Genomic DNA, 107876 nt, shown 5'->3' on the forward strand with positions numbered 1-107876 from the left:
TGATGATTGGGGCTGTGGAATGCAGTTGAAACTGCTAATACTACTACTACTGCTACTACTACAACTACTAAGTGGACCTTGAATTCAGATGCTTTTGCCAAACAAGTGTTCCCAAGGTCAAATATGAACCTCCACACACAAGTAAATAATACTGTACATGTCACTTGTCACTACAGTTCTTTGTAACACTGTAATATCATTTTAGCTATGAGAAGTAATTACCACAGTTTTGTAACTGGAGCAGCAGTGATGTAAGTCATTATACAGTAGAATTTCTTCGGTGTTGTTTGTGTTGTACTGAAGCTTACTGTCGTTCAGGGTCTTTCACTACTTGTGTCAGTGGAGGGCAGCAGAGACCAGGGAGTTGAGTACACGAGGTCACTCAAAGTTCATGCTACAAATTGCCTCTCTCCTGTTTCTACATTGTTAAATTATACAGTTATATTGCTAGTGTCACCATAACACTGAACGATATATTGTTAATCTGTTATTGGATCTTCTGGTGACAGAAAATAAAAGAAGTTAATTCAAATGGAGGACAGGATAGAAACAGGATTAACACTTATTCACTGAGTGAAGTATTCAAACCCAAGTGTCCATGTTTTTATAGCTGCACCATTCCATCAAATGGAAATTTCCTACATGCGGTGTGTATCATTTTAGACACCAAAATACAGCCTCACAAATTTGAAATCTGTTGAAACTTTAGGATCCTCACTAGAATTTAAATAAACTTCTGTGGGCTTGTTGGCATAACAACATGAGTTCATTGGTGGGTCCGACTGAGTGTTGGGGTCAATAGGTTAAACTTTCCAAAAGCACTGTGATTGGCTCATCCACTCAGAAGGCAGGGTTTAGGCAATGGATTGAAATGATTATGGTTTATGATTTATGTGTAAGCTTTATATCTGCTACTTTATGACAACTGAAAGAAAAGGAAGGCTTTAAAACTTTTTTCTTTGTTTTAAAATGAAAGCAAATAACCATTTGTTTTTCTCTTTTTGCATTTCAATCTCTCAAAGAATATAACAAAACAAAGATCAACAGAAAAAAGACAGATGAGCAAATAACACAGTTCAGGCCACTTCATATTTAATGCAATGAATACAACAGACATTGTAAATGGCACTCACTGAACTGAATATGACAATCCGTTCATAACAGAAGCCACATATCCAAATCGTCATTGAATTTACAGTGAATTTAAAGCATGAATTTCATGACAGCCCCATAAGAAATTGACAGGTGATTGATTTAATGGCAGAGTGGTGCTCTTCAGTTGGGTTTCTACAGACTGGTTTGTTTAATATCACCTCCATCCAACTCTAGAGCCCTGTCATAACTAAATCCCTCTTCATCCTCCCTGCAACACAAGACAACAACAAGCAGACAGGTTGATAGTTTATTCTTTACCTTTTTTCCTGCAGATATCAGAAAGTTAATGTAAGTCATAATGCATGTAAATGTGTCCTGATGTAAGACTATAATGGATGTGTGGTGGAGGTGAAGAACAGTGCGATATGAAACGAGTCCATTATTCTTTAAATGTGGACATCTGAGGGTGAATTTTACCATGACTACATGACTTCATTCAGGTCACCACATGGTTAGGTTAGTGTCACCTCTCAGTTCACAGGTAATGCAACCTAAAGCAGAAGTAGTCTTACTATGACAGTAGAATACTACATATAATAGATGTACAGTGGTGCAAGTAATGGAGTACATTTACTAAAGTACTACACTGAATTACAGTTTTTACAAGGCACATAATGTACTTTCCTTAAATATTTTAATTACAGTACATTCTTCTTTTATTACACTTATATGTTTAAGTGGTACTTTTATTTGACTATAGTCAGTATAGTGGTAGTCTAGCACTATAGTAGCCAAAATAGGTGTGAAAACTACAACATTAAAATTCTACTTGCATGTCAATTAGTACATTTGCCACAAAATAAGTCAATGATGAGGACTTCAGCACTGATAGAAGAGTGATTGAAAGTATTCTTAAACGGTGATTAAACTTTGTGGGGGTTAACTTTGCCTGCATGCTAAATCCCTAGGCCACCAGAATGCCCTCACTGGTTAAACGGTTGACAGGAACAACATTTGAGGTCTCCCAATTTGCAGTTTTAATGGACACCTGCCAGCCAATCATAGTAAGTGTTTTCTGTGGCCATGGTGCAGTAAAGAATTTAACTTGAGAAAGAGCAAAGCTGTTACTTCCATCAGTTGTCAATAATGTCTCCACCTCTCATGAGTATGTTCTAATGCAGCTGAGTAAAAAATCAGAATCAGAACCAGGTTTATTGCTAAGTAGGTTTGCACACACAAGGAATTTGCCTTGGTGTTGTGGTGCCTAACAATCAAAATATATACAAAATTAAGAAGTCCTAAATAATATGAAAAAGAAAGAATAATATAAAAGAGAAAGAAAACAAAATAAGCCAAGGTTGGTCAGATCTATGGAAATGAATACTGCTTATTTATTAGTATAATAGAATATACAATGTACACTATATTTTCCATTAGTGTAATAACCTCCCAGCTAAACACACCAATGTAGGGCGTTCAGTTTACACTCTGACTGTGTCAGAGTGTAAACTGAAAGCGCCCTTTTGAGGTGCTGCATTGGATTGAGTAGATTGATTCAATTGAGCAGGACATACTGTATGACAAAATATTACATGTAATTGACAGTATAATGCTTTAATGTATGCAAGTAGACACTATAAAATCAGACCATACTCTAGACTCTAGCCATGGTGTCTATGTCATCATTAATATGTGAAATCAATACTTTACTAGGAGATCCAGGTAAATAAAGGAATCTCCAGAAGTGTTGCTTTGTTATTAACTTTGCTGCATGTTGAAGTTAAGGAGAATTTTGCTGTCTGTAATGAGTCACACAGTCTCCTAAACCTGACTGTTCTCAGAAGTTGCAGTCAGCTAGACAGCTGTTAGCCAGAACTGTCTGTCAATTCAAATTGCTGATTTAAAGACAAAAACAGGGAAAAGCATGTAGATTTCCCTTTTTTTTTTTGATTCACACAAAAAACTAAATACTGCATCGTAAATTTGTTTATCCTGTTATCAAACATATTGAACACAGCTTTGGACAAGGGTATATGGACCAATTCTCAGCTCATCATTTCAGTATTTCTTAAAATTAATACCTCAGAAAAACAAATTACAGTACCATGTTTGTGAACCAAATATAATACAGTATTCAGGAATTATACATTTTAAATCTTCTGTCATTTTTAAAACTAGAGGAGGGATAGTTGATTGACAAGACCATTATTGAAAATAAAACACATTTTCTATATGTACAACACAGTTAATAAAATGTTTTGTTGTGTGTGTGTGTGTGTGTGTGTGTGTGTGTGTGTGTGTGTGTGTGTGTATGTGTGTGTGCATTTGTGTGCAACTGACCTGTTTTTCCTGAGCAGTCTGTAAACAATCAAGATGGTGAAGACAACGAAGAGGAAACCAACTACTGCTGTCAGACCCACCAACCAGGGCTGAAGAGTCACTGAATGAGATCCTGCTGCTACTCGTATGCCAGTCTGCACACCTGAACACAGACACACACACACACACACACACACACACACACACACACACACACACCATTAAGGTGGAATGCTATTTGCTATATATGAACAGCATTGCTGTAATAAACAACAGCTAACTAATATTACATTTTTCACTGTTCAGGCTGTCAGTGGACAGTGTTGAGGTCTAAGCTCTTCTTTCACATATAATTTCACACATTAGTTTAATTCTTACATATTATCAGTTATTAATACTTCTCTGCTCATATTTCCAAGCAGGCCAAGTCCAATATGGGGGAGACTGGACTTTACTGATAAATGATTGATACAGACTGATTTACTGTATAATAAAGTATGAACTGATCAGAATCATAATCAGATTTATTGCCAAGTAGGTAATCATATTACATATAAGGAATTTGTCTCGGTGTTGTTGTGGTGTGTAGCCGTGAAAAATATACACAAAATTAATAAATTTGAAATAATATAAAAAAGAAAGAATTTACAATAAAAGAAAAATGTAAAATATAAAATATATTCTGGTGAGGGGAGCAGTTACAGATGAAATTTTAAATATTAAATAGAAGAGAATGAGATGAATGTACAGGATACATTATTTATAATAACTAATACAATTTGTGTTAATGTAACATGCTATGTACAATCAAAGATCACTTATATGCAAATGGGAGGTTGTGGGGTGTTACATTAATATAACGTGTGATGTTGATGTGGAAGGGGGGGGTGTTGGTAGAGTCCGTTTCAGTGGGGGCCCCAGGAAGAGGAAGGACTCCACTGTGTCGACTGGGGAGTTACACAGTCATAGGCTTTCTTGTTGTCAATCCAGGCGGTGCACAGATTGGTCTGCCTGGTCTTGGGTGACTGCTCTATTGACCAGTAGCTGCTGCTTGGCTCCCCTGGTATTACTACCAATTCCTTTCTGCGCCCTGCTCATGTAATGGGCCATGTGCCTATTCATCTTAACCGCTATGATGCCTGACAGGAGCTTCCATGTACAGAAGCAGGTTATTGGCCGGTAGTTGGATGGGATTTGAGATTTGGTCTCTGCAAATGGAAATGACATACGTGTTTATTTGCATATAGAGCGGGGAAGTGAGATCCAATCACAAGACGCATGTTAATACCAGGTGTGAACAGGGCCTCTGATCCTGCTGCTGTCTCTTGAGCAGCCTGTTTATGTCTGTCCACAGGATGGAGATCTCTTCAGGATGGAGAGAGATGTCAGAGGAGGGGACGGGGCCTCAGAGGTGGGCGATTTTAGAGAGGCCATGTTGAGGTGGGCAAGGAGTTGGTGATCTGGGGCTGATGGATGGACTCACTGGGCATGATGTCGGGACATCAAGACACATTGTCTTTCAAATTGGCAGTAGAATTCATTGAAGCTTCTGGCCAGTCATGAGTCATTAGTGGGGCTGAGGGCAGTTGGTTTATAGCTGGTAATCTGCTTCAGGCTTTTCCAGACAGAGGTCAAGTCGTTTTCTGAGAACTGCTGTTGGAGTCTCTTCAAGTACAGACATTTAGCATCTCTCACCGCCTTGCTGAACCTGTATTTAGACTCTTTGAACTGGTCTTTGTCCCCACTCCTAAACACTCCCCTCTTTTTCCAACCTTAGCTGTCAGAGTTCAGCTGTAAACCAGGGTTTGTCATTGTTGTGTAACTGACCCTGGTGCGTGATGGTATACAGTTGTCCTTACAGATCTGATATGTATGAAGCCACAGCCTCTGTGTACTCATCCAGCCTGTTGGTAGCAGTCCTGAAAATATCCCAGCCAGTCCAAGCACACGCGAAGATCCTCTATAGTTCACTGGTCCAGGTCTTAGGCTACATCCACACAAATAAGGGTGCATGATTCAGGAAATCTCATGATTTGATTTGATTCCAATTCTTGGGGTCACAATTCGATTCATAATTGATTCACAATTCAAAACGATTTGTGTTTCAAAATTGATTTGATTTAATGAACTGAAGGAGAAGCTTTTCATACAGTATAAAGCAACTGTGATCATCAGATACCAGCCTGGTCACCAGAATAAAACGTTGGCATTGTACGTTTCTGCAAACCACAGAAACGTTGAATATCTACGTTTCAATATGTGAAATACTTAGCATATTAACATTTCAACAAAACGTATCATATCAACATTTCTACAAAACGTAGTATATTAACATTTCAACAATACGTGTCATATCAAAATATCAACAAAACGACTAAACAAGTAGTCTTTGTGCCTAAACTTAACCAGACCTTAACCACAGTGTTGTCACACCATAATACATCATTATTCAATGGGTAGAAATGTTCATATGCTATGTTTGTAGAAATGTTGATATGATACATAATTCACATGTTGAAACGTATATATTCAACGTTTCTGTGGTTTGCAGAAACGTTCAATGCCAACTTTTTCTTCTGGAAACTGGGTTGCAGATACTGTAAGAATCACCCACATTTATGACGTGCATGCCTAGTGTATGTGAATGTAATATTTATTTTCAGGCGTGTTAGTATCGACAGAGATTATTTCTGAGATGGTGCTAAAATGCTTGTGTGGACGGAAATCATTTTCATTTTAAAACACTGTTTTAAGCAAATTATAATCACTACACTGACATCTATGTGCTTCTGTTTTCAATGTGTTTTTATCCTGCTGTATGTCTGTCTGTTTTTGGTGAGATGAGTGCACTGTATGTTTTTATTTTGTTTATCTTTTTATCTTTTGGGCCATGTTGAAGACGAACATTTGTCACATTATGATGGATGATGAGCCCTTCTGGATCTGAATCTAAATTTGAACTAAACTTTAGGACCACTTTTAGCATTTTTCTTTATCAGAGCCAGTTGAGAAAAAAGCTGAGATTTTGAGAATTAAGTCTCAAGGAAATAAAGCCTGTTATGGTAAATATACAAGATTGAAAGATTGAGAATATTGCAATGTTATGACATAAAATGTACATACTGTACAGATGACAATGTCATCATGGTTTGAGAAAAAAAATTGGCACTTTTTAATCCAACAATGGCACTAACACTCCATGGCAGGTAAAACATACTAAAAAAGAAACATACTGTAAGAAAATATTATCACACATCATTTTAGGTTGGGTTCACAATGATGTTGCAATCATTGTTTTTTACTTGAATGGGGAAAACACAAATAATGTAATATTTATATACCATCATATATTATTTAAATATCGAAAGAGGGAATAGAATAGAAAGATTTTACCTTTGTGAGCTGAGCAGCTGGTGGCAGACAGAAGCACACAGAACACAAGAAATGACAGAATCATCTTGAATATATCAGGTTGACTCCACACAGCACACTTTGCCTGGAACTCTAGCTTAACTGAGTTGCTGAGAAAAACACACACACACCTTATTCTAATTGCGGTCAAAGTTTACAGTCCAGGGGGAGGTTGTCACAGCAATCTACGTGTGTGTTATCTGCTGTGTTACTCATCAGCAGTTTTCTGTATACTACATGCTACATAAACATGATGAATAATAACAGGGATCAAAAGCTTTGTCTTATTTTCTGTCGGAATCATAAATCCATAAATAACACAGTCAAACATCCAAGGCCAGACATAATCTGTGAAAAAACCCAAGTGTTCATTCACACCACAAAGCAGTTCACCTAAATTCTTGAGTAGTTGATTACACCTCAGGTCAGTATGACGGGCCATATGGGCCAAATATGTGACTTGAGCTTTTCCATTAGCCTTTTGCTTATCTCCATTTCAAAACACACATATACTGCGAAATGACACTTTGTTTTACTTTACTTTAGAATAACATTTTACAATAGTAGGGATACACTGATATGACTTTTTCCTCTCCTGATACCAATTCTGATGCCTAAACTCAGGGTGTGCCAAGTCAGGGTTTCATCAGATAGCCTACCTGCCAACCCAATACCAGTGCTCCCAATTTCCCAATTTAAAATCTGTATACCTTACTGCATGGAGGTCACTGCATGGAATCATTGTTTGTAAGGTAATATGAGGTTTCCTGTGGTGCTATAAACTAAGTCAGGGGCCTGCCTTAACTGAATGAAAGTAACAGGTGACTTTATGACATTGACAAAGAAATGCATTTATTGTAGATCCTGTCATTGCAGATGCCTGATCTGCTTAATAAGGTCAGACATACTTTATATGATCAGTCCAATACAAAACAGTACACAATATTTTGTGTATTTATCAAGGAATGAGTGAGAAGGTAAAATCCTTATAATTGAAGGACAAGTTCACCATTTTTCAGGTGTGTCTTAAAACAGCAGTCAGGTACCCATATGGACACTGAAAGAGGTTTTCCTTGCTGTAATCATTCCTCCTGTTCATACTGGCTATTAAAAGATACCCTTCAAATGCAGTGGTGGAAAGTAACTAAGTACATTTACTCAAGTACTGTGATTAAATACAATTTTGAGGCACTTCTACTTAACTTGAGTATTTCCATTTGATGCTACTTTATACTTCTACTCAACTACATTTCAGAGGGAAATATTTGTAAATATTCTACTCCACTGGATTTATTTGACAGCTTTAGTTACTTTTCAGATGAAGATTTGACATAATGGATAATATAACAAGCTTTTAAAATACAACACATTGTTAAAGATGAAACAAGTGGTTTCCAACCTTTTTGGCTTTCATGTCTTACAAAAAGCAGTGTGTAGTCGGGGTCACATTTCAGATGTAAATGAGTTGTTAACAGCTCCACCAAATAGTGATTTTTCCCTCTAAACTTCTCACAATGTTCAAATCAGGGCCGCTGCTAACCATTTGGAGGCCCTAAGCGTAATTGGTCATGGGGGCCCAGTTCTCTCTTCTTCCATTTTTCAGCTTTTTTTCAGAGATTCATGTTGTCTCTTACTTGCCATTATGCCTCATTCAGGGGCGGAGCTAGACTCTCAGCACAGAGGGGGTGAAAATTCACAACTGTAAAATAGCTGATATATCCTATTCATAATCACAAATTGTTATTGAGCCATGCGAGCCTATGTCTCAGGAAACATACAGTGAAGCCACTTTGTGACAAGCTTGTTCTGAAAAACAAAAAAGAAAACAGGTTGCCAGCCGCGATCAAATGTTTCAGCACTGAGGACAGCATGTGCTGCTCTACATACACTGACTGACGAACAGTTCAGCACCACCACCAATAGATAGCGACAAGCCAGGTGCTCTGTCTCCGTACCATGACTTTCTAACACAGGAATAACATGAACATAAAATAGACACAGCATTCTACAACACTACAAGGCCTATTCAAATACAAAGTGGAGAGTCTACAACACCACAGGCAGTGACACAGACAGGTGCTGAGATGCGGTAAACATGGAGTTAAACAACACATTAATCTAACATTATGACTCATTTCTTCATAACCAACTTTTAAGTTAATAAAGACTAATTGTGGATGTTTCAGTCACCAGTTGTTGTCCCTGCTTAGACTGCTATAGTATAGTGTAACGTTAGTCCATTTGTATATTTCTCCATCCTCCATGGAACAAAATAATCTGAACAGTTTAACAAAATTTGTACATTTCATGGTCCCTTTTAAAACTTCATCCTCTTCTCCTTCACGGTGGCAAACCTGCCAACCACTTAGTCCTTATTAGTGTTTATGTCCCGCTCAACACACAGCAAAGTGAGTTTGGATAGTTTGGCCTCATCCACACACGAACGCAAATAGCTCTTAATGAGTCTCAGAAGACTGAAACTTTGTCTGGCAAGTTTCATTCACCATAAACATAAAAAGACACAAATATCTCATATTTTGGATAAAGTTTTCAGCGAAGTTGGTCATAAACTTTGAATTGCCATTGCAACCCACATTGTGGGTGATAAGTGGTGATAAGAACTACCATAGAGAATGAATAGAAGAAGCTGAGAGAGTTAAGTTCTCCGATTCCTGCAGCACCCGTGGGGTCGAGTACTACGTCCCCAGCGGGGCCCGACTGAGCGTTAATTTTGGGGGCCCTCGCCTCGTACTTGAGGCCCATGCGCTCTGCGTACTCTGCATATGTGGAGCGGCAGCACTGGTTCAAATGATCCAATATTTCACCAAAAATCAAATATTAGAGAAAAGGTGCAAAACTTAACTTTTTGTAAACTTAATGCACTTTTACTTTAATACTTTACGAACATTTTGCCGCTAATACTTATGTACTTATGCTTAAGTAGGAGTTTTCATGTTTTTCATGATGTTTTTACAATGCTGTATTGGTACTTTTACAAGCAAAGCAAATGATCTAAATACTTCTTCCACCACTGTTCAAATGTGCTTTCAATGTAAGTGATGGGGCCAAAATACACAGTGTGTCCACACAGTCGTTTAGTGTGAAAATGCATTTAAAAGTTGATGTGAAGCTTATATGAGGCTTCAGCAGTCTGAGTTAGTCATATCAAGTGGATATCTGACACATTTACAGTCTTTTTAGCATCAAATTCCCATTTTGTATTTCCTCGGACAGTGTTTCCCTGTTGAGCTGTGGTGGAAGTAAGTAAGTAACAAAAAGAGGGACTTTGGCACTAAAAAGACTGTAACATTGAAAGATATCTACTTGATTTGACTCATTTGGATGCTGAAGCTTCATATTTGCTTCAGATAAACTTTTAAATACATTTTTGCACAGAAGGAGGACAGTGGATTTTGTTCCCCATCACTTCCATTGTAAGTGCATTTTGAGGGGATCTTCTAATGGTCATTATGAACAGGAGATTTGATTGCAGCAAGAAAAACAGGTTTCACTGTTATACCTGACTGTTGTTTTAAGACAAACTTGAAAAATTGCAAAACTGACCATAGGACCTATAGTGGATCGTGATTAGTTACATGAGAGTAGATTAGTCTGTAGTAGCCTAATAAGTAGTTATATGTGTGAATTGACAAATTCACCAGTTTCTTAATGAATTGTTCCTGATTAACAAAATTACCATGCATTCATTTACAGTTACTTATATGTTTTTTAGAATTGGTGCGTCATACTTAGCAAGGTTAGATTATGAACTGGGCAAAGTGGGCAAATGCTCTAGGGCCATAAACTTTTGTGATTGTTTGTTTGCTAATATGCTAAGGCATAATATACACTAAAATGATAGGTGCATATTGTCTCCCACATTTTACCTGTTGTGTCCTTGAGTTTAATTAGCTGACACACAGCAAACCAGAGGAGGGTAATTGACATGACCTGATAACGCCTGATAAGACCATGCCCATGGAGTGTTTTATTATTATTATTGGTTTTTAGTGGCAGTTGGCATCCAAAATGTTGCATTACTACCATCTATTGGATAATAACTAAAATCTAAATCTCCACTGACTAAATAAAATAATAATAACCCCTGTCTACTCATTTCCCACTTTGCTAACTTCTTCTTGCTGCATCTACAATTATGTCAATTTTCTCAGATTTTCTTTCTACTCCAGTAGTACAGTTAATTACCACTCCCAAAAAGGTCAAAAACTTCACCCAATCCTTACAAAAATCAAAATTTTCTGGCTGATTTGTCCTCCTTAGCTTCATGTCTCACATCACAATATTTCTTACCTACTTCCTCATGCTTAAGTCTCTTCTTAGATCTAACCGTGATTACTTCTGTCTCCCTTAGTCTCTTTGGACAGTAATTCTCCCATGCTGCATGATTCAGTTTGCAAAGAAGACACTCTGGATCTTTCTCACAGTCTCCTTCACAATCATTCTCCCCACATTTACCACACGTGGCAAAGTCACTCCTACATACAAACTAACTATGACCAAACTTCCAACAATTCTCATACTACAAAGGTTTGGGAGCAGGCTGGCTTACTGGGTATGACACATGATCCAAGAACACTCTATCAGGCAAGTTCTCCAAATCGAAGTGAAACATAACGGATTTACTTTCATACTTTTCATTAACTACTTCATCAAACAACTTCATTCGATAGCTGTCTGTCACCCCTTTACACTCTTTAAATCTCATTGCACCCACTCTGTGTGAGTCTCCATCAACAACACCTTTTATTAGAGCTTTCTTGCTGAGTGGAAAACACATATCCACACCAAGATTTTCAAGGCTTTTTCCATCTATATCTTTGACATACACTTTGCCCACTTCATTCTTAATCCATCCTGCCATCGAATGCTTTTCTGACAAAGCTCCACATCCAGCATCTTCTTTCAAACCCCGAATCTTCATTTCAACCATGTAGGTTTGTTTTTCATGTTCACTCTCACTATGGTTCAATGAATCAACTTCCTTTTTCTTTGTCTTCCCTGAGGCTCTCCTGCTTCTAACTTCAAAATTCTCATCTTCCTTTCCCTTGTTCCCTCTCCATTTTATGACTCCATCCCCCTGTCCTCTCCATTACCCACCATTTTTCCAGTGTCGATGGGAATGTTGTAATGCTGATCCTGCAACAATTTGTGGCACATTGTGGCAAAATAAAGTTGTATAAAGAGAGTTCTCTTTATACGTCCATGCTTGCTTTGAGCTTCAAAATCGCTCTTCAGAGACCAACGGGTGACGTCCATGGATGTATAATAAGAGCTGGATAGGGTGCCACCGCTCAGCCTTGCAGCCAATTTTTCCCAGTGGCCACTCGCGGTATTGCAGCGAAAAATCCCCCTGCGGCCCAAAAAGGATTTTCCCAAGCCCCCAGGAACAGCATCGGGCTGTGAGGCCAATTTGACATAGTGGCCAAACCGTGTAATTACAACATCACGTGACGCTATTGGGCCAAAAAAGACTTTTTTCCATAGACTTACATTGTGAAAGAGACGTCTGTAAATCAGTGGATAAATTTTTTTGAGCATCACAACCCCTGCAAAATGACTCGTCTCACTATCAGAATTTGATTCAGTCGGTTCGATCAAAAGCCTAGAAGAACCGCACGATCGAATTGTTTTATCCCCATTGAAGTTAGCCGGAGGGATAAACCAGAAGTAGCTGGCTCGGCCAGCGAAAGCCACTACTGCGCTTGCTCTATGGGCCCAATGATCCTGGAAGATCTGGGTAATTTTATATGCGGAAGTTGAGCATTTTTGGCTTCATATGCCACTGAGCAACTTTCACAGGAATGAACGGGGCCCCACCTCCGACGCTGTATCCAGTTCTCTGTATACATCCATGGATTTTCCCCATAGACCACCATTGTAAAAGAGACGCCTGTAAAACTGTTGACAGGACGCCTCGAACTGCAAACGTCAATTAGGACTCTTTCTATTATGAACTTTTGATCCATGGAGGCTTTATGTTTGTAAAACTTTCCTCAAGCCGAGAAAAGCGATTTAAAAATCTGTGATGTCATCACAACGTAAAGTCTATGGGCCAAGCCGGAGCTTGTGGGCAGGGCCAGCGGGGGAAACACTACTGCGCATATTCAGTGGGCCGCACAACGCAGAAGCAAACCCGGAAGCTAGAAACTTTTTTTGGTGTATGCGCCATGGATGTATAAAGAGAACTGGATACAGGAAGAGCGCCAGGCTTTGAAGCAAATTTGACATAGCAGCCAAACCGTGTAATTACAACGTCACGTGATGCACACTGGCCCAAAAAGACTTTTTCCCATAGACTTACATTGTGAAAGAGACGTCTGTAGTCAGCGGATACATTTTTTTGAGCGTCACAACCCCCGCGAAATGACTTGTCTCATTATCAGAATTAAATCCTTTCGGACCGATCACATTTCAAAAGCCTAGAAGAGCCGCATGATTGTATTGCCCATTCCCCATTCAAGTTAGCCGGAGGGCTAAACCGGAAGTAGCGGACTCGGCCAGCGAAAGTCACTAGTGCGCAAGCTCTATGGGCCGCACAATGCGGAAGATCCGGGTACTTTCATACCAGGAAGTGGATTTTTTATTGCTTCATGCGCCACTGAGCAACTTTCATTGGAATGAACGTGGCCCCGCCTCCGATGCTGTATCCAGTTCTCTTTATACATCCATAGTGGCAGCGCATGAAGCAAAAAAAAAAAAAAAATCGACTTCCGGGTAGTACTCGTTGCCTTCATTGGTTTGATTGGTTAGGTTTAGGCATGAGGACTGAGATTGGTTAGGGTTAGGGTAAGAACATCAGGGTTAGCCAATCAGAGGCAGAGTAGGGCGGGTCATGATTTCGCCATCCTGGTTAAAAAAAACAAAAAAAAAAACAACAAAAAAACCGGGCCGAACTCGGACAGTTTGGGTGTGGGGGCAAATGATAACAGCTCAGAGCCACAAGGGCTCATTTCAGTAAACATACTGACAATGTCTCGTTTCAAAAGAGCGGATAAGGTGGACTCTCTGGCGGGCTTCAGGGCGGAAAAGATCGAACCCACCATTCCTCACGGACTGCTGAATGCAGCCCGGAAAAGTGGCCAGCTCAACCTGTCCGGCCGAGGGCTGACAGAAGGTACCATTTTCACTTATTAGCTAACTCATACAGTAAAGTACCGCTGAAATTCTAATTCCGCCTTTGGAAGTATTTAGAAGGTCAAATGTTTGGTCAGAATGGCGAAAAATGTGGATATAACGCAGATACAAACAAAAAAATCCATTCACTCAAGATTGTTGGTCAGTGTTTACATTTAGACACAGATAGTACTGTTTCAGTTTGTTTTCCCAAACTAAACTGCTTCATTAACTGAAATACACGGAATGTATTTTTAAGTTATGTTCATGAAGCATATGATTTACGTGCTTTCACGCAATTTAATGATCAGATATGCTCTCAGTTTTCTTTCAACCACACCAAATCATACATCGTCATAGAGACCACATGATCAGATAGGCTTCAATTTCATGGTTAGTGTATTTCAACACGTGTTGTTAGGCTGGATGGATGTTCACCTTGACCTCAGTTAATGTTGGGCTCAGCAGCACAGCGTATTTACGTGGTAGATGAAATAAATCTGAGTTTTATAAGATATTACAATCTATCATTGTTACTTTTCAACATTACAATTAATAGGGCCACCCCTCAGTGTTTTATTCTCCTCATGTCACATCGCCTCTTGCGTGATTTAGGACTGTCCTTCTGACTGTCTCTTTTTCTTTTTGTGATAAAAGAGAAATAAAAACATCTCTGAAGGTTTAATGACATTTAGATCATGAAACCAGAATTATGAATAGTGGCAGTATCAGTTACCTGACATACCAGTGCCAGTAGGTTTAAGATTAAGATAAGACTTTGTTGTCCCAGAGGGAAATTTGCCTTGGACACACTATGTTGCTGCTGTATAGTACCAAATAATTCAACAGTACTACACATCATACATTTCATAAATACTGTGATTTTTTTTTTTTAAAAAAAGTGTGTAATAACCATCAACCATATTAACATGAATCTCAGTCCCTCAGAACGTGTATCGTCTAAACGTCGACACACCAGAGGAAGCCAAGCAGAATGTGTCCTTTGGAGCGTCAGATCGCTGGTGGGAACAGACTGACCTCACCAAACTGCTGCTGTCATCCAATCAGCTGACACAACTGTCTGATGACATCAGACTATTGCCTGGACTCTCTACACTGGATGTAAGTAAAACCAACAAGTAAGGAGCCTGACTCAGTAATTTATCCAGCAATTAATACACAAATCATACATGTGTTATGAATATGTCCATGGAAAAAGCACATGAAGTCTGACCATTTGAGATGTGTTTTGGGCATGTCACACCCCTCTCTCTTCTCGTTTCCTGTCTCACTACACTGGCCCTCAAAAAAAAGAGAAAAACTTCATTCATCAAAAGACATTCAAATTTCTGTTGTTTATTTGTTGTATGTGTTTTTACATTTCTAAAGGAGCTAAAAAGAACAGTAGGCCTCTACGATAAAAACTAAAACATAGCTAACAGGGAACTAAACTGAAAAACAAACAAAAAAATCTGAAATGATCTCTAGGTTGAGTGGTTTGGTCTGGTGGGCGGGCGGGGGTGGGGGGTGGGGGGGAGCTGACCCCCAAGCTGCAGCATTTATTAACTGACACACTGTAGTCTGTACCGTAAAAAAGACGAGAGACAGAGAGAGCACCAGCGAGAGAGAGCAGCAGTGGTCAAGCGAGCTAGAGAGTGAATGAAGAGAGGGAGCGCTGGTAGCGAGAATGCCGGTGAATCAGATTAAAAACTGTTATTTTCTGATTGTTTCACAGCAGTTATGTTCTGGAGGACAAATAAACACGCCCACACCCCCACACAACTCCGCTTGAACCTGCGGGTGAATGCTGCACTGCCTGATTTGGTCTGAATACGGCCTTACTGCTAACCTTTTCCTCTGCTCTGCTCACATTCACCATCACTTTTCTTACGCTCGCTCTCTTGCATAACCACTCACTCGCTTACGCTCTGTGCTATTCCTTAAAAGGAGTTATGCTACCTGCAGTTTCCCGGGCAAGGACACAGACGTTGACTCACATTTCGAAACAGCGCTGCTCAGAGGCTCCCAAATGCTATTGATTTCTGGATTAATGGATATTTGGCGTTATTTTTGGCATTTAAAAAACTATGTTTTGGCCTGGCAGGGGTACTTCTTGGCCTGGCAGCCAGGCTTGTACCACTATAGGAGAAACACTGGATCTAAAAAGGGGCACAAACTTTAATTGGTGGATATAAGAAAAAATGATGAAATCATTTTAATTCTAGCTGTTAAACTAAAATCATGATTTTGCTCTGGCAGCTCCATGACAACCAGCTCAGCAGTTTACCCAGTGCTTTGGGAGAACTGCAGGAACTCCAGCAACTGCGACTCAGGTATACCCACACACACGCTCTCTTTAATCCTTAAATCTGGAGCAACGATGGAAACAAGTTGAAAGACTGTTTAATGACAGAAATGGAATACTTTATATCTAAGTGTAAATGTTGCTTCACAGATATGGAGAAAACTATGTACAAGAATAATACAACAAACCACAGAGCTATGGTAAAAGTTGGAGAACAAAAAAAAGCACAAATGAAATTGAACACAGTTGGAAAAATAAATGATTAGAACATACAACAACAGAAAATAACTGCATACTTAATAAACAGACAGAGTAGACAGACGACCTAGAAATTTAGTCCAGACAAAATAATATAAGCATATACTGTACAACATTCCAAAGACATGGGAAGGCAATGATATCTATATGTCTTTCTCAGACACAAGCAGACCAAGCAAGACTGATTATTGTAACCTTCATGAACTATCAAACAAAGAAATAAAAGATGGCTTGGCCAAAAAGTATTTTGTTGTTGTGATTGTAAGTGGTGGCTATTTCATCAGTCTGCTATGTGGTCTCTGCCCTCTGTCTGAATTGCTGTCGAGCCTCAATACACACACACACACACACACACACACATACTGAAACCTGCATTATTTTAGTTAACATTATTTCTCTCGATACAAATGTGTACTGATAGAAACTTTTATATGTATTGAAACATAAGCAAATAGCCAGGGTGAAAAATGAAAATGAACAAATCTTGCAGCATCTCTGGTCAGACATTATGTCACCACAGGGTGCCACAGCACTGACTTTGACATAACTGATTTAGAAACATAATCTTAGATTTCTAATTACAATCTACAAATCTCTGACAGCAGCAGTAAGCCCCTACTGACTCAAGACTGTGTAGGAAAATTAATGAAAAAAAATCTCTAAAAAATAAACTTAAATCGAATGTGTATTTTTATTCCTGTGTGAGCAGTCATAACCAGCTGAGATCACTGCCAGTGGAGGTGTATACTCTGAAGAACCTCCGTAGCCTCACACTCCAGCAGAATCTGCTGGAGAGCCTGCCAGAAGAACTAGGCCAGCTGGAGAACCTGACTGAGCTGGTAACTAATGCATGTATTACACTTCCACCAGGCTCTTTCTACTGTGTTGTGTGACGGCTTACGTTGTTGTCCTATCTGTTGTGATTGGTGGAAGGACCTGTCCAACAACCAACTGACAAGTCTGCCCTCCACCCTGGGCCGGCTAACCTGTCTGCAGAAACTGCACCTGTGTCACAACAAGCTCAGCTGTCTGCCTGACAGCCTGACCCAGCTCACAAGTAAGACCAGCTATACTGCAGTGTGCTCCCTATCTCTTTACCATGCAGCTTTTCACACTTGATGTACTGTAAATGATCCTCAAAAGTAGAGAGAACCCGGCCCTTTTTGAAACAGTATTACATGAAAGACAGGCCTGTTGTATATGTTATCTCTTCCCCACGCTGTTCGACAGTCCAGCAAACTTTTTGTCTGAAGCATACTGAGGCCCTGAAGTACTTTGAAGTACATTTGAGGAGCTGAGAGGCGTATTATTTTGTTCTATGAGAAAAAAAGTAAATAAATCAAAAGCAGAGTTCTGACTTTGTTTGACAGATGTTAAGCTGTTGGACTGCAGCAATAACCAGCTGACTGACATTCCTGCCAGCCTATCAGAAATGCTTGCTCTGGAGCAGCTGTATCTCAGACACAACAAGCTCCGCCTCCTCCCACAGCTCCCCGCACCCGCACTCAAGGTAACCATAGAAACATGTGTGTCCCCAGGTGTAAAGTGATTTTGAGTCATGTTGACCAAATTTACTGATCGTTCTGTGCGTCCTCTCTGACCCATTCTGTTCCTGGAGTCATATATGTTATTCATTTAACAAGCACAGCAACCTGAGAGTGCTGTCATCTGATGTGTACTGTCAGAGTTAGCGGCACACTGAAAACTGATTCTTATAGTTTGAGAAGAATAGAATGTAGTTTGGCCATTTGTTGCATAAGAGCAGGTGGAGCAGGAACAAGAGCAATATGTGGAACAGCACTAAATGGTTTAACTTTATGTCTAATATATAAAGTTACCTTGCCTTAATTTATGATTCAAATAATTTTCATGTGTTTTCATTTAAATTATGCGTCAAATACCCCATTTACTTCAAAATGTTTATAGATTTTATTAGCTTGTAATGATTAATTCATTACTTATCATTAACATGACCAATGGCCAAATGAATTTGGATCTTTATTTTAGGTCAGGAACTGAAACCTCTACATCTATATCTACAGCCTTAAATGTTGTTCATATATTATGGCCGCAAGAAATATAATTGTGTGTGTGTGTGTGTATGTGTGTGTGAGTATAGGAGTTGTATGTTGGAAACAACCAGATTGAGCAGTTGGAGACGGAGCAGCTGGCCAGCCTGACAGTCATCTCTCTTCTAGAACTCCGAGACAACAAGATCAAAACCCTCCCTGACCAGATCACCTTATTGAGCACGCTCACACGCCTTGACCTCACCAACAATGACATAACGACGTAATTAACTGTTTGTGCTTATGTGTCAAATTCAACAGATGATTCTAGTAGTTAATAACTAACATGAGCATTGATCTTTGCACTAGTTCACAGGGATTTCACCAGGTGGATTCTAGAGTTAGCCATTGGAACACATTTATATACACATGTACTCCTACATATTAATATAGTCCTACATGATTTCAGTATGATGCACTGTTTCAGCTGAGTCTTCCAAAGCAAATGTTAGTGACTGAGATGTTAGATAATATTTATCAGGAGATACTATCAGGACGCTGTCATCCACCTGAGTTCTAGGTATTTTCATGTGAATTGGAATCTCTCTCTCTGTCAGTCTTCCAGCGTCTCTCAGCCTGCTGCCTAATCTGAAGATGCTACTGTTGGAGGGAAACCCTCTGCGAGGAATCAGGAGAGACCTGCTCACTGTAGGTGACACACTGAGGACATGAGCACAGTGAAGGAAGGCAAATACTGCAGTGGTAGTACAGCCTGTCCAAACACTGAAATTATAGTAACCAAACTATAATAAATAGCCAAACACGCTTGTATTTACGTGTGTCTAGATCTTAGAGTTAATGTTAATTTAAAAAAATCTTGTCAAAATGATCTAAATTAAGTACAGATATAAATCATAATAAGAGATTGTGTGAATATAAGAATGGCTGGGAAAAATGTGCTTGTATGATGTAAGAAAGTAGCACTATGTCACTGTAACAGTTTACTGTGTCACACTAACTTCCATGTAAAGACGTTTCAGCCCTAAGTCAACAAGATTCAACACACCTGCCACTAAGGCCGGTCTCTAGGAAAGGTTCCTCCATATAGATTTTCATTTAAAAGAAAGCTTCATATTAATAATATTCTAACACTCCTCTTCTGTTGTCCTCATCACAGAAAGGAACCAACGAGCTTCTGAAATATTTAAAAGGAAGAATTAAAGGTACAGTTCACTTTTGGTGCTGACTGGAAACTGTTTTGACCACTGAACCCAGAAGGACTGAAGTAGTTCCATAAAAAGCCCATGACTCAGGGTCACATGTAGTGCCTTTTAGTTAGAAACCAATATGAGTGTAATGACAGCAGACTGAAGATTTGCCAATAATCCCACCACACACATCAAATCATTTCTTACAAAAAAATACTGTGTACTGTGTGAGCCACATAAAGGACAAATTTCCATTGCCTTGTGATGGACTATTAAGTTTCAGATTCTGATTCTAATTGTCTCAGCAAAGGTCAGAAACTCCCAAAATAAGAATGATTTCTTGTCCCCATGTTTGTCCGAACATCCTTGGACAGTGTTCATCTGTTCCACCGAGATTAACTGCAGCATCAGTTTCTTCTTACATTTATGCCAACATCACTGGTGACAACAACAGAAACAGGCATTTCTTAAGTCATCTTGATTATCAGAGCATGGAAGTTCACTCTTCACCTTGTTATCAGTATTATCAGTGACAATATAACCTCAGCTCAAGGTCGACTCAGCTTTTGCTGAGCTTTAAATTACATCTCAAGGTCTTCATCAGAAAGTGCAAGATGGATATTTAAGGGCACTCGGGGTGTATGACATCATCATAACCTCACAAGCAATCAGGTGCAGTGCTGAGATGTGAGGTGATTTTGACGCAGTGGCTTCAGTCAGAATTGCAGGTCCATGAATCCAGGTCCAGAATTGTAGGCCTCATGCAACAAGACCTTTTCCCATATATCACTGTTAAAAAAGAAATGGCTGTAAAACAAAGAATAAAATGTTCTGAGTGTCACAAACACTCGTCAGCTGGTGAGCCAGAGAAGCACTCCAGTGTGCATGCTCAATTGACCAAAATTGCTTAGGCCTGAGAAAGCCTGACACACAGTACATCAGGGAAACTGCAAGGACGCTTGAAAAGAGACTGAATGAACACTGAACCACCAACCACCAGAGACCATCTTTGAACAGAGACAAGAGATACTGTCCCCCTCCCTATGGTTCATTCAGTCACTGACAAATGTAGTGAAAACTGCTCAAATATAGTGTCATTGTTTTCTCATCTCAGTTAGAAGCCACCAGCTCCCCTTCTTCTATCATTCAGTTATCTTCCAGATAAAATGTGATGCTAGTCTGCCATACTGCTTTGTTGCTTCTTCTCAGGAGACTGGACACTGCAAGCTGTGTTGGTTTGAGACACCTGCAGTGTGTAGGATTCAGTGGCATCTAGCAGTGAGTTTTCAGATTGCAACAAACTGAATACACGAAAACTTGCATATTCATTACGAAAGGCACTCTCTAAAGCCAACGTTTGGTTTGTCCGTTCAGAGCTACTGTAGAAACATGGCGATGTAACATGGCGTGCTCTGTGGAAGAGGTCCCGCTCCCTCTGTAAATTTAAAGGGCTTGTTCTAAGGTAATAAGGTCACTCTAAGGTAACGAAAACACAATGATTCTTATTTTTAAGTAATTATATACTAATTAAAACATACTCATGAATATTATATTCCATTTCTGCCACCTCCATTCTGTTAGATGCCACTAAAGTCTACACTGCACCTTTAATGTGATCACTAGTCATCACATGGTGTCACCAAATCCCCCTGAACAGAAAGCTTTCAATACATTCCTTCAGTTAATCCAATGATGCAGGTTAATTGTAGGGATTTAAATAAAGACATTTTTAAATAAAACGGTATTTCCAAATAAAGGGGTTATATTGGATTTGATAATGGCATTTCAGCACACCAAATGAACAGCAAAACTGAAACTGAATCCCTAAACTCCAGTTTCATTTAGTTTCCATGTGTAAAACTGATGGTGAACTCACGTTTTAAATCATTGTAGCCCAGAAAATCAACACTCTTTACTGACTTAACTCAATAATCTGCTGACATTACTGACTCTCCTGGTTCTACGAGTTACATCTGAATATATTTGACCTGCTTACTATTCTCACCCACTAAATGGGATGGAGAGCCTATTCTAGTGTGTGTGTGTGTGTGTGTGTGTGTGTGTGTGTGTGTGTGACTTGCAGAGGAACCTGAGAGAGCAGATGAAGGACCTACAGCCATGACGTTACCCAGCCAGGCCAGGGTCAATGTACATAACATTAAAACTCTCAAGTCATTGATGTACAGGTTAGTGATACACACTGCACACACAGCATCAAATTTCATAAATGATTGTGTCGCTCTCAAACTGCAGAGTAATATGAGTCCTGCAGGGCTCTTGCATGCTCATGTATGGGTTGCAAATATGCCATTTGTTTTGAATAGTTATACAGACATGGCCAAAAATATTGGTACCCTTCCACCTTTTCTTAAAAAAACTAAATTTTCTCTGTATTACGTTGAAACTAACAGAAGTATATGGTATCCATCATTCTTTATTTCACATTGAATATAACTGAAACTTTGCTTTTGATTTACAACGTAACATATTTAATACAATAAAACAAATGAAAATGGCATGGCCAAAAATATTGGTACCCTTAACTTAATATTTTGTAGCACAGCTTTTTGAGGCAACAACTGCAGTCAAGCCCTTTCTGTAACTCTGTAAGGTTTCTACACTTCTCCACTGGTAGTTCAGCCTACTCTTCTTGAGCGAACTGCTTCAGTTCTCTCAGGTTTGATGGGTGTCGTCTTCCAACTGCAAGTTTCAGCTCTTTCCACAGATGTTCAATGGGATTCAGATCAGGACTCATAGCAGGCCACTTCAGAACAGTCTAACATTTTCTTCTCATCCACTCTTGGGTGCGTTTTGATGTATTGTTTGGGGTCATTATCCTGCTGGAAGACCAATGACCTATGATGAAGACACAGCTTTCTGACACTGGGCTGCATGTTTCACTCCAAAATGCCTTGAAAGTCTTCTGATTTAATTGTGCCCTGCATAGATTCAAGACACCCAGTGCCTGAGGCAGCAAAGCAAACCTAAAACATCACTGAGCCTCCTCCATGTTTCACAGTAGGCATGGTGTTCTTTTCTTTGAAAGCTCCATTTTTTCTTCTGTAAACATAGGGTTGGTGTGTTTAACCAGAAAGTTCTAATTTTGTTTCATCTGTCCAAAGCACATTCTCCCAGAAGGACTGTGGTTTGTCAACATGCATTTTGGCAAAGTCCAGTCTGGCTTTTTGTGTCTCCCTCTTAGAAGGGGGGTCTTCTGGGTCTTCTGCTATGGAGCCCATTTTCATTCAGACAGCAACGGATGGTGTGGCTTGAAACTTTTGTACTTTTGAACTTTAAGATTAGCTTGGATCTGTATTGAAGTTTTCCTTGGTTCTTTCTAGACCATTCCCGCAATCCCTCTGTTCAATCTCAGGCCAATTTTCCTCTTGCGACCACATCCAGAGATGTTGGCTACAGTTCCATGAGCCTTAAACTTCTTAATAATATTGGCAACAGTGGTCACAGGAACATCAAACTCTTTGGAGATGCTTTTGTAACCTTTACATTGACCATGCTTGGCTGTTACCTTTTTTCTAATGTATTCAGACCACTGTCTGGTTTTCCTTCTGTTTTCCATGTTCAATGTGATGCACCCAGTGGCACAAAACAGCAGAGTAACTTTCTCCTTTTAAACTGGCTGCATGAGTGATTATAAGATGAAAACACATGATACTAATTAAAACAATAGTCCGCTTAAAGTATCACTACAAATCAATTATTTCTTACAACTTCTAAAGGGTACCAATAATTTTGTGCAGGCATTTTAGAATGAGCATGGTTAATGTAGAATAAGCATGAATTCAGTTATTTTCACAACTTTTTTGTTTTGTTCCACTGCAAACCTAACATAGACATGCATTGACACTAAAATATATTTTAATTTCAACATTGTTCAGGGCAAATGGTACATTATTTTAATAAAATGCAAGGGTACCAATAACTTGTGCCATGTCTTTATGTGTCAAAATGAGCAGAAGGAAATGATCTCATTTTGCAAATCACAGCTTGGATGTTGCAGATTTAGCATGCCTCTGGCTGAGATCCATCCATTCCCTACACTGCGTGTCCTGTACAGGGTCATGGGTTTGGTGCTGGGCAGGTTCTATACATGTGGCTTGTCTGAGCTTGTTTACCGCCACATACAGTTTTATACTGAGTTGAGAGGGTAACCAGTTATAATCAGATCAGATAAGTTGGAAGCAAACTCCCCAAGTTAGACAACTTATTTTGGAAGAGAAAACCAAGGTATTTGTTTAAATTATTATTCATACTGTCACTTGTAAATAAAGCTTTATATGTCCAACATTAACCATTACAGTTTTCCACTGACAGGTTTGTTTTTACACTGTAAAATGTCCCTTAAAAATGTTTTATGACATGTGTTTATGGAAAAAAGAGTAAATATTGACGAATGCATTGTTATTATCAGACATCAGTATTGGCCTCTAAAATCCAGCATCCAGTATGCCTTCCTGTTTTAGCAACATTTTAGGTGTGCTCACTTCCAGTTTGACCTCCAAATAGTCAAACCTCCATCAGACTTAATTTTAGTGATGGCGCCGTGTTCCCAGATCTCAGTAATTACTTTGGCGAGTGCCGTGTTATCTTAACTGAATAACAGAATAAGACCCAAGTTGTCATAAACTGGAATTTAAAGCTGCATGGTTGTATATTTCTTTACACTGGTTTCAGCACTACCAGCGACTTTCACATCACAGGGTGTTTGATGTTTTTCAATTTAAAGTTACTAGAGTTTAACTAACTTGGTGTTTGTGTTCAGTGAGAAGCAGGCAGATAATATTCCAGATGAGCTGTTTGATGCTGCAGTAGATCAAGCTATTACCACTGTTAACTTCAGCAAGAACCAGCTGACCTCCATACCTACCAGGTACAACCACACAAACACACAATCACTCACACTCAACATGAGTGGTGCTGACATCATCAGGGTGGGACTGAGATCAAAGATAATATTACAACAAAAGGCTGTTTGAACAGAGATGAATTCCAGACTAACCACAGATTTGTGAACTGTGTATGCAGACTGGTGGAGTTTGAGTCCTCACTATCAGATATCAATCTGGGCTTCAACAAACTGACTTGCTGTCCTCCTGACATCTGCAAGTTACTGCAGCTGACACACATTGACCTCAGGTACGCACACAGATTAACACACATCAACAAAGATCAACACAGAGATTTCTTATTTCCATTATAAGTTCTGCTCATACAGTATTAATATGTAGGGCTGCAACTAACAATTCTTTTATCAATTAATCTGCTGATTAGTTTCTTGATAAAACAAATTGCCTATAAAATGTCAGAAAATATTGGGGGGGAAAGGCCAGCCATCTTCAAATGTCTTTTTTTCTCCAACAGTCCAAAATCCAAAGATAATCTGTTCATAATGACATAAAACACAGAAAGTATTCACGTTGGAGAGGCTGGCACTACAGCAGTGGTTCCCAAAGTGGATGCCATGAGATTAATCATACCATCTTTTATTGTGCATTTTTAATAACATCTCATCACATTTTAAAAAAAACAGCAACAATTACATTAACCACTCTTTATGTTACATTTTCAAACATATCAAAACAGAATAAATAATTGATATTAAAATCACCAAATTTATAACTGTTAAATATTAAAAATTGTATAATATGCAGGTAGTTGGCTGACATGACAACTCATTATTGCCTGTTGTCATAGTAAAACAACCTGCTTTCTAGCTCGGGATTTTTTGGGGAGCTCAGCAGTCAGAAAAAAATGAGCTTCAGAGCAGCAATGGAAACATTTGACACAAAAGGGAAATGTTGTTCAGAGAAATGTTGAAACATTGCAGCTCTCAACAAGACGACTGAAACTCAGCTGACTGATAAAACGACTCGGCTGATGGCTTAACGGACAGGTTTTGGCTGCTTGTGAGACACGGATATCCATCATTATCTGTTCACATTAGTTGTGGTGTTACACGTTCCCAAATTCATATTCGTGTTAAGTGGCTGTCTGATCAATGGTAAAAATGAAAACAAGTCCTGTCAGTGGAGTCAGACCGGTGTACACTTGCTCAGAAAGTTCTATTAGATCTTCCAGAATATCCTCTATACGAGATTGTACCATACCATTTTGTTGCGCTGCGTTTGGGCAGTCAGTAGGGTGTAACAGCACACCAAGTTTACAGTTCCGTACGTACCTCGGTTTTCGGGTCACAGTTTGGTATGATTTTGGTACAGCAGGGGTAAAAAAAGAATGGTAGGAAGTAACATTTTGGTCTTTCAATTTGAAAAATGTAAACATCAACAACGGCTCATTGGCCAGAACGATTATTATTGTGTGTAGCTTTGTATTTTGTATGTGTCCTGTGTGTTTTTTGCTTTGTACTGTTTGTTATTGTGCTTTTATATGTTTTAATTGTGACCTGCCGAAGAGACTGCAGATGAAACTTAACTATAAGCTAACGTTGGTACAGTACATCAAATGGTAACATTTATGTTTAACACTCTACATGGTCCCAATAACTTAAGACGAAACAAAGAAACAGGATGTTCTCTCTCTCCACATCAGCAGCAGCTTACATGTCATATTAAAATGCCCAAAACCATTTTTTGGGTTTTGTTTGTTTGTTTTTCCTTACATCTTAAATATAAGCTCATTTTAATTGATGAAAATGAAAGAAATACATTAACATAATTAATTGTATTCATTGTTTATTTTAAGTAAAATTATTTATATATGAGTATTTTTTTCATAATTTACTTTGTATGTATTTAATCTTGAAAACTTTGTCTTTCCATATGAATAAGCCCAGAGATTCTATAAAAGTCACAATAGCAATCTTACAAGGTTGGACCTTGTAACATTTCTGTAACACTTCCAAAAGTCTGAACTGAATGCTCAGATGTCAGACAGTAAAAGAGCACTTGTTATATAATATTTTTATATATTATATTTATTATATATTACAACTCTAAAACTTACTACTGCAAATTAGCTTATTTTAAGTCAGTCAGATCAGTCTATCAAAATGTGTTTTTATTCCACCGTTTTGCTTACCTTTTGCTTTGCTATGATACACTGCATACGAGGAACAAGACAACACAATGATCAGCAAATGATCCAGCAAAACACTTTACATACAGCATCTGAATAAATAGGGATTAAATGAGTGTCCCAATCTAATATTTTGTCATTTTGACTTCAGCTTGGACACTGACAAAATGTCTAAAACATGACATTGATTTTATAGGATCAAAGAGGATCTATAGAGTTGATTTAAATTAGTGAAAGTTGGAGTGAGGTGGGTGTCTCTCACACTCACAGTGATCTTAAATAAAGTCACAGTGATAAACATTCAACTGTAAAATAAGATGTCAAATCTGGCACTACACTATTACCATGATTTTCCATTAGTGCCACTGCTCCTGTTCACGGACTTGGTGCCAAATATTTTGCAAGCATTGCAGCTTCATCTATAGTGGTCATGTCACATTTGAATAGAGCCATTACTAAACATTACATGAAGGAGACTTGTGTTTGAATACTTTAACAGCCAGCAATGTCACAGATTTCATGTCTGACAAGGGCCTAGGAACAGGACAGGAATAGGATTTAGATATAGAATCATTAGTAAAGGAGTTAATATTGCACTAATGTGTGGCATTTTTTTCTTTCAGGAATAACCAGCTGAATGATTTACCATCTGAAATGAGGAACCTAACTAAACTACGCTCCATAATCCTCAATTACAACAGGTAACTCACTCTTTCAAGACCAGTTCAACTGCAAATGAAATCTTCATCATCTGCTGGAATCTGTTTTAATGGAACTGAAGTTTGCACAACCACCAAACACACACCTTAGCTACCTTAGAAACCCTGGCGCAACATGAAGATGAGGATCCCCTTTTCCTAGCTCCAAAGAATCAGCAGCAACAAGAGATAACAGTCTTCAAGCTATTCATTTCTTACAAGTTATAGGACATTTTTGCTTTAAGGTTTGCTAACAGTAACACAACAAACTAAATCAGTCCAACCTATGATTACCTGTTCAAAACAAAAAGGAAACAAAAACACAAATCTCTTATCTAAGCTCTAAAAACAGGTGATACAGAGAGAAAACTACATTTGCTACCCACCCTTACAAGGGCTTCCATAGCTACTTGCATGATGCTATTTACAATATACAGCATTACAAAGTGGAAGTGGAAAGAGGAATCACCTACGCACTCATTTACATAATCATTCAATCAGAGAGGCTCACCTGCAGCCCTTTACACATAGAGCTCACAGCAGCTTCTCTAGAGGCAGATGGACATACACACACATAGCACATAATACATAATGTTACTAGACAGCAGTTTTAACAAAGAAGCATCAATGTCTTGGGTTCATTTTGTTGATTTTAGTTTTGTCATATTTTTCATGATGTCTCATCAAGCTCTTGGATGTTTTGTACCTGTGTGTGTATCAGTATTCACTTTCTCATTGGTGAAAATACTGATTTCAGAAGGATAAATAACCCCTATTCATTACAGTCATTGGTAGAACAGGTCCCAAAATATGTTATTTAAATAGAGTAGATGCTTGTTTACTGAATCTATATTTGAATATAATCATACTATAATAATAGTTTGGACACACATCACCATTCACTTGAAGGAGAAAGTGTGTCCAACCTTTTGAATGGTAAATTATGTAGAATAATTCCTCTGGGAGCCTCCTCTCAATAGATTTCCAGGTCACGGGCCAGAGGATGGAGGACAGGAAGCAGTATTAGTTGAATGGAAAGCACCTATAGTAAAGTAGGTCTTTGAGTCAGAATCTCTGATCTGATCACAGGTTCAAGTCCTTCCCTGAAGTCCTCTATCAGATAGTTTCCTTGGATACGGTGTTGCTTGGTAACAATCAGGTGGGCGTGTTGGACCCTAGTCGTCTGATGAAGTTGGTTCATCTGTCAACACTGGACCTGTCAAACAATGACTTGCTGAACATACCCCCTGAACTGGGCCTGTGTGTCAGCCTTAGGTAAGGAGCACACCTGAACAAAGAAACACACACTATCCTCCTCCTTCTCCCAACTATTTCTAAGTCTCAGATCCTTCACTGCAGCACACCACCACTGGTGCTGTTCAGTATTCTACATGTGCAATGTCCACTGCTAGAAGTCTTCTAGAAGTCTTGCATTATGATTATGAGGTGAAACTAACACCCGTCCTCAAACTACGTCAATTACTTGTTCCTAAGTAGTAGTAGTATTGAGCGCAGAGAACTGTCAGAGATTCACAGCTCTCTGCAAGTACTCGAAGCACAATCTGTCTTGTAATGTACTTAATTGTCATTTGGGCTCAATATATAAATTCCTGTATTTTTCAATACAGGAATTTATTTTTGCTTTTTATTGAGTTTAATATAACTGGTGAGAATAGGATTTGAAAAACTCAATATAATCTGGATAATGAAGTGGCAGACAGGAAATGGGGAGAGAGATGGGTATGACATGCAACAAAGGTCCCTGGTTGGAATTGAACCAGGTATTTTGCATCAAATGCAGGTAACCATTTTTCTATTGGGGCACTCAAACCCTGTGTTGTCCTCAGGTGTCTTAGTCTGGAGGGGAATCCTTTCCGCACACCAAGAGCAGCCATTGTTGCTAAAGGAACGGATGCAGTGTTGGAGTACCTCCGTGGCCGCATACCTACATCAGCTCCACTACCATGATCAACACGGGAATTTTTTTTGGGATTGCAATTCCTCATTTTCTAAAAAGTTTGACACTTAAATGAATCAGCCATGTTTGTTTACACAAGTCTGCAATTCAGCATCCACATTTGTGTGCGAAGTTGTGATGACATTACATAGTCTTCATTATGAAGCAAGACAGAGCAGTTTCCATCTGTTGTTAAAAATCAGAATTTCAGCTGCAGTGATGTGGTTTGTGTTAGATGGATGTGTTGAGTGTCTGAATGTGATGAATGTTGCCGGACAATCTGATTCAAACTACATGTATGACAGAAAAGAACCAATGACAGGGCTACTTGGTCACTTAATAAAGTTGTTGCTAAGAACTGTGATGTGAATTTTATAATATTGTAATATCAACTGTCTTTTCACAACCTCAGTCACAAAGTGCTTCTAAGAACACAGGCCCATGAAAACTGTAAACAGCTTTAAAACCAAAGTGAGTCTTGTGAGCTAACTGTTGATTTTATTGATTTATTTATTTAATGAATGGGACAGTGTGCAGTTTGAAACATTTTAGTACATGTTTCAGTCTGGTCTTGAATGCATTGATAGAACTACATTTCTTCATATCATCAGGTAGGGCATTCCACTGAGTTGTGGCTTTCACAGAGAAAGCTGACTGCCCAAATGTAGTGTGACAAAATGGTATGGTACAATCTTGTATAGAGGATATTCTGGAGGATCTAATAGAACTTACAAAGCGCGTGTACACAAAGTCACATAGTGGAGGAGGGGCCAAACAATTCAAAATTTTATAAACTAGGCACAAATTTGAGAATAATCTAAAATTCTCAAAGCTCAGTAAATTGTATTTCTCTAGTACCCTACTGTGATGGAAATGCATTGGCTTTTTGTCCAGCGTTTTTAAAGTTTGTTTGTATAAGGACTCAAGGTTTTATGGCTGTTTCTCCAGCCTGCCCCCAACATGTGATGCAATAAGACATATGGGAAAGAATCATAGCATGCATAAATATCTTTGCTGCATCCAAAGAGAGACAGTTTCTAATATGTCTAAAATTTGCTAAGTGGTACTTTATGGTTTTAACCTTTTTTTTTAAACATGTTTCTTAAAGTTCAAATTTGGATCCAGTGTCACACCAAGATATTTTAAATCAGTAACTATGTCAGTGTTTTCACCTTTTATGAAAATATCAGCGTTAGGAGGTTGTACCATAGTCTTAGAGAAAAACATACCCTTTGTCTTGTTAACATTTAGACTCAGACATGATTGATCAAGTCAATGTGTGATCCTTTCCAATGCGATTGTTAGCTCAGCAGCAGCTAACTCAGCTATTTTTGCATGTGTGTACACAATGGTGTCATCTGCATACATTTGTAGTTCTGCATCATGACACTGTTGAGGGAGATCATTAATATATAGGCTAAATAATAGGGGACCTAACACTGACCCTTGTGGAACACCCATTGTGCATTTCATGTTATTGGACAGTGTGTCACCAACTTTAACAGATTGTCTCCTATTTGATAAATATGAAGACATCCATGCCAGTGCTCCAGATGAGAAGTTAAATTAAGAGAGTTTCGATATTTAAACATCATAATTGACTGTATAGAATGCTTTATGCAGAACTAAAAATACAGCACCAACTACTCCTCCTTTGTCAAGTCTTGATTTAATTTGTTCTATTAAGTGCAAGGTAGCAGTTTCAGTGGAATGATTTGCTCTAAAGCCAAATTGCATACAATGTAGACCAGCAACCTTTGAGAGTACTGGCAGTATACTTATTGGTCTGTAGTTTCTGGCTTCAAGGCGGTCTCCAGTTGGCAGTTTGTTTTGTGTTAACTCTTACAAAAGCCCAATTTCTGCATACAGTAAAACATTTCCTTCAAAGTAGTCTTTGTCCCTCCTGTTTGGTGAACTGACTTGTGGTTTGTTGACCTCTTTTCATTATTCACCATATCCCACATGTTTGAATCAGTAAATATATGATTGTCCATGCCTGACTGGAGGATGGACACTGTTACACAATGTGGTTCTTTATTTTATATATATATATATATATATATATATATATATATATATATATATCTCAGCAGATGTAAAAACTGTGCCAAACCTTTGTAACTTTAATCATAATGTGAGCTAAGGAGAACCATACACTGACAACAGGTGGAAATAACCTCATCCATCACTCTTTCTTCAAAAAATGTTAGACTGTTAAAATGTTGTTGACATTTCACCAAAATTGCTGTTTGCCTTCAGACCTGGAGCTGGAATGTGTAGCATCTTTTCTGAAAATGTATCAAACTTTCAGCTTTCATGACACATGAAAATATGCAACTGATTGTGAGTGTGACAAATTACAAATTAATTGTGACCCAGAAGAAATAGTTAATGATGAGATAAGTCAAAATTTTTCTTCACTGGTAGTCATGACCCTGATATAGGTAATGATTGACGAATGGAAATGGGAAATCAAACATGGTTGTGAAAGCAAATCAGAGTCAAAAATATTGTTTGAAATTGTTTATTTATAATCTAGTGTAAATGAGCATTATTTTATTAATGCTGAAATCCTAAACACAGACATGTCGTCCACGGTCTTTGAGGAAGTTTAAGAGAATTGTGGGTCAGAGGACAGCTCTGGTCTTACTCATCTGGATCAACTGCCAGCTTTTCTCGTGTTAAGGCATGATGATGCATCTGTGACAGTCACAATCCAACAGCAGAAGTCAGTTTACAGCTGACATCTGTAGCATCCAGCTGCCTGCTGTTTATTCCCATCACCTACCACTGCATCTGTGCTGGGTAGTGCAAGTGTGAGAAGACACAGAGATGGTGTAAAATACACAGTGCACAGACTGTGTTTTGCATAAAACAGCACAGTTACAAACAAAATCAAATGACTGTTTATTGTTCAATAAAATAGCACAGATAGAGCATACAGAACAGAACATAAAAAACATTCAACTAGGCCATAACAGACAGATAGAGACAGATGGACAGCAGAAATTACCGCCTTAGAATGTCATACAAAGTACTACTAATCCACACTCAGCACCCTGAGAAGTACTGAATTACTGTAACACTCCCATGTGATTACAGGTCAACACACCTTTTTCCAACTGATACATGAATCCCATGTTGGAGTAAAGTAAGCCAGGGTGTGTGTGTGTGTGTGTGTGTGTGTGTTGTGTTGGACATGCTGCAGTATGTTGGAGGTGTGAGTGTGAATGGAATGATAGGCTGGATGCATCTGGTTGGTTCATACAGAATGTGGACGGCTCATGATAACGACTCTGGATCTAAAAGTCTTCAAAGCACCACTTGATAACCAGAAAGATTACTGTTGCAAAATGGCCGTCCTCTTTACAATATATACAAAAATATAAAATGTAAATAAAAATACAAACAAATTCTCTTTTTAAAAGTATTCTCGTTAAGAAGGGAGGACTGAGGTGTTGAAGGTTTGCTAGAAAACTGTCTGTCTCTTGATGGTGTCGTCCTCCAGACAGAGCAGCCACTGCAGACTTTACTTATCTGTCTTCTGTTTCTTGGTTTCAAATTCATCCTGGAAATAAAGAACAGGGTGATAGGTGTTGTCTCAGGTACATATAACACTGGTCTGCATGCAAGCCAGTCAGCTGGTTAGAAAAAAGCAGAGATGCTTTTCTGAGATGCGGGCTGTGCTGTGTTAAGATGCTGGATGCTTGGTTACCTAATAATCTTAACAAATAACAGCTCCACAGTCACTAACATGAGAGGAAAGACTCTTAACTAATTTGTTGTTTGGTTTTAGATTTGATGTAAATAAAGATTGTATTTATAGATGTGGAACAATATAGAACATAGATTAGAAGCAGTATGTCACCAAATAATATCAGAAATATGCAAAAGAAAAAAGGAAAAGAGCAGCTTTATAGAAAGCCAGAGCTGCAAAGTAGCCATTTAGATTTTTCATATTTTATTTACTGAATTAGCAGTTCAATTCAGTTAAATCTTCTGCCAAGCTTTATTTAAATGGAGGAGTTATTTCCACTGCATATCAGCAACTGCCTATAAACTCAACTAATCTCAAGTCTAATTAAATAACTTTCTCCAACTTTGTCTCTATTTTTGCTATAAATTGTCCCAGATTAATTAGTTCTTTCCAGTAAACCTCCTGGGAAATGATTAGGAAATTACAGCATGCTGTTTCAAGCCAGAAATAAATTTTGGGGGGATTCATTTTTTATTTGTGTTGATCTAAAAGTAGTCAAATTTAAATTAACTGTGTTTAAATATATTCCAGTCATCCAGGAGAATGCCCACTACGGGCCAAATCCACAAAGAATGGATTGCGCCGCCAATAGAACTGTGAATTGCGTAGCATTTGCACCCGCAATCTGCTCTGTTTTAAGGTCTTGTCTACAAAAGATTTTGCGCTAATAGTATGCCGTCGCAAACATGCCCATAAAGTTTTCCAGCTGAGCGCAATTAGCCTATGTTTTGCGTCTGTTTGAGTGAGGGGAGTGGTTTCTAGTGTATCAAGCCCTTGTCTACATTTCAGCACACAGATTGGTCCATAATGAAAACTGCAGCGAGCACAAAAGTGTATCTTCAATTAGCAGAGGTGTGCACACACAGAGCTTTCCACAATCATAAACCAACTTCCATGTATTTTGCCTCTTTATTTTTGCTATTTTTACGTTGCTTCTTTTTTAATGTGACTCTGGCAGGTCTGAAACATGTTAGATTAATGTCCGAGTCTTACTATAATGTTCAAGTGTCACTGAATGTATTGTAATGGATGTAATGGATTTCGCAAAACATCAGTACTGATGTTCTGTTGCCCACAGTTGACCATCACATCCTATTACAGAGATTGGAACATTTAATTGGCATTAAAGGAACTGCATTAAGCTGGTTTAAGTCCTATTAGATCAATTTCAGTTTGTACACGTTAATGATGAATCCTCCATGCACACAAAAGTTAGACACAAAGTTCCAAATGGTTCTGTACTTGGACCAATACTATTCACCTTATATATGCTTCCTTTAGGTAATATTATTAGGAAACACTCCATACATTTTCATCATTATGCAGATGATACCCAATTATATTTATCAATGAAGCCAGATGAATCCAATCAGTTAATGAAACTCCAATCATACCTTAAGGACATAAAGGATGACCTGCAATTTTCTGCTACTAATCTGAAGTTATCATGCTTGGCCCTAAACACCTTAGAAACACATTATCTAATGATATAGCTACTCTAGATGGCATTACCCTGGCCTCCAGCACCACCGTAAGGAATCAGGAAGTTATCTTTGATCAGGATATGTCCTTTAACTCCCACATAAAACAAATTTCAAGGACCGCCTTTTTTACCTACATAATATTGCGAAAAATCAGGCACATCCTGTCTCAAAAAGATGCAGAAACAGTAGTTCACGCATTTGTTACTTCTAGGCTGTATTATTGCAATTCCATATTATCAGGCTGCCCTAACAATCTCTGAAGACTCTCCACATGGTCCAGAACGCAGCTGCAGGTGTACTGACAAAAACTAGAAAAAGAGATCAATCCTTCTCCTCACCTACAAAGCCCTTAACGGTCAGGCACCATCAGATCTTAAAGAGCTCACAGTACCCTATTATCCCACTAGAACACTGCATTCCCAGAATGCAGGTTTACTTGTGGTTCCTACAGTCAGCTATCAGGCCCCTCTCCTATGGAACTATCTTCCAGATTCGGTCCTCTCCACATTTAAGAATAGGCTTAAAACTTTGCTTTTTGATAAAGCTTTTAGTTAAGGCCAGCCAGGCTTGCCTTGGACCAGCCCTGAGTTATGCTGCTATAGGCCTAGACTGCCTAATTTTGCTTCGTCCCCGGAGTTTTTTGCTTTCTTGTCTCACAGGATGAGGGACTTGGACCACCTGGTTATGGACAGCGAGAAACATGGCTGCAGGGACACCGTTGTGGCGTGGTCCTGTTGGTATCCTGCCTCAACACCCACTCCTGCTATTATTATTACTAGTCATACTTCTATTATTATTATCGTTGTTATTGTTATTATTGTTGTTATTATGCTTCTCTGTGTCTCTCACCCCTCTCCCCCTACCTCCTTTTCTCTCTCAACCCAACTGGTCAAGGCAGATGGCCGCCCACCAAGAGTCCGGTTCTGCTTGAGGTTTCTTCCCGTTAAAGGGGAGTTTTTCTGTGCTGCTGTAACCAAGTGCTTGCTCATGGGGGAATGTCTCTCTAAATTAAAGAGTATGGTCTAGACCTGCTCTATGTGAAAAGTGCCCTGAGATAACTTTTGTTATGATTTGACGCAATATAAATAAAATTGAATTGAATTGAACTGAATAGAATTGAATGATTATCCTGCTTATACCATGGCCTCTTGCCAACAAAATCCACATGTAAAATCTAATTTAAAATATAATATTTACACATAACAAATGTTTATCTCACTTTTCTGTTTGAAATATCATAAGATATAGTTCCTGAGCCTTTTATGTTGCAAGGCAACATCTAACTAAACAGGAAGGCACTCACAAGGCTGGGCAAGGAGTTTTAAAATTCTGACAAGTGCATTTCCTCAAGCACTGTACTTAAGCACAATTTTGAGGTTCCTGTACTTTCCTTGAGTTTCTCCATATTATTCTTATACTTCCACTCCACTACTTTAGAGGGAAATATTGCACTTTTTACTTCACAACATTTCTTAACAGCTATACTAGTTACTTTGTAAATTAAGATTTCATTAAAAAACAACAAAAAAACAAAAGATAAGCTTATAAAATACCATGCATTGTTATGTATTAAACCAGTGGTTCCCAATGGTCCCTTTCCCAAACATTAATACAAATTTTTGTAGCATAACTTTGTTTTTGCTTCTTTCCTATGCCAATAATTAATCATCTGAGGCATTCATTGAAATCAAACACCTATGTTATATGTGTCTGGTTATACTATCTGGTTACTAAAAGTTAATCCGCACCTTCCAACCAATCAGAATGAAAAATAAGAACATTATAGAGATCCTCTATGTATATAATGACTTCTCTATCCCCTTTGTTTTTGGCAAAGACAAGTTGGATGTTCTGGAGGCTCTATCTAGTGACCACTGGAGGAAGTGCAGGTTCAGACTCCTCCTTAGCTGCCAGCAGCCCACTCCTCTCTGATCAGTTCATCTCTCCACCTCCACATTCAGGCTTCAACCTCAGTGTCAGCCCTCACATCTATACCTCAGGGGTTTCAATATTCAGCTCAAGTCACCATCATCTTTCATTATCAGCTTTTATCAATCACATAATCACTGTGTCCCAGTGCCAACTAATCTAGTCTGCTTACCAACTACTTCCTCATATATTGACAGTGGGCAAAGTTACCATGCATCTGAATATTTATCTTCATAGTCTCCATTACTGAATTAGACAATATCTTGCCCATCAGTCACTTCCTTGTGGAGTTAAATTCACTGTCCTGTCAGTGCATTATAAAGATGAGGATGTTGATGTGATGTGAAATTTAGAAGATACAATATCTGTGAAGTTCAGGGTAATGGAAACACACTATACTCATAACTTGTCAGTTGCCTGCATTTCTTTGAATGAATTGAATTGAGTTGAATATATATTAAATATAATGGTTTTTATGAAGTTGCCCCTAATCCTCCTCTATACAAAGGCTACTGAGCTCTGGTGACCCCACTTTTGTTCAGCTTCAGGGTGAAGGCCTTTCTATAGTGTGAGGGATCAACTGTCCCTTTTAGCTGCCACTAAGTGTTCTTTGGTCACTGTTCTTCCTATAACTGAACATATATCATTGCAGCTCTTTCTCACCTCTTCATCATCGTCATCATCTTCAGCTGCTCTCTTCCCTGTTGGCCCATCAAGTTCATCTTCTTCATCATCCTCTTCATCACCTGAATACACACAGATAATCACAGCCTGTTAGACTGATGCAGTGATGCAGGATAAACCCAGGCTTTAGGTGGACATGTATTACCTGACCTGGATAACAATGCTCCCATCACATTACTGTGTGGTTACAGGATTATGTTGACCTTACAGTGAATACTGCTGCAACCTCCCCTTATCTGTCATTTCTGTTCTTGTCAATCTGAGATACTTGAACATGATAGTAAAATATATGTTACTGCATTATACATTTAACAAAGAGTTGGGGAAGCGCTGAGCAGCTGTGTCAGGTATTCCTCTGATCCTATACTGATAAAGGATGTAGACAGCTTTCAGGTTTATCTGTCAGATCTGGTACTTGGCTGTATCATCTGGGTTTATGTGTGGGTGTGTATGATCTGAACTAATATTCATGTTAAAATACAGATGTAATTCACATTGTATATAGGCAGGAAAATATCATAGGAACTCGTATGGGCAGTGCAACAGGGGAAACTAATATCCGTATATGAGGGGAAAACAATACATTCACAGGTATTATGAAGTCTGTAGGTTACTATGGACAGGAATGAACACAGTATATTGAAGAAGAGTTGTTGAACCTAATCCTTTGTTGATTTTGATGGGCTGTAATGTAGCTTACTGAACAGAAGTAAATGATGCTGCTTGGAGCAGAGAACCAAACATGTATTACATATAATCTGCTGTTGATAATAGTCCCCAATAAATTTTCCTCCTGTTTAAGTAATGTTTGTTAAAAACTACAGCATCTAGTTGTAAAGAAATACTAAGGCTTTTTTTAAATATAAACTATATCTGTGAGGGGCTGAGTGCCATAGTCTGGCCACTGAGTGGCCAGTCCAAGGCAGCGGCCCAATTCAGGATCCCAGTGGCCTGATGGTAGAAGCTCCTCCTGAGCCCCTCAGTGCCCAGTACACCTTCCTCCCAACCACAGCAGGGAGAAAAGGTCGCCATCAGGGCAGTTGGGGTCCCCAGAAGATTCATGTGGCTGGTGTTTAATCCCTCCATGTTCACCTCGGTATTTCCTCCAATGTAAGAGATAGAGGTAGAGATGGTTTTGCTTGTCTATGTGGTCGGGATAGCAGCTGGTGTTTATCCTCTCCACCTTTTCCTCGATGTTTACTCCGATGTTTACATTGGAAAACCTCGACCGGCGAGGTAGCAGTGTCGGCAGGAGAGAGCCTCCAAAGTAGTGAGTTGAAAATTTCCCTGTCCTGATGAGTGACTTATAGTTATATGTTATCATTGTCCAAAAAGTTCACAAAAGTGAACAGATTTGGCGAAGCTGATGGAGAGGCGACTGGATAGATCTGCGCATTCTGGAGTCCAGGGTGTGTTAGGTACTGGTCTATAGAGATGTGGAAAAAGGTGATATGGTCAGATGAGTCATCACCACCATATTCTTGACAAATGGGCGAGTGTACACCAAGAGACTCGTACAGGTTTGAATGCTTGACCCCTACAGTGATTGGATCTGGTTACTCTGTTATGCTTTGGGGGGCATTTTGCTGGCATGGTTTGGGTTCACTTGTCCCCTTGGAGGGAAGGGTCACTGCAAATCAACACAGTGTTCTGAGTGGTCATCTTTATCCTATGATGAAACATTTCTATCCTGATGGTGGTCTCGTCCAGGATGACAATGCTGCCCCAATTTACAAGGCAAGAGGGGTCACTGAATGGTTAACTGAGTATGAAAATGATGTCAATCATATGCTATGGCCTTCACAGTCACCAGATCTCAACCCAATTGAACATCTACAGGAGATTTTGGACTGACGTGTTAAACAGAGCTCTCCACCACCATCAACAAAACACCAAATGATGGAATATCTTTTTGAAGAATGGTGTTCACTCCTCTGGTAGAGTTCCAGAGACTTGTAGAATCAGTCAGTTTTGTTGTCAGCAGACTGTACAGCACGAACTGACTGTTCCCTGTTTTATAGATACTGCAGAAATTCAATTTTGAATAAGGAGAAATTAATAAATAAATGTATGTATACACACACACACACACACACACACATATATATATATATATATATACATATACATATAAACTACAACAGTGTGAAGTAGCTTGCTTCAGTGGTTGATGGTAATTAATACATATATTGTAATCACAAAGACATGCACAAATATACAGCACATTGACATTTCTGTTGGTTTGTTGTATTTTTCACAGTCATGCAGCCCTGCATCTGGACCTGTGTGTACGCACCTCATAAAAACATTATCAACAAGGATCCTTTAATTTTCTTTCTTGTCTTCATAAAATAACTCTTCTGTTACATTCTTTAGTGCAGTTTCTCCTTTCTTACCTGAGTTAACACACAATCAACTAAAGTAGCACTAGTAAAAACAGGCTTAAAAACAGGCTCCTCCTCTGAGAGAGGGCTGGACTGGTATTCTGCACTGAAGCTCCAGAGAACACCTCCCAGATTCTGCTAACCATGTGTTAGTGAAATAAGTCTCTTCTAAGCGCTGCTATGTTGTCAGTGTACTACGTGAATTACTGTTGTAAATATACAGTTGCTTGCACAAATAGTAAAAGTGATTGTTAATTTAGCATACTCTACAAATAACCAACCATCATTCTGAGCAGTATTCTGGAATTCTATATACATATATAATGTAATATACGCACAGTACTGTGCAAACGTTTTAGCCACTAAAAGTAAAATGAGGATGTTTTCAAAAATACTGTCATTTATAGTTTTTATTTATCAATAAACTTCACACAAAGTTGAGTAAAAAGCAGAAACCTAAATTAAATCAATATTTGGTGTGAGCAGATTTGCTTTTAAGACAGCAGCAGTTCTCTTCGGTACACCTGCACACAGTTTTTCAGGTACTTGGCAGGTCAGTTGTTCCTGCATCTCGGAGAAGTTGCTATAGTTCTTCTGTGGATTTCGTCTTCTCAGCTGCTTCTGTCTCTTTATATAATCCCAGACTGACTCCATGATGTTGAGATCAGGGCTCTGTGGGGGGCATACCATCTGTTGCAGGACTCCTTGTTCTTCTTGTTGATGAAGAATGTTCTTTATGACTCTGGCTGTCTGTTTGGGCTCATTGTCATGCCGCAGAATAAATTTGGGATGATCAGACGCCTCCCTGATGGAACTGCATAATGGAATCTAAACATCTAAAGTGTCTAAAACTTTTGCACAGTACTGTATATATGTTTTTTTTAGTTCTGGCGACAATAGTGAGATAATGAGTGTGAGTCTCACAAAAATAGTGTCAGCTTCTCTTTTTCCATTTGGTTCAGCATGGTATGAAGACACCTACCCTCGCCATCCTCCTCCTCTTCTCCCACGTCCTCCTCATCCTCCTCTACCTCATTCTCCCGCTCTCCGTTCTCCTCATCCTGACATGTAAGACAGTTATATTGCTCATCAGCAGAGAAACAAAGACCATTCATGTTCTACAAACTGAGAGAGGATCTGTTCTTACAGTTTTGCCATTGGCAGTGGCATCCTCTCCATTCTTTGTCTCTTCAGCCTGTTTCTTCTCCTTCAGCTCCTGAAAGCAAACACACACACACATCCAGTTTTATGAATGTAGTATTGTGTTATTAACACAAGGACAAAAGAAATGACCTAATGATCAAAACTGAAAATGATCTGTCTTAATGTATCCAGCAAATGAGTGTGAAAGGTCAACATTTAAGTCCCACTCCACTCAAAAATGCGTTTTTCTTCTTGTTCCTACAGTTAGTAGTTTGAGCTTAACTGTGCAGAATGATGTATGTGCAGACTTTGATACTTAAAAGCTGTTTTCACATTCATTTACTGAAGGAGGAAAGTTTCTCTGTGCTCATCAAAAACCTGAATTTAAGGTGCGTACCTCTGAGCATGATTTGTGACATCACAACTAGTTTGGAAGCTAATCCTCCACACAAGTGTGATGTGGAAACTTGAAGCCTCCATTGCACACTGAGAATGGACTATTCAATGAAGTAGGACATATTTTACATCAAGCACTTAAACATTTGAAAAGAAAAATATTTGCATATTCATAGATTCTGGAACTGTTGATGAGGGAGAAGGAATAGATGCCATTTTAAGAATGTGCAAATGTTAATGTGCGAATTGTGCTTTTCTGTGGAAAAAATAGTTCAGACACACATTATTATTCCAATTTTATGTGTTAAAACAAGTCTGGAGGGGATCTTTAAGCTCTCTGCATCAAAATACTAATGCAAAGGTTCAACATCTTTCTGTGTTTGTTTAAACTTTGTATTGTCCTTTCTTTTGCTCTGTGGTCAAACTGCCGGGGCACTGTGCAGACATTGAGCAGTTTATTAGGAACACCTAGATAAAACTAATGCTGTGTATAATACTACATCCATACAATACATCCCAGCTTCATGAAGATTATAATGTTCAGTTTTTATTTAATCAGTTTTCAAGAGGTGTTTCTTTATTTTAGGGTTATTTTGGAGTTATACTGAGAGGTGTTTCTAATATTTTGTCCATCCCATTTACATGAATTTGGGCAGTCTAAAAAGGTCAAGGCAAAATTTAACTCTCTATAGCATTGGCAAAATGTACTGTAATGACTGAAGGGAGCAGTTGCCACATGCTATGACACAAAATAGGCACAAAGTTTTACAATGAAATGAAAGACATCCTATCATTAATGACTAAAATGACCATGGAAAAGAATAGGCACCCAACATCAAGAAAGTTTAATTTTCATGTATCCCTTGCTAAACCAAATAGACAACACACAAAAATGCAATTTTCTCACGTTCCAACTGGCAACAGTAAATGTGGTTTGTTAATCAAACTGGACTTTCTGATTGGTAGCAGACACAACAAGTGTGTCCTGCTGAAAGAGGGGAGGAACATTGAGATGTTCTCCCCTCCCTCCTTCTCGGTTCCATGAAGCTGTCGGGCTGCAAGTTGCCTTTTTAGCGACAGGTGGTGCTTTGAAGCTCAGACCTCCTATTGGTCAGCTTTTTCTAAGTCCCTCCTACCTCGTTCTGGCTGGCTGAAACCTGACACCATCTGTTACTGCAGCCTGGTGGGGAAACAACAGACACACCCAGACCAGAACTCCCAGCAGCACAGCAGCTGACTGTTCTCTTTCTGCTAATCAGAGAAAGTGCCAAAGCAAATACATGCTTTTCTTCTGACAAAACTCCTCAAACAACCCCAATAGCCACCAAACTTACACCATGTATCTCCATGCAGGCTACTGTACTACACATAGGCTACTATTATTGTTATTATTATTATTATTATTATTATTATTATTATTAATAATATTATTAGTAAGAGATGCTTCCAGGGCATGTAGTCCTCGCTGCTGTATCCAATGTCTTTTAGTATTGTAGCCACTTTTCTAAATGTTACTTACACATAGGCTGCAGAAACCTAACATAACTACCTGCTACATGCAGAAGAATCCCATGCTGTATACCCATCCATCTGACTGCGTGTCATCCTTTCATTCTTCAGGGGTCATGCTAACCTTCTCTGTATCGACCATCCACCTGCTTTCTTATTGGAAATGAACGGCAAACCTCCCTAATTCTAACTTAATTTAGTTGTCTGTGATTGCCATAGGCTGTTCGTTACTCCTTTCCACCAGACCTGTGTAATACAATCGCAAACAGAGCTCTTTTACACTCTACCTAACGATCCATCACTCAAACCGCGCGCTGCATTCAGACTGGCACTACCGTGCCGTCCTTCCCTCGCGCACCAACTGCCTGAAGTAACTGGACCATCAGTCTACTTCCTATCAATTCGTTTTTAACTGTCACCCGTATATAAAGAAGACAGACTTTCTTTTAAATGACGGCACATCATAGAAACAAAAGCGGGACTCAACAATAACTGCCTCCCTTACGCAACAGAACTACCAGTTAGAAACGACAGACTTCGAGAAACCATTTCCATTTTTAAAGAGGACAATAAATACTGGGAGGCAATATCTACAACAGGCTGCCTCCAGAATAACACACTACTAAACATGGATCCATGCGCGTTCTCAACAACTGACCGGAGCTCTCCGCCGACAGTGAGGAGGAGCTGGAGATGAATAAACTATTATTGTTGGAGTTAGCGCCTGGCGAGACTAAGCTGGATAGTGTAGTTATATCCATGTATAGCCTTCCTAGCCTATTAGCTACTCATGTTGTCTCACCATACAACTCAGTCCGAACTCGATAGTATACAAAACTCCTTCAGAATATAAATTTAAGATGCAATTAAAATGTTGTGTGAATATGGATGTTCAAACACATTCTGAATTGTGACATCTGAGCAATTCTGAAATATCACCAGGCATCTCTTTAATATAGACCCAATATTTAGAGATCAGAAATCAACTGTATGCTTTATTCCCACAGCGTTGCATGAAACACTGAGCGGTCGCGTAGTTAACAAATTATGATCTTTATACTACTACTTTCAATTAAACAGCTGATTTGATTAGGGGGGGGGTTCTAAATTAGGTTATAGCTACATAAACGGTACAATGTACAAATAAGGTGCGTAACTGAACCGATTCGATTGGCAAATCTCTCAATGAGTTTGGGGACTGGTTGGCAGGGACCGTGGTATACACAGAAAGCACATGGAGCCCGTAAATGTAGTTTAAAATGACACATTGATATGCTCTAATCTCTTCATGTCTGGCTCCATGTACATTAAACATTCAAAAAATAAAGCAGCAAAGGCTTAAAACCCATTGAGGAGCTGATGTATTTTCTTCCCCTAAACCAGTAACGTTACTTAACCAGCCTGTCTTCACTCCTCATCCATTCACACAGCTGCTTTACCTACAGTATACAACTCAGTGGACTACAATAGTATAGAGCTTAATGTCAGTGTTTACTAAACTTATAAGCTAATGATAAGACATGCGATATTGGATAGTATTTTTTAAATCAAGTCTTCTTTTATGTCGACGGTGTGCTTAAAAAGGGAAATCAGTGATATAAATGGAGGCAGGAATTAGAAAAAGCATTGTCTGCATCTTCTCCTCTTGTCCTTACCTTGGCGCTGAGTTCTCCGCTGCTTTCCACTTTACTGTCCGCCATGTTAGATGAAGGCTAGAAAAAGAAATGAATATCCAATATTGCACGATGAAAAAATAGATGAATAGGAGTTTGTGTTGCTGTTGGTGTGAAAGACAATCGTTACTTTGACAGCTGCCTACCCGCTAGCCGGAGCCCCCGCTTTTATAGGCCAGTGGGAAGAGCGAGGTTGCTGAAGGTACACGGTGATTGGTCGATTAGCTTTAAAAATATTCAGCCTGCAATTGGCCAGATGGAAACAATAGACAACCCTCCCCCGTGTGTGTGTGTGTGTGTGTGTGTGTGTGTGTGTGTGTGTGTGTGTGTGTGTGCGCGTGTGTGTGATTTACCTCCATGTGAAGCAAATTTTATCTACACAAGTTTTTAATCTTTAATCTGTCACCCTCTTGGTGTATGTGTGTCAGCAACACAGGGGATGTGAGAGTTTTCTATGGTGTGCATGTATAGCTTTAAAGGTCCATTGTGTAGAATTTAGTGGCATCTAGCAGAATGGATTTGGCAGAAATGGAATATAATTCATAAGTAGGTTTTAATTAGTGTATAATCATCTGAAAATAAGAATCTTTGTGTTTTTGTTACCTTAGAATGAGCCCCTTATACCGACACAGGGAGGGGGTCCCCTTCATAGACTGTAAAAACTGACATAGCCACCATGACCATTATTGGCCGTGATGTTATTGGTTTGTAGACTCCTGTTTTGAAGCCTCGAGTCTGCATTTTGACCATCACCATCTTGGATATTTGGAGCGAGAAGTGACCATATTTGGACAAGAGGGTGGAGCTGACCCTAACGCTAGCGAAAAACAGGCTTAAAACCAGTAAAACAAAATGTACTTACCAAAGAAGAAATGGACATCCAACTCTTTCGAGGGTCTTTTAGAACAAACTAACGCTGAACAAGAATTTTTAGGCTACCAAACTTTCATGAACTGAAAACTCACTGAAACAGTGATGGCTACGGCCACGCCTATACTCTGTGAATCTGGGGTTACGCCATGGTTATGTTACCTAACCAACGTTGTCGCCATGGTAACAGCTTGCCTGTGACAGCACCCACTAGTAGTCAAAGCGGCCACACCCTTAATTATGCATAATTTTAAGCCCTCATAAAATTTAAATGGATGAGTTATATAAAAATTCACCCCCCATACAGCTGTCATGCATGGGGAAATTAGCTATAGCTATCGAGACCAGCCTTTTGTACCAGGTTGTAAACATGTTTATGTCTGCTGTAAAGTTGGGCATTTTAACATGGGGGTTGCCACTTGATCCTCCTTCACAGAGCCATGGTTCTCCTACATGCTTGGAAGGGGAGGGTAAGGGGAAGGGTATTCAATTGGTTGCAATCTGCACCTTCACCACTAGATGCCACTAAATTCTACAGGCTGGACCTTTAATCTCCTAATAAGTTGTGCAGCCCAACTGCTAACACTGTCGTCTAAATCATGTTCTTACGTTAGTCATGGCTAAACCAGCCCACTATGGCAAGCAACTGCTATTTTTACTACTGCTACTGCAACTATTAGTGCTACTGTACAGTCATTTCAGTTGCATTGTAATGGAATCAGTGTTACTTCTACTTATACTTCTGTTAAAACTACTGCTGCAACTCCTACTGTACTGCAACCCCTATCACCCCCCAGTGGAGGAAGAATTCTCAAGATTTTTTTACTTAATGTCAATATAAAATACCCCATTACAAGTAATATGCATTCAAACATGTACTTCAGTAAAAGTTATTTTTCATTGGCAACGGAATGTGCTAAAAAACAGTCATTTTACAAAATGACTCCCAGACTGTTCAATTATTGAAGCAATAAATGTGGTTCCATTTTAATGCTGTAGCTGGTCCAGGTGGTGCTTAATACTGTTGGGTAACTGGATCTACCAATTATCATGTTCAATCAATGCATCATATTTTTGACTTCATTATATGCATCAGGTTACTTGTCGACACTTTATTTGAATCTTTATTATCAAGTAACAGTCATGGGATAAGCAAAAACCTCTTCGCTCCAAGTATACAGCTGCACAAAGTGGATTTACTGAAGCAAAGTGCAAGTACACAAAATTAATGTAAAAAAGTATTGTAAATGAGTATTGTACTTGACCACAAATTATTTTACTCAAGTATTAAGCAGTGCAAGTAATACTGTTATTGCACCTTAAACAGCTACTGCAGCTGATACTGTCCCTGCAACTACTAACCTATTGTCAAAGCAGCAATTATTGAAAATGCTGTTGCTGTAGTCACAACTATACTGCAACCAATGCAACCTGTACAACAACTAGCTACTGCAAACAAACCATTACTGATCCCTGGGTAGGTAAAGATGAGTACTTAGGTTACAGTACCCTGGCACTGGTACTTTAAGTGATACAGACTACCACTACTACTGCTGCAACTATATCCTGTACGTTATACACATAACTGCTGCTTTTACTTTGATTATAATATTACTGTTGCTACCACTGTTGTTACTGTTGCATCTCCTACTGCTATGACTGCTATGACTGTTTTACAACTACTACTTAGTAGCACAACTATCACTAATATGGCAACTACTAGTTAGGTCAGGGTGTGTATAGTCTATAATATCTGCTTATCTAAATATGTTTCTAATATGTTTATGTTATTTTCCTAATTGGTCTCATTGTTATTCATTATTCTTTGTGCAAGTCTGTATGTGCTGGTGTTTTTTAGGTACAGCTCTTTACAGTGAGATAGAATGAGAGAGGGCAACGGAGAAAGGGAGAGAAAGAGAGGGGAAGGGTGAAAGGGAGAAAGAGAGAGAGGCATGGAGGGAGGTGAGGTGAGGTGGTGATGGGTAAGAGAGGATGACGGGGAAGGGGAAGAAGGGGAGACAGAATGGCCAAGAAAAAAAAGGTGGAGAGAAGGACAGGAGGACTCGTGAAGGAAATGGGGGAGAGGTGTTCATGGAGGTAGGCTATTTAAATCATGTTCATGTGAAACTGTTCTCTGTAGCACATAGAATGATGTATAGAATATTATTCATTTCAATAATAATTCAATAATGAATTTCAGAAATAAATGATAAATATTACATTAAAACACTGATAATTCAGGAAATACAAATTAATAAAAGCTTAATTGGAAAAGGGAAGAAAACACTGTGAGAAAAAATATTTATTTATCATATTTCTTTTATAAAACTGATTAAGAAAAATACTGCTCTGTGGTCCCAGTGAGATTTAAAGGAGCGCAAACAGTGCTGTGGTTATTAGTCCCTCACCAACATGGCGGCCCGTAGGGTCCGTATGGCGTTGCGATTGTTGAGGACAACTGATTGGTTAGTGAACTGGAGCGAACGTAAAGCTGACGCTTTGCAGCCAATGAGTAGCTGATACACCTGCCAATCAGCCAGAGCAGAAGTATGAAGGTGGGAGGGATTTGTTTGGTTGCAGGTAAAGGCAGGAGCGAATCAGAGACAGAGTGGACTAGCTGTTTCAAAGCAGGGCTGAAATCCCCCAACTCTGGCTTGTTTTTAAAATAAAATAAAATGAATATACAGTATAAGCATGGTGTATGTCTGCACCAGAGAAGATATCATGAAATTAAATTACATGGATGTGTGTGTGACACAGGGCCCAACTTCAAGATACTGCAGGATCTTATGGCCCTTATCATCTCAGTTAATGGAAAGTTTAGTGTATATTCATTCTAAATGAATCACCATATCATAGTACTGCAAACCAACAGACACATAATGTGGAGCTTCTAGGGGCCCCTGAGCTTCTTGCACTCTTGTGAAGTTGTCTGCTTTACCTTTTTGGTAATCCAACCTGAGACATGGACTGGTTGCTAGCCTACTATGTAACTTGGAAAGTTTAGAGTCATGTGAACACATTTGATAAGAGTGTACTGAGCATTTTAAAGCTGTGTTCAGACTGACATTTGCAGCCCCATCATGCATTTCAGTGAGACGACTGGGTGTCTTTTAGAGTCTAGAAAAGATTAACCTGGCTCAGCTTTTGCTACAACACAATACAGGGCCATCCAGCAGAAATGTTTTTTATCTTAAGAATTGGATGAGTATAGATGTCACAAAACTCCCTTTTCTATAGTTTTACATAATTTTAACTCAAAGTCTTCTTATTTGTTTTTTTTTCATAGCTTTCAACTGCATCTCATGATTTTCATGAATAGAGTATTGATAGATAGATAATAGAGAATAGAATTTTGTGAATAGAGACAGTTCACTTGTTATCATGTGACAGGTGGCTGTATATGAAGGGAAATTGTAACTCTGTTAAAAGATGTTGTCCTTGTTCTTTCTCTAGTTATCCACTGACTCCTGGTTGATGATCTTGAGTGGTTTTGGTCTGGTGGTCATGTTAAATGGTTTGTGTGTTGACTCATTATGACTCGAAGACAGTTGGTGTAGTGTCTGTCCTGGTCTGAAGTCAGTCTGAGATTCTCATCATCCCCTATTTGTGCCCAGGACCTGCTGTACTCCCTCTCTAACCTCCTCACTGATGTTGTACTCTGTGTAGGAGGGTCCTTTGATGTTGTTGAGGTGATTAGAGTTCAAATTGAATTAAGACAGAACTCAATTCATTTTTCTGTCATGTCACAAAAACAAAAGTACTGATAAATTACAAAGATAGTTTAGTAGACCTTTTACTTTTCATTAGAATTTTACTGAAACCTACGAATCCTACAAATTCCTGAATCCTATTGCACCTACATCCACATCATCAAAACAGGCAGGTCTTACTGTTATATTTTTACAATAATAATGCTAGAGAACAACACAGCCTCTTGGAGAATTGTGAAGAAGCAGAAATATAAGTTATCAAGTTGTCATGTGAATCAACCACTGGCTGCTCAAACTACAGGTATGAAGAAGGATGCTCTTGTTGTGTTTCTGTCTATGTCCAGTTATCCAATTCACATGTAGTTGACTGCAGGGTCATTTAAACTATGTTTTATCTGCATTACGTGTAGCTGTGACAGCCTGACAGCAGGGGGCAGCAGTGGATTGACAGTGGACAGACACACTGAAGAACACTACTGTTTATGGACTACAGTGAAAAAGTAAAGAGTGCCTCAGTTAAATGTTTCTGCTGAGGAAAGGGGAGCACACACAAATTACAAGGATAATTTCTCCTGCATCTCATCTCTAACAAAGGTCAGCAAAGGTCATACTATTGAACTATGCAAAAGTATGTATTAAGGCAGTGCAGTGTAACTTTTTTCATTATATTTAGCTCCCATTGTGAAATATTTTTCTTTTTCTCTTACAAGTTATTGTAATTCATGCTCCAATTAAGCAAACAGCACTAATGTCAATATGTATGTAATATATCTAATAAATCGCTGCATGCTATAACAGACTGATCTCTGTAATCAGCCCTCTGCCCCCCTTGTTACAATGATGATGAGAGGTCATCTAGCTGATAAGCTACATGCTAATGATGGAAAGCTTCTACTGAGCATATATGGAGTTACTTTTGTGTCTTTATTATACAATCAAACAGAATAGGTTTGCAATCAAAACTATCAACACTGCAATCAAAAAATGTTTTATTGCAAATAATATAAATTTGTGATTAAAATGCAAATCCAAAACTTTTCTTTGCAAATCCAAAAGTTTTGTTTGTGAATCCAAAAGTTTAATGGGTGTAAATGGGTGTAATGGGTTAAGAATATATATATATTATTTTGTCAGTCTGTAGCTGCTAGCTTAGCTCAATTGGCTAGTTACCCACAGATCGTTTACTAACTGTGGATGTTGCCAAGCTGTCACTCCGTTCAAGACTGGCCAATAGAGGCATGTCTTACATCTTTCAGTGTAGGTCCCGCCCACAAAATTCAGCAAGCAAAACTTTAAAATTCTCAAACAAAACTTGGATTCTCAAACAAAACTTTGGATTCGCAAAGAAAAGTTTTTGATTTGCATTTTAATAAATTTATTTTACTTGCAATAAAACATTTTTTGATTGCAGTGACAATAGTTTTACTCTCAAATCTATTTTTTGATTGCAAACCTATTCTGTTTGATTGCATAATAAAGACACAAAAGTAACTCCATAAGCATACTGCAGGTAGCCATGTGAACAATGTTCCTCAGTGATAGTTTCTTCCCAACCACTCTACCAAAAGCAGCAGTGAGCTTAGTGCAATTTAAACTCACAAGTCGATGAGAACTCAGGAACAGACAAGAACACAGATCAAGAAAGGTCTGTTTTATCACCTTACTTAAGTCCTCTGACTTATATGTTAGCATACAATTACTCAGCAGACATAAAGTAACACTATCTTTCACTTGGAGTCATGTTTGTGTCCACCTGGTGAATTTAACTTCATTACTCACTCTCCTCTCAGCTCTGTTTGGTCTCCACCAGTGTTTGAATTTTAAGGCTGCCAATGGAGAGACCTAAGCTCCCCTGAACAGTTCAAGTTTGGGTTAAAAAACTGATGAATTATCAACCATTTCTAATGTTGCAATGAATGATAGAGTTTAAGACAGATTTAAAATCAAATGTCTTCAATGCCCAATCATGTGTATTTTAAACATGACTCTGCAAATAAATTTAGATTTTCCTTTGTGTTCCAGTCACTGTTGCTTCTGCTGTAATTCACCTCTTGTCTGATCTTTGTACACTCTCTCCCTCCCTCCTCTGCTCTCCTGTAAACTGAGCCCACTGAGCTCTGTCTTCTTCCATCACAGGGCAGGCTGAAGGCAGCTGTTTGAAATGGCGGAGGAAAGAGGAGATCAGAAGCACATTAGGCTGCAGAGAAAACCCAGAGTGGAGCTGCAGTGCAAAGTGGAACTGGACTTTTTCATGAGAAGAGGCAGTGAGCACACTGTCAGCAACTGCAGCTGTGAGTCAGAGCAAATGTATTCACAAGTGGATTTTAATTCTTTAAATGTAAAAACAAGTAACTGGCAGCTTCTTTGATCATCTTTACATAGTGGTGTGTCCTTTCCCCATTAGTTTAATCACTGTCATATAGGGCAGAAATCTACCCAGATAGGCAGTTTTCCATGTTTGTACAACACTTTTTTATAGTTCATTTAGCTGTCAAGGCCTTGATGAATTATTCAACTAGTGTGATTATGCCTTTATGCAGCTTATGGTTAAAAATGACAAACAACATGGGCAGCAACTGTAGAACAAAATCTCAGCCTATAGGAGCACAATCACTGACATATGATAACACATTGTGTTTTGATCAAAATGCAGCGACTTTATGCAAAAACTGTCCATGGCCCCTTTATTGTTGAAAGAAAGAGTTCAGAATTTGGGGAAATACTCTAATTTGTTTTCTTTTCAAGAGTGACATGTTCAGATGGATATCTGAACATGCCGCCCCCCTCTCTTTTTCCTGAGGTAGTCATTGATGAAACCTATTGGTCAAGTTAGATTAATTGAACATCCATCCAGCCATTTGACCAATCCACCGGGCCAGGGAAGAGTAAAGAATTGAAGTATAGTAAAGACACGTTTGTGCATTCAGCGACGGTGCTTCTGTTACTCGCTGCCGGCTGTGATAACAGATTAGAGAATAACAGATCAGAGGTATGAAACAGCTATTTAACTAGTTAGTAATGTAGAATTTTCTTTTGTAACGATCTCTCGTTATGTGATGTGTCAGCTCAGCTAGTCTTTCTTAAATAGTCATAGACAAAGGTGAGCACTCATATTTAAGATGTGTAACATCTGTCTGTCTCATGACAATGTGTTGCCTTATTGTAAAGTCTTAACGACCAAATTAATTATTAGCATGCTAATCGCTAACCATGAGTTAAACTAATCGCTAATTAGCCACCATGCTAGGCGGACTTTGGCAAGAATATGTACAAGTTACCTCTGTGTCCAGAATGTAAACTCACATAGTTCATGCTGTTTTAAGCTAAATGTAGTTTGTATTGTGTATTAAAGCTAGACCACAGTAATATTACTGTTTATTATTAAGCTTAAAAAGGGCTCAGATGGTTGTAGCTGTGGCAGAGCTAGTTGCTCACTCTCTGCAATCACTAGCCTCAAATCACCTGCTTTTGTGATATTCACCTGTTAGCTTTGAGGTGGACTTCGGGTGAAGAGGGACCACTTGTTCCCTGTGGCTATTAGCGAGGAACCGACGCCTGCTGATACAAAACCTCCAGGACAACTTTTGGTATTTAATTTCCCAGTTAAAGACAATTAAAGGTCCCCTTCAGATTCCTACTAAAAGAGACACTTTTTGAAAACAGTTTAGGTTGTACTAGTCCATGGACTCAGAAATGAAACTCTATGTTTTAAGGGCAACATAAACATTTTCAGGTTGAACCTGTAATTGTTAATGTTATTAAGCCAATTATTTGAAGATACTGATTTGTTACCAGGGTTCAATTTGTTTTGCATCTATAACTATCCATTTCATTTTAATGGAAGTGTAAGTTTCCTTTAATGCCATGTCCATAAGGTATGTAAGGAAGTAGGATAAAGATACTCTGTGATTATCTTAAGTATAATAAGTTTAGCTATGCTTCAGTACAGCATTTCATACAAATAACTGGATGTAAGTAGTAAACTGCTACCAGACCCTAAATAAATTCTGCTGAGTTGTTACACTCATATGGTCTCAGTAATTATTTTATGGTAAGCTGAAGCAGTGGTTACAACTACAGTAGTAGAAAAAATTGTTTAAATGCATGGTATTCATTTATTTATTTTGATTTGGCATGTTGAGACTTAAACAGGGCTCGAAGGCGGGGAGGTTGCCGTGCTCATGTCCCACCTGTAGAACCCCCACACTTTTAAATAGGGATTATCAGCACGCCATTGGTATTGGCCGATAAAAACACTAAAATGAAATATCGGCATCGGCGAATTTTGCCAATTATGAGAGGCCGATATGTCGCCTTCTCCTCCGCCGCCTGACTGTGCTTCCCTGGATGGACTGTGCTACCCTGACGGTCCCAGTGCTTCCTCTGCCGATTGCCAATGTCGATACTATTATGCATGCAAGCATAGATTGTACTATCGGCATATCGGATCCAACATCGTGCATCCCTACTTTTAAAATCGCTGCTCCACCCCTGGGGAAGCAGCTAGCCTGCTCTGTCAAAAGTTCAAACTTACAACTAAAAACACCTCTGAAGCTGCAACTGTACATAAACAGGCATGTAAAAATTACATTTTCTGCTTTTAAGGAGTGTGGTGGACCTATTTCTTGAAAAAAAAAAAAACAACAGTGACTGTGTACAGCATCGCGTGATGGTCTTGTCGTCACAGTGTGGTTTGGTACCATCATGCATATACACAGACCAAACCTGTGCTCACCAAGTGTAGCTGGCAACTAAAAAGGTGCTGCACAGAACTACTGGGCAGATACTCAAGAAAAAGTTCCAGCATGTAACTTCCCCATAAATGATATTTTAAAAGCTTATTCTAATGTGATTGACTGATGTCAGTTCAGTCTGTTGAGGGCCAATCCAAAGCAGACCAAAGCTGATGTTCACAGTTCTTTCAGCATTTGTGATGACAATGACAAACTATATTTACCAGTGTGTGGACACAGAAGGTTCCTGATGCAATGAATACATTTATTCTCAACACAAAATATTGAGTGACTGATGTTTCATCAGTTTGTCTTGAGGCTGTCGCCCTTCCTTGAAAGCAGCAGATGAATTAATTGAATACATCAGTAGCATCAGAGGCTTTCAGGTTGTGGATTTTTTTCCACAATCCTGCTCATGTTTCACACCTAGTCTTGATGTTGGACCTATAATGGCTTCAAACACTAAGATTTCAGTGAAGAAATAGTCCACATTTTATGACACCTGGCAGTAAGCGAAGGAAATGCTTGGACTTTGTGTGTTTATCAGTTTAAGAGTCTACAGGACAGGACAGGTTCACAATTTTCCAAGTCTGTCTTAAAACAACAGTCAGGAGCCCAAATGAACAATATATTTTTCTTGCTGTAATCATTCCCCCTGGTCATACTGACCATTAGAAGATCCCTTCATAATGCAGCTTACAGTGTAAGTGGTAGGGGACAAAATCCACAGTTTATTTGACAACCCAATCGCCAGAATAAAAACATTGGCATTGTACGTTTCTGCAAACCATGGATACATTGAATATCTATGTTTCAATGTTGGCCATTATCAGTTGAATAATGACGTTTTATGATGTGACAACGTTGTGGTTCAGGTCTTGTTAGGATTAGCCACAAAAACCACTTGGTTAGGGTTAGGGAAAGATTGTGGTTTGGATTAAGTTTCAAAAAATTAAATAATTAAAAACATCTGCAAATGTCCCGTCTCACTAAAAACACCTGGTTTTGTTGCCAGAAAAACAGCTGCAAATGCCCGACGTCTCACTAACAACACCCAGTTTTGTCGGTTGAAATGGGAAGTGGGCGTTTGTTTCAAGGTGGTCTCGAACCATGCTGATTTCCGACTTTCTGCCAACAAACTTCCAAGCCATCCACCGACCCCTACTCCCCCTGATGAGAAAGTCAGCTCATATAGATCTCGTGAACTACATCACTTTAGACTTGTTGATATGATACGTATTCTAGAAATGTTAATATGATATGTAACTTATTCTGGAAATGTTGATATGATATGTATTTTAGAAATGTTGATAAGATACATCTTGTTGAAATGTTGATATACTACGTATTACATGTGCTGAAGCATAGATATTCAACGTATCCGTGGTTTGCAGAAACATACAATGCCAATGTTTTATTCTGGTGACCAGGCTGGATCTGAAGCTAATATGAAGCTTCAGAAACGCTGTCTGAGGAAACACAAAAAGCAAATTTGATGCTAAAAAGACTGTAAATGTGGCAGATATCCACTTGATATGACTAACTCAGACTACTGAAGCCTCATAAAAGCCAGCCTGGAATGAGAGAGAGTGGCTTCACCAGAGATGGGCTCCTGAATACATCTCAAACTTGGACCTAAAAAGTGGGACATTTTGCAAAAAATAATCTTCAGAAAAGACTCTAAAGAAGAGGTAACAGCATTAATCAGCAAGAACAGAAGAGGAAATACCATCTTTGGATATATTTTTTAAAATCAAAACAACTAGCTAGCTGTCAACTGCTAACTGCCGCTGTTACCAACATTCCAAAGGAGAAGCACTGAGGAAGCTAACAGAAGAGTTATTTTGTGAAGACAAGAGAAATTAAGGGGCCCTTGTTGGTGGTATTCTCTCTCTCTCCCTCTCCATGAAACGGTGTGATGGCGGCGCAACAATATAACAATATCTGCCTTGGCCTCTCCTAGTCCTGACTATGCAGTGTCTTTGTCTATGTTTATGTCTACATCTGTGTCATCGTGTGGAGTGCAAGGGAAATATGTCTATGATTGTCAGTTTGTGTTGGACATTCATAACAAAGACTTTTGCTACAAGAAATACTGGCTGGGGGACCTAAATCAGCTGAGCAAGCTTGGTTTGCCACCCCCAGTGGACCCAAAGGAGACCACGACCTTGCCTGGAGCTGCACTGGACAGGGAACATCAAAAGCAATGTGATAGGACGCGGAAGCTGGGCAAGCGCATAGGAGTGCAAGCTAGGCTAACTGCTAGCTCATACAAACCAGCAGTTCCAACAATTATGCTGCCTAATGTTCTCTGGACAGTAAAATGGATTATTTCACTCCCCCGTCGGTGCTACATCAAACTGAGACATGTACTTTCTTTATCCTTTCTGTTGTTGGAGGAACAGCATTTCGTATTTTTATGTATGCAAACACACACGAAAATGACAATAAACTAAATCTTGAATATAAGCTTCACATCAACTTTTAAATGCATTTTTGCACTAAATGACTGTAGACACACTGTGGATTTTGGCACCCATCACGTACATTGAAAGTACATTTGAAGGGGATCTTTTAATATTTAGTATGAACAGGAGGAATGATTACAGCAAGGAAAACCTCTTTCACTGTTCATATGGACACCTGACTGTTGTTTTAAGACAGGCTTGAAAAAATTGTGAACCTGTCATTTCATAAAAATCTATAGTATATTAGTGAAAGAGACTCACAGTTCTAATCATTGTTATTTTCATTATATCAACCAAACCCCATTTTTGATATGATTTATGGCTGGCATGCTTTAAGCTATTCAGTATTTGCACTGTGTAATTTCTTCCCTATACAGTAGTAGTTTGCATTGTTAGGAACAGTAAGCACAGGTGTTTCCAAATCAACCAGGGCTGAAATCTGTCAGTCAGTTTAATTAAATCATTTGTGCACAGTATGAATTTTGAGTTTTTAGTCATACAGCTGTCTGTCTTATTTACGGTAAAGAAGCAGAGGGATATCTAGGTGGTAACTTTCTCAAGGACACTGTGGCTGCAGCCATTTAGTTTTGTCTGAACATGAGGCCTCCCTGCTGCCTCTCCTTTTACCAACCAGAACATGACAATGGAGACTGTCACTTTAGCTTTGTAGCTGGGAGTGTTTGAAGCTCAGTGAGTGACTCAAAGATAGTGAGGAGGTGTTTGCGATGGTGTTTGCTTGTTTCATCAGGTCAACTGGGTTCCTGTGAAGCCCACCTGAGAGATCTGCTGCAGCCTGCACATCACTTTGTGCCAGTGTTGATGTACATGGCTTCATATTTATTGTGTCTGTGGCATTACATAATCTTCATCCACTTCTTGTCCATGTCAGTGTCAGACTACCATGGTTGTGCTTGAAGAACAGGATTCATGCTGCACTTTTCTGGTTGTGAACTCAAAAATCCATTGTCTGCATTTTAAACTAGTTCCACAGATAAGTAAGTGTGCATTACTGTTGATATAACAGAAGTGAAACGTGGACATTAATTGTAACTTATGTATAATTGTAAATTTTCAATGGGATATTAGCAAAATGTATTAGGATACAGCAAAAAACAAGACTAAAGTCTCAAACATTTCTAGCATCCCTTAGAGGCTGTAATGTTCTTTACTCTTGACAGCCTCATCAACAGTGAGGCTGAAAGTGTACACTTTGTCCTGAAGGGTGAACTAAAGGAAAGGTCATGGGATCCAAATCAAAATCATCCTCCTGAATGTGCTCAGTAAATGTAATCAATGGACTCTTGATTTGGATATTTCTTATGTACAAGTGGAGGTCTTTTTTATTAGATACACACATAAATCTGTGTGAAAAATGTGAACTCAGCAGTTCTGTCCAAAGCTGCAGTACATTTGATATGTATTGGCACATGTCAAATGGTCTGTTACAGGCTGTATTAGTGGTCAATTTGAACATTTTAACAGTTTATTGACTGCTTGTCTCTGTGTAGATTAATTAACGACCATTGTAGTGTTGGGGGTAACTTTCGTGTCTTGATGAAACCTCGTGTTTACATGTGAGTGGTAATCTTTCAGATTCTGATCTGAATTAATTCTGAACTGCTAGTGACCTGAAGGACACTTACATGGCTTAAACTATGCATTATAATGCTTACAGGGTTATAATGCAATGCTTCATCATGCTTGGGACACAAGTACAACAAACTACACCTGACCACACCCAGCAATGATGAACAAACTTCAGCCTTTTAGCCAATGGAATTTGGAAACAAAGTTTCCTCTGTACAGATTTAGCGTGTAGTTGCTCTAAGAAACAAATGTCACACAGTGATGCTGATGTTACATTCTTTCAGTAATTATAACAATACAGTTCCTAATAAAAAGAGTTTGAGCAAGGGCTTGGTCACACCAGTATTTATCACAGTAAAGTTTCAGACTCCAACTCAATGCAATATCTGCGATCAGTGGAATCACTAGCAGAGTACATTTGCACTGGCTGAGTGCAAATATTAAGTTGATGTTAGCATGCTTCACACACAGTGACTACTAGGTCTTGCATGCACTATCTTCTTTGCTAACCTGGCATCATATCCTACACAAATTGGCTTTAACATAAACACACATTTACACACTGTTCTGACATATGTTCAACACATGGAGGCAGAACAAAGAAGACACCCTCTTCCTTTGTCCCCTCTCACGCCATGTAGTTCTGGTGCTATCTTCCTTGTCAGCCATCTTTGTAATTTTCCTTTGTTTCAGCCAGTACGTGGTCTGAGTTCCACCATTTAGTTTTTGCCTGCTTTCCTACACACACACACCCATATAGCCTCTCTAGCTAGATTACATATTGTGTGTGTTTTACCCTTTTAAATAAATTCTTTTTAAATAAATATTTTTGGATATACATGCTGTCTGTTTAATGTTGCACAAGGGTGAACGTTGCCAACCTCTGCTCTGCAAAGACCTCCAAAATCCTTCAAGCTTCACTAGCTATTGATATGGAAATTTCAGTTATAGTTATCAAGTTAATTATCAGTTCCATAATGATAGCTTAGTAAATTTTATGGGACTGAATTGGTTGTCTTTTTCCCTGACTCGAGGGTGGTGCCCCATCATGATTCATTCTTATTAATAATTTCTATTGATTTTAATAATTATTATCTTTGATAATCATTCATTAGTGCTGATAGCCAAACCTGTAACCAAGGCTCAACACTGGTTAACTGAGCGCAGTAGTCTAGACACCAAACTTCCAGCACCACCTATTTTGCAAAGTTGGGTGTGCATGTCTGCTGTGTTACTTTCTGGTGTGAACAGAGGAAAGAAGTGATAAATGGGGATGTTAAGACAATTATAATGTGTCAAGATGTTTATTAATTTAAGATACTTTACCTTTGTACATAATGCCATCAACATCTAGACATTTGGACCAAGCAGTGTTCCATCATGTGGTTGCTTTTTAACAGAAAGACAACCACCTGCTCTGATGTCACACCTTGTCACTGTGGCATTGCTGAACCCTAATGCATGATGTTACTGTTGCCATAGAAACATGGCAGCTGAAAATACCCACTGAGAAAGCGAGACATTTAAATAGATTCACAGTAGGAATCGACACAAGTTCAGCACTGTAATCAATCTATATTCACCCCTCCAAACACATTAACACACACACACACAGCTTATAGTTGAGTTTTACTTCCCTCTAGTGGAGGCACCTGGATCTGCTTCCACAAAGATTACTGCTATTAGGCCAAGCTTAGTTCATCGATGAAAGTCACACACACACAAAAAACCCCAAATTGAAGGCTTTTTCATACCCAAGAGCTGTTTTTCCATGGTAACAATCAATGTCATCTGCTGTTAACAGGAGCAAGACACAGCTCAATTAGCAGTAATTAACAAACTTGTAAAGTGAACAGTAAGAAACAAGGTTTTAGAAACTACAGTGTTATTGCTACTGTCATCAGTTAGTGTTCCCTATACAATGTCTTTGTTTTCTTCCAGAGGGCACAAGAAATCTGAAGTCCTTCCTTGGTCTTAAGGCTATAAGACCCAGAATATACAGTAAAGCATTAATGAACACAGTCCACAACTAGATTTGTGCAACATAGTTATTTAGCCTGAATTAGTGAGATGTAAGCCCCCCATCAGTGTGCCTGCTGAACTGACTGACCTCTGTTACAGACTAGAGCCAGAGAGCACACTCACACCTCAAGGGAACACTGTCTTTCACATTTACTTTGATTGAACATTTTGGATACTTTAAATCACTGAACACATTAGTGTGAGCAGACTGCCTTGTTTACTGACGTTTGTCATAAGGGGCTGTATTCATACTTCTTTGCCATTGGTCAGCATCACCATGTCCACCTCCTTTGAATGTACAGTAAGAATTGACCTATGTATGTGCTGTGGTCATATGGTTTTCTTACATGGTTATGTGTCAAAGGTCAGAAGAGGGATGTTGGGAAATTCACCACAAATGCTGCAGGTGCCTCAGCAAAAATTATACATGGTCAAACCCCATGATCCTCCCGTGAATACTGACAATACTCTGGAGGCCTGACACAAGTACAACTGATGACGTGATGACTGAATGGCTGAGAAAATGTGAACACTAACCTTTTTATTAATGATTCATAATCATGTATGATCATAGAGATGAGAGAGACGGCCAGGTGAATCCTGGGAAAAAGTAGGGAAAACGTCCTTGTGCAGGAGAATTCTCTGATGTACCCTCTGATAAACTGTTTTACTTTGATTTATTGTCTTCATCATACAAATACAACTAACTATAACTGTGATCCAATTAAATCATATTGCTATATAGGGATGACATGACAAAGTTCACTTACAATAAAAGTTTATTAAATGATAAATTAGGTTGTATTAACTTGGTCTGCCAACACAGGTGGCTGCATTTACATGTTTACTTCATGAATCCACACACATAACCAAACATCTGTGACACCACCTCCACCTTGGTGGAGATATGGCTGATATGTGCTCATCCGGTTTGTTTGACTTTGTACTTTCTATCTGTCCAAAAACAAATGTATTACTTACTGATTTGTTCATTGTGAAAATGAGATCACTGTTTTGTTCCAATACAATAATTAATTGACAAACTTCAGATAACACAGGCCACTCCCAAATATCTGAGACGGGTAAAAAAAAGTCTCCTCTTTCTTGTCGTCCACATTCATACTTGTCCAAAGTCATGTATGTTGATTCTCTGTGAAAAACTGATACAGACTGTTCAGAAGTTGATAACGGGCAGATCAATTGCCTCTCTTTGTGTCTTCATCACTTCTTTCGGCCCAGTGACAAGCTGAAAAACAACAGCAAACTTCATTAACCAGCACTATCACACTGCTGCACAGGGTAGGTGTCATCAGTTCTGTTCTTTTTACTGTTACTGGGAAGCTTTTGTGTAAATTTATTTTATATGGAATATTGTTTGGCAATGATGTTTTTATTTGAACATGTTAACATATTTTATATATTGAGAGAGAGAGAGATTGATCTTTGCATTTGAGCCTTTACTCAGCAACCATTTGTCCATGGGCACTAAATGTTGTGTGTTGTGTGCAGTGTTTACTCGTTGGTAAAATATCTACTTTGTAAACTGAGTTATTACATGCGCAAAAAGATTATTTTAACAGTCCAATTTTGACAGTCCATGCGTTGATGTATGGGATAGCATTAATTTTTTAAATATGCATAATGATGAAGCTCTTGCTAGTATTGCAGGTCTTTTATTATTCTAGCTGTTTTGCACGTCGGCCTAAATAATATAGATGTGTCATGTTCTTTTTGCATTTGCTCAAGAAAAAAATCCTTACAACAATAACAAGGAAAGGTGTTGACAATCCAGCCTGTAATGTTCAACAGTGTTACTCACTTGTTGAATGCAGAAGTAATTTAATTTCCCAGGATAAACTGAGAAAAGCTTTATACAGTACTCATATTTATCTGATGTAACTGAATCAAGAATTGAATCAAATTGAAATTCATTGATTCTGGACAGTGAATCAAAATCAAATCAAATCGGGCCATCAGGGGCGATATCCAACCACCATCTGTAGATCAGTGGAATACTGTGCAGTTGAGTCCCCCATGTGCGCCCATGTGGGTGCACAAGACGCCAAAGGTTATCTTTAGTAGCTAACAGAACATAGTAGCTAACAGAGCTTTGCTGCATTTGAAATCTTATCCATTACAGGTATGTCACAGTTTACCATGAGTCACAAAGTTACTTAACTAATTGCAAGAAATCTGTACATTCAAGTGACGGTAATGTTAGCTAACAGAACAGCCACTTCTAAAAACACACTCTTTGATCCAGTTTACAGTCCTTTAGTTCTAACTAACTAAACTCAACTATAGAAAAGGCCTGGCAGGGCCTTAGAAATAAATTATGTACATTGTCATGGAGATGTTGTCATTTCAGTGGCATTAAGCAAACTTTATCCACTGAAGAAGACCATGGGGCAGTTGAAAGCCCTAGAAAAAGCTAGTAAGTGAACCATGAATTAACATTTTTTCTGTCAATCTAAGTTTTTCAAGGAAAGAAGGTTGTGTTTTCATGAGTTTGACTGCCTGGAAAGTAGGAATGACAGAAAAAAAAGAAAACATATACACACACACACATTAACATTTTACATATATATGTAAAATGTTTGTGTGTGTGTGTGTGTATAAGTAAAATGTTTGTGTGTGCGTGTGTTGTGTTAGCCTTAGTTAACGTGACAGAAAAGGATGGTACTTTTAATATGGGAACATATTTATAATGTGTGTGTGTGTGTGTGTGTGTGTGTGTGTGTGTGTGTGTGTGTGTGTGTGTGTGTGTTTGTAAACCTACTTGTCAAACATTGTCTGGTCTTGTAGGTTCAGGACCAAACTGTCAGCATTAAGGTACACCTTGTTCTGAGATGATGCCACCTGGAAGCAGACACAACAGCCATCATTATCATCATCTTCATCATCACTGCCATACCACCATGATCATCACCATGTTATGTAATGTAAACATATAATGCAAACTCTCAATAAACAAATTCTCATAATCCTTAAATAGTCTTAATCCAAAGATGTCTTAAAACGACTGCGGTAGACAGTAGCAGACTGTAATAGACAGTAGCAGACAGTAGCAGACTGCAGTAGACAGTAGCAGACTGTAATAGACAGTAGCAGACTGCAGTAGACAGTAGCAGACTGTAATAGACAGTAGTAGACAGTAGCAGACTGCAGTAGACAGTAGCAGACAGTAGCAGACTGCAGTAGACAGTAGCAGACAGCAGCACACTGTAACAGACAGTAGTAGACAAACAGCAGTACTGACCGTCTTAGCGATGTTCTGTGCTGCTCTGATTCTTCTCAGCTTCAGGTAGCCTGGGTTCTTAGTCACTGCTCGGCCCAGCTGACAAACACAGTTTTTGTTTAGTCAGCATATTGCCATTCATACAACATGACCAGAAATGTGATGCAGGGCAGCAAATGACACTGTTTCTTTTTCTCTTCTTTAGATATTCAAAGTCCTTATGGTCAATAAAACGGTTTCATTGTGTGATTGAAGTTTACATATTAACAGAAACTGGCAGCACTGATATTACAGATCAGTTCATTTCTCAGTAGGATAAATCACCTGAGGTGGAGCGCTGCTGTTTCTGTTTCAATAGTAGGTGTGTTTCCATCCACCTGTTTTTATTCACATTTCGATTTGCACATAAAAAAACCTGAATGGAAACATTGAAAAATTGTAAAATTAAATATAAGTATCTTGAAAATGCAAAATGTGACAGAGTGCAGTGGAAATAGACTTAGGAAAAAAGTTATGTGCATGAAGCAGGTGACTTAAACGTCCACAGAAGAGACAACAAAAAGCAGAAGACAAAAACATCAGATCTGTGTGGAGCAATGAGGAAACTGTAACATTCCTCAAATGAATATATGAAACAAACTAAAATGTCATATTTCCATCCATTCTACATTGCTTTTGCAACTAGGAATTTTGTGCCACCAATTGTTTATGTCAACGACCCAACTTCTAATATTTACACAACAGTAGTGGATGGAAGTGCACATCAATTCAAATCTTCTTTGCCATTTCCTGGAAATTTGGTTAAAATTTGAGCTACATTTGGTTGAAAACCTGGCTAGTGAGAACCAGGTTAGTCATCCAGTCAGACAGTCAGTTACCATTTTGGCAGCTTCAGCCTCTCCCTCAGCCTGGATGATCTTCTGCCTCTGATCTTGTTTGGCTTTCTCCACATAGAACTGGGCTCTCTGGGCCTCTTGCTGGGCTAAACACACACACACATGCACACACACAATTAATGAGTTCTAAGTACAAATTAAATGAATTTTAAGACTTTGTCAAAAACCTCCAAAGTGAAACATAATATATACCGTTACTAAAGCAAGAAACATTTCTACAAACAAAAGTATAAACTTCAAAAAAATGTGCACAGCAGTGCCTCTTTCCTGGATGCCAGCTGATGCAGGGCAAATTACAGAAAATCAAAAAAGTATTTCAGTGCACACCAGAATACTAAGCAGGACACTATTTTAGATTACATTTTAGATTTTAGATTACATTAAAAAAACAAATGGAGCGAACTACGCGTTTTGCACGTTGCTTCATCAGATTCGCTCATCTGTATAAACTTGTTTATTGAATAGTCTACACCTTTCCATGAACACAGTTACTGCCAGTGAAACAGCTGTAGTGAAAATAGCCAAACTAGCTGTAGGCAACACAGTGTATGACTCAGTGGCAGGACTACTGTTTGCTTACTTTGCACTTTTCAAACTTTACATGAGAATGAAGAACTTTTCTTTACATTTTCTCAGTTGGAATATCTTCTGACAATTAGTGCCTTCAAATGGGGTGGTGTTCTTTATGTTGTTCTTCTGCTGGCCTATGATATAATGCACTCAATGTTTCCTGAATAAGCTTCCATTTAAAGTGCACCTCATGAGAATCACTGGACATGTGTGGTCTTAGTGCACACAATATTAATACATACATTGGGGTTGCGCCAACTGACAATCATATCAGATGTTGACAACTGAAAAGACAATGGCCACCTGCTGATTATGGAGACCCAAAGTGTGGACCATTGATCATTTTGTTTCATTATTTCATAGTACTTTTCATCATAAAGTCTTTGTCTTAAATAATGACAAATGGTGCAGAGACAGTCATGTGACTGTCTGTTGGCTCAATCAGACCAAAGCAACACATTGGGTCTCAATAAAGAGACCCCAGCTGATGTGCAACTTAAGAATTCATGAAAACAAATTCTTTAAAAATCCTACTCAGCCTGCTGTGATAATCAAACAGCTTTCCTTTATGGCTGTTTGAATTTAAACAATTTTTAAATTCAAAAACAACATTTTTTAATTGTTTAAATTGAAGCTCAAAACAAAATAGTCTGAGATTAACGGGACTGTTGAACAACACAACAAACATCAGTCAGCATGAGCGATTCTGTTGCCTCTATGTGGTATACGGAGGAGCCATACCAACTTGCTTGGCCTCTACAGCAGCAGTGTACTGGCTGCTGAAGCTCAGCTCAGTAATGGCTACATCGTCAAGGATGATGTTGAAGTCTTTGGCTCTCTCAAACAACTCCCTGCGGACCAGCAGGGACACCTAGACAACAATAAAGACCAACAATATTCAACATTACACCAGGTATGTACTGAACTCTGTGGCAAGCCTTGAGGCAGTGGTTTGTAGTTTTAGTATATTGGATTGCATTAATCGCTGAGGTCGTCTCTCTGACACCGTCAGAGTATCATTATATACTTCACAATAATATTAATAGTTTCAGGTAACGCTGAAACAGTTAATTATTACATCCTTGATTGGGAAACTATAAATACAGACTGTGTTAAAAACAAAAATCACAGACCTTTATCACCTGTTAGGATGTGGTGAGAACAGTACCTGTGCTCTCTGTGTGATGAGCTGCGAGGCGTTGAACTTTGCTACCACTGACTTGAGGACCTCGTTGACAATGGAGGGCAGGACTCTCTCATCGTAGTCCTTCCCTAGCTGTTGGTACATGGTTGGCAGGTTGGACGCCATGGGTCTGGACAATACCCGCACCGCTATGTTGACCATCTGCAGATCTACACACATACACACACACATTAGACACTTGTTACTGAGAGATTAAATATTTTACAGAAAATCAAGTTATGTATGTTATAGTATGCTGATTAAAACAGGATCCAGTTTAACCTGTTTAAACACAAACTGACCAGCCTCTGACTGTGACTCCAAATCCTCCTGCTCTTTCTGAGTAGTTGTTACTCCCATAGGTTAAATACTGTGCATAATGGGCCAATGTCTCAAAAATGTTTTCTAACACAGGAGAGATTAAAACTTGTGTTTTGCTGGCATATCTTTTTAACCTTTATTTGTTAAGGGACATTTGACTGAGAGGAAGCTTCTCTTTTGCAGAAACACTGACCATACTCTCAGTTACACACACTCAAACCTGGAAGCTGCCCAGTATAACCACAGTCTGATCTACTGGCTGCTGAGAAGCTCCACTGGAGCAGTTAGGGTTAAGGGCCTTGCTCACTCTTTCACTTTCCCCACCCAGAGTCTGAGGATTGAACAACAACCTTCCCATCACAAGCTCACTTCTGTATAGGCCAATTCATGCTTTCCACATGGTGTAAATTTCGTCAACTGACCATGTCCATGAGAGACCACACGCAGACCAAAATTTGAGACTGCATGGACTGTACGCCAACTGTGCATGCGTTTAAGGGCAAACAGGAATGCCTGTCTCATCTACTGTATCTGTGTATTGTAATCATGTTCTTAGTAAGCTGTTGCACACAAAATTCTCTTTTTTTTACTTTTTCTTGTTATTCAGCAACATACAGGAACTCCTCAGCTGCATTCAGACTGTAAACAAGGACCAAGGACATTTCAACATGTGGACTGGAGGAGTCGGGAATCAACCTGCCGATCTTCCGATTAGTGGACAACCTGCTCTACCTCCTGAGCCACAGCAGCCCCTGGTTTAAAATGCTGGTGAGACAATGAAATACGATCCAGCAAGTCCTGTTGGAGTAACAGATTATTGCATTTAAAGGCTGATCAGAAAAACACTACACAGCAGTTTGTAATATTCACAGACTGGATTTTACAACTCTGGAAAGTTATCAAGGCTGCAACCTTGTGTTCTAGTGTGCACATGTGGAACGCGTCTGTGTCTGCAGATCCCCGAGTGTAGAATGTATAGAATAACGTGTTTTTCCGCATGGTCCATGTGCAGGTCCCCAGCTGGCATACACAGAAACCATGAATTGGCCTGAAACCTTTAAACCACCACTCCCTGCATTTTACTGCATTATTTTCTTCTGTTCTATTTCATAAATGCCCCCATTGGTGGCACGGGTAATCAATTCTTTTACACCAAAAGTATATCCTGAATGTCTTCATTCCTTTATGTTAAATATAAAACTACCCCCTAAACACTGATGATTCCATTCATCTGTAGAGTAGCCCACACATCAAAGAGCAACGCAAGATGATAGGACGGCAGGCTACAAAGTTTTACAAACAAGGTTGTGTCTCAAAATTGATCAACTACAAACAGAACTGTACATGAAATAGAGAGGGGTGATGGGGATGATGCGGTGCGATACCCCATTTCTGCACCCTTATTTTTTCACAACCCTCTGATGCTCTCAGATACAATACTAAATGCGAGTGAGGTCAACTAAACCATTCCTGAACCAGACCACACTCTGACATCACTAGTAGTATAAATAGCAGCACACGTTGCCAATGTTTTCTACAAGAGAGAGAGTTTTCAAGAGATATTGTTTTAAAGTTACATAGGCAGCATATTATGTATATTTGATCTTTTTTCTTAATTCAAGTTAAATATATACGTACATGTGGTTTTTTGTTCTGTTTTATTTATAGTTATTTATAATTATTAAATTCCCAGTGAAGTTTACTGTTTCAGTGCACTGACATCATTTTACACAATAAAGTTTATTTTTAAACTGTAAAATATCATGCCTCCATTACATATATTTGTCAGAAGTGTTTGATAACCATATTTGAAGGAACATTGCAAAAAATGTGCATTTATGTATATATTCTGTATATATAAGATTATCAACTGATAATCTTATATATACACAGATATATTGATATTGGAATTTTTTTACTCCATAACATTTGTATTAGTAAAATCCAGTATTGGTCAGGCCCTGTTTTCTTCTAATGTGTGAATTTAAAGCTGTAATATGTAACTATTCCGCATTAAAATATCTAAAAACAACTAGATCTATGTTATATATTTTGCTAAGTTGTGTACTAACATTATCCCAAATGTTTCCAACAATTTTCAAAGAGAAAGCCGTAATCAAGTTAACAATCCGTTTCATTTGGTCGCCTGTCAATGGCGTTATACCCCTTCTACCAGTGAGTATATGCACACAAGATGATAATCATCTTCTGCACATGCATCAGCATTCTGGTTGTCCACTACAATGACATCTACCAAAGAGTATACGCATAGAAGGTAATATGTCAGCGTTGCCAGCCACTGTCATGAATGAACTTTTATTCAGTTTTAAGCCACATTTTACGATAAACTTTTTAGATCTTGGTCATTTTTAAGTATATCTTTTAACCAGATAGAGGATTTTAGTCATCGGACGTCTGAATCTTAAGTTGTCAGAGAAACAAGCTGAGCAAACGTTAGCGGCAGCTCAGCTTACACAGAGCCCTTCCCAAACGTCCTGTGTCCACTGAACAGCCTCGGAGAAACACTGATTTTTAACGTGAAACTGCTTTATTCACATGATTATGTGAAACTGCTTTATTCAGTGTTTTTACTGATTTGAATCCCTGTGTACTATGCGCTGCTTTTCAACTGTGACATGGTTTTTCTCCGTCCTCTGCATGGCATCCTGTCCCGCCGGGCATCTTGACTGCGAGGAAGCCATCCGCCTTTTAAATTCAGTTGCACTCCTACTACAGTAATTACGGCAGCCTTGTCAAAGCTGATAAAGCACTTTAGGCTACTGTTATTACTGCATTAGCAGGGCGACTGCCTGATTTTGTTAACTTGCTCAGCTTTCATTCATTTGGTCATTTTCCTTGATTTTTGTGCTTCTACTATGGTTAAGTAGGCTACATAGTTAAATGGTATCTTTATTTGTCTGTATTAATTGCGTTAATTGTTGATATATACAATCGGGAGTCTGCACAGGATGTTTTATTTCGAAAATTGACCGGGTGCTCAATGCTGATTGATGTGGCCTCTGTCAAAAATAGATGGGGCGCGCATCTTTAGCACAGAGGAGCAGGGAGCCACTTCTGGGATGCTTTTGATCAGGAGGAAACACAGGTGAACATAATCCATTGAAAACATTGATGGAGTTAAGAGGACAACGTTCTGTCATCTCCAACTTTCTCTGTGATCACTCATTCTAAACGTTGATATAGTCAATCACACACATATAAACCTATTGTATGTTTATAAATTAACATCACTTTTTTATCCATACAATATTATTTCAGCATTCCATTCAATATTTATTTCAGCACTCCCCTCACAATTTGTATCCTGTTTACAGATTACAGAAACAGTTTCACCTGTATATACACATTGGGCCTCATTCACTAATATGTGCGTAGAAATATTCTTACTTGGCACACAAAATAAGTGTGCACGCAAAATTACCATCAGATTCATGACACATGCGCACTGGCCAATTTTGTTCTTACCACCATGCGTATGTTAGTAAATCAGAATCATTCTAACTTAACGGGTGCATGCCCACTATTGGTGATTAGTATACTACCACACCCCCATTTCTCTGTGTAAGGAAAGCTCTGTTGGAGCAGTGCAGCAGTGCAGAGAGCTGACACTCATTGCAAAGAGGGCCGTGATGGTAAAACTACAGAAAAACTTAACTGCTCAGAAGTAGAAGCCACAAAAGGCAGATTGGCATACTTGTTGCGCCACTACATCCGTAAAAAAATAAAAAGTTGATAAATGTGCAGATCTGTGGAACTGATCTAAATAAATCTCTACTTCTGCGCCAGGTGCGCATTGTGTTTCGTCTCTGTCCACAACAGGCCGTGATGTGCTGAAAGACGCTTCCAAAGCACTTGATTCTTCTTTATGTTGATTTTGTCAGAGGACATGGTGATTTTAAAATAATGATTTGAAGCTGTAACTAGTGTAGGGGTGATTGATTCTAGATGCATGGCAAATTCTATACAGGTCTGGAGTCTGTGTCACTCCTGTTTTCACTTTATGGACTTTTTTTTTTCTTTGCTTACGTGACCTCTGATGTAGGCTATTCCAGTGAGTTAGAACATTTTACACCAAATGGGACTCATTTTTCACTCATCATTTTACTTTGTTTTTAATAAAAAGCTAGTATGTTATATTCAGCATCAGTCTATAGTTGAAAACTATGCAGCCCTGAGAATTATCAGTGACCACCAGTGTGAGTCATGGTCAGTTTGCTATTAATACAACGAGCTCCATGTGGCTGTAAAACATAGTGGATGAGAGGGGACAGGGAGATGACTACGGTCTCGATAAAAACCATAGTTTTTGTCACGCACACAATATTTCATCGCGGTTTCACATCAGTGTTTCATGTTCACCATCAAACATTCAAAGTACTGGCCCAAACGGGTGAATCAGCTTAGACTGAATAGTCAGATTCAGGTACCGATCTTGTTAAAGGTGTTAAAACCCCAAATATTAACAATTCAGTGTGTTACATATTGTGGAGTGACTTTGCAGGTTACATTTTCTAAATGCAGAGCAATTCATCTGTTAAACACATTTACTAATCTAGCCGAACTTTGCATTCTGCAGCTGTATAGTGTATGAACATAATAAGTATATATTGGACTCTGATCTGTATAGGGTGCAAAAAGCGAGATTATTCCTGACCTTAAAAATGATGATTAAATATGTCATTCAAAAAATCTCAATATGTCATCGAAGTACAAACTTTCTTCCCTGTATCCCTACAGGTTACAAGAGTCAAGTTTTCACCATGACACATTAAGATGACTGTTAAGCTGCAGCAGCACATTTCTACTACAATTACTTACATTTAGCCAATCATAAAAGTTAAGAGCCAGTCAATAGTCAGTATATATGTGTGTGTGAGTGTGTGTGTTACCTTTGCTGCCAGTCAAAGAGGAGATCTTCCTGGGTCTGGCTCTGATATCATAGACGATAGGGTATTGGAACCATGGCACCCTACAACACAGACGCTAATCAAAGACTGATCATTATAATTACTGAAACCAGTCAGTTCATCAATCAGCTGATCCCACCTGAAATGCAGCCCCTCGGCCAGAACAGTGTCCATCTGCATCCCTCCAATCCTGTTGAAGATGATAGCTCTGTGACCACCCTCCACTGCTCACACACACACACACACACACACACACACACACACACACACACACACACACACACACACACACACACACACACACACACACACACACACACAGAATATGAGAATTACTACCACTGGTAAAATATAAGCACTGGGAAAGATTCAGTGCTTATATCTTTGTGAAAAGCAGAAAATCAATGAATCAATGAATAAAAACAATGTCATTTTCTTAGTGTATACGTCTCATGGAGTCAGACCACTGAAGCGTCATATTAGCTTCAGCTGAATATCATTTTTGCACAGAACAGGGCTTCTTCCCCCGCTTCGAAAAGCAAGCAAAAGTCCATACAATAGTGCAGCTTCACAAATGGCCATCATGTTTTTCTGTTTGTTGTTTTTTTTGGACCCGTGAGGAGGATGTGGCGTTCAGTTGTTTGAGCTGGACAGAGCGTTCAGATCTCAATCGGGTCTCAATGTGGACACTGGAGACACATATTAATACCAGGTGTAAATATAATCAGGTTAAATCATATCTAGATACAATCTGGATACGAGACGCATTTTAATGCAAGGTGTAAACGGACAAGATGTTCCCCTCATGTGTCATTAGTGAGGTCAGTTTTGTCTCTGTTGAGGTTAGTTCAGTTATGCAGCTCAGTTTGCTGTATTTTGAGGTAAGCTCTGTTCTGTTGACCTCTTTTATGGCCCAATTTAGTTATTAATCATGATTGCTTTATTCTTTTTGCATTTTTGGGTACATAAAAACCCACCTTTTGAAACCACAAAAACCTGCATCCTGTGCCTTGCTGTTTGGTCGCTAACAGGGTGGAACTCTGTGTAAGAAGGACCACATACAACAGTCTCCTGGTAGTTTTAGTGTATTACTATCAGTGCCATCTTGGGACTTGAACCTGCATCTACCTGCATCTGTCACATATTTAAGCTTGGTGTGATAACTGTACGAGTGTGTGTTTACCTGTGTAGGTGGCTTCTTTAACGCCATATGCCAAAGCACCGGCTCCAATCAGCAGCTTCAGTCCTAATCCTGCCCCTCTGCCACCGGACGAAGATAACCGACCTGCCAGATCCCTCAGGTGCTGGACGAAACGCTTCAGTTGATGCGTTTGTGTGTGTGAAGACGAGAGAGATAGCAACACAATGACATATATGACATATATAGATCATAGTCATGTCCTCAATGTGTGACTTTAGAGTAGCCGGATATTATTGGTCACTTAATTGATAAGTTATTTGTGAGAAAATTAATAGTTACCAAATTTGATAATCATTTAAGTCATCTATTGAAATAATTATCTGGTTCCAGTTTGCTGCTGTGCACTGTTATTGTTTTACAGAGAACAGCAGCAAACTGTATAGATTGACCAAACGTATCGGGAAATCGATATAAGAGTCAAAGTTTTGGCTACATCGATGAACAACGGCAGATCCGACCCAAGTTCTGAACAAAATTCTGAAAAAAATCGATACATCTGTTAAGAACCATTTGTCCCAAAGTCCCCCTCTCTGTGCCTGTAGCCTGTATGCGTGTGAGTCCTGCCACTCATCATATAGTTACAATGTATTGGTGTTGGTTTTGTACCGGATTGTGGATGATGCATCTAGATACGTATGGAATCATCTTACAGGGAGAGATATACACCCTTAGTTTGACATAATTGTTGACTAAATATCTCTTCAATACATTTGAAGATGTCACTTTGGAATGGGACTTCCTAACAGACATTTTTCACATTTTATCAATATTTTTCACCATTTCCTAACTTTAATGATTAATCGGTTGATAAAAAAACAACACATTGCTCACTAATGAATATAAACATTAATTGCAGCCATGGGCATTTAGAACTACACAAATGGCATGCAGTAAAGTCAATTCAACATAGAGTAGTACAGGATGGATACACATACATATACATACACACACACACAGACACACACACACACACACACACACACACACACACACCTCATCCTACAGTCAGTTCAGAAGAAAAAGTGGAAACTGAGTTGATGTGAGCATAGGTGGTGATGGTGTCACAGGAGTTTGACTTTATAACACAAGAGGATCAGAATAAGACAGATGATGCTCATCATTCCGTGTAGGAAGAAATGGACAGTCAAGATTCCAGGAAGAATATTTAACTTCACTGTCCATTTAAAAAGTAGATTACTGCAGTAAGTAGTAGTTACCTGGAAGTAAGTTCTATGAGTAAGTGTGTAGCCCTCTAACAGGCTTCGCTATTAAATTACCCTTGTGAGGCTCCACCTTGGCACCTGAGAAAACAAGACTAAGTCCAAAGCTAGTGTATGGCAAGGTCTATAATGTAAATTCCTGGATTTTAAATGTTCATCAATTTTCTGTAGTGATCCCAGTAATATTTGCTGGTAAAGTGTACTGAAGTAGCATATCACCATAGACTGTATAAAATTTGGACGTAGTTACCGTGACGTCACCTGTTGGTTTCTGAAGAGCGGTTTTGAAGCTCGAAGTGAGCCGCTCCGGCCATCGCCATCTTGGCAGTGCGTGACGCTGCGTAATTCCCAGCCAATCAAAAAATGGGCAAAGAGGCGGGCCGAATGGCTGAAACAAGCCACCTAGCGGCTGGCGGACCTGTCACTCTAAGCAGCCATGTCCTTCATTATGCAACTTTACAGCTTAATATAATTCAAACGGGTGAGTTATAAAAAAATTCACCCCCCGTAAAGTTGTCATGAAAGGGGAAATAAGCTATAGAGATGTAAACCATTTTTTGTACCAGGCTGTAAACATGTTTATTTCTGCTGTAAAGTTGGGCATTTTAACATGGGGGTCTATGGGGATTGACTCGCTTTTGGAGCCAGCCTCAGGTGGTCATTCAAGGAACTGCAGTTTTTGGTACTTCCGCATTGGCTTCATTTTACAGCCCCAGAGGTTGCTGCTTGCATATCACATGACATGGTTAAGCTACGTTTGAGACACAAAAAAAAAAGGTTATAAATGCAGTTGTCATGTCTTAACATGTTTAATTTGAAAGAGAACTTATTTTAATTCTAATTATAACTATTCTAATTACATATCTGTTAACTCTCCCTGCTCTTTCATCTGTTTCACTCTGTGGATGTCTCATCTTTCACTCTGCATTGAGTGTTTTGTCAGAGTGATGGTTATTTAGGGTGCTTTAACCCTGCGCACTCTCTCATGCCTCTATGCACCTTTTTTCTACCTCTTTCCTGGTGAATGATCATGGAGGCTGTGGTGGAAATTGTAAATTAAAGTTTTGACAGCATTTTGAGTGCAAATTCAGGAGGCTTATCTCTGCCTTGTTACTGCAGTTACAGTCAAATCAAGCACACCTGCAGAGCAGCTGCCATTTGTGATGTGAAAATGTCAGAAAAATAAAAAGTTGCATTTAGTTCAGTTATAAAATCCAAACGCAACACAGAGTGTCTCTCCTACCGGCTGCTGACAGCGCTGTCAGCCGAAGAGTCGATCACACTGGACAGTGGAGGAGGAGACGGTATAGACACTGCTGTTTTAACAAGAGTTCAGCCAACTTCGCTGCATTTAACGCCAGAGCAGAGAGCATCAGAGCTTGTAGTAGAAACACAGTCACTCTGCATCACACTGCTGTCCTCTGCTTCAATCATCTTGCGCCGGCCAATGGTGTAACTTCATCACTCACTCAGGCACTCACTCACTAACAGACAACCGCAGTTATAGGGTTGGTCCATGGCCAGTCAAGCCAAAAATTTTGAACTCCCAGCTGGGTCCAAACCAACACTAGTCCAAACCCAGCCAAAAACTAACGCTGGCAACGCTGGATGTTATAAACAAAACACCTGAGTCTGCTCCAGACAAGGTTCCCCCACAGTGCTGCAAGCACTGAATTAAACATAGAATTAGCAGTCATGTCCCTAAGATATGAATGCACAAAAGTATAAGTGGAAGACCAGGAAGCAGCCAGACAGATGTCCTCCACTGAGACACCCCAGAAAAGCACCCTCAAGGATGTGTAGCCCCTCGTGGAGTGTGCCCTCAGGCCCACTGGAGGAGCACAATCCATCACCTCATAACCCCTGCAGATTGCATCACAAATGCAGTGAGCAAGCCACTGCACAGACAGAGGGGCCCACTGGGCCCGACTGCCGTGGCAAACAAACAGCCAGTCGAACTTCCTGAAAACCATGTGCTCCCCATGACCACAGAGCACACTCCCCATCATGACAAGTGACCCCCAGTCATATGCCATCACTTCTTGAATCCAGGGTGCATAGAGAGGCTCCAGCACGTGTGGATTACATTACCAACAAGGATCCTTTAAGTTTTCTTCTTGTTTAAAAAAAACAAAACTCTTCTGTTAGCTTCTTTAGTGCTGTATCTCCTTTGAAATATTGGTAACAGCAGGTAGCAGTTAGCAGTTGACAGCTAGCTAGTTGTTTTGATTTGAAAAATATATCTAAACATGATGTTTTCGCTTCTGTTCTTGCTGATCAATGCTATTACTTCTTCTATAGAGTCCTTTCTGAGGATTTTTGAGTGTTATTTTGCAAAATGTTCCACTTTTTTGGGTCCAAGTTTGAGATGTAATCAGGAGCTCACTCCTAGTGCAGCCACTCCTCTGGAATTCATTAGCCAAAAAGCGCTTCGCCTGGGGGCAACAGCGACACAACGCCTAGTCTCAGAGGCAACGGGGCCCGCAGTGTAATATAATGCATACTGGAGACTGCAGGGTTGAGTGAGTTAACGAGCAAAGCGGTTTGTCTGCTAATACTTAGCCAGATAACAGTGCTAGCAAACCATGATGTGGCTAGAACTAACCAGCTAGTATGGCTGCTGACACAGCCTGAGCAGCAGTAACCTAAAAAGCAGTGTGTACACGCTATAGGTCCTCAAAACCAGACATATTTCACCACCAGCATGACTGGGTGGGCAGGGGTCGAAGTGGTGCTGCTAGCTCGTGCTAACCAAGTGGCAACCTCTGGGGCTGTAAAATGAAGTGCCAAAAACTGCAGTTTCTTGAATGGCCACTTGAGGCTGGCTCCAAAAGCGAGTCAATCCCCATAGACCCCCATGTTAAAATGCCCAACTTTACAGCAGAAACAAACATGTTTACAGCCTGGTACAAAAAACGGTTTAGGTCTCTATAGATAATTTCCCCTTTCATGACAACTGTACTGGGGTGATTTTTTTTAAAACTCGCCCGTTTAAATTTTATTAAGTTATGCATAATGAAGGACATGTTGCTTTGAGTGACAGGTCCGCCAGCCGCTAGGTGGCTTGTTTCAGCCATTCGGCCCACCTCTTTGCCCATTTTTGATTGGCTGGGAGTTAGGCAGTGTCACGCACTGCCAAGATGGCGATGGCCGAGCGGCTCACTTTAAGCTTCAAAACCGCTCTTCAGAAACCAATGGGTGACGTCACCGTAAATACGTCCATATTTTTATACAGTCCATGGTGCTAACCCAGAGCAGGTGCTAGTAGGACATGAGCCAGAGCTAACCAGTCTGTGTAAGCTACTGACACGGCCTGAGCAGCAGTAGCCAAACAGTAGCTGCAGATGTCGTGGAGGTGGCTGAGTGAAAAAGAGAGGTGAGCAATGCATGCATTGTGTGGCCCATTGAATGTGTGCAGTGGTGTTTCTTTCACTGGCCCCGCCCACAAGTTCGAGGAAAGTTTTACAAATATAAAACATCCATAGATGAAAAAATCATACAACAAAGAGTCATAATTGATCTTACTTGTAGTTCGAGGTGTCAACAGTTTTACAGAAAAATTGGCTGCAAGGCTAAACAGCGGAACCACTCCCCCGGCCTCAGGTGCCGAGGCGGAGCCTCGCAAGGGTAAACCAATAGTAAAGCCCGTTAAAATATGGAGCACGTACAACATAGAACCGTCTCATCTGGAATATTTGCCATAATTTGGATTCATTTTAAAACTGAACTCTTGATTAAACAAACTGAATGAATAAGCATGGACCTACTGAGCAGCTCCACTCCGCCTGTTTAAACCCAGGATAGAACATTAGTTTGCTGATAAACAGTCACGTCATGTCGTACAACATGACCTTGCTATAACGACGACTGTATGCGAATTTCAGCAAAGCATGAACTAGCAGAACAGTCTGTGACATGCTAACTGACAGAACCTGGCAAACATTTAACTTAGCTGGTTAACAGAGTAAACCTTAACTCAACAACAGAGCATATAAACATGTTGTATATAAACACGTCACACAGCAAATTCAGCAATGTGAAGAACTCTTACTTTAAAATCGTTTATCATTTAAATCACTTACATTCGGCTCCTTGTTTGCCATGCTGCTGCACGTCAAACTCCAAGGTCGAGACAACCCCCCTTCCTCGTCAACCGCAAAGACTACTGGGACATGTAGTTAGACAGCATGGGCCCATCTTTTTTGGTTGAAAAAACAGTAATGCCACTAGAACAAGAATTATTTTAGGTTCTCGCCATGGGTGTATTAAAAAGATAGAATAGAATAGAATTACTACAATACACAACAACAACAATAACAACAACATAATAATAATAATAATAATAATAATAATTATTATTATTATTATTATTATTATTATTATTATATAATTTTGTGTGCCTGCCATGCAATGCATACTAAGTGTTCTCCATACTCATTATATTGTTATTGTGTTGGGTATTGTAATTATACAATTTATTATTACAGCCAGCCAACACTAAAACTAAAACTAAAAAAGGAGGTCCAGCATTGTGTAGTAACAGGGCAGGACTCTCATTGCTGGTCAGGCATATTTTTTAGTGTTGTGAGCACTGTATATACTGTAAGTTAACAGTTGAAATCACTCAAAAAGAAAGAAAGAACACCCTTAAGAAACTTAGTTGATGAAAGAGATGCAAAATCTCACAGGAAGTAAAAATGTAATGTTACAATATTTTATGAAGCTTTGTTAGGATAAATCTGTATCCAGTTGACTGGTCTGTCTCATTGCTCCAAAATAAAAGGTATGAGACTGTCTTAGGACTAAAATTAAAAACTGCCCTTTTATTGTGATATTTGGTGGCCCTCAGGACTGTAGTCCATTCACCTCTAAACAGTTAGACACTTTAGCTTTCATATCTTTATTTGCACAATGCCGTCTTCTACTCCAGTAGAAATCTAGATGAGCCTCATCCATCTTTCAATGGCTTCAGGATGGGTAACTCAATGTAACTCTGGAAACAGCAACCCTTTATAACATACTTCAACTCACTAAAGGTGTTACCTCCAGACTAAACTTCTATCTTCTTCCCTTTTTTTCCTTCCTTTGTTAAGATGTCCAATTTTCCAGCCGTGGTGAGGTTGGGTGAAGTGGAGATGGGGGACTGTGGGGGAATTGGTATAAACAAAAGAGGGGGAATATTGGAATTTCATTTTCCTCTGTATTATGTCGAACCAATTCTTTATAATAGAAGAAGTTTTCTTCAAAAACAGGGAAATGTGAATAGACCTTGAACATTTCTGTTAAACCTGTACTCATCAATAAATAAATTAATACAAAAAAGAGGCCAACAATGATGATGCCAATTAAAGGGTGATGGTTCTGTCTTAAGTTGAGGATAATGAAGATAGTGTATTAAATGTTTCAAACAAACATTTCAAGGAAAGGCTTTAGCATCAAGTTTCATGCCTCTTCCACTGCTCTGTTAGACTGAAGACACACACTGAGATGACAGAATTATATACACATGCTGCTAAAAATGATTTAGAAGTTGAGGATGAGTAGTTGGGAGAGGGAAGTAAAGGTTGCTTTGCTGCGTTGTATTCGTGTTGCATGTGGCTACATCAGTCACTATTAGTAGAGGATAAACATGACTCAAAGAAACAAGGTCTAACATGCTGCTTCTCTGCCAACCAGTGACATCAGAATCTGTTGGCAGTTGCATAAATTAATTTGACTTTTGAACATTCGGTTAAATGATAAATAAGAATTCAGGTAAGTTTGGGAACAATTCACTAGATGGCAGACTTGAAAGCTTGAAGGGGGCTGTCAAAACATGAATTCATATCAAGGTCTTCACAGAGCCAAATATTCACTATAGAAGCATTTTGGTAATGGCCTGACACAGAGGCAGGGGATGTCAGTTCTCTGCCATCTATTCCTTCTATATGAGAGGGTGTTGCACTGTCATGAAGCAGATCAGTGACACTAGGGAAATCAATATTCCAATAATAATGATGTTCTCATTATTATGTAAATACCATACAAGTCTCAGGAATGATGATGGGTTACAGCTTGTGATCCACAGACCTCACTGTAAAAAGTTTTTTTTGGCATTACTTTCTATTCATTCCAATTGTCAGCTTGTTTTGACAATTATCCAGAAGAAACAGGGATAACGTTTGAGGAGAGAGATGTTGCTGCTGATTTTAAAAAATATTTTCAATGCTGTGAGAAGCATAAAACAGTACTATTCACCTTCATTCTTCTGGAGTTGGAGGCAGACTTTCCAGAGACAGATAAAAATCCAAAACCTCCTACAAAGTTAGATACAATGGGACAGAGGAGACAAAATATGCTTTTTTTTTAAAAATTCAAACATCATTGCTGTGTCCTCAGATAAACCTTCACCTGTCCTGAACTCAGCTCCTGTCTTGTAGAGATCACCTAAATGCCACTAGAGGCCACTGCATCTTAGACTGAAACTAAGTCTGCTGCATATGTGATGATGTTTAAAGCCATCAAGTGTGATATAACTCCGGTGAGATTTATACAACTCAGATCTTTTTTTCTTTTTATTTGTGACAGTAAGTATTTTTCACCATGTCTGATCTTATGAGACAACACTTTCGTATTTTAGATATTTACAGTGAATCTAAAGACTCTTATTGAAAATGTGTCATCTAATATCACCGCATGGTATTGTAACCATACAGGAGCAAGCTGGCCATCAGTGTGGCTAATCCGAAGGCCTCAGAGCCGGTTAGGGAACAGAGGGTGAGGAGGAAGGTATACATCCTCTATTCTCAGTATTCAGCGCCACTGGCTTCAAACGTATATAAAAAATCATTAACCCATAAGCAACAGGCTTTCCTCAATTCTTAGAGACTCAATGTTAATAGTGTTTCTTAAACTTAGTGTATTGAATGTTATTACTTGAGTATTCATACTGTCAGTGTTGTTGTTATGTGGTGTTTGTATGTGTTTTTTGATATTTTAATGAACTGCTGGATGGGCCAGACAATTTTCCACTTTTGTGAACAAAGTTGTATTCTATTCTATGCAGAATGGCTACTTTAAGAGCGTTATATTATTTTATATTATTTGATTACTATTACTGATGCATTCATATATAAGCAGGAATTTGGTGCTTGTTGAGGTGGAACTGATTTTAACTACTTTCTATAGCGTTGGGTTGTCATATCTATAGGGATGTATCCAATCTTACAAACTCATGTTTTGATTGTAAAACCTTAATCTGTAATGTAACTACTATAACTGTCAGATAATTGTAGATGAGTAAAAAGTACCATTTCTTTCTGTACTGCAATAGAGGTACAAAGCTGTAGAAAATGTAAATGCCTGTACTTTCCATCACTGCTTAGTATAGAGTGCTAAAGACTGATGTTTTGATAATCAAGTAATACTAGTCTATAAATGATAAAACATATGCTGTAAGTGTTCCAATTCCTTTTCTGACTTACTTCCTTAACAATTAACAGGCATAACTGTAAAAACAAACATCTTTATAATGTAAATGTCGGGGTTTCAGAAAATAGCATGTTTTGCTAGATGATAATGCATTTTTGTCCCTATGTTTAAGGGTTTGAGGGGCAAAAATGATCTCAACCCACAGAGTAACCCTAACCATACCCAATTGAGACCATGCACACACAGCACTTTATTACAACATTGGATGATTTTAATCCACAAGTCCTGTAATATTAAAACACAAGTCTATTTTACACAGCTCAGTTAGCAGCTAAGAAAAAACAAACAATGACATGACTGCAGTGAATTGGATGGGAAGCCAAGTTAAAAGGATGTACAGAGCAGTGCAGAATTTAACACCTTAAGCAGCTGTTAAGCTCTGGGTCTAGCTGGGATAAAATTGTAAACAGGTGAACTACTGAGAAAACATGATGCATGTCTGGTCTGCACCTGATTATTTTTTAGCTGAAAGTTGAATATTTTAAGTAAGTACACCTCTGAAAGTCAAGTACGAGCACATAAATGAATGTAATAAAACCCCCTCCTGTTTGCTGATGAACGTCCCTCAAACACAGTGCTTTTCAAACATGTGTCATCATGACAACGATGTGCAGGTTTTTATTCCAAACACTACAGACAAGAAGCAATCCAGTTAAACCAGTGGTTCTGGTGGTGGACTGGAATAAAACAGGCGCTTGGTCCTCCATCTTACTAGACTGAAAACCACTGTTCTACACTAGTTCATGTAGTCAGAAAACAGAACATGTTTGGTTGGTAGAAGCTGTGTCCCACTGCAGAAGCTGCCTGCTAAGGTGTCCTTTAGAGAATTACAGCTACATCAGCAGTTCCCATACTAGGCCTCACAGAGACCACTAATTACAGTGCATTCAGTCAGTCCTCGTCAAGTTGTACAAGTACAAATTTCAGAGTTGAGTTGTTGGCTGATAAAATTAATATGTCCAGATATGTCCATGTGACTTCCATTTCTCATTTAATAGACAGAATAATTTTCTGAGGATTTGGGGATACAATGGGGAAAATACATCTGTTGTGTACCTCAAATTTGCGCAAAAGGAGGCGGCATTTCTTGTGCCTCTAGAAAAGTACAGCTTTATTTACCCCTGATCATGTATTCTGTCAGAAAACGTGGACTTCACAAGAGGTGATTCTGGAATGGGACACAGCTAGAGGAAACATTGTTTTATGATGACGTCTTGAGTGTAGTTCAGAAGAGACATTGAGCTGCATCTTCCCCCGACACTGATGTGCAGCTCGTGTTGCTCATGTTTCCATGTTCAGGCAGAAAGGAGGAAGGAGAAGGTTACAAGTCTGGTGTTCAGTTCCTGAGTAAAAGCAACCTTGGAGTGAGAAAGGGCAGAATTTTTGAAAAAGCACAAATTGTGTCATTTACAGAGTGGCTTCCTGGCTGACTTGAGATCAGTGGTAATGTATTTACAGTGAAACAGTCTGTATACATAGGAAACAGCAGAGTTCTCTCTCATCCTCTTCCCTCTCCTCCCAAGGTCTAGAAGTTTTCAGGTCAACACAAAACAAGAAAACAACCAAATACAAGGTTCACTTCACTGACTGTGGGGTCACAGCTGGGTTTCACCCAAATGTGCTGATCCCAAGTCAGCAATGAGCTGTTTACTGCTGCAAATTGTAGCTAAACTTGGTAATTTATAGACCTTGGCAGGACATCAGCATTTTTGGAAGGTGAAGCCGGGGGCCAGAGGTCAGACGTAGAAAAGTCGTACCCTGGAGGTGCTGACATGGAGGTCATCATCGTAGAACTTGGTCTCTATGATCACATTACCACTGGAATATAAAGAGACATGTTAACTTAATTAAATTGCACTATGCCACAGAAAACCACATGTACAATATATAATGCTACCATTGATGCATGAAATGCACAAAAGAATCAATACAAAGTTAAAGGAAAATTACAATTTGGGTCTTATTCCTGCAGTTTTGGCCACCATTCCTGTTATAATGACAGTGTGCTCACCAAATCACAAATTTATCCAGATTATCTAAACCACTTTATTTGGGGATCAGATCTCTTTCATTTTATGGAAGGTCCCTAAAAATCCCTCATTGTACGGGAAACTGCACACAACTACAGTAATTACAGGTCAAAAGTGAAGCAGGAAGTGGGTCTGTAAACTGTGATGGATGTTTACAACAGATAATTTGGGTCATAACTTCACTGTTCACCTTTGTTTTCTCTCACAAATAAGTGTGGCTCACCTGGAGATTCCTTTCCAACCTATCTGTTTGTCTGACTAAGTTTCTTGACCTTGAAGTGATGTCATTGTGTTCCCACATCTCAGCTATTAACTTGGTGAATACAATATAATTATTACAGATACAAATGATGGACAAAACTATGAAAATAAGTTGTAATAAACAGGTATTATCCTTTAATCTTTCCCTGATTGATTATTTTTAAGATTGTACAAATCCTCCCAATATTTCCATAAACAATGATCAAATCATAATAACATGCAGGAAATTGGTGAATTAAGTTGACATTAACCCTGTTATTTCTAACATGTACACATATCCACTGATTTTGTTATCACTGTATGTTGGTATATCAGATGTAACTTTAAGTTTGATTAAAATTGAATCACAGTTGTAAAGGATGACATGTAGAAATGAGAAAGGAGATATACTGCATGTGTCAGCAGTACAGAGACATAACACAGAGGAAAGATAAAGAAACTCACGTTAAAACATTGGCTGGCATCATCTGGGACTCTGGGGCTGCTTCTATCAGAGACTGCCATGTGTTGGTGGAGTTGGGAATAACAAAACCAAACTCAAAGAACCATTCTGGTCAGAGAGACACAGAGAGACAAAGAGATCAGTGTGCGTTAGTGCACCATAATGGTTAAATACTATTTCAGAGACTTTTTCTCTCTCTGGTGGAAACCAGCAACATAAACATGTTGTATTGGTGTGGATTGTTGTGGTGTAACGGAATGTAGTTGATCCGTGATCCATACAGATCGCCCCCCACGGTTTGGCACGCATGTGAGCTGTGGATTAATTGCAAAATTTAATGTCTCATTTAAGACAAAGTAAACGACCTGCTGTAAGTACAAGTCATGGACAGACAGCGTGTTGCTAACAGGGATTTTGAAGAGCAACGACCAAACCAGCATCTAAGGGGTCTGTAGTGACATCTGCAGGTATGTTTACACGTTGTTTGATGTGCTGCAGCTGAGCAGCTAATTAGCATCTAGCTGCTAACTGACGTTAGTGGTGCACTTTTCCCTGGTGAATGTTTGTTTGGTGGCTTGTTCAACAAACTGCAAGACAAGACGTGTATTCATGTTTATAAGTTATCAAGTTTTGATGATGTGGACGTAGGCTGTTGTTTCATTCACTACCATGTTTAAAGGAGGAAGGTATCAGGCCTCATATTGCAATTTAATTTAACAATTGAGCATTAAATATTTATATATTTTAAGATTTTATTTAAACATTGGACATCTTGAACATTGTTTTCATTTAAGACCATGGGCAAAAGTTCCTTGCTGTGAGTGTTTTACAGAATGTATGGAAAGCAAAGTTTTATTTGTCTCCCCCATTTTTTTTTTCTTTTTTGCTGATCTAAAAAATGATCCAATCCGTGACTCAAATCCATGATACGATCCGAGCCGTGAGTTTGCACCCCTAGTGGATTGTGTGTTTTGTGCTGTCCCCTGGGGCTCTCTGTAACCTCACCCCTGTACAGCAAGGACCACAAGGACAGCACTATAAACACAGTAACAAGGAACTGATCACGCTGACAACAACTTACAAACTGAGCTGTCTGTTAAAGTGAGTGGATATGATGCTCACGTTCTTCTCTAACCCTCTTATAATAACTGCAGTAAGGTGGGGCAGAAGGTTGAAGATCTGAGAGTGTTATAAGATAACTGAGAACTCTATCGTATAATATGATACATTTTAGGGAACCAAGCACCAAGCATCTTTTGAGTGCTTTTATCATAACAAGAGTTTTCACACCTCAGACTGCTTGACCGTGACATGCTATTGAATTTAGTATCTCAGAAACACAACTCCCTCTGGCACATCTAGTACTCAGGGCGATGGTTGGGGCTAAAATGTGAATTCTCAAATATATTTCCACAGATCTCCATAGTTAAAGACAAGCCCACTGTTAAAGTCTGTTAAATTGCAATCAATGAAACCAACACTCATTTGGTGTTTGGTGAAAAAAAACATTTTTACAAAATACGTTTATGCTACTTCTATCAAAGCACAGCCAAATGCTTTCATTGTGGCTGCTCAAGTTTGATGAGAATGGGTTAAAAACTGTGGAAATAATTTACATAGACACATTACATCCCATTTCTACCAAATATATTAGAGTATTTTCAATTTGCAGACTGCCTGTTGTGAAATACTATATGCAGTATAAGATCAGATCAGATATTAAAACATAATGCCAGCAGTAAATGTTCAGTGAAAAGCATATACTTCAAACTAAGAGTTAGCAATAATTGTCTTCTAATTAACAATGCAGCACAGTTGAGTCAGGTTATCAGTTTCTTCCAGTAATCAGTTAAGAGTTTTCATTTTCCTGCAGTTCTCTCAAGAACATTGTTATTGCAGATTGTATAAATATAACAGTCTGCATTGTGTTGCCACAGGTACTGGTGAGAAGATGAAGTACAATCCAAGTAAGTCCAGTTGATTAATCCAGTTTTAAGACATATCAGAGGCCAAAATACTATGAGACAGGTGTGGCAAAAGTTGAGTCAGGTTCAACTTTTTTCAATTCGTTTTTGCCACAGCCACTTTGTCCAAGAAATCCTAGACCCATTTGACTACCCAAAAAAGCAATATAAATTGCAGATCATAAGAATCAAAAGAGTCTGCCATTGGTTTTAAAATGTCTTCTTGGATACATGTCAGACATGCTGATGCTCTGAATCCACCATGCCCTTGACATTGGTCTTTTAGAAGTTCTTTAAGCAGGTCTAGGGTCTGTGAAGAGGCAACTGGTAGAGTCTAAGAAACTGACTGGCTGCTTCATGAAAGATGCCCTGTGGAGTGTTCTGATAAACAAGCAACAGTTATGTTTACATTCTGTGTTACTCATCAAAATTCAATGTGTGAATCCTTGAGGTCTAGCAAGCATATTAAATATATTTCCTTCCTCATAAAACATTTGCAAATCTGATGTTTGTTTTTTTTTGGTGTATTACTGCCACCTGTAGTGGCATAGTGTGAAACCACTGGCAAGCATAACCAGCTTGCACAAGAATGAACAAAATGGGGGCCCACATGTTTAAACATAGCTCATAGTGCTACTATTGGTCAAAAACTCCAAAGCGTATCTTTAACTGACCTTCAGGTATTTGTCCCTGTGAGTAGTATTACCTTCTAGACACTGTCCTTTGAAGAAAACTTTCTGCTCCAGCCTGAACTTTTCCAGTTTCTCTGAGGAGGAAAAGTTCAGTTCTCTGGACACTGCTTTACACTTCAGGATCTTCTTTGGGACACGAGCTGGAGAGACAGGGAAAAAACTATAAGTATGTGTGCTAAATAAAATTAGTTTTGAAAGCGTATAGTAGAGATTCACTGGCAGAACTATTGAATCAAGACTTGAGGCAGGTTCAGTCGCAAAATGTGACTAATAGCAACCAGAGTTTTCAAAAGGAAACAGTTTGTTTTTAGGTTACCTTTTTTTGCTGTACAGTATTAATGCTAGCCACATCTAACATCAGACACTTTTTTGAAACACTATCACCAAATGCTAACTATAGAAATTCAGCATTATTTGTATTATAAAGACGGCACAAGACATTTAACATTACATCATAACTATTCATGTAATTGTATTTTTTTTTACATTACAAAATACCCATAACCATTGTTTTTTTTTCCCCTCAGAGGGCCTGTTAATTAACTTCTTATAGCCAACTGGGGACCAGTGCATTGTACTGCACATCATAATGCTTTGTTCCCTTATAATATATTATAACATATAGATATATATTATCAAGTAAAACCTCATCAAGCAACCTTGGAGATGTCTGTACACAGTCATCATAGCTGAGTTATCAAAAAATTGTTCATATAACTTCTCATATCATTTCTCATAATCCATTCTGTTAACAATATTTAAATAAGTTGCACAATTGTCAATAATGACACAGAAAATTGGTATTCACTTTTAAATCTATCATATAAACATTTTATATACAATACATATAGTCTTATGTTCATTGTTTGGCATTATTCTAAGCAGTTATGCCGAGCTACAACAACAGGTTCTTGCTAAGATATGGCATGGCAAGTACAGGTCAGTACTAAAAGAGGCAAACAAATATCCAGTTTAAACTGACTATCTAACCACTGATTTGGAAGTAAAATATATATGCATGCACTCAGAATGTCTATTGCATCGTAAAACTGTGTGCATGACGACCTCGGTATATCATCAACCTTGCCCAGCATATAGTCCTCTGTAAATCCTTTGTATTGCCCTATACTTTTACATATTTGCACTAGTGTGAACTAGAGATGTGCTGGTTTTTACTATACACTGTGGTGAAACATTCTGATGGTAATGATACTGCCAACCATTTCCATTACAGTCATTACTGTTATTATTGCTATTTTTTAGAGGGCACTGAGAACACAGCACACCTTTCCTGTCTTTATTAGCATATTTTTCTGATAAATCACAAGAAAACACATTTTTATAGGTCAAACAGACACAGACGTCTTAGCAGGACCAGAGAACCAGGCTCCTTGTACGTTTGGCTCTAGCCACTGTGGCAATTACTTGCCACACTAACATTAGCTAGTTAACCTACTGAAGTGCGGCTAGTTTATGGGGGCTGAGTCCTAACGTTCAGTGAGAGAGAGAGAGCTGCATTTTACCAGACTAATAAGATTGTACACATTACATTTTTCCTCACAGGTCAGCTTCAGCTCTGCTGTGCTGTTTGTTACTATCCATGTGGAGATGGTGTGCAGATGGATGATGCAAAGTGTTACTATATTTTAGCAAAAATAGTAGTATTTCAGAAAAATGATGATTGTGATAATACTGTTTACCATGATGTTTTTGGCCACAATTATTGTACCATTAAAGTTTGATAACACCACATCTCTAGTGCGAACAAAATATTCAATTTGTCTCCAAATTGTGACTCGAACATTTTTACATAAACTTATGATTTCTTTTAGCCTTTACTTTTCTTTTTTCTGATTGTAATTTTTCACACTTTGCATAGCATTTCACAACATATACTGTTTGCGTATGTCATAAATAAATATTTGAATCCTAGTGTATAACTACAGCAACAATAGTGGATGAGGGGGATGCTGCTGAGCTATGGAGCAGATGCATCTTGAAAGCTCCAAAGAAAACTTGACTCAAAAGTGCATTTGTCAAAAATTTAAACACAGTGAGAAATTTTCAGCACCAATTAAATTCCCACATTGCAAAAAGGTGAATTCATGAAAGGCAGAAATGCAACCTCCAACCTCGGGTGAGAGTGGCCACAGGGGAGAGAACATGCCTGGTATCAGTACTGTCACATTTAGCCCCAAAGGCTAAATTGAGATACTGTCTACCTAACAAGAAGACTTGGTCAGCACATAGAAGACAGAGGTCAGCGCAAGAAAACAAGCAACTTTTGGGAATGGTATTAAAGCTGTGGAGTTAAAAGAGTTAACACCAACACCATTAGCAGCAGTGGAGAGATGGAGCACAGCCTGTCCTCCTGCACAGATGATTTTATCTCACTGCAGCGCAAGGTCAAGTAATAAGCTGCTCAGAATGTGTTACTACAAAACAAATGTGAAGACCTCAAGACAAAGTCAAGGAAAAATGTCAGGATTACTGGTGTACCAGGGAGGCTGGACAGCTGCACTACAACTTCCATTTCTAGTCTGGTGCAGAGAACGCTCTATCTGAAGGAGGCCAGGGAGATTCCCCGTGATCTATTATCACCCGCTTGCACTACTACCACAGCTGTGCACATATCCAGCACCTGGCCAGAACCAAACAACTAGTCAAGGTAGATGGGCTGACATTGCTTGAGTGGCTAGTGTCCCCATTATTTACCCACTTGTTGCTCCTTTTGTCCTGTTCTTATTACCATTTTTTCTTCCTAGCCTGCCAAGAAAAACTGACCTTGTGCTTTACACATTGTTAGTTCATGTTCTGTGGGGGTAAGCTCTTTAATGGTAACCCTGTTCTGCACCTATGTGCAGTTGTTTTGAGTAAGAAGAGGTTAGTGTAATTCTTTTTAAAAGAAACCACTGAACGCATGAAATTGAAGGGTGGATGGATCCCTCAAAATTTGGGGATAATGTGTGAAGTGCAGCTATTCTACCAACTGTACCAAGTACAGTGCTAGTAGATAACACCATGGCAGATATGTGCTTGGGAAGCTTTTGAGTATGTAGTCAATGTGTAGGGACATAACTTCAACAATCCACAATTCTTTACCTGAACAGAAACACTTCCTGACCTCAATACTCACTGCTTATTTTTAGGAGGAGATTTCAATTGCATTCTTGATGCAACTTGGGACAGATCCAACCCCTAAACTATGAATACTATATAAAAAACAGGAGCTGTGGTTTCATTGTTCATACAAATAGAAAATATTTGATCCGCAGAGAAGGTCCAACCCTTCCCCTGAACAATGTTCCTTCTTCTCCACAGTCCTTTTTTTCCCTTTATTTGATGAGAGACTCCTCCCTTCTGTCCCCTTGTTCCAATATGGTGTTATAGCGATTTCAGACCACAGCCCTGTTCTGCCAGACCTGCAATTTCCCAGCAGTTCCAAAGAACCTCCCAAGAACCTGGCATTATGACCCACTGCTATTGTCTGTATTATATTATACAAGCTTTAAATAGAATTTGCACCCCAAAACCTCACTACATACAAATCTAACTTTCTTCAAGTATTTCCCATTGCACAGAGGCACATGCCAGGGTTACTGCCTGCCTGTCTCCTTTTCTATTCAATCTTACAATTGAACCCTTGAAAAAGAAAGAATAGTGGATGAAATATAACCCAGAAAGTATATGCTGCAAATTCAGTTGAAGTTTAAACAGAAAGTTTGGCTAATAATGCTATCACATCTCCAAAGGACTGGAGTTGAATATTAGCCAGCTGGCTAACATTGGCCACTTACGGAAATGATAATTAATGTGTGCTGTCCCTATAAATAAATTAATGAAATGAAATACCTTTATAATGACTATGTGATAACATTCATCCTTGTTGTCACTTCTAAATAACGGATAAAATTGTCTCATTTAATTCCTGTCTGATAGCTTGTGCAGTTGCCCCCTGCAATTCATTGTAAAGCTGTCTTGCAGAGTCCCTGCATCCACAGATCTCAGCAACATACTGTAGCTGATGTGCACGTTATTTTAACTGATGAAAAAAAAAAACAAGAAAAAAATGGCCATAATAGTGAAAATAGTAAAATTTTAAAATTAAACTGATCTGCTACATTACATATACTGTTACCTATGTGTGTCAAATTTTAAGGTTAGTGTATAAATGTACCTTCATGCTCTACTCCTGGCACAGAGAGGTCCTCAGTTCCCTGCCACAGCACTTTGCCTGTTTCTGCATCTCGAAGATTCATCCAGTTTCTGGGACGAAAAGGTTAAGTGACAATAGTGAAACTAAAGCATATACAAACTGAACTGAACTGTAATAGCCATGAAATATTCTAAACACTACAGGGAATAAGAAACCTATTTGCCTTTAATGCAGGTTTAGCAATATCTATTACCACCTGCAGTGACAATCACTGGACAATTTAACAATAATAGCAACAAATTTCATCATATCCAATCTGAACAAATGCTTTTATTTCCTATAACATATCAGTCAAGATATGTAACAATTTATGTGAACAAGCATTACAAACAGCATACTGTACATTTCCAGATAGGCTAGGGCTGTGAAGGAATCATGCTAAATATAGACTGGATTTGTAGAAGATTTGTAGCAGAGATGTCAGTTACAGGTAAGATGAAGCTGTGGAGGCATATTAATCAGCTCACATTGTTCAGATGGAAGAGGAAAGCAGGGTAAGAACCCCTGTTCAAGTTAACAGGGAGAAGGTGGAGATTAGGGCAGACAATCACAGATTAACTCGCAAAGCAATTCTATCACGCCATACTGCTCATGATACAGTAACAATGTCATCACTATACAAGTGATTCTGTAATATTGGACATATTGCAGTACAGTCATCTACAATAAATTGATATCTGTGTAGCTAAATAAGAAAACACATCCCTAATTTTTTTACCAAAACAGGAGTTCTTCATATATTATATTTCTTATTGTATTATGAAGAGCTTTCACTTTCAACACATTTTATAGCTAACCAAGATAAAACAGTAACAAAATTCTTTTTTGTACACATTTGTCATCATTTACATATCAAGCAGTGACTTGGCCATTAAATGGGTCAACATTTAAACATATCAGGATATTGCCATACTTCCATATTGAAATGGGGGAGGTCGATTAGTTCAATGACTCTTATCAGCTGATACTCATTGGCAAATTAAAGCAAGTGCAACTTTTGTCTTCATTTATTTCCCAGTATCAAAGGTCACCTTCAGCCCTAAGCACTGAGTCTGCATTTAACTTATAGAGCACTACATGGCCTGGGCTAAAACAGAGTCAACAAACTGTATATAGAGTACCAGTCAAAACTTTGAACACACTCTCCCATTCACTTGCATGAGAAAGTGTGATTTTCAATACCATCAAAAATATAGACACAACATAAATACTGCCCAAGCCATGTATCTCTCTCAGTGTACTTACATGTAGTTCCAGGAACTACTAGAAACCAGAGTCAAATTCCTTGTATGCATAAACATACATGGCCAATAAACCTGATTCTGATTCTGACCCATAGGCCTGATATTTGCAAAAAGGCTAATCAGGCACAAGCATTTGACTTGGATACCTGGAAGCACAACACTGGCCAAAATTCCAGCAATAATATGCTTTAGATGATCACATTGTTCAAACTAATTGAAGGGTGAATGAAAAAATTACAAAAAGATAGGTTACCTAGATACAACGATGTGTAAGAGAGAGAGAGGAAGCTGAAAAAGACTTTTTGTAGATGATGATGACTGCTAGCTGTCCCATCAGTCTGTCAGTTGGTCAGCTGTTCCTGACCTCCACAATAAACACAATACAACCGTCAATCACAGACGTTATGAGGACCTAGTCAGTGATTCCACTGTACGAAACAACACACCTTGGGCCATATTTGCTAAATTTCTGTGGGGACACCAATACACCAACATGCATAAAATGAATGCTACTGATCTATCAACCTATACATACCAGCAGGGAAGGGAATTTTCGTGCAAAGTATACGTAATTTAAGGAGTTACTCTGTTGAGGCAAAATAAAGACGACACACTGAACTGACCATTGCTTTACTCTGAAAGTGTATGAGACACTTTATACCAAGGAGAGATGGGTGCTGTGACTAGAAAGCATAGCATGAGCAGCACGTAAAGCTGGAATTATGCTTAAGATACACATAAAGATCTCAGCAAACCTACCCAGAAAAGGGAATTACAGGTAACCATAGGTGGCTGAAGCTCGCAGAAGAGCCAACATATACACCCTCCAGATCTCAACAATGCGTAGTGCAGACCTGCGTGTCAGGCACAGACCGTAAAAAATATGGACGTAGCCACTGTGACGTCGACCACTGGTTTCTGAAGCGCAGTTTTAAAGCTCACAGTGGGCGACTACAGCCTGCACCATCTTGGCAGTGCCTGACTCTTCCTAACTCCTCGCTAATCCAAGATGGGCAAAGAGGTGGCGCTGAGGTGGGTCGCATGAAGCCTGGTTGCTGAAACAAGCCACCTAGCAGTTAGCAACCTGTCACTCAAAACAGCCACATCCTTAATTATGCGTAAAATTACAGCTTAATAAAATTTAAACAGGTGAGTTATAAAACATCACCCCCTGTACAGCTGTCATGAAAGGGGAAATTAGCTATAGACACCAAAACCATTTTTTGTACCAGGCTGTTCATTTCTGCTGTAAAGTTGGGCATTTTAATATGAGGGTTTATGGGGATTGACTTGCTTTTGGAGCCAGACTCAAGTGGCCATTCGAGGAACTGCAGTTTTTGGCATTTCTGCATTGGCTTCATTTTTCAGCCCCAGAGGTTGCCTGCCACCTGGTGTCAAGCAAGTTGATCGCTGGATTCAACTGCTGTTCAAGAGGCGGGTCAAAAAAACAGAGATGAAAACAAAAACGTGTTACATGAGTATAAAAGAAATGGCCACACGAACATCTCTGAGCATTCCCTGTGCACATTCGCCTAAGTGCCACCTGAAGAACCATAAAGGTGTGTCACGTTACATTTCTGTCCTAAACTAATATTCGTTCTGTTTCACTTCTCTTCTATTAAAGCTTGTCCAACTGACAAGTTCAAGTGTGCGTTTCCTGTTTCGGTACTATATCCAGCCAACTCTAAGTGGTTTCGCAGGTCAGAGTTCACCTTTGTTCAACTTTGACCGGGTAGATGTGTTCATTCAGCCAATAGAAACACTGCTTTGCTGTGTTTGGACATAGAGAAGATATTATTCTAGTGTGTTTCATCACTGTTTTTAGTATATCACACTACCAGACTACAAACTATAGCATCACTCTGATCTCACACCAGCTATTCTGGCATGCATATTTGTCACTGTGGAGCGCCACAGAGACATCTAAATGCAGGTAGTAGTGAACAAATTGAGTTTTCTTCAAAACTTTACATCAATGTTGTGATGATCCAAGTCTGCTGCTGTTCATACTTTCTGATACTGACCCCACTGGTCATATCCTGAATTGCATCTTGTGGACATGTACAACCAATGAACCCAGGACATGCAAGCTATCCATTATCCATAGTTAACATCAGCAACCCAAAAATGGCTACAGCAGGAGTGGAAAAGATTCATATAGTAAATAGAAGGTAAATGGCTGCATTTATATAGTACTTTTATCCAAAGCACTTTACAATGTTTCTGCTGCTCAGTAGGGATGCCACGGTGAGAAGATTTTCCTTCCTATTAATAAACTCGTGACAACACTGGTGTTACGGGTTACACCAGACGTTTTACAAGATATTTATCAACAATACTCAATATCTGTAGAGCGCTTACTTTGATCTTTAACATTAGATTTTTAATTTAGATCCTCCCCTTACTTACGAGTCAGTGACGGCAGGCTTCAGGCTGCTGCCAGCAGGTCTTCCTCTGTGTACAGTCGGACTGCGGTACACACAGGTGTGGGGACGAGCCAGAGGACGACCACTGCCTAAAACCAGAACCGAAGCAACCTGCCTGCCATCCAGAGAAAGACAATATGAGAGCAGGCTAAGCAGGCAGAGAGCAGGAGAGTTTTTGCCGAAAACAAGCACTGAGACGCAAGGAGACATGAGAGCAGCTGCTCGCTAACAGCTACGTGTGTTTACAACAGAGATTAGGAAGGAGGACAGACATCTCACTCTGCTACTCTGTGCTGTGACTCTGCTGCTGCTGTGGATGGTCAGTATACACTTTCACTTTATAATTGTACTTTGCATCATCCAACCAAGTTTTGATAACATGCTTAGTATTTTACAAATTAGAGTTTTTTTTATTTGATGAATGTGGGCACTGATATGCAAAAAACAAAAGGTATGGGCAGTGGGCAAGTAATGTAATCGGCGTATGCTCCAACACCATGTAACACTGGTAACACACTGATGCCACCTAATGCTGTGAAAGCCAAATTTTATCTTTGGATATCAGACAGATGGACACCAGTAAAGAACAATCATCCCACAGCCCTCTGTTCTAGAAGATTCTCCACTCAACATCTTGTCACACTCAGATACTACTTAGTGTCACATACACTCGACTCCACACCATCTGTGAGGCCCTTCATACCCCCCTCATCACCACCACCAACTGTCTCAAAACACATAGCGCCTATTCCATGAAAGGACACCATTTTTTTTGCCCATCATTTTTCTGGTGGAACTGGTGCGTTCAGGGACTCTTACTAAGACAGTCCTAAATACAGCTGGTCAGGATATTGTGAAGGACATTTTAAAAAAGGATTCAGGTTTGTACATGATAGGTTATAGTTGAAGAAAAGCTGTTGTAAGGGCCACTGTAATAATGTCCAGCATCTTCACCAGTAACATGCTATAAAGATCATGTAATATACAAAAATTAGGCTACAGATTGGTTTATTTTATTTTGATTTATTTGTTGAACTTTCTGCTAGACTTTAGTTTTTTTCCATCCACATCAATGTCCACAGCAAAAAATCTAGTCAACACATCCAAAAATGTCTTATATGGTATATGTACATTTTTCATTTTTATCTCAAACTATTAAGATCTTTAATTGTTTTATTTCTTTAATTAATTTTCTTTCTTAAACAAAATTTAAAGAAACTAAATTGACTAAAAAGGGACAGGTATAAAAGTAACAACAATCACCAACAATTCCTGAGCTATGTGAAACTGCCAGAGTGAATGGATCAGAAAATGGAATAGAGAATAGGCTATCATATTAGGTTTGTAATTGTTGTAAAAGGGAAGATTAAAGGAAGGAAGAATACAAAATTATTTATGCTTTTTAAATATTTTTATATATTTCTCAATAATAAAAATCTAAACTATGATTCTAATAGAATCAGATTCAATAAACAGAACAAAAGCTTAAAAATACTCAACTCTTCACTCAAAATTCTTGCAGTTCCATGATTCAGTTGATGTAATGACAAGTGAAATCACCTTCTCAACTGTCTAGTACATTTATATGTAAACAATATCTACTTTTAGTGTATTTATGGAGCAGCAAACTCTAAAATAATTAAATTAGTGAGGCTCTAAGTGGAGTGCCTCTTTAGGGGCCTTTCAAAAAAAAGGGAAAGCATTAGTCAAATTTAGAGTTTTGAGGGGAATGAAAACCATCATATTATTTTGTTATTAAACACTGATGCTGTACTGGCCGTTAGAAACTCTTATGGATCAGATCCCACTGACAGCAGAGCTCAACCATCCCCCACCTTTTCCTCTGGCTTTCTAGTAAAGTGTGCTGAGTTGAATGGTTTCTCTAATCCTCTCAAGTCTAACTAAATCCTATCTCCTGCATCAAACTCATCATCCTCCACACCTTCCAGAATAATCCAAGCCACAATGCAATGTTTTCATTGATGCACTTTCACCAGGTCGTGTTACTCCAATCTCTAAACATGTGTCACTGTAAACAAAAAAAGAAGAGCCATAAAGAACACACATAATTTTAGCAGGATGTCCATTATGACAGTGACACCAACAAGAGCAGTGTACTTGTTCAGCTTTAGGAAGGAACAATCAAACTGTTCACAACTGTTAGTGTGTGCCCTTTTTTTCCATTCTCCCCCGAATCACTTCCTTAGACACTAAAGAAAATCTTATACAGCGATTGATTTCAGCTCCAACAACATCATACACAAGGTTGAACCATAACCCCTCCAGGGACTGCTGCTGGTTGTGTGTGTGTAAACCACTAGGGTGCCTGCATAAATCTGTGATAACACACACACAAACACACACACACACACACACACACACACACACACACACACAAGTTAATGAGCCCCTAGTGAAAAACTGCTGTTACCATTTAGTCTACATTTTTAAAGACAGGTTAATAGTTCCAAGTATTGGCAGCTTCCTAACCCAAACCTTAACTCAACAGTAACTCAATTAGTATATTGACTATTTTTCAATAGACGTTGCATTGCGTTGTGGCAAAAGTTGAGACAAGTTACTATAGTGTGGTCTACTCGAGGGGAGTGTTAATTTTACAATGACATGAAACCAAGAAAAGCAGCATTTTTTTTATACTTGAGTCTGCATCCAAAAATGTTTGGTGTTTTCACTTATGATTAATAAATAATTGCCATTCATTATTTTTCTGTCAATCAGTTAATTAACCAGTTAATTAACAACTTGTTTCTCCATTAACATCACATCATATCAGAGGATCAAACAAGTGAAGTTCAGAGCCAGATTTGTTTTCGACAAGAAGGTTTAGAGTCATCTGTGCAACTGTTGAGTAAAACAGAGTACTCCATTTCAGTCCATGTTACTGTTGTTTCACTTCTGCAACATTTTTGACATACCAAAACAGTGTACAGATTGTACTATTTTTTGCCTAGAAATTTCTTGTTTGCTCCAGCACCTGTTGCTGAGTTTTGGACTGCGTGCCTCTTATTTTTTCCAAACTATCTCAGAATGACAAATTCAGCCAGACTTTGGGTTTGAATATGTGAGACTACAAATAACTGACTATAGCAGATACTACTGCTTGTGTGTGCATGTTCCCTATGCCCTGCTGTTGAGAAACATCGACCAACCGACCAAGTCACTTTAAAGCAGCCACTTTTATATTCTTATTGTTATGTTCTTGTTCTTATTCTTATTCTTCATGTTCAACAACAGATGGTAGCAATGTTAACTTTACAGTGTAAATAACTGGGTGCTGTTTAGCCTCAGTGTTGCTTTGACAAGGCTGCATGGACAGAAGGCAGTAAATCCCTGTTCCACTAAATCATGGCTTTAGGTATTACCACACTACAGCAAAAGGCCTGACCTCACCAAGAAACATACAAAAACACTCATAGCTTCATCTTTTGTATGGACTGATAGACTGGGATACGTAAAGGTGAAAAGTTTCATATATAGTTAAATTACAGCTGGTCTAAGATCAGCTTAGGTTATATGGTCATGTTTTTTGACTGGTTAGACAGCACTGGGCCTTTGGCTGCAGTAGTGCTCTGCTGCTTTTTCTAGAAGGTATTACTGGGGCTAATTTAGTCCTATATGGTCACATGAAGACTCAGTCCAGGCAGTGATATGGAAAGCATCAACTTGCCATGTTGGCTCCACTCACACACAATCACATCTCAGATACAAAGCTCCAGTTTGCGTTACGCATGCTTGGCATTTGGATGGAAAATTAGCCAGTGATGCTGGATGCTATGACGACACAAATCCATGATACATAATATTATGTTCAGCTGTGATGAAGGCTGAAGATGATCAATAGATCAGCCTACAGTCTGTATCATCCTTCCGTTTTTCTGTTCAGCACAGGTGGATCATCTTAAAGGGCCAGATATACTCCTGGACACAGAAACAATCAGCTACTCAAGTGATTCCATTAATACTACATTAGGTGTCTGCATATGTCTACAGATGTGTTTACATGTTTTTGTTGACACAAATGGTCTGCACATTAACAAATTTTTGACATGGACAGAAATATATGTCATGCAGACCCTCGAAGATGTGGAAAGTATCATTTGGGCTTAAGTGTGTCACAACCGCTATCCAAGGTGCTGAACTTAGGACATGCAGGCTTTCACTGATCCACTGACAGGCTGCTGCAAACTCTGAGGGGATACATTATTCAACAATGACAGGATTTGTTGTTGTATTTGAAACGTACATTAGATGTTATTTTAGAAAGCTTGGCAGTAAATTCGGCTGTTTTGTTTGTTTACTGTGCTATTTCTATGAACCACTCAGGTATTGTCTTCTTACTTGTCCACTCTGAGCTGATATCACCACGTAGTGCTGTTGCCTACCTGTATGAATTTGAATTTTCCACCTGATGTGTCAACTGGACCAAAAGCAAAAAAAAAACAAAACTCAAGAACAAATTTAAACACATCAGTGTGACGTAGAAAAAAAAAAAGTGCACCCTCTTTAATTGTAATATAATTAATTTTGGTTCTGATGCCCTTTGTATTATTTCGCAGAGAGGCATGGCCCAGTCACTTCTTTACTAGATATATACTGGTGCCTGAGTAAGTGCCCAGTAAGAAGGACTGGCCTTATAGGTTACGCAATACGTGGCTTCAACCTATACCTTTTTCTTTGAAATTGTAGTTTGTTTTTTCTATTTTGTTTTTTTTATTGTATTCAATTGATTTACTTTTTGTTTGACCAAATACTATTATTTATTGGTTGCTCACTCTTAAATATAACAGTAACCCATATTCCCCACTACAATGACAACTAATGACATGTGCTGGAAGTGGTACAACACTTGTACTGTTTGTGGTGCATTTCTTGATGACAACAACTCTGGTTTACGCTACAACAAATATCAAGTAGTTGTGCACTGTCAACATTAGACTGCATGATAGTCTGCTGATAAGAAGGGTGAAGAAGCCACTATCAAGAAGACAAAAGCACCTTATAATAAGATGATCTTAGTTAGTTAGTTTACTTTATTAGTTTAGCCATTACACTAGGCAACAGATATTCTTCCTGGGGTCCTGGGGTCTTAGACTATAGACTTACAATGGGACAAAGATATCTTAGCCTTACATTTCTATTGGCAAAAAAGGGCTAGATCAATTACTGAGAAAATAAACGCTCAAATGTCAAGAAAACTGATAAATTGAATGAATGATAAGGTGACACTGCAGACTGTCCAATAAAAGTGAATAGCCAGCTTGATGGGAAAAGTGGATGGCTAGTACATTTTGTCTGTTGTCATTTACTCCATAACACATGAAGGTTGTGAACATAAAGTAGTAAATAAGTGTAAGTATTCAAATTCATTTTAACAAAAATCAAATCATTTTAGATTAACAATACCACTAGTTTTACAATCTCCCCTGCCAATCTAAACTGAAATAGCCTACCCAAGTGTTTTGTTCTGCAAGCTAGAAGTCTGTTTAAAACAGTAAAACTATGTGTAAAAGTAGCTCCCAAGAAAACTCTGAACAGTTTTTCTTTTGGACTAATGAAACAGAGGAACTCCTGACCTCTCTTGAGCAGAGAAGGAAAATGTTTAACAAGGCTTACATATATGATTCAAGTATTTATCAGATGGTCTTACCCTAATAACATTGACCTAGTGGTCTAGGAGGCGTACCATACAAACACAAATTGCTCTCCCCGTGTTTTCTGTCAACATCTAATCTGTATATTATTTAGCCTAATAAAGACAGATGCCAAAACTAAATTAAAAATAAAAGTACGCGCGTGTGTTTGTTGGATAATATACATAATAGAAACTGCTGACATAGATAAATATGAAAAACATAAATTCACTTTGTTCAAAACAAGTGACTGTTATTAAATCACTGCAGACTGATTTGAAAACGCACTCAAACACAACACAACTCTGACAGTAATAACAGCAGACTCTAACAGTAATAATAGCAGACATGCTAACTGCGATGGAATCAAAGACATTCAAAATCGTAAAACTATTGGAAATGGTCGACAGTTTGGATGAGACGTTTAAAATACACTGGTATGATCAGCCATACATTAGCATAACTCCCGATATGTAGCCTACATAGTTATCATACAGCAAAACCAAATAACAAGTAACCAAATAAAGTACTTAACACTGGTAACATTTCTGCTTTTAACTTTCAGCTAATAGTCTGCTAATGGGAAGTAAAAGTTTGACAAAGGACAGCCAGTATCCAACAGCCACCTGCGTCAATCTAACATGATCTCCATCAGCACACTGAGCAGTTAGCCAAGCAAGTTAGCCACAGGGTAAGGCCAAGCATTTAGCTGGCCAGTCGACATTCAGATGCGAACTAGCAAGCTTCGTAACTACGGTAACATTTTCATTCTGTCACATCAAATAACGACAACTCACTTGCTAACGCCAGCTATGTAGCTAACGTTAGCAAATGAGAGGTGAAACAGGCTGGCCACAGCAGCTAACCTTCGTGTACCATTAGACTCGACAGCAATCACAAGATGTTACCATTTTGCTAACGTTACCTCGCAATAAACTGGAAAGACACTTCGCTTTATAATTATTGTGTCTAACACTAGCAGAACATCACCAAACCGCCTCAGCAGCAAAAGGATACAGTTTGAAGCCCTTCAAAATTTCCTTGGCCCTGTCTTCGTCTGAAGACATTTCAGAAATCGTCTGTTTTCGTCCCTTAAAGAAAAACCGGATCTGCTGAAATAATAGAGCTGCTGTTTATGTTAGCTTCACTGATTACCTTACTACACTGCCAGCTAATGTTCGCCTGAAAATAGCATAAAGTATATGTACTTAACTCTGTATTGTTGGACTGCAGGTTAAATCTGATCCGATAATGCAATCAGCTAAATATAAACAGCTAACCAACAGACAGTTGACTTAGCCAGTCACAGGCAGAGGGTAACGCCTTACAGCCAATCACAGGCCGAGAATGAGAAGCACGGGTGAAACTAAACTGGATAGAGACGCGTCACCAGGGGCAACGCCACACACGCACACGCACGTACACGCACACGCATGCACACACACACACACACACACACACACACACAAACACATCGTGAAGGGTGATGCGGACTGTGGGGCCGTTCAGATGTTGCGTCTAAAATGTCCAAAAACGCGTGGAAAAGGCCAGCCGTGCAGCTTTCATCCTTTTATCCAATGTGCTTGGAAGATTGCGCTGCTGTCACGCCTGCCGTTACTAAGCAAGCAAAACAGCTTGTATGTTTTTGGCTTTTGAAGTCCAGATTAAATGAAAAACGTCTTTTTAACCATTTAGATCACATCCACGATCATATTGTACACCTATTTAACAATATATGCCAAAAAAAATCAGTTTCTTTGTATTCTAACATCAAAATCCAATCATGTTTTCTTCCTGTAAAACAAAATATGACATATGCTTACGTAGGCTTGAACCAACCAATTCAACCAATAATATCATGACACCCACCCATCAATCGATCTTCAACTTTTAGTGGCACAGAGCTAAGATTCATTATGACACTCCCACTTTTCAACGTTAAAATCAAATCCCTCCCAACGTTATGTCCCGTTATGTCCTGTTTCACTCAGAAGTATGTCATAAACTGGAAGTTAGATACTCTCACAATGCCATTTCATCTGGGCCTTAGTGGCAGTTGACAACCTGCGTTGGCTGACCTTTCAACTGGATGTTTTGATGTCCTTGGAAGGAAAGGGTGAAGCTAGTCCTGGAGCTGATTAATTCTTGTCACGTGACCTGGAGTACACTTGCTGCATTCGAAAATGTTGAGATTTTTCCATCTCGGACATGCCCAAAAAAAGGCAATGCAGTAAAGTAAAAAATGTGCGCGTGCAAAAGATACAACATCTCAATGGCCCCTATAGCAGCACTGTTCCTGCATGTAGCCTATCACTTCTAAACACACATAGCAAACAAAATACAAGAATTTCAAAAACACAAGTAAAGAAATGAATATTAATGAATTATTGAGACTAATGAGTAAAATGAGAACATGGAATGAATGTCAGCCTTTTATTATTTGACACAATTTTTACATTACTGTTTAAATTACTTTACTTAATTTGCTCACAGCAGGTCTGGTCTAGAGCACTCTGGCTGAAGCAGTCATACACAGATGGATGGCACATACATAGTAGGCTATTGTTTGTGTGTGTCAAATAAATAGATACATTTATACATGAAATTGAGAGTAGTTATTATGGAACAAATCAACAAACTGATAATCAAGGACCATACAGTAAGCTAGATAATGATAAGTTGCAAGAGAACAGATTGGAAGATGGAATCATAGCTAATGATTAGTTAATAAATATCTGTGAATCAACATACTGACCACATTCTTCACAAGTTACTCTAAACCAGCAGCCACAAACCTACTAACATTTCAATAATTACTATTACTACTTAGGCATTAGTTTCCCTTTTTGTGCCCCCTTTGATAAAGTGATCCATGGTACTAAGTTATTAAATATTCCCTCATTACTTCATGATTATCCTACCATTACTTGGCCATCTCTCTACTTTCCCCCCAAAGTAAGTCATCATAGTCCTACCAATCTTCTATGTTTTTACTGGGACATTCACATTTCTTCATAGCAGAAATAGCAGGATGCTCAACAAGTCTTTGTTTAATCATCATATTCTGAGCACATTTCATAAATATTCACATCCAGGTCATATAGCCTACTATTGTTATGCTAAATGCTAAGCTAACTTGTAAGCATATGATGTAATACATATATTTCTTATTTATCATCAGCTAAGTACATTTAATAAAGCATATTTACCACCAGTAATATCATGGGGAGCAGTTGGGCCTTCAGTCAGTCCTCCTTCCTTGATTTCACCAACTTTACTTCTTTCTTAAAGGACAGGTTCACAATTTTTCAAGCCTGTCTCAAAACAAAAGGTACCCATATGTACATTGAAACAGTTTTTGCTTTTGTAATCATCTCTTGTTCATACTAGGCAATAAGAGATCCCTTCCTAGCATGCTTCCAATGGAAGTGATGGGAACAAAATACACAGTCCTTGTTCTATGTAAAAACACATTCCAAAGTTTATCTGAAGTTCAATTACCTTGTTAAAATTCATGAAATGACATATACTTCCTATTCATTGAAAAACCCATAATCATTTCTTGCTAGACACAAGATTATGCACTGAAAAGTACGTTCTCAGTGTATGAGCACTGGAGACTTCAAGTTTGCACACTGGACCACAGTTATCTCCCAACTAAATTCTTGGAGCTTTACATCCAGATTTCTACTATTACTATGGTCAGTCTAATTCAGGGGTTCTCAAACCTTTTGGGGCCAAAGACCCCTTACAGGGGAGAAAATTTTCCAAGGACCATAACACCAATTAAGCATATGCTTACTACCATTTGTACTCTTTTAGATGTCATTAGATCTATTTGTATTCTAAAACATTTCAAACTAAATACTCCAGACCTGTTTCATAGTGATAAACAAAAACACATTTAAATTTATATCATTTTAATACCACTTATATACTTTTAAACAGAGGGTTTGCATTTGGACTCAACTTGACAGCATTATACTTCTAAAGTGATTGATCTTAATGGGATCCTCCCAGGCAATTCCTTGTAGAACAGAAAGTCCTCCAAAATGTTCCCCTCCCATGAATAGTGGACCAAAACAATCAACTGAGCCACACTGGCACTGTCTAACTGAATAGAAAATTGCTCACAGGTAGGCAATCTATCCAGTAGCCAGCGTCAGAAATTAATTGGAGGCAAGGGCAAAAATGCACAAAGAAATCTCAGAATGCCCCTAAAAAACCGTGATAGATTTGAAAAGATATATTTTTTATTTACCAGTTTAGCCAATATCCTAATCCTACATTAAATCATCATTTTATTTTCATTCACTTAATTTAATTTTCCTAATTTAATTTGCTTACGGAACTCTGCGCAAGCCCTCGTTCCTGACCGCATCACTGTTGTGCTAACAATGACGGTAAAGCACACTCTCTCGTGTAATATTGCTTAATTCTATCACTGATGATGTAATTGGTTGCACAGATGGAACAACATTCCTATTATATATTTTTTAAATTCCTATACATCATTCCAATATTGTAGATTATATGTTAATATTTTTGAGTCAGCAGGATCGAACAGCATCACTGAATACTGTTGAGCCAAGATACAAATATGTCAAATAATTTTAAAATCTACTGTATTTTAACCTTGACGCCTTTCCAAGTGCAAATCACCATACATATTATTACTGGATGAAGTGAAGTGACCCGGAAGTATCTAAGCGGCAGCCACGATAAGAGCTGGTCGAATTGTCTAATTGCTAAGGAAAGGCGCTTCAATGCGTCTCTCTGCAGCCTTATCCATTCCTGGCCACCATACTTTAGTCCTTGGAGCTGCTTTGTACCCACTATGCCCAAATGTCCCTCACGGGCCAATGCTAGGGCCCTGGCTCTTAGAGTGTGTGGTAAAATAATACGTGTCCCCACGTGTTCTCACTTCTCTCAGTTCTTTGTCTGCTGCTGAAGCCTCCTCCGCATCTCTTGTAGTTAGTGCTCTTGGAGTTGCATTTGTTGCTACAAACCTCACATATTCCTCTGCCTCGTGTTCATGAGCCTCCTCTGTTGTGCTCTTTCCCAGCACACTTGATAGTGGGTCTGCAATAGTATCTCTCCCTGGCAAGTGAACCACCCTAAAATCAAACGGTTGGAGCCTTAGCACCCACTGTTCCACACGGGCACATGGTTTTGATGATGGACTTTAGATGGCCTCCAGAGCCTTGTGGTCTGTCACTAAGTCAAACCTTTTACCATATATGTAAGGATGAAGTCTCTCGCAGGCCCACACTGATGCAAGGGCCTCTCGCTTGGTTTATGAATATCTCCGTCCACAGTCTGTTAGGCTCCTGCTCACATAGCATTTCTCTTTGCTGCTCTTGTATCAGAACTGCTCCTATACCAACGGCCCTGCATCAGCTATGACTTTGGTGGGGGCATCTTTGTCAAAATATGCTAGAGTGCCAGCCTCAGCTAGTTTTTCTTTAAGCACTCAAAATGCTTTTTTCTGCTCTGGCCCGAAGTGGAACGTGGTGTGTCTTTTGTAGTCAGTCTCCGCAGAGGCTCTGATATACTGGCAAACTGGGGTATGAATCTGTAGCCAGCTACCAGAAAGCTGCGTACTTCTGATGCATTCTCAGGTTCTCGCGCCTCAACTATAGCTCTCACTCTCTCAGCGGTGGCTCACCTTCATTGCCACCATCTGCGTCTCCACCCTCTCACACTGCGCTGCCATTTCCAGAGCGCGAGCCAACACCAGCTTTGGTTCCTCCAATAACATTCTCCATACATAGTCCGATGTACATCTGTTTAGCACAGCATCTCTTATTTGATTATCAATGTCCGCATCAAATGTAGTCTCGACATGGTCTGGATGTAACATGAATTAAATCCTCCAGTCTGAACTTCAAGTTCCCTGCTCATTACGTCATCCGTATATGACAAGTTGTGTGGCGGTTCTTAAACTATTCTATGCACAGGTTAATAACAGATTATAATCAGCGTATTAAACATAACTAGGAAATCTCTCTTTCAAGAAAAAGGGATATGAGACGTTTTTAGTCAGATGATGTTTGAAACTTAAGAATGATGACATGTACAGTAGTAGATTTGTAGATCTAACATGTTATGTCTATCTTGCATACATTTAACATTTATTTTCATACAATAATTGGGATTCAGGGGGGTGAGCGTGAGCAAGCATTCTCAATGTGATCATTTTGTTTCAGTTTTGTGACTGGTATTCCTTTTTTGACATTCAATTCTAACCTTGGTAATGAGGTAGTATTTTTCACCGTGGTGTTCAAGTTTATATAGCCTGCATGAAAGATGCGCTTCTTGTAGTCGATCTTCAAACATTGTAGTTTCACCGCGGCAGCCTCTCTCTGCAGCCTGTTACCTGTTTAACAAACACCTAAATAAAAACAAACATAAATAAAAACCTGCATTCTGCATTTACACTATGTCCTGTGTCCTGCTCAGATGCACAGGAACCATTTCTACTCACAGAATGCATTTATACCATTTATTGATTATTTGCATCTGTATTTTTTGATATTCTGATTGTGAATTCATTATTTAATAACCCAGAATATGATCAGAGTGTCTTTTGAACACTGGAAAATACTTATTTGGCTAAATGTTTCAGGAAAAATGGAAATGATGTAACTCATATCAAACCCGACGCTCAGGAATTTTCAGCCTCACATGTGACTGAATGAAAATGACGATAAATGACATAAAATATAAATTTAACTGTTTAACTGTTATTATGGATCAAATTAAAGTCATGAAGAGTTTGTCTGTCAGCAAGAAACAGTTTAATGGGAGAAATAACAGATCATGAAAGGAAAAATCTTTCTAATAAATGAAGAAAGTTGTTTATGGTTCTTTTGTTGATCAGACCGACAATTAACAGATTTTTAACTAGATGATGAATCAGAAAACAAATTAAACATAAAACTTTGGAGTGATACACTTAAATTTAATCTGTAATCTGTCTCCAATTAAGGTATGAAACTGCAGTGATGTATCAGATCAGTCAGATCAGCTGCAGCCTCCAATCAATAACTGATACCCAATAAGGGGGCGTGTTGGCAGGTAAAAGACTTCCGTGAAGGCCGCTCTCGTGTTTCATCGCTCCTCGCTCCTCGATCCTCGCTCCTCGGAGCAGAGGAAAGACTGCGGTCGAATAGTCTTTTTTGTTTAGGAAGGTTCCTAACTGTGTGAAATGACCCCTAAGTGGCAGCTATGAGAAGAACTGGTCGAATTCTCTAACTGCTAAGGAAAAGGTGCTCCAATGCTTCCTTTCTCATCTTCTTTAGCACAGGGTACACTTGACCATCTTTTACGAAAGGCAGCAAGCGACACACCGTTCACAAATTCAAACGATTAAACCCGTATTACACATCCACAGCGGTCCGTGTCCCCTCCGTTCAAAGCTGTGTTCAGCTTGTTTGCTGACAGAATAAACAAATGTCCAAAGCGTTATACGTTTTTCGTATGAATTAAAAAAAAAACAGAAATTCGTGTGCTTTCCCCATTTTCGTCTTCAAATCAGCAATTGGAATAGAAATTAAATCAAAACCAGAAATCAACTGGGTTTTTTTTTTTCACTGCATCTCTACAAAAACACTGTCACTGACTATGCTTGCTATAGATAGATAGATAGATAGATAGATAGATAGATAGATAGATAGATAGATAACCAATTAAGTCACACTGCGGTGCCTCGCGCCTAAATGCGCACAGCTTTTGTCTTCTGGGGGAAACGCACTCATCGTTTCATCGTTTTATTAAATACTTGCAGGGATCACCCCACCTTAAGAGAGACGCTGTGCGCATTTACGCACCAGGCACAACAGCCTAACTTTATTATTTAAATCTCGAGACACGCCGTTTCTCCACACGAAAATCTGCAACAAAACAATGCATTGTATATTTGTTTATCCTGTTATCAAACAGTGGGTGGAGGGCACACAGGTCCACAGCCTCTATCAACCAGAACAACTTTAAAGCACAAACAAGTCAACATTTCAAGGTGTTTTGGTTTCTATGTGGTGGTTCTTAAACTATTATATACATTACAGGCTAATAACAGATTATAATCGGCATATTAACCATAACACAGACGTCTGTCTTTCA

General features: G+C 38.9%; 4 protein-coding genes and 2 long non-coding RNA genes across 13 annotated transcripts; 3 read left to right on the forward strand and 3 right to left on the reverse strand.

Annotated features, from left to right (window-relative positions):
* The first annotated feature begins 13697 nt into the window (after positions 1 to 13697).
* lrrc40 (leucine rich repeat containing 40) lies at positions 13698 to 29805 on the forward strand. Of its 2 annotated transcripts, XM_067598059.1 has the most exons (15): positions 13698 to 13960; positions 14900 to 15081; positions 16219 to 16292; positions 17232 to 17361; positions 17456 to 17579; positions 17893 to 18032; positions 18642 to 18814; positions 19149 to 19239; positions 19709 to 19754; positions 21823 to 21925; positions 24520 to 24627; positions 24783 to 24893; positions 27416 to 27493; positions 28580 to 28765; positions 29338 to 29805. In XM_067598059.1, exons 1-15 carry the CDS (start codon positions 13816 to 13818, stop codon positions 29456 to 29458), a joined length of 1812 nt encoding a protein of 603 aa, XP_067454160.1. In that variant the 5' UTR covers positions 13698 to 13815; the 3' UTR covers positions 29459 to 29805. The 2 variants fall into 2 exon arrangements, with proteins under 2 accessions (XP_067454160.1, XP_067454161.1); XM_067598060.1 differs by lacking the exons at positions 24520 to 24627; positions 24783 to 24893.
* A 2536-nt stretch (positions 29806 to 32341) lies between these two features.
* On the reverse strand, positions 32342 to 44570 carry LOC137188385 (prothymosin alpha-A-like). The gene is made up of 5 exons (XM_067598061.1): positions 44389 to 44570; positions 40833 to 40901; positions 40668 to 40746; positions 37281 to 37363; positions 32342 to 33015 (listed from the first exon to the last, which is right to left on the reverse strand). Exons 1-5 carry the CDS (start codon positions 44431 to 44433, stop codon positions 32977 to 32979), a joined length of 315 nt encoding a protein of 104 aa, XP_067454162.1. The 5' UTR covers positions 44434 to 44570; the 3' UTR covers positions 32342 to 32976.
* On the forward strand, positions 33011 to 35794 carry LOC137188386 (uncharacterized). Its single transcript, XR_010929381.1, has 2 exons — positions 33011 to 34873; positions 35297 to 35794. It is a non-coding gene; the product is annotated as an uncharacterized lncRNA (long non-coding RNA).
* Positions 44571 to 47239: 2669 nt separating the features above from the next.
* On the forward strand, positions 47240 to 53016 carry LOC137188387 (uncharacterized). The gene is made up of 3 exons (XR_010929382.1): positions 47240 to 47373; positions 49400 to 49583; positions 51126 to 53016. It is a non-coding gene; the product is annotated as an uncharacterized lncRNA (long non-coding RNA).
* A 7544-nt stretch (positions 53017 to 60560) lies between these two features.
* On the reverse strand, positions 60561 to 77514 carry LOC137188388 (prohibitin-2-like). Of its 2 annotated transcripts, none has more exons than XM_067598063.1 (10): positions 77439 to 77514; positions 72119 to 72251; positions 71075 to 71159; positions 70918 to 70997; positions 65672 to 65856; positions 65245 to 65374; positions 63916 to 64019; positions 63059 to 63136; positions 62579 to 62658; positions 60561 to 61045 (listed from the first exon to the last, which is right to left on the reverse strand). In XM_067598063.1, exons 1-10 carry the CDS (start codon positions 77457 to 77459, stop codon positions 61021 to 61023), a joined length of 921 nt encoding a protein of 306 aa, XP_067454164.1. In that variant the 5' UTR covers positions 77460 to 77514; the 3' UTR covers positions 60561 to 61020. The 2 variants fall into 2 exon arrangements, 1 of the variants encoding a protein (XP_067454164.1); XR_010929383.1 differs by lacking the exon at positions 60561 to 61045 and adding an exon at positions 63362 to 63452.
* Positions 77515 to 81015: 3501 nt separating this feature from the next.
* Positions 81016 to 101059, reverse strand: pde6d (phosphodiesterase 6D, cGMP-specific, rod, delta). 6 transcript variants are annotated; one of them, XM_067598065.1, is made up of 6 exons: positions 100063 to 100751; positions 94085 to 100023; positions 90393 to 90481; positions 86230 to 86355; positions 83562 to 83667; positions 81016 to 82644 (listed from the first exon to the last, which is right to left on the reverse strand). In XM_067598065.1, the coding sequence occupies exons 2-6, from the start codon at positions 94309 to 94311 to the stop codon at positions 82563 to 82565; spliced, it is 630 nt and encodes a 209-aa protein (XP_067454166.1). In that variant the 5' UTR covers positions 94312 to 100023; positions 100063 to 100751; the 3' UTR covers positions 81016 to 82562. The 6 variants fall into 6 exon arrangements, with proteins under 6 accessions (XP_067454166.1, XP_067454168.1, XP_067454167.1 ...); XM_067598067.1 differs by having other exon boundaries at positions 81016 to 82169; positions 82515 to 82644; positions 94085 to 100751; XM_067598066.1 differs by having other exon boundaries at positions 81016 to 82184; positions 82515 to 82644; positions 94085 to 100751.
* Between the last annotated feature and the right edge of the window lie 6817 nt (positions 101060 to 107876).

This window comes from Thunnus thynnus, chromosome 8, assembly GCF_963924715.1.
Source record: "Thunnus thynnus chromosome 8, fThuThy2.1, whole genome shotgun sequence".
Classification (NCBI taxonomy): Eukaryota; Metazoa; Chordata; class Actinopteri; order Scombriformes; family Scombridae; genus Thunnus; species Thunnus thynnus.

What these genes read in the sequence shown, in the direction of transcription:
- LOC137188388 (XM_067598063.1), bottom strand. Translation starts at nt 77,459, where the DNA reads ATGGCAAACAAGGAGCCGAAT. An exon ending in TGGCAAACAAGGAGCCGAAT is followed by an intron (nt 72,252 to 77,438) that starts GTAAGTGATTTA and finishes CATCAACTGAAG; the next exon opens with CGTTTCGTCCAGCACCTGAG. An exon ending in AGGCTGAAGCTGCCAAAATG is followed by an intron (nt 63,137 to 63,915) that starts GTAACTGACTGT and finishes TGTGTTTGTCAG; the next exon opens with CTGGGCCGAGCAGTGACTAA.
- lrrc40 (XM_067598059.1), top strand. Translation starts at nt 13,816, where the DNA reads ATGTCTCGTTTCAAAAGAGCGGATAAGGTGGACTCTCTGGCGGGCTTC. An exon ending in TCCCCGCACCCGCACTCAAG is followed by an intron (nt 18,033 to 18,641) that starts GTAACCATAGAA and finishes GTGTGAGTATAG; the next exon opens with GAGTTGTATGTTGGAAACAA. An exon ending in TCAGGAGAGACCTGCTCACT is followed by an intron (nt 19,240 to 19,708) that starts GTAGGTGACACA and finishes TCCTCATCACAG; the next exon opens with AAAGGAACCAACGAGCTTCT.
- pde6d (XM_067598065.1), bottom strand. Translation starts at nt 94,311, where the DNA reads ATGTCTCCTTGCGTCTCAGTGCTTGTTTTCGGCAAAAACTCTCCTGCT. An exon ending in AAGCCTGCCGTCACTGACTC is followed by an intron (nt 90,482 to 94,084) that starts GTAAGTAAGGGG and finishes TTTTCGTCCCAG; the next exon opens with AAACTGGATGAATCTTCGAG. An exon ending in ATGCCAGCCAATGTTTTAAC is followed by an intron (nt 82,645 to 83,561) that starts GTGAGTTTCTTT and finishes TTTATATTCCAG; the next exon opens with TGGTAATGTGATCATAGAGA.
- LOC137188385 (XM_067598061.1), bottom strand. Translation starts at nt 44,433, where the DNA reads ATGGCGGACAGTAAAGTGGAAAGCAGCGGAGAACTCAGCGCCAAG. An exon ending in CCACTGCCAATGGCAAAACT is followed by an intron (nt 40,747 to 40,832) that starts GTAAGAACAGAT and finishes CTTACATGTCAG; the next exon opens with GATGAGGAGAACGGAGAGCG. An exon ending in AGAGGAGGAGGATGGCGAGG is followed by an intron (nt 37,364 to 40,667) that starts GTAGGTGTCTTC and finishes GTGTGTATTCAG; the next exon opens with GTGATGAAGAGGATGATGAA.